This window comes from Aethalodelphis obliquidens, unplaced genomic scaffold (genome assembly GCF_003676395.1).
Source record: "Aethalodelphis obliquidens isolate GAN/ISIS:26980383/991018 unplaced genomic scaffold, ASM367639v1 scaffold2, whole genome shotgun sequence".
NCBI classification, from domain to species: domain Eukaryota; kingdom Metazoa; phylum Chordata; class Mammalia; order Artiodactyla; family Delphinidae; genus Aethalodelphis; species Aethalodelphis obliquidens.
Genome location: NW_020837946.1, coordinates 11,651,682 through 11,795,860, shown reverse-complemented (window position 1 = coordinate 11,795,860; position 144,179 = coordinate 11,651,682). Strand labels below are relative to the sequence as shown.

Genomic DNA, 144,179 nt, shown 5'->3' with positions numbered 1-144,179 from the left:
AATCACTGTAAGAAAAATAGTCCAAGGAACAGAGGCAGGGAAAGAAGATGGATGAGGTTGTAATTGCAAACAGCTCTCAATGAGATGACATTTGAGTGAAAACCCGAAGGCAGTGGAGGGCAAACCAGGAGACTCAAAGGAAACAAATGCGAAGTCCTGAGTGGAAGTGAGCAAGGTCAAGGATAAGCAAAGAGGCCAGTGCAGCTGGAGCACAGCAATTGAGCAGAGAGTGGTAGGGAAGAGGTTAGGGCTATTGTGGGGATAGAATTCACAGAGCCTATTGGCTCTGTAGACTGTTGGAAATACTTTGGCTTCTCTTCTGAACCTGTCTCAGTCAGCTATTGCTTGGAAAGAAACATGCGCAGACTCTCTGGGACATGTATAAACATTTCTTTTGCTCACATGCCTACTGGGCAGCTTAGAACCAGCCAAGTCTAGGCTGGGCTCAGCTGGACAGCATGAAGTGGCAGCTTGGGCCTGTGTCTGCTCCACATGTCTCTCATCCTCCTTGAACAATTGGGCTAGCCACGTCATGTCCTCACAGCCAGGGCAGGGTACAGAGGGCAAGCGGAAACACAAGTTGGGCTTTTTAAGGACCGAGACACTGCACACCTCTCCCCACTTCTATCTACTTGCCCAAAGCAAGTCCATGGCCAGGCCCGAGTCAGAGAATAGGGCAGCATACTTCCCCTCTAATGAGAGGGATTGCAAAGTCATATGGCCAAGGAAGAGATGGAGAATCGGGACCAGTAACTCAGTCTACCAGAGAGCCACTGAAGGTTCTAAGCAGATGAGCGACCTGATCTTTCATTTAACAACATCACTTTGGTTGGTGCGTTAAAAATAGACTGTAGGAAAGCCAGGATGAAATCTGGGAGTCCAGTGAGAAACTACGGCACTATTCCATGTGAAACACATTGGGGACATAGCTCAAAGTGATAGCAAAGGCATTACTGAGAAGTGGTTAATCCTGGAGATATTTTGAAACTAGAGTCAAAGTTTCAAACTGATGGACTGACCATGAAACATGATTCAAAGTTTCTGAGTTAAGCAACTGTAAGTACAGCGTTGTTATTTTTCACACAAAAGGGCTGCAGGAGAAGTGAGCTAGGAGAAAGGGAAGCTGGGGAGCCCAGTTGGGGACATGTTAAGTTTGCAATGTCTGGTTAGACATCCAAGTAGAGATGTTAGGTAGGTGGTTGGATATCAGACTGAAGTTCAGGAGAGAAGGCTGGGCTGGAAATACAAATTTTAGAGTCATCAGCGTGTGGATGGTATATATTTATTTTCTATTGCTCTGTAACAAAGTACCACTAACTGAGCAGCTTAAAACAATATCCATTTATTACCTCAGCCATTCTGCAGGTCAGAAGTCCAGACACAGTGTGGCTGAATTCCCTTTTTGGGCTCTCATAGGCTGAAGTCAAGATTTTGGCTGGGGCTGCAGTGAGGCTTTGGTCCTCTTCCAAGCTGGCTTGAGGGCAGAATTCAGCTTCCTGCAACCATAAGACTGAGGTCCCACCTTCTGACTGGCTGGTGCCCAGAGTCACTCTCAGCTCCTGGAGACCCCCACAGCTCCCTGCCATGTGGCCAGTCCTTGCCAGATTTCAGCTTCAAGGTCAGCAAGAGAATCTCTTTCTCATAGAATCCCTCACCCCAGGAAGGGCTCAGCTCTCTTTTAAGAGCTTGGCTGATTAGATCAGACAAACCTAGGATAATCCTCTCTTTTGATGAATTCAAAGTCAACTGATTAGTAACCTGATCCTGGCAGTAATATCCCATCATATTCATAATCTCACCCATACTCAAGGGGAGGGGATTATACAGGACGTGTATACCAGGGTGTGATGGTAAATTTTATGTGTCAACTTGACAGTGCCAAGGGGTACCCAGATAGCTGGTGAAACATTATCTGTGGTGTATCTGTGAGAGTGTTTCCAGAAGAGATTAGCACCCGAATGGTAGACTGAGTGAAGATCACCCTCATGGGTGCGAGCAGGCATTATCCAACTTGTAGAGGGCCTGAATAGAACGAAAAGGCTGAGGAAGGGTGAGTTTGCTCTCTCTTGAGCTGGAACATGGGCGCTCCTTGTTTTCCAGCCTTCAGGTTTGGACTAGAAGTGCACCACCGGATTTCCTGGGCCTCCAACTCGCAAACAGCAGATTGTATGACTTCTCAGTTTCCTAATCACGTGAACCAATGTCTCATAATAAATCTCTTTGTGTGTGTGTGTGTGTGTGTGTGTGTGTGTGTGTATACACAGGTACTTGTACACTTTGTACAAAGGCACAAAGTACAAAGGTACTTTTGCCATAAGCATTTTTGCCACAAGCATTTTCATCACAAACATTTTCACCACATAACTAACTGGCTGTAAGACAATTATGTCATAAAAGATAAAATAACAACAACAAAAAAAGAGGGACATTAAAAAGGACATAATGAAACATGAAAAATAAATAACAAAGTTAAGAAGACTTTACATTTTCACTGCAAAACTAATTGGCCATAAGGCAATTTTGCCAAAAAAAATAAAACCACGAAGAATTCTAAAAGGGATATGCAAAAGGACATAAACATGAAGCATGAGAAATGAATAACATTTTATTGCAAAATATAAAATACATGAATACATTTCAATGCATGTAGATTCATGGCAGTAGTACACAAATAGCCAATCTTATCTCGTGGTCGTACCTAAGCGTTTGTCTTCCAGGTCTTTCATTCATAGTATTTTACACTTTTTTTTTTTTTACTTGTTGATTTGTCTCCTCATTTAGCATCACACTTCTCTTTTTTGCCAAAATTTCTTCCTTCATCAAGAGAGGTATCAGTTTCTAGATACTAGGCTGCATATCTGTACATGAAGCTTTGTATTGTCTTGTAAAAGCCTCTGCACTGTTGTTTGTTCTTGGCACACTGTCCCATGTTCATCGACAGACGTTCCAAAGTTCTATGGGAAATGTGCGCCTTCAGCTCTGGGCCTTCAAATCACCAAAGGATTTGTAAATTGATAAGTTATCATTTTCTAATGGTACATAATCTGACTTTACAGTCTCTTATTTCACATTTCCAGTAAGTTTTATCACTGTATTTTCTATCAAGTCCATATACATCATTGCTATCATCCACTATTTTAAGACTGTCATGTCCACTCATCACTGTATAGACCGTTATGAGGGCTAAGATGTATGTGATATAAAAATGGGAGTATCGTGTCAATGGAGAAAGGAAACCAAACTGTCAACCAGTTATTTTATCTTGCATGGCAATATTGTTTTACAACCAATTAATTACGCAATGTAGATGCCTGTGGCAAAGATGCTTATGGCAAAAATACTGGACACAATATATATTATATATATATGTATATATATCTCACATATATATTATTAATATATATATATATGTCCTATCGATTCTATTTCTCCAGAGAACACTGACTAATACATAGAGGGTGGGAATCTTAAGGGCCATCTTAGAATTCTGACTACTATAGATAGTTATTTTTAAATCCTGGAATTTGATGAAATCACAATGTTGAGTGTAGAGAGAAAAAAAAATTAGTTCCTCCTATTTATACCCTTAGAGCTGCCTGTCTCTCTCCTTTTTCTGTCCCTGTTCTCCAGGCTTCCCTCTAGTTCTGAGAGCTGCCTGAACCCTTGCTGCTTACAGTAACCGGAGAAGATTTCTGTTACTTGCAACTGAAGAACGCCAACTGATTCACCCTTGGATGAGTCTTATTCATACCAAGGCTTGAGAACCACTGACTCAGACTAACAGAGCCGACAGAGTAAGACTGAGATGCAAATAAATGATAATGGATCTTTTGTACCCAAATTTTGAAATAAAACGTATCTACATTTCACGGGGAATCTCCTCTAAATGATTTCTTGATAATTTGCTCAATGCAAAGAGCTGAGCCTCTGGTATAGAACGTGGAAACATGGCAGAACAGCATTCTGAAGTTGGCTTTACAAGACTAGCTTCTTTTACTTGTGAACCAGTGACAACTAATGTCCCCATTGTTCTTGCTTGGGCGTGGTGGATGGAGAAGCCAGAGGAAAATGTAACCAAGACAGAATGTGACAAATGTAGAAAGACTGGTATAACCAGTGGTCCCCATCTCATCCCCTACCTTCTCAAAACCTTGCTTTCCAAAAAGCAGCCAAGTAGAGTAACAAAAGCACAGGCTTTCGCAGAAGACAAAGCTGGGTTTAAACTCTAACACTTTCATTCACCAGCTGTGCAAATTTGAGCTCATTACCTGACTTTTCTGCATCTCCTTTTCTTCATCTATCAAATGTAGTAACACTGCCTTTCTCCCAGGTTACTGAAAGGATTAAATGAGATTAGGGATATAAAAGCATTTCTATTGTGTGCTAAATAACGGTGACTATTTGCTGCCGCTGTCTGCCTGTTATTCTCTCTGAAATAGGAACTGGAAAGATGACCTCCTTTGACTCTCACCATTGCCAAACACATACAGATCAGAAACCTTAAGAGAGAAAAGCTGTAAGCAGCGTGAAGCTGCAGCACGGCTTGCTCATACTCCCTGACCTATTCATGACTCGCTAATATTATCCGGCCCTCATCCCTCATCTCAACTCCGCTTTGGATTGGATAGAAAGTGGAAAAACAAAGAAAAGAAAAAAAAATCCTGGACAACTGAGCTATGCTATGTAAATGCATACCAAGGCAGTGAGATAAGAATCGTGAAGTCCAGAGAAAGTAAAAGCAAATTAAAGCATTAAAAATCTTTCATTAAGTGAATGCAAATTCAGAATGATTGCACAACTCATGCCTTTTCTCCAGTTACCAAGTTCCCCTCTATCAATTCAGAGAAACACTAGCTAGGATGAGCATGGCATGGTGTCTGTTCCCTTGGACAGTTTTTACTACACTGGCATGACAGCTTAAAAAATGTTATGTGGATAAACCTTGCAGATGTTTTCCCACATTTACCTATACTATAACTAACCCCTTCATCTGATATATCTAAAAGCTTTCCTTCTATTAACTTCTTCATATTAACATTTAAGACCTGTAACAAATCCAATTTTTAATTATTCTCAATAAATCTCACAGTTCTATTAATGAAGCTAATCAGAGGACCCCACCATTACATGGCTTATTTTCATGTTCCTTGACTCCAAGGATTATCGTCATCCTCAAAGTAAAGATAAGGATGAGTCAAATGTTCCCTTTCAGAGCTCCTCTTATTCATCTGTGCTTTAAATAAATTGGCTGCCACCCGACTATAAAAGATGAAATCGAAGTATATATGAAATTCATCCTATCATCTTCTTGAGTGTAGACACCCCAGCACCCAAATCTCCCACATCAGGAGATTCAAAGACAGCACAAGCCACACAGCAGGACTGGAAGTCTAGGACGATATGACTGAAAGTTCTCTTGACCTAATAATCCCTGGTTAGCATGTTCTGGCCCTCTTCCAAGTTTCACCTTAGCTAAATCATGGTATATTTATAAGACAGAATGAAACAATAGCATGCCTCACTAAAGCAGGAAGGGAGGGATTTCGGCCATCAGAAATGCAAATGAGCACTGGGGAAAATGATTAAAACAAAATTTGACCCATTAATTCCTAACCTTTACTTCTCATTTTAATTTGTAAGAGCTTACTGGGAGAAGGAAAAGTAAACAGCTATAGGAAATGATCAACACCATTTTGTAAGTTCTCTATATTCTGTACATGAGATTAACAAGTAAACATAATAGACGTTTGGGGGCCAGATCAACTGGTTTGTGAGTCAGTAAGGTTCTGGATTCTATCTGCCATTTTGTCAGCTGCTAACTCCATCAGCCCATCCCACAAATTACTGAGTTAATGCATTCAGCGGTACCCAAGAGCCCCTGTGGGACGGCTAATTGTGCTTAGCAGGCAATACCTAATTTAACTCAAAAATGAGAGAAAAACTTTAGAGGCTAGAAAATTATTGCATATATATCCTCTTTGATTCCCACTGTTTGTATAGCTATTTATTTCTGCCTCTCTCCTGCCTTTTCACGCCTTTTCATTTTTTTTCTTCTTTTTTTTCTTCCATATTTATGGTAAGACATCAGTCACCTCATGGGTATTATTAAAAACCCAAGCGCTTACTAACTCTCAGCTCATATGAAGGATAATTTTTCTATTGTTTCATCACATTTCCTGGGGCTTACTTAGGATGTAATGATCCACTACGTTCACCACTGTGTAGAATTCATTCAATTGCTTTGCCTTTGGATCAAATGCAGAAATTGACTCCAGTTGTCCACAGAGGGTGTTCCTAATTCAAAACCAACAGGAAGCCCGGTGAAGTCATGGAGAAGAGGGAGTGGTTAAGGAAGGGGATTAGATACCACGAAATATAGCCCTTTTCATGGTAAGAGAACTCTAGCAACCACACACCGATAAGGAAAGCCTTGGGGCTGCCTTTCCAAAGGGATGCCAACAAGGAAAGCTGATTCTGAATTCAGAGGAAGGAGCTGCCTGCCAGGGAACAGAGAGCCACGTGGAACAGCAGAGGAGCAGTGCGAGGTGGTTGAGGCGTTGAAGCCCCTGAGTCGGGACTCTAGCTTTAGCCCTGGATTCTCTACACCAGCCGGGCAGTCCTGTACCATTCAGTTCATCTCCCTGAGTCTTGGTTGCCTCATCTGTACAATGTAGATGATACAAATTTACTCCAGGGAGTTGTTCTCAGGTTCAAATGGAGTTACGTAGTGGCAGCCCTTTGTAAAGTGGAATGTGGTTCGTAAATATTAACGTTAGCTCTTATTATTGCTTGCTGGACTTGTGGCCCAACCTTATGCTCTTTACCTGGAAACACTGGGCAGGTCTTCCCTTCAGTGTAGCGTGATTTAGAGGGTTTCAAGGAAAATTACAGAAAAGGAGCCGTTATCCCTGAGTAATAGGAAAAAGTAATCATATCTTCAGACTACTTGGAGAGAGTGTACCCTCCAGCACATTGCAAAGCATGAAATGTTTCTTTTCTGGTGTTCCATGCTCCTTCTCTGTGTTCCATCCTATTCAGTCCTCCTCTGGGAAATATTTTCCTTTTACGTCTTTCCCTGCTGTATTTATTCTCCTGGACTCAAAACCTGAGCCCAGAAAAGAACACTAACAAACTCATTGTATTGGTTACATTAGCTTTTTGAAAACTAAAGGTTTTAACGCAGAACATATGACTTACTTATCTGGAAGTCTTGATAAGGTTCGGATGATCGGGGGACTGGATAGTGTCATGAAACACTCAGGTTCTTTCTATCTCTCTCTGTTCTGCTAAACACCATGTCAGCTCCATCCTAAGGTTGTTTGCCCTATGGTTATAGGATGATTACATGAATCAATTAGGGCTCTGTGCTTCTATGTTCATGTCCACAGAGGGACAAGTGAATGGGGACAGGGAGGGAGGAAGAGAAAGATTCGTTCCCCAGGCATTGAACCAAAGCCTTGTTTCTCTCTGTTCGGAAGGAACTATGTCATTTACCCCTGAGCTGTAAAACACGGAATGCTGTGCTTGAGTTCCTAAACCAATTGCCCATCTAGCTTGGCTTCATTCTTCAACCTGTGTCTCTCCAAGGTGACCTCCGGTGGCTGCCAGCTGCATCCTCTCCTTTTAGCCACTCCAGCAGAAAATGGTTAACTCCAACTGAGACATGTTAGACGAGGCAGTCAGTGATTGGCTTAAACTGGTCCAAGTACCAATCTCCGAACCAATCACTGTAGCTGTGCCAAAGGGATAGTCTGAGGCATGTGCCTCGCTCCCATGGTGAGGAGAGGACAGGCCACTGTGACCACCAGCCCCACCAGGTTCATGTGGAATGTGCAGGGTTAGCACTAAAAGGAAAACAGAGGGCTGTTATCAGAAGGGCACTGGAGCAGCCTGCGGGACAGCTAGAGGACACAGTCACCACAGCCTTACACACTCTCTGGGTCTTAATCTTTACTTGTTTCTTCCTGAAAGGTAATTTAAATATGTTCAGTCTCCTACCTTGAATATAAAATCATGGTAATTCCCATCCACCCAAATCAGACTGATATGCAAAGATCACCTAATTACATTAAGAGTCCAGCAGAGCGAATATCACAAAATGTTTAATAATAAACATCATAAAGCAGACCAAGAATGTGGTCTGCTGTGATGAAAGTGTTTACCAACCTCAAGTGAAGTTTACCCTAATTAGATGGTAATCACACTGGTCCAGTACACAGTGTTCATACATAAGAAACAGGCGCAGCCAACATTTGATCTGAGCTCCGATATTACTGGCTGCATTCTCCTTTTATTTTTTTTATTTATTTATTTTTAAATTAATTTATTATTATTATTTTTTTGGCTGCGTTGGGTCTTTGTTGCTGTGCGCTGGCTTTCTCTAGTTGTGGCAAGCAAGGGCTACTCTTTGTTGCGGTGTGTGGGTTTCTCATTGCGGTGGCTTCTCTTGTTGCGGAGCACGGGCTCTAGGGCGCAGCCTCAGTAGTTGTGGCACATGGGCTTCAGTAGTTGTGGCACGCAGGCTCAGTAGTTGTGGCGCACCAGCTTAGTTGCTTCGCGGCATGTGGGATCTTCCCAGACCAGGGCTCGAACCCGTGTCCCCTGAATTGACAGGCAGATTCTTAACCACTGTGCCACCAGGGAAGCCCTGCATTCTCCTTTTAGACACACGTGTCCTCAAAGGAGGAAACTTTTTACCTAATATTTTTGTATGTGTTTTGCTCCTTTATGATTAGCTTTGAAGGATAAAAAATTCACCAAATCATATCATACAAGCTGGGATGTGTTCCAGCGTGCCTAAATGTCTTTTAAATAATTCTCCAGTAAAATTCTGCTTTCAGCACTCAAACAAGTGAGCAGAGCTGATGAGGCAGAACAATATTGGTTTTATTGACAGGTTTTATTGCTATCTGTTATCCAACTGTGTGTTTCACTGATAGTTTATCACAGGGCAATTAAAGACGTTGCTCCTTAGACGCATAGCTAGATTGTTTGTTTCAAAGTCATTTTGCTAATTAGAAAATACTATGGATATGCACAACTCTTTGTAAAAATTCTCATCCAAAGACGAACTTCACACTAGCATCTCAGAGGAACTTCCCCAATCAGAAATATGTTTAGACACAAAAATGTACAGAATACTTCATCTGTAGTATCTTCACCTGGTCACATATAGCAGTTACATTACTCTCATTAAAAAAAGGAACTGCTCACTGAAATAGAGACACAGACATAAAGAACGGATGTATGGATACTGGGGGGGAGGGGGGATGGGATGAATTGGGAGATTGGGATTGACATATATACACTACTATGTATGAAACAGATAACTAATGAGAACCTATTGTATAGCACAGGGAACTGTACTCACTGCTCTGTGGTGACCTAAATGGGAAGGAAATTAAAAGAACAGGGGATATATGTATACATATGGCTGATTCACTTTGCTGTACAACAGAAACTAACACAACATTGTAAAGCAACTATACTCCAATAAGAGTTCATTTAAAAAATAAAAAAGAACTGCTCAGTATGCAACACTGACTCACGAATAAAAAACAGACTTCACAAAATGGTTGCAAAAATAAGCAAAATGCAAACAATTTTTTTAAAACCCACTTACCTTAAAAGTGAAAAATTAGGCCCCAGAACCATAAAATTCAAAACATTTTGATTAATAAGACTATTTGTTGTACTTACAAAAAAATAAGCACCGGCTCTTTTTTTTGGCAAATGAATATTACAATATAATTCTCCCTGAAAAACATTGGCCCTCAGCCCAAAGGAAAGCAAGAAGCAAATGACAACCTATTTGTTGGGCTGCAATGAGCTGCCTTTTCTGTAATTGCCTCTGCCCCGGGGATGTCTGACCTTGCTTATCTGAGCATGAGCTCGCCGCTGAGTTTAGTCTGGCCTCTCAGTATCTGCCATGCTGGCTGGTAAATTAAGCAGGCTTCTCCACGCAGGTGGCCTGGCTTGTATATGCACCGCCTTTGTAGCCCGGTGACAAACGCTTGGTGTTATCGTGGGTGTTACACACCAAAATCCACAGAGGCATGGGAAGAGTCCATTGGTTTTCAGTCACAAGGGAAAAGAGGCACATTTACCCCAGGCTCTTTTCTTTCGGTTTATTTCTGTGGCCCTTCTACTTTATACTAGACTATCTAGGGGTCGAGGTGGAGGGGTGGTGATTACAATTCTTTATTTGGAGAAGGAAAGGATTTGACAGCGAAGCAAATATATCTAGTTCTCATTCCATATGTATTTGTGCTTTCATGTGATCTTACAAAAAAGAGACAGAGATTAGCAAACAACCTCACTAAAAGCCGTGCCTCGTGAATGGAAAGAAAGATCTAGGTTTGAAGGGTAGCTTAGGAACAGTGTCTCTTTGAGAGTAGAGACTGTGTCTTTCTTCTCATTCTATCTCCAGTGCCTAGAACATGCCTGGCACATAAGTATTTGCCTAGGGGTGATCAAACAATTTTTCTCAGAACCATTTGGTTCATAACAGGAGCTCAATTAGTGTATGTCTCCATCAAGCCTCTTCCTCCTACCTTTGCAATCTTTGGAAGAAGGAAGTTCTGATCTGCATAATCCCTGGTGAACACAGCCTGTGTGCAGCCTTGATGCGACCCAGGAATCATCAGAGTGTAGAACCTGCCTTGTGAGGCTTTGAGAAGGAAGCGCCACGTGGGCTGGGCCGCACGCCTCAGCAGCGAATGGTCTTTCAGGAGGGGAAACACGCAGGCGTGAAAAAAAAATCACAGGGGACGACTCCAGAGGTTCTGAAAAGCCAAAAAAATCATTCTTTTGTGGTCTGCTCCCCCCGGTTAGCTCAGATGTCGGATTGGTTGTGTGAGATGATTTACACGTGCCGGGAAATAACACTATAACCCAATTCCCAGGTTCAGTCTGTTTCTCCCTGCTGGGTACAGGGACTTCACCCCCACCACGTCCCCCCCAGGAGCCTGTCCTCAGCCGAACCTGCTGATAATCCTTTGAGGAACCTCAGCTTAGTCAGTCCTCACGCTATGCTTCTCCTGAGAAAACTAGACACTAAATCTTAGGTGTCTGAGATCTGAGATAATTAGACTTAGAGGGACATAGCATAGAGGTTCAAAACCTGTCACAGAGGCCTTGATGTTTCCAAGTGAACAATCAGAGGTCTTGAAGCCTTTTTGGTTTTTAAGTGATTGCTTAGGAAAACTGAAGTTCAAACCATAAGTCGAGGGCCTTACACAGTCTTAAGTCATCAGATACTCAGTAAATAAAAGACTCTTGGGCTTCCCTGGTGGCGGAGCGGTTGAGAGTCCGCCTGCCGATGCAGGGGACACGGGTTCGTGCCCCGGTCCGGGAGGATCCCACATGCCACGGAGCGGCTGGGCCCGTGAGCCATGACCGCTGAGCCTACGCATCTGGAGCCTGTGCTCCGCAACAGGAGAGGCCACAGCAGTGAGAGGCCCGCGTACCGCAAAAACAAAAAAGGCTAAAAAAAAAAAAGACTCTTAAAAACCTTTCCCTTAATAACTACATGGGCACCAGACAGGGAAAATGGATGCCAGCTGGGCACCACAGCCAGATCCTGGAAACCCCTGTGGCTGGAGAGCTCCAGGGAACCTTAGGGGGTCCTCTGGGGACTGGGAGGCAGTATTTAACAACCAGTATGGAAATATCAGGTTAAATCATGAGAAATTACTGGTATTTAACCATTTGGAAACTGCAAAACTGGCGATTTCATAGAGTGCAGCCTAATGCCTCACTATTTTAACAACTGGCACAGCCGTATCAGTGCATATGCAGGGATGCTGTCTCCCCCCAAACAGGCAAAGTGTGACACTTCGGTTGTGTTTACCCAGCACAAGTAGATATGCTCTGGGCAACTAGATATTTTAAATCCCAAGTAGAAGTTGCTAAGGCTGGGGGTTCCATCAACAGCATATCTTTCCCCACACCCCATTCAGAACCATGAAAACTAGCATTTATTGAGCTTACACCCCGTTCCCGATGTCATCCTAAGACCTTAATGTGAATAAACTCCTTTAATTCTCACGTAACCCTAGAGGCTGGGTTCTATTGTCATCCTCATTTTACAAATGCAGAAACTGAGATGGAGAAATCAATCACTTTTCCAAAGTCCTAGGTGGAGAGCAGACGAGGCCGCCCATGCCCCCAGCCCATCTGCCTCCAGAGTCTACGCATCTCAGTCTCATACTCAAGCTGCCTTGAGGTGACAGAGGACCACAGAGCATTTGGAGACCAAAATGCCAGCCTTATGGCTGATCAACGCTAGACTGGAGCATGTGGTTTATTTGGTACCACTGCGAAGGCCTGTGAACACCAACCCTTGAAAGAGATAAATCTGCCCACTCGGTGGCTGGCACAGATCAAAACTGCAGGTCTCCCTTACAGCTCTACAGGACAGAGAGGAAGATACGAATTGTGCAGACAGGCTGGAAGGAAAAACAAGAGGCCCAGGAAAGGCTAAGCAGAGCAGGCTGAGCTCCTCTTCCAAAGTCACCAGGCAGAGAAACCCACCTCCTCCTGGGCAGAGCTGTGGCCAGGGGCTGTGAACCCGGGGACCCTGGAGAGAATTCCGGGAGACTATGAAATTGGAAAGGGGAAAAACTACTTCTTTATTGTCATCGACCTCTCTCTGACCTACTAACCTCTAGCTGAAATTTAGCATTTCCTTCTGTTATGAAAGGAAGCAATAAGCCAGACTCATATGAGCAGCACATGTGATCCTGGCAAATGCTTTCATAGCTCGTTACTACTGTGGAGAGATCTGGAATCTCACTCGTGGTCACCGGTACTTGAGACTCACGCAAGTTCAGACCTGCTGCTCGATCTTGTTACTTAGTGCATTAAGAAAGTCATACATTTTTACCACAACTTTCCTTTCTTTTTTCTTTTTTTTTTTTTTTGGTATTTTGAAAAGGCCTTTAGCTATAATTAATTTCTTCTATACTCCTAAATACTGTATTGTATATGTTTAAAAACATTATTTTTAAAGGGGTCTCATAGGCTTTGTCAGAGTTCCAAAGAGACCCCCCCCAATATAAGAATCTCTGCTCTGAAGTCCCTCCATGTAGAAATTTGAGGCAATAGAAATGGAGCTGCCACCCTAAGAGATGTTAATAAGCCATAAATAAGTAAATAATCTTGTTTCTCTAGGTTTGATGTCTCCTTCTTCCTTTCCATGAATCCGGTCACATCTCTCCACCAGAACCTTCAAAAATCAAGCCTGTATAACAGAAGTCTCTGAGACTAGACGGATAGATTGGAGACGTTTTTTCTTTCTAGCCTGTCTTTCTCTAATCACAAACTGCTTAAACTGTGCAAAAGTGTTACATGCATCTTTTTATTTTCAGTTTATGTATTTATGCCCTGCTTTGCTCCAAAAATATTTTTAGGGATTATTAGAATGCACGTCTTTTAGGATCATCAAGGCAATCTTACTAATTATAGTGATTGACAATTCTGTAACTCCCAGCAGCCTTGCCCTAGACCTTCCGTTCAAGTGCTGCTTTCAGTACAGGTACAAGTGCAAGTTCTTCCCAGAGCAACAGTTAAGAAATGGCAGGCACCAACAATGAGGGGATGCTTCACCTCCACTGGACAAAAAATAGATTTAGAAATTCTTGTTCCAGATACCACTTTTATTTGAACTGCATATTTACATAAGTAAAGCTCATTCCCCCCAAGAATTTGTGTCTCACCCCACAGATGGCCTACCTCGTTGTAGAAGTCTTGGTGGGATCAGACTCAGCTTTACCCTGAGTGTCCCATGACCAAGCAGAGTTCCCACTTTGTTCCTATCACCATAATTTCTCATGTCCAACTAGCACACTGAAATTAAGAGAGAGAGAAAATAATTGATGATTTAATGCTGACCTTGTCTTAAAGTCTTTACCTGTATTTGATTGGGCTTCTACTAGCCTCTTTTTGGAAATTTCATTTTCCTTTTTTTGATGTAATTAATGGACCAAATATGTGCTCCCAAGATTCAAGTCTTTGTCCCTTTTTCAATCATATCATGACATCCAATTCTAAATCATCCAAATCATATCATGATATCCAATGACATCTAAATCATTTACATAGCATTTTGAAAGACTTTAGAATTTGATTATCTCTCTCCCAACGCTTTGAGAAAAAAAGAATATGTAAATGGGTTTCCTTCCCTATCTCTGCCAAATATAAACAGTGAGTACGGGACCAGAAGCAAGCTAGCTGTTGTCCTAGCCTATCGTGGGACACGCCCAGACTGCACCAAGCCTAGCCCAGGCACACTCTGGAAGGATCGCTCTTTGTCTGGTCAGCCTCCTGGGAGGATTTGAATCTCCTAAGAACTTAGTTGATTCCACCTGGTACAGATATGTCTGTAAAAAGTCTGAACAGACTCTTCAGCTCAAGACTTTATAAAGAGTCCATTGAAAGTGATGAAACCCACACTATGAAATAAGAAGCTAGAGATGACTAATTAATATAAGCATGTGTGTGCACACACCAGCAGGACCACAGCGACTGCCACCACACCCAGAAAACAAACAGAAAACGACAGATACTGTTCTGTAAAGTTCTGGTGTTCACTTCTAAGCCTTTCTCACTAAGGAACTAGTGAAAACTCTTACCCAGGTAGGGCTAAGGGGCCCGTCCCTGGCCTATGCTGTCTGCATCCTTTCCTGCTGTCGTAGTCCCAATTCTGTCACCTGAAGACCGATTTCCAGGGGTTCTAGGGGTGTTTCTCTGTAGCAAGGCATTTCATATGGCTGCAAATGATTCTCAGTCTGCCACTGCTTTAAGCAGCAATTTTAAGTGTTCAGTCTTTATCAAGCAGAGCCCTACTGCAATTGCTCTCATTCTCTGTCCTCTTGAAATGCAGCACCTGTCTCACAGCGCATGGTGGTTGGGCTTGTTTGCAGACACACTGTAGCTCTGTCTTCTTCTGCACCTTGAATGATCTCACCCCTGGGGCTCTGTCCAGCCTCCTCCAAGGGACTGCAACATTTGGGAGGGTTTTTAAAGCAACTGATTTTAACTTATAGATTGGATCCAAACTGAAAGAGATTTCCAGACATACAGAATTCTTGATCATCCCCAGTAGACCCATTATACAGGCTCCCAGGAGCCCAGGCTCAAGGCTTTAGAGTTTACCCCCTTTGTTCCCACAGATTCTCCGGCAACACCAGGGGTTCTCATCCACAGGGTCAGGGCACCATGTACTTTAGGTATTAGGTGTACTGGAAATAATTTATTCCTGACATTGGAAAATAATTGCTTAATAAGAGCCAATTCCAAGTTATTCCCTAACAATGACAATTCTACTCACCCTTTCTTTTGTGGGAGAGAGAGCTGTACATATCAGCACTGGGAATAAAATATAGACTAAGGCCTATTTTATCTATGCCCCAGGCTCTTAATTCTTGTGATGATAAAAACTTATTGTCGATAATTCCTCACTCCACCCTCCTCCCGTTCTGGTGTTCCAGTAAAATCTGAGTACATCCAGGGAGTCTGTAGCACATGGAAATGTCATCTTATCATAGAAGTAGAGTAAAAAAGAGGGGGAGGAAAAAGTTTAAAATGCCTGAGCTACAGTTGATCAATTTTACAATCAACCTGCAAAATATAAACCTAGAAATATCCATTCTAAGTATGACCATAAGGAGGCTTCCGGGAAGATGGCGGAAGAGTAAGACGCGGAGATCACCTTCCTCCCCACAGATACACCAGAAATACATCTACACGTGGAACAACTCCTACAGAACACCTACTGAACGCTGACAGAAGACCTCAGACCTCCCAAAAGGCAAGAAACTCCCCACGTACCTGGGTAGGGCAAAAGGAAAAAGAATAAACAGAGACAAAAGGATAGGGACGGGACCTGCACCAGTGGGAGGGAGCTGTGAAGGAGGAAAGGTGTCCACACACTTGGAGCCCCTTCGCAGGCGGAGACTGCGGGTGGCGGAGGGGGAAAGCTTCGGAGCCGCGGAGGAGAGCGCAGCCACAGGGGTGCGGAGGGCAAAGCAGAGAGATTCCCGCACAGAGGATCAGGGCCGACCAGCACTCACCAGGCCGAGAGGCTTGTCTGCTCACCCGCGGGGGCGGGCGGGGCTGGGAGCTGAGGCTTGGGCTTCGGTCGGAGCGCCGGGAGAGGACTGGGGTTGTCGGCGTGAACACAGCCTGCAGGGGGTTAGTGCGCCACGGTTAGCCGGGAGGGAGTCCGGGAAAAGGTCTGGAGCTGCCGAAGAGGCAACAGACCATTGTTTCCTGGTGCGCGAGGAGAGGCGATTAAGAGCGCTGCTTAAAGGAGCTCCAGAGACGGGTGCGAGCCGCGGCTAAAAGCGTGGACCCAGAGACGGGCATGAGACGCTAAGGCTGCTGCTGCCGCCACCAAGAAGCCTGTGTGCGAGCACAGGTCACCATCCACACCCCTCTTCCGGGGAGGCTGTGCGTCCCGCCACTGGCAGGGTCCCGGAATCGATGGACAACTCCGCCGGAAGAACGCACGGCGCGCCTCAGGCTGGTGCAACGTCACGCCGGCCTCTGCCGCCGCAGGCCCGCCCCGCACTCCATGCCCCGCCCTCCTCCCCCCCCCCTCCCCGGCCTGAGTGAGCCAGAGCCCCCGAATCAGCGGCTCCTTTAACCCCGTCCTGTCTGAGCGAAGAACAGACGCCCTCCGGCGACCTACACGCAGAGGGGGGCCAAATCCAAAGCTGAGCCCCCGGGAGCTGTGCGAACTAAGAAGAGAAAGGGAAATCTCTCCCAGCAGCCTCAGGAGCAGCGGATTAAAGCTCCACAATCAACTTGATGTACCTGCATCTGTGGAATACATGAATAGACAACGAATCATCCCAAATTAAGGAGGTGGACATTGAGAGCAAGATTTATGATTTTTTCCCCTTTTCCTCTTTTTGGGAGTGTGTATGTGTGTGCTTCTGTGTTGAGATTTTGTCTGTGTAGCTTTGCTTCCACCATTTGTCCTAGGGTTCTATCCGTCCGTTTTGTTGTTGTTAATTTTTTTTAAATTTTTTTCTCTTAATAATTATTTTTTTATTTTAATAACTTTATTATATTTTATCTTACTTTATTTTACTTTACCTTCTTTCTTTCTTTTTTTCCTTCCTTCCCTCCTTCCTTCCTTCCTCCCTCCCTTCCTCCTTTCCTCCTTTCTTTCTTTCTTTCTTTCTTTCTACTTCTACTAATTCTTTCTTTCTACTTTTTCTCCCTTTTATTCTGGGCCGTGTGGATGAAAGGCTCTTGGTGCTGCAGCTAGGAGTTAGTGCTGTGCCTCTGAGGTGGGAGAGCCAACTTCAGGACACTGGTCAACAAGAGACCTCCCAGCTCCACATAATATCAAACGGCGAAAATCTCCCAGAGATCTCCATCTCAACACCAGCACCCAGCTTCACTCAACGACTAGCAAGCTACAGTGCTGGACATCCTATGCCAAACAACTAGCAAGACAGGAACACAACCCCACCCTTTAGCAGACAGGCTGCCTAAAATCATAATAAGTCCACAGACACCCCCAAAACACACCACCAGACGTGGACCTGCCCACCAGAAAGACAAGATCCAGCCTCATCCACCAGAACACAGGCACTAGTCCCCTCCACCAGGAAGCCTACACAACCCACTGAACCAACCTTAGCCACTGGGGACAGACACCAAAAACAAGCAGAACTACGAACCTGCAGCCTGCAAAAAGGAAACCCCAAACACAGTAAGATAAGCAAAATGAGAAGACAGAAAAACACACAGCACATGAAGGAGCAAGATAAAAACCCACCAGACCTAACAAACGAAAAGGAAATAGGCAGTCTACCTGAAAAATAATTCAGAATAATAACAGTAAAGATGATCCAAAATCTTGGAAATAGAATAGACAAAATGCAAGAAACATTTAACAAGGACCTAGAAGAACTAAAGATGAAACAAACAATGACGAACAACACAATAAATGAAATTAAAAATACTCTAGATGGGATCAATAGCAGAATAACTGAGGCAGAATAATGGATAAGTGACCTGGAAGATAAAATAGTGGAAATAACTACTGCAGAGCAGAATAAAGAAAAAAGAATGAAAAGAACTTAGGACAGTCTCAGAGACCTCTGGGACAACATTAAACACACCAACATTCAAATTATAGGGGTTCCAGAAGAAGAGAAAAAGAAAGGGACTGAGAAAAGATTTGAAGAGATTATAGTTGAAAACTTCCCTAATATGGGAAAGGAAATAGTTAATCTAGTCCAGGAAGCACAGAGAGTCCCATACAGGATAAATCCAAGGAGAACTATGCCAAGACACATATTAATCAAACTGTCAAAAATTAAATACAAAGAAAACATATTAAAAGCAGCAAGGGAAAATAACACACAAGGGAATCCCCATAAGGTTAACAGCTGATCTTTCAGCAGAAACTCTGCAAGCCAGAAGGGACTGGCAGGACATATTTAAAGTGATGAAGGAGAAAAACCTGCAACCAAGATTACTCTACCCAGCAAGGATCTCATTCAGATTTGATGGAGAAATTAAAACCTTTACAGACAAGCAAAAGCTGAGAGAGTTCAGCACCACCAAACCAGCTTTTACGACAACTGCTAAAGGAACTTCTCTAGGCAAAAAACACAAGAGAAGGAAAAGACCTACAATAACGAACCCAAAACAATTAAGAAACTGGGAATAGGAACATACATATCGATAACTACCTTAAATGTAAATGGACTAAATGCTCCCACCAAAAGACACAGATTGGCTGAATGGATACAAAAACAAGACCCATATATATGCTGTCTACAAGAGACCCACTTCAGACCTAGAGACACATACAGACTGAAAGTAAGGGGGTGGAAAAAGATATTCCATGCAAGTGGAAACCAAAAGAAAGCTGGAGTAGCAATTCTCATATCAGACAAAATAGACTTTAAAATAAAGACTATTAGAAGAGACAAAGAATGACACTACATAATGATCAAGGGATCGATCCAAGAATAAGATATAACAATTGTAAATATTTATGCACCCAACATAGGGGCACCTCAATACATAAGGCAGATACTAACAGCCATAAAAGGGGAAATCGACAGTAACACATTCATAGTAGGGGACATTAACACCCCACTTTCACCAATGGACAGATCATCCAGAATGAAAATAAATAAGGAAACACAAGCTTTAAATGATACATTAAACAAGATGGACTTAATTGATATTTATAGGACATTTCATCCAAAAGCAACAGAATACACATTTTTCTCAAGTGCTCATGGAACATTCTCCAGGATAGATCATATCTTGGGTCACAAATCAAGCCTTGGTAAATTTAAGAAAATTAAAATTGTATCAAGTATCTTTTCTGACCACAAAGCTATGAGACTAGATATCAATTAGGAAAAGATCTGTAAAAAATACAAACACATGGAGGCTAAACAATACACTACTTAATAACGAAGTGATCACTGAACATATCAAAGAGGAAATTAAAAAATACCTAGAAACAAATGACAATGGAGACACGATGACCCAAAATCTATGGGATGCAGCAAAAGCAGTTCTAAGAGGGGAGTTTATAGCAATACAATCCTACCTTAAGAAACAGGAAACATCTCGAATAAACAACCTAACCTTGCACCTAAAGCAATTAGAGAAAGAAGAACAAAAAACCCCAAAGTTAGCAGAAGGAAAGAAATCATAAAAATCAGATCAGAAATAAATGAAAAAGAAATGAAGGAAACGATAGCAAAGATCAATAAAACTAAAAGCTGGTACTTTGAGAAGATAAACAAAATTGATAAACCATTAGCCAGACGCATCAAGAAAAAAAGGGAGAAGACTCAAATCAATAGAATTAGAAATGAAAAAGGAGAAGTAACAACGGACAGTGCAGAAATACAAAAGATCATGAGAGATTATTACAAGCAACTCTATGCCAATAAAATGTACAACCTGGAAGAAATGGAAAAATTCTTAGAAATGCACAACCTGCCAAGACTGAATTGGGAAGAAATAGAAAATATGAACAGACCAATCACAAGCACTGAAATTGAAACTGTGATTAAAAATCTTCCAACAAACAAAAGCCCAGGACCAGATGGCTTCACAGGCAAATTCTATCAAACATTTAGAGAAGCGCTAACACCTATCCTTCTCAAACTCTTCCAAAATATAGCAGAGAGAGGAACATTTCCAAACTCATTCTATGAGGCCACCATCACCCTGATACCAAAACCGGACAAGGATGTCACAAAGAAAGAAAACTACAGGCCAATATCACTGATGAACGTAGATGCAAAAATCCTCAACAAAATACTAGCAAACAGAATCCAACAGCACATTAAACAGATCATACACCATGATCAAGTGGGGTTTATTCTGGGAATGCAAGTATTCTTCAATATACGCAAATCAATCAACGTGATACACCATATTAACAAATTGAAGGAGAAAAACCATATGATCATCTCAATAGATGCAGAGAAAGCTTTCAACAAAATTCAACACCCATTTATGATAAAAACCCTGCAGAAAGTAGACATAGAGGGAACTTTCCTCAACATAATAAAGGCCATATATGACAAACCCACAGTCAACATCGTCCTCAATGGTGAAAAATTGAAAGCATTTCCAGTAAGATCAGGAAAAAGACAAGGTTGCCTACTCTCACCACTTTTATTCAACATAGTTTTGGAAGTTTTAGCCACAGCAATCAGAGAAAAAAAGGAAATAAAAGGAATCAAAATCAGAAAAGAAGTAAAGCTGTCACTGTTTGCAGATGACATGATACTATACATAGAGAATTGTAAGGTGCTACCAGAAAACTACTAGAGCTAATCAATGAATTTGGTAAAGTAGCAGGATACAAAATTAATGCACAGAAATCTCTGGCATTCCTATACACTAATGATGAAAAATCTGAAAGAGAAATCAAGAAAACACTCCCATTTACCATTGCAACAAAAAGAATAAAATATCTAGGAATAAACCTACCTAAGGAGACAAAAGACCTGTATGCAGAAAATTATAAGACACTGATGAAAGAAATTAAAGATGATACAAATAGATGGAGAGATATACCATGTTCTTGGATTGGAAGAATCAACATTGTGAAAATGACTCTACTACCCAAAGCAATCTACAGATTCAATGCGATCCCTATCAAACTACCACTGGCATTTTTCACAGAACTAGAACAAAAAATTTCACAATTTACGTGTAAACACAAAAGACCCCGAATAGCCAAAGCAATCTTGAGAACGAAAAACGGAGCTGGAGGAATCAGGCTCCCTGACTTCAGACTATACTACAAAGCTACAGTAATCAAGACAGTATGGTACTGGCACAAAAACAGAAAGATAGATCAATGGAACAGGATAGAAAGACCAGAGATAAACCCATGCACATATGGTCACCTTATCTTTGATAAAGGAGGCAGGAATGTACAGTGGAGACAGGACAGCCTCTTCAATAAGTGTTGCTGGGAAAACTGGACAGGTACATGTAAAAGTATGAGATTAGATCACTCCCTAACAGCATACACAAAAATAAGCTCAAAATGGATTAAAGACCTACATGTAAGGCCAGAAACTATCAAACTCTTAGAGAAGAACATAGGCAGAACACTCTCTGACAAAATCACAGCAAGCTCCTTTTTGACCCACCTCCTAGAGAAATGGAAATAAAAGCAAAAATAAACAAATGGGACCTAATGAAATTTCAAAGCTTTTGCACAGCAAAGGAAACCATAAAAAAGAGCAACAGACAACCCTCAGAATGGGAGAAAATATTTGCAAATGAAGCAGTCGACAAAGGATTAATCTCCAAATTTTATAAGCAGCTCATGCAGCTCAATAACAAAAAAACAAACAACCCAATCAAAAATGGGCAGAAGACCTAAATAGACATTTCTCCAAAGAAGATATACAGACTGCCAACAAACACATGAAAGAATGCTCAACATCATTAATCACTAGAGAAATGCAAATCAAAACTACAATGAGATATCATCTCACACAGTCAGAATGGCCATCGTCAAAAACTATAGAAACAATAAATGCTGGAGAGGGTGTGGAGAAAGGGGAATACTCTTGCACTGTTGGTGGGAATGTAAATTGATATAGCCACTGTGGAGAACAGTATGGAGGTTCCTTATAAAACTACAAATAGAACTACCATATGACCCAGCAATCCCACTACTGGGCATATACCCTGAGAAAACCATAATTCAAAAAGAGTCGTACCAAAATGTTCATTGCAGCTCTATTTACAATAGCCTGGAGATGGAAACAACCTAAGTATCCATCATCAGATGAATGCATAAAGAAGATGTGGCACATATATACAATGGAATATTACTCAGCCATAAAAAGAAACGAAATTGAGCTATTTGTAATGAGGTGGATAGACCTAGAGTCTGTCATACAGAGTGAAGTAAGTCAGAAAGAGAAAGACAAATACCGTATGCTAACACATATATATGGAATTTACGAAAAAAAATGTCATGAAGAACCTAGGGGTAAGAGAGGAATAAAGACACAGACCTACTAGAGAATGGACTTGAGGATATGGGGAGGGGGAAGGGTAAGCTGTGACAAAGCGATAGAGACACATGGACATATATATACACTACCAAACGTAAGGTAGATAGCTAGTGGGAAGCAGCTGCATAGCACAGGGAGATCAGCTCGGTGCTTTGTGACTGCCTGGAGGGGTGGGATAGGGAGGGTGGGAGGGAGGGAGATGCAAGAGGGAAGAGAAATGGGAACATATGTATATGTATAACTGATTCACTTTGTTATAAAGCAGAAACAAACACACCATTGTAAAGCAATTATACTCCAATAAAGATGTAAAAAAATAAAAAAATTATGACCATAAGAAATTGCCAATGTTTGACCATTTCTGACCCACAAAAGCAGCAATTTCATGTGGTTCAATTTAATATTATTCACACTGCATTAAAACAACCTGGGGAAGAGACCAACAAAAATCATCCAATCCTACCCAGTAGGTCTGCATCAGGGGAAGGAAGCTGCCCATAATGTTTTTGTTTTGTTTTGTTTTATTCCATTTTTAACCTAGAGGACTTCAACAATACAAAGTGCTATAAATGTTTCCTTGTCTTTACCCATGTTTGGGTATATACATCTGAGAATAGCAATGGAATTTCTTCCTCAGCTCTGGACACTTCATCACTGTAAAAAAAAAAAAAAAAAAAATGCACCAACAGAATTTAAGAATGGTTGGACTGGGCTTCCCTGGTGGCGCAGTGGTTGAGAATCAGCCTGCCGATGCAGGGGACACGGGTTTGAGCCCTGGTCTGGGAAGATCCCACATGCCGCGGAGCAACTAGGCCCGTGATCTACAACTACTGAGCCTGCGCGTCTGGAGCCTGTGCTCCGCAACAAAAGAGGCCACAATAGTGAGAGGCCCGCGCACTGTGATGAAGAGTGGCCCCGCTTGCCACAACTAGAGAAAGCCCTGCACAGAAATGAAGACCCAATACAGCCAAAAATAAATAAATAAACAAACCAATGAACCGACACAAAATAAATTAAAAAATCAACTTGCTGCTTAAGTGTTGTATTTAAAAAAATTTAAAAAAAAAAGAATGGCTGGACTAAGTCCTCTCAAAATGGAAAGCTATTATTTTAAAGTTTCTGAGGAAGCAACTAACAGAAAGGAATAAATGATCCCTTCACTTGGACTTTTCTGAGTTTCTCCATCAGTACAGGGTACTATTATAGCTGCCACTATAATTTTGACCCCAAAATACAAAGAAAAATGAGATAGTGTGCATGAAGGGTTTGGAAGAATGATTCTATTCTTTTCCTATTTTTGTCATGTTTTCATTTCTCAAGTTCATCTGATGGTTGTTGTTACAAGGAGGGTATTCATCAAATACATTATAAATAAGCATTACCATGCTCAAAATCCTTCAATGTGGGAAGTTTTATTTCCTTACTATATTTACCTGTGTATATGGAACGAGGTCATCCTCCATTGCCAAATTCCTAACAATTGCTATTTCCAAACAAAGGTGTGACTAAGTAGTTTAAACACTGGCAGCCTCTCTCTTCCTCTTGTTAATACTAAACTTCCACAGACACAGAATTGCTCAGCTCCTCAGGTCTTGCCTTTTAGTTAAAAATTAAAATCTACACATTGTGGAAATACCTTAAACATTTTATCAAGTGAAGACCAATGAGGATCAGAACATGTATTAGGAGATATCTTTACCTGTTGATGTTTCCAAAGGATTTCAGTCCTCTAGGAGGAAGGAAAAAAAATATGGAGTGGAAAAAAGATGCTTAATTCCTTGATTACTGAACAGTAACCATGCAGTTTATCTTTTCAACACAACAGTGTTGTTTGTATGAGTTTGCTTGGCTGCTATAACAAAATACTTCAGACTGGGTGGCTTAAACAGCAGACGTTTATTTCTGGAGACACCGTTCTGGAGGCTGGAAAGTCCAAGATCAAGGTGCCACCTGATTCAGTTCTTGATGCGGGATCTCTTCCTGGCTTGCAGATAGCTTCCCTCTTATGCCCTCACATGATGGAGAAAGAGAAAGAGAGAGAGAAAAAGAGGGAGAGAGAGAGGGCTCTTGGTGTGTCTTCCTCTTCTTATAAGGGCACTAATGCCATCATGAGGCCCCTACCCTCATGACCTCATCTGAATCTAATTACCTCCAAAAGACCCCACCTCCAAATGCCCCACTTGGAAGGTTAAGGCTTCAGTGTATGAACTTGGTGGGTTTGGGGTGGGGAGGACAATTCAGTCCACAGCACTAGTTAACAGCAACCAAAAAGTCTTAAAAGCAATCTTAAAAATCTTAAAATTCATCTTAGAAAGCAGCTTTCTAGATATCTGAATTTAACTAATAAAATACAAAGATGGCCATTCTAAAATGAATGTCTTCAATATTCCAGACAAATCTCACATCTTTAGTAAACTATGGCTACACACCAAGAAGTTTACATTACCTTTTCCTTTCGGTATTTATATTTCCTTACTTTATACTTACCCTTGGTCTTTTTTTTTTTTTTAACAATTTGGCTTAGTGTGCTAAAAATAGCCTGTGTGCACTGCTTTTCCTCTTAGCTTCATTGTTACAAACTGATTTCTAATTGTCTTTGAGACTGGGAAAAATCTCTTGTGAATGCAGTAAGCATATCTGATTGAAACTCACCAGCAGATTAACACAACCTCGGATTTGGGGGGCACAGTTCTTCCTACCCCTTCAGCCCTGACACTCTACCCCTCCTATATCGTACACCCTTTGGGGATTTATTTCTGCCCGTGTAGAATCTGGGTATTAAATGCTCTGAGTTGCTATAGTTAGAGAGACTCTATTTTTAGTTACAAACTGTTTCCCTGAGATACATACAGCTGCTCATTAACACTCGGAGCCTTTTTCACAAAGCTTGTGTTCTGACCTTCCGTTTCAATGCCCAATAGGCTTATGAGGGAAAATACAAACACCGGTTATATTTAGTTTTCTCCTCAGCCATGTCAAACCCTAAACTGAGAGGAAGTCATAAATACACTACAAGGAAAGGGCTCTCGTTTCCTTTAAGTAGCATTTTAGTGCCCCGCAGTATTGTGGTATAAAGGGTAGAGAGGAGCCTGTATGAAAATAAGAGATTAAGTAAATTAAAATTTAACCTTTTAGGGCTTCCCTGGTGGCGCAGTGGTTGAGAGTCCGCCTGCCGATGCAGGGGACACAGGTTCGTGCCCCGCTCCGGGAAGATCCCACATGCCCCGCGGCTGGGCCCGTGAGCCATGGCCGCTGAGCCTGCGCGTCCGGAGCCTGTGCTCCGCAGCGGGAGGGGCCACAGCAGTGAGAGGCCCGCGTACCGAAAAAAAAAAAAGTCCAAAATACCAAATTACTTCTTCAGAATGTCCCCAGAAGTCTCCACTACTTCTCAGTTTAATCTGCTTTTCTTTGAGCAGTCAACAGTTCAGAACAAAACAAAACAAAAAGTTGGTTCTTATTTGATTTTTCAAACTTCAAACATATTTTTGGAGAGTAGTGTCAAATAATTAACATTGCTGAGTTTTGATCCAGGCTTCCATCAACAACAAATATTCCACGGAAGTATTTTCTAGTATTTTTTACTGCAAATATACCATCATCAGTTCCATGATGGGTAAAATAGACTACTAGAGTTTAGTCTTGGAAACAAGTAAATTATAAAAGTGCTTCCATAGACAACGTGTTCCAAATTCCAAATAAGTGAGTTACAGCTACGTATGGAATGACTTGGTAGCAAGTTGAAACCTGTGTCGTTAAGCATTTTCCCACACCTAGCACATCATCCTTTCTCTGTTTTATTGCTTTGTTTTGTTTTGTTTTGTTTTGTTTTGCTTTTCTAAGATGTGGCTTGGAGAGGAGTCAGACAGCTCTCCAACACAGATAAAAGTGCAGGAACCCAGCATCCGAAAATGAATGACAGCAGGAGAGAGGTCTACCTGCTGAGACATTACCACGTTTCATTTCAGCAAATGTTTGACCAAGAAATAATCATCAGTCCTCTTCTAGGAACACCTGTAACCTCAGGTTTATTTTTTTTCCTTTATATTTCTTCTCATTCTGGTTTTTAATGAGGGACTCATCATACTGCAGGAATGTGTTTTGTTTTTATGATCAGCATCACGGCTTCATGGGAAAACTAAATGGAATCTCCCAAACGTTAAACACACACAGCAGACACTGTCCCCATCAGTTTTAGATAGCACATGAAGCAGGGGCTCACACACATCCCTACTGTGGTCCCTCTAGAACTGTGCTGTGCAATATAAAATCCGTTAGACATGTGACTGCTTAAAGTAAAGGGAATTGACAATAAGTAAAATGAAACTTCAGTTCCTTGGTCTTGGTAATCACAGGTGGTTTGTGGCTACCATATTGGACAGTGCAGATATAGAGCATTTCCTTCATTGGAGAAAGTTTTTTTGCACAATGCTGCAGCAGAATACAGATTTTTCATGGAAGAACATGGAGATCTACACTACACCCAGATGCTGAACTTTTGGAGAGGACTTTTGCTTCTCTGGACCAGTGTCCAAATAAAGACTTCTCTGTTTTACCACACGACCATTTGCTGCTTCCCAGTGGGCAGCACGAGAGAGTCACCACTCTGCTCTTCTGATGTAGTGGCCTGTTGCCTCAGAAATAGCTAACGTTGCAGATTCAGACCTCTGATCCTCTTACACAAGTCAGCAGGCCATGGGCTGCCAAGGAGTCAACCTTTGTTCTAAACCACTTTGTTAGCAAGCAAACTGAGCAAGGACAACAACCTAGTTATCATGTTCTCCCCAAATGCAACAGAGATTGTGAGTACATAGCCAAGGTCATAATACAGTTCTGGAAATAAAGCTTCCTTAGTTTCCTGGGTGGCACTGACTCCACATATAAAAATGACTCTTGACATTTTCAAGAACCCCATCCCATGCACCACCTGCTCAGGAAGGGAAGGCAGATAACCGAAAACTATTTCAGCCTTAGGATGGAGCAAGCCTTCTGCATCTCAGTTCAGGCACGGAAAATATTCTCCTGACCTACGCGAGCCCCTGCCCCGACCCCTTTATTACTTGGACACTAATTTCCACCTTCTAAAATGCACCTATTAAATTTGGTAGCCCAAGCGTTTTAATAATGTGAGTTGAGTTGGCTTTGACTTAACTGCCATGAGCTTATTTAATGAAAAAAACCTGCTAAGAAGATCAAAGTGCCTTCTTTTAATTCCTTTCTATCCTTTGAGGAAACCAATGTTTATCTCTGTAAAGTTCAAGTCTGCATAACTAAAAGTAAGCCAAATCTGACATCCAGATATTGAAACCTGCAGAGGCCATCTCTCCGCCTCCTCTCTCAGTCTTGGATTCCCGTTCCCCTGCTTAGACTACAGTTTGGAAGTGGCTGAATGAATTAACAAGTACTACTGTTTGCACTTTCACACACAGTTTAAAGGCAGAAGTATCAGGTTTCACAGCGCTGTGAGGAAGTTGGCAACCACTTCAAAGCAATGGTGGAGCATCTATTACTTTATTAAGCAAGGGCAATAATGATCTACAAAGTGCCAACTTGCTCACGTTTTCCTTCTCTCTGCATCTCATTGCAAATACCACAGTCTCTCTCTTCCTGCTTAAACACCAGCTAGTACATTTCCTTTAAAATTACACATCTGACAGCAGTGACAAACAAAGTTCTAAAACCACATAGCTAAATGACTCATACAGCTATGAGAGCTACAGAGGGGTAGAAAAATTCTGCTGTAAAATAATTTGCCTCTAGTCACTTTGTAGCTGTGGGCACTTTATTCTCCCCCACTCCCTTCATTTTTGAGCTCTGTATATTTCTACAGATATTGTGAGACCCAATAATAATTACAAACAATTAGTCCCTACAGTAACTCAACAGATACTTAGCTGTGTGTTTCCAATTAGTCCAATGCTTGGTAATCAAAATGGAACAGTGTAAGTGCAAATATTCTGTACTGTATCCAAAGAATACACAATCGAGTCTTGGAGGTAAGTCTAACCCCTATTAAGCAACAATGACAAATTACTGTACACGTTAATTAAATGTGAATTTGGGAAAATAAATTATCTTTTCTGGTCCCTTTCTACTTTAATGGCATGGGAATTCTAGGCCAGTGTAACCAGAATGCTCCATTATGCCTTACAGGCTGTAAGTCTTGTGGATGTTAAGACCTGAGGTGACAATTGAACTGCCATTCCTGAAACTTGACCTTGTCACTTGTAACAAGGCTGGTTCTTACCAAGTGATCCCTCACACTTAGGATCTGTTTGTCAGCAGCTAGTGAAACTCTAGCCAGCTGATATATACACTCACCTCTCTCCTCTCTGATGGTCCCCACTGGGGTAGATGAATGGAGGTGAGTGACTTTCAAAGCCATGGTAACCAAATCTGCCTTTTTAATGTTATCTATTAGTACTTGGTCCTGTCACAGTCTTCTGTAAGCTCTTATAAATGAATCAATTATATGGATTCCAGACAGGAAATCTGATTATTGGTCTTCCCATTTATATGTAAAATAGAAATGGTTTGGGGATTACTACTCCCACCAGAAAAAATCCAACCTTGCAGAACATGGCAATGACATCTACCCAGAGAAGCCGAGATTATCATGACTATAGCTAGCCCATCGTCTGAGTATTTCAGAACTCAGGCCTGAGGCCAAAGACTGAGGAGGATAGCTGGGTATGGCCGAGCATAAAGGAATAGAAGTAGAATGGGTTACTTTTCGTCCCCAGATCTCTTGTGCACGTGATGTAGCTACTGCCTGACTTCTCTCCTTTATTAAACACAATGTCAAAGTTAAGTACCTCTTTGACCACAACAGTAATGTTCATCTAACAATAAAATAAGAGCTAACTTTTTGCTCTTTTCCCTGTGTTGTTCTTGAGTCAAACTGTCACCATCACAGCTAATTGGTTCAATTCCAAAAAATATAGAAGCAGAGAACAAGTTTCCATATGCAAAGGGCCAGAGGAAAGAATTCAGAAATTAGAAAGAAATCCATATTCACAACTGTGAAGAGTGACTTATTAAGGTGTATCACTGCTTTTTCAGGAAGTTGTTTGTCCAGATGGACAATGGCTTTCGAAACAATCAGCTTAGAAGGTGATTTACGCCAAAGACACGATTCTCTTCTACATACTTCTGAACCCTGACTTTGGAGCTACCTTCAGCTCCAATGTATGAGTCACCTCTGAAAATCCAGCCCATTACTTTAAAATCACACTTCAGTTGAGGCTCAAACGATATTACCTGATTTGATCATTCACTTTGTGAATGCAGTGTCTCAATTCATTCAGGCTGTTTATTATAACAAAATACCAGAGACTGGGTGGTTTATAAACAACAAACATTTATTTCTTACAGTTCTGGAGGCTGGGAAGTCCAAGGCACCAGCAGACTGCGTATGTAGCAGGAATCTACTTCCTAATTCTTAGTCCGCCATGTTCTCACGGTCTTCACGTGGTGGAAGGAGTGACGGAGCTCTGAAGTCTCTTTTATAAGGACACTAATCCCATTACTAACCCCATGAAAGCCCTCATGACCTAATCACCTCCCGAAGGCCCCACCTCCTAATACTGTCACCTTGGGCATTAGGAATTCACATATAAACGCAGGGGGAGGGAGAGGACAAACATTCAGTCTATAGCACCCAGCTTGACCATGAACTACTGTTGGCTTGTCTCAAAATATTATATATGTTTTCCAATAATGGAAAGGATGCCCCCGGTGAGAAAGTTCAAAAGCACACGTCACAGTCTCTGAAGCTCATTTCCAAAGGGGCATTCCACAATGGTTGGAGGAAAAGTATTGTTATTGGAATAAGTTTACTGTTTCCCAAGATAACTTATAAGTTATCGTGTAGACGTCTAAAGGCTGTTTCATGTTATAGTTACCTCCCAGCATCATGGCTTTGAAGAGTCTTCCCCATAAGTGATGTGCCCTGCAGAGTACATTTCTCTACCACCATCACCCCTGCCCCATAAGTTTCATTTCTTTCTTCTTAAAACCCATACCCAAGGTCAAGTCCTATGTTTTCCAGGAAACTTTTCCTGACCAACCAGCTTACCCTCAGTCAACTCAGCCAAGGTTGCTTAGACATCCCTTTAGTTATTTTTCTCTTTTTCTGCTTGAGCTACCTCATTTTCCTATGTGTGGTTATCTTTTCGTACATGGTTTCGTATCTACCTCACCAATTAAATTATAAGCTATCTGAAGGCAAAGATCTCTCCTGAGCGTCACTGTATTTGCCATATCCCCCAATACTATGCCTAGTATGTCATAGGCACTCAATAAATATTCATTAGGTAATTGCAAGACGACTCTTTTTCCATCCCACCTCTATCTAATATTTTATCCTTAAATTTTTTTGACTATGTAAAGCATAAAAGTAAAATGCATAGGCCATTAGATATATCCTTAACTTTGTGCAAATGATAAAACTCCTCACCCTTGCTTTTCATCAACACGTAGGTACTAAGCACCTCCTATATGAAAGCCACAATCCTAAGTGTTGAGACTACAACTGTGTAAGAATAGAGCTCACATTTCCAGTGAGGGAAGAGGGAGATAGTTGATTAATAATAATAGTAACAAATAAAAGCTAATATATATTATATCAGATGGCGACAGTTGCTGGAGAAAAAGAAATAAAGCATGGAAAAAGAGTAGGGAATACTGGGGGTATGCCGGCAGAAGGTACGATCTAAAATACGATGATCAGGGCTTCCCTGGTGGTGCAGTGGATGAGAGTCCGCCTGCCGATGCAGGGGACACGGGTTTCGTGCCCCGGTCCGGGAAGATCCCACATGCCGCGGAGCGGCTGGGCACGTGAGCCATGGCCACTGAGCCTGCGCGTCCGGAGCCTGTGCTCCGCAACGGGAGAGGCCACAACAGTGAGAGGCCTGTGTACCGCAAAAAATAAATAAATAAATAAAATAAAATAAAATAAAATATGATGATCAGGGAGGACTTCAGCAGGAAGGTGATATTTGAGGAAAGACCCGAAGAATATGGGATACCAAACTTTGTAACATGCAGAGAGCACTTGGGATATTCAAAGAAACAAGGATCCATATAGGTAGCTGTAGAAGTCTTGGCATTTCAGTGGATGATCTGAGCCTGATATTCCCTGTCTGGAGCCCCCAGATAATTTCATAACCTTCTGTGCTTACTTACACCTAAATATTAATCGCAATGTGCCATTAATCTTTCACTAAATGTCTCCCTCAAGAGACTATGAGTGATTTGAAGACAAGGATTATCTCATTTATCAATACAAACCTCATAGCATTTAACACAATTCCTCGCCAACTGTGAGAAATCAATAAATGTTTGTTGAATACTGAATAAATCTTCATTCAGCTAAGCAATTCATCTCATCTAAATGCAAAGCATAGCCTATCCTAATTTGAGTTAAATGGTGTTTTTGTGGATATATTTGTTTTTACTGTAAACACTTGACAAACTTCTTTTGAAATGAAGAATTAAGTCTCTTACAAAAAGTCAAATAAAGCTGACCCCATCACCTCTTTTGGCACTTCTGTCTGGACTGTGGAGAACTTGCCAAATATGGATTTAAAAGAGGTTAGCACATTTGCTACTGTTCAATAAAGGAGGAACAGCCAGTACAAGAAGAGACGGTGCAGATTCCCAAAGTAAAATTTTAAACTAGCACACACAGTACTAATTTGGCCCTAGAGTTATTAACATGAGGAAAGAGTGAAGTTCAAGTCTTCCAAACACTCAAGGGTAAATGAGATGACTATACAGTTTCCTTGGCGTCATCATGGTTGTATAGAGATGTAACATTCTTGCCTGCTTTTAAGTTGGGAGAGGGAACATGAGGAATGCCAGTTTCTTCTTCACCATGATCTACACCTCATGGAAGAGAAGTTTTCTTTCCCTTTTAACTCATTTTCTGTTCCCCCTCTTATTGAGTGTTAGAGCCCTCAAGGCAGAGAAATCCAGCACTCTGTCATCTAGCCATCTGTTGGAAAGGGCTCTTTACCTGAGAAAGGCTGTCTATTGAGTAGTCCTGAAGGCTGATATCACTCTCCTGTGGATGAGCTCCCTAGCAACAAAGCATCATGAGGAAGTTTACTCCAATCAAATAAAATCTATTATAATTCTAGTTGATACAACAGGCCAAACAAAGTCATTTGGTATCACTCAATACACAAATGTGAGCATTCCACTGCATCTCTCAAAGCGCTTAGAGAGAACACAGATGACTCAGGGGTCCTGCCATATGCTCCTTGGCCCTGAGCTGGTGTGGCAGTTGCATTGAAATCTGCTGCTGGCTTCTGGCCAGCCAAGAGCCTATTTACTGCTACTGTTCTAGTCTGAATCTTTGGCCAGCTCCAGCTGTTGCTCTTAATGGTAACTCTCTGCCATCCCCAGAGGTAACTGTTCACCTATAAAAAGCTGCTATAGCCACTCTCAGAGCTCAGGCTCTGTCTCCCTTCCACTTCTAACCCTCTTGACTCATCTGATTTCTCTCTCATTAATCAGACTCTCTTTCTCTGCATGCATCCTTCAGATTGACATACTACCTGGATGGTTTTATCTGATTTTTTTTTTTTTTTTTTTTTTTAGTTTCTGCCCCAGTTGCTGCCTCTGGGGCTGTTCTTTCAGTGACTGAGCATTAGCCTCCAAGGCCATTGCTAACCCTTTTCAGTACCACACCACAATTATCCCAAGCTACTGCTCACCTAGGAGAGGATGTGGATGGGCTATCATACATGACCACACATCGAAAAGTTAATATAAAACAAATGCAATAAAAGGAATGTATTCAATACCTATGCAACAACATAAATCTGACAGTCTATGATCTTAAGGCACACTTTTACCCTAGAAATAGTGTAAAGGGAATCAACATGGTGCTCCTAGATGCTCTGGGCTCTGCACATCAGCAAGAAAAAGATGTGGTGTCTAGATGAATGGGCAAAAGGTGAATGGAGACTTGATTTTGCCAATTTTTATTATAAAGTTTTTTTTTTTTTTTTTTTGCGGTACGCAAGCATGTGGGATCTTCCTGGACCGGGGCACGAACCCGTGTCCCCTGCATCGGCAGGCAGACTCTCAATCACTGCGCCACCTGGGAAGCCCAGATTTTTTTTTTTTTTTTGAAAAAGCTAATCATGAACTACCTCAGGAAGCTTCCTAAGTCTTCTGTGTGTCTGTGAACAAAAAAGATCTGCCTTTAGGGCGCAGTGAGTATTATGGAGTAGCCTAGAGGTCCCCTCTAAACTAGTAAGAAGAGATCCCTGAAGCTTAGATTTCAAAGAAGGCTGGAACTGGGTTGAAATTATCGTTCTTTATCTTACAGGTGAAAAACCAAGGCCTTGGGAAGTTAAATAGTGAAATTAATACCCTCTGCTGGAGCTTTTCACTGAGTCTGTTCAGAACTCTGTCCCTAATGCTTTGAGTTTCTACATGGTTTAAGTCTCATCTCTCTCTAAACTCTACCTAATGATGTTGAATATCCCTTCCATAAGAGAAGAAACACCGTGAGTTAAGAAATAAGTACATTACATATAGTTTTCCCCAATTTACTCAAAGAAATGAACTCTGAGGTCTCCCTCTGACTCAACATTCCCAGATGGTGCTGTACGTACATTGGCCTCGGTCTCCCCCAATCAACTGTAAGCCCCATAGAGGCAGAGATGGTCCTGATAAGTAATGGTTTTCCTAGGATTTAGAACATGATTCATTATTAGCACTCAATATGCAGTTATTGAATAGATAACACATCCTCCTAGCGTTACCTGTAAGGTGGTCAACACTTAGACATATTGACTTAACTGTGCCCTGTCACCTCTAATTAGTAAGCTACCTGGGTTAAATTATTTCAAGAAGGTCATGGTTTGGTTATCCTATTAGCTGATTATCTATGTTCTTTCCATAGAGATTATTATCACCTATAATCTCTACTAGTCTTCTTGAAGTTGGGCACCATAACCGAAAAACAATTTACATCAAGGGCTGTAAAATAGTTATACTTTAAGAAATCAAATTTTAGGAAATAACTCCCAAGGTAAGTGATGTATAAATGTACCCCAAAGTGTTCAAAGCAGCATAATTTATAAAAGAAAAAAGTTGTCCCTGACTAAAGAGTGAAGTAAATTAGAGTACATTCATAATAAATAGAACCATTCAATGACTATCTATTAAGTGCCTACCATGTCCAGGCACTATCCTTGATGCCTGATTGACATTGATTAGCAAAACAGACAAAGATCTCTGCCATAATGGAGTTTGAATCATTAAAAAATTATGTTCTTAAGAGCTTTTAATTGCATAGAGACATGCTTAACATGATACTAAGTAAAAAAAATAAGATACAAAATTATATATTCAACGAGATCTTTATATATTCCCTATATCCACAGGTAACTATTTTAAAAGTCAAAATCTTAGTAGAAGTTGTCTCTGAGTGTTGAAATTGTAAGTTACTGTTATTTTTCTTTATGCTTTTCTATATTTTGATATTTTAAAAATTATTTTCAATAAGCTGCTTTTATAGTCAGATAAACAATGGATCAGCTAGAACAGTGAGTAACACAGCCATCTGAGCCGCAGGAATCTGGAACTCTTGTTCTAAAAACTCCTACTCTGTGTTCCTTATAAGTAATATCACTTTTTTAAAGTATAAGTTTCCCAGTCTACAAAGCCCTTTTCATCATTCCTTTATCTGGCAGCTGAGAAGAGCAAGCAATAACCAGCCATGTTCAGTGTTAAATGTGTTTGGGGCTGATAAGTTAACTAGTTGATGGGTCAATGTAAGCTGCATTTTGAGATATTACATATTCTAATACCCATGGAATTATTTATATAATGCTACTTGTATACAAAGTAGATCGAGCATCTGTGAGCATGATACACACACACACACACACACACACACACACACACCCTAAAGGGTTACAAAACTATGATAGACAGGTGCTGAAGATTTTCTAAAACACTCCTAATGTCATTGAATGTTCTTATTATCGATACAGTTAACATTTAAACTAAACATTGTTTCATTTTCACCCTTTTGTGAGACTTTGACCAAATAGATATTTAAACACTAGGAAAAAAAATAGTTGGGCTTCCCTGGTGGCGCAGTGGTTAGGAATCTGCCTGTCAATGCAGGCAACACGGGTTCGAGCCCTGGTCTGGGAAGATCCCACATGCCGCGGAGCAACTAAGCCCGTGAGCCACAACTACTGAGCTTGCGCATCTGGAGCCTGTGCTCTGGAACGGGAGAGGCCGCGATAGTGAGAGGCCCGCGCACCGCGATGAAGAGTGGCCCCCCACTCACCGCAACTGGAGAAAGTCCTATGCAAAGAAATGAAGACCCAACACAGCAAAAATAAATAAATAAAAAATACTTTATCAAACCACGTGTTGTAATTTTTGTTTTAGAATCTAAGGTTACCTAAACAAAGGAGCAACATATAAATTTTCATGGAGTAACATAAATTAGGAGTCTTACATTTATCATCCCAAATAGATTGTCAAATGTGTGCACACACAGCCAATTGCTCTACTGTCATTTTCCTGTATATCTGCTCAGCTTAAACACACACACACACACACACACACACACACACACACAAATGAAGTTGAGAAACTAAGTTAAGCAGGAGAAAGGTGACTTGAAGGCATAAGAAGTTAGGTGAGGGGCTTCCCTGGTGGCGCAGTGGTTGGGAGTCTGCCTGCCGATGCAGGGGACGCGGGTTCGTGCCCCGCTCCGGGAGGATCCCCCATGCCGCGGAGCGGCTGGGCCCGTGAGCCATGGCCGCTGAGCCTGCGGGTCCGGAGCCTGTGCTCTGCAACGGGAGAGGCCACAACAGTGAGAGGCCCGCGTACCACAAAAAAAAAAAAAAGAAGAAGTTAGGTGAAAGTGAGTAATAGGGACAACAATATACAGGATCAGAAATTGTAGCATCTCAGCCCTGGTGAGTGGGTAAGGAAGTAGGTACGGGACACAGGGAGAGTGGGTGTTGGATCTTTCTGAAGTATATGGAACTGGTCAGTTAACACCTTTGAAAGAAAAAAAAAAAGCCTCAAATACTTGGTTAATGCCCCAAGCAGAAAAAGTTCAAGATTATCTGTCTAACCAAAAGATCCGCTTCCAGGGTAAAGCTCGTGATGACATGAAAGAATGGCAGGTTCGACTTATTGCAGTCGGTCCAAGTATGATAGTTGTTGTTCAATGGGTAGGAATAATGTACGCTGCCCTCTAAACAAGGTGGATGGCAGAAAGGGGTCACTATGGGAGGATAGGAAAGTAACACAAAACACGGTTCCAATTTTGTTTCAAATTGGTAGCTAAAAGAAAAGCAATCCCTTTCACCCTGGAAGTCCAAAGAGTTTCCCAACTATGACATGTGAACAAGGCAGGCTTAGAGAAACATTGTAAGGGTCAGAGAGTCTGTAAAGCAGTGCCGCCGAGGGCTTGATTCCGAGGACACAGGTGGCACGAGGGGAAGCAGCAGTCCCTGGGGAGTATATATAGATTCCGGTCCCTAAATAGCTTGACCTTGTACCACGCAAGGAGCACAGTGAGAAGAGGAAGGACAGGGGACAGGGACTCAGATTATTTTTTCCTGTTATGTTCATCTTTCCTATTTGTTTTATTGGGCTTATTTCTTAATATAATGGCAATACAGATTAATATATGTTTATTGTGGAAAATACATAGAGGCAGACTAATACAAAAATAGAAGTAAATACCACCTGTAATCTCATCCCTCAGAGAAACTCGTCTTGAACATTCTGGCATAAATCCATCCAGCTGTCATTTTGTTTTCAATGTATATAAAGTTGTCTGTTTTTTTAAAATTGGGAATCATTGTGAATATACTGCTTTGTAACCTGCCTCTTAAATTTTAAATAATATCTGGATCATTTGGCAATATCATTAAATATTCTTCTAAAACGTGGTTTTTAATGGCTGCACGCAATACTGTCATGTGGATACCCTCTCATTTAGCCGACTTGACCACACTTTCAACTGATTCTGACCCACACACAGCATGTGATGCACCTCATCATACACAGGGCTGTAACAAATCTCGTTTTTGTTTTTCTTCTAGATATCTTTCTTGAGGTGAAATGGGGTGAATGGCTATGCATTTTTTCAGGTATTTGATGTCGAATTGTCCTCTAGAAAAAGCCTGCTGCTCTGTATTTCATCAGCAGCATGTGAGTGTGCCCGTTCCCCCTGCATCCTCAGTCACGTTAAATATCACAATATTATAGTGAAGAGGATCTGTTGAGTTTATATTTAAATGTAAGTGCTATATTGTAGTTTCAACTGCAATTTTTAAAATTATTGGTGAGGTTTCCCTTGTACTTATTCACGTCTTGTGTTTTAACGTAAAAGTAAAACGAAAATGCAATTGTCTCTTGCACACATTCTTTTACACAAAAGCAGATGGAGACACTTACCTCCACTCATTCCCAGCGCCTGCGGTACTATTTTCCTCACTGTCGTTTTTCCCACCTAAGTGTCAGTAAAATGGTTAATAAAAAGAAGAGAGGGGAGAATAGCAAAAGAGGGTGTCAAAAAGTTTGGAAGAGGGAAGTGGCTTATGTTTCGACTTCAGTGTCCCTGTCATCAAGGAGCCAGTGAATATTTGCCAGAGAATATCGGAAACCCTCAGAAGTTGGTATTAAGAAGAGTTCAGTCTTCACATTCCCTCTTCTAAGCCCAGGCCTGAGAGCTGCTTCTCCTAGGGAAGAAGGTGGGTGGTTACCTAGAGGTGGACATAGAACCAGTCCTTGTGTCCGAGCAAGTGCCCAGGCAAAGATGCTTAACTGGATTCTGTCCAGCTTAGCATTGTCAATCCCAAAGTGTCTCGGTCTGAACAAAAAATATGTGGTCACTGTATTGGACTGAATTGTGTCACCCAAAAGATATCCACTTGCCATCTCAGAATGTGACCTTATTTGGAATGATCTTTGCAGATGTAGTGAAGGTAAGGATCTCAAAGTGAGACCATCCCGAGTGAGGGTGGCCTTTAATACAATGAGGAGAGCCCTGTATGAGACAGAAAGGGGAAGACAGAGACACAGGGGAGAAAGTCATGTGACAACTGAGGCAGGAAATGGAGATCACGCTGCCACAAGCCTAGGAACGTCAAGGACTGCCAAGAGCCACCAGAAGTGAGGAGAGAGGAGTGGATGGCTTCTCCCTCAGCGCCTCCAAAAGGACCCCACCCTGCCAACATCTTGATTCAGGACTTCTGGCCTCCAGAACTGTGAGAAAGTAAATTTCTGTTGTTTTAAGCCACCTGGTTTGTGGTACTTTGCGACAAACAGCCCTAGGCAAGTAATATTGTCACCCTGATTTGGAGAGGCCATCGGGGGGTCGAGATAGAAATGCAACCTCCTGTCTATAGGAAGGTAAAGTGAAAAGTGCATGTTGAAAGGTCAGGCACTTCCATGAGCCTCCATTTTTTTTTTTTTTTTTAATTGGAGTATAATCCCTTTACAATGTTTTGTTAGTTTCTGCTGTACAAAGAAGTGAATCAGCTATGTGTGTACATATATCCCCTCCCTCTTGAACCTCCCTCCGGCCCCCGCATCCCACCCATCTAGGTCACCACAGAGCACCGAGCTGAGCTCCCTGTGCTCTACAGCAGGTTCCCACTGCCTCTCTGTTTTACATATGGTAGCGTAGATACGTCAATCCCAACCTGCCATCATCCCACCCCCCTTCCCCCACTCAGCTCCAGAGCTCAGTTTCCAGGTTTATGCACCAAGCTGTTCCCAGCACAGGCAGGAGACGGGAAGAGATTTCTCTGGAGAAGCCACTCCGCTGGCTAGTGCCCCACTGGAACCCTCTTCTGTGAGGCCCGCAAGTCAACCAGCTCTGCCCATGCAGAAACAGCTTCCAGTCATATTTCCGTGCCACCCTCTTAACTATAAATGGAAACCAAATCATCATAAATGGAAGAAAATTCAGAGAATTAAGAGCCTGGCATGCAGAGATTTGCAAGTTAGTGGAGTACCACATTCTCTAGGAAACTGGCCCTCCTTCCCACAGCCCCAGATGCCTCTATCTTGCCCTGGATTCCTGCAGTATGACCACCTAGTCCTGTGGCATTTACGAGGGTTTTTATATCTATTTTCCTCTTTCAGACGCTGAGTTCCATATTTTATACATCCTCGTCTTCCCCACTGCACTGACTCCAGTCAAGGGTCTCCATAAATATGACTAAAGATGGGACTCACGTTGCCATGCATTCCCCCCCGCCACACACACATATTCAGCCTAACCTTGCTGCGTCAACCAGCAAACCCATGTTCTAAGAGTCCCAATGGCTGGACACATCATTCACCAGTGCACCCATGGATTGAGTGCTTCCAGATGCCAGGCACTCTGCTAAGAGTTTGACTCAAGGTTATATCATTCAATCTTTGCAGAACCCTGGAAGCTAAGAACTGCCATTGTCCCCCATGTTACAGGCAAAGAAACCAAGGCTCCCAAAAGTTTCTCAATTCATCCAGGATCACACAGACTAGATTTGGGCTTAGGCAATTTAACTTCATATCCTGGGCCCTTCAATCTTTTTTTTTTTTAGATTTTTTTGATGTGGACCATTTTTAACAGGTTTATTGAATTTGTTACAATATTGCTTCTGTTTTATGTTTTGTTTTTTTTGGTCACAAGGCATGTGGGATCTTAGCTCCCCAACCAGGGATCGAACCCACACCCCCTGCATTGGAAGGCAGGTTCTTAACCACTGGACTGCCGGGGAAGTCCCTGGGCCCTTCAATCTTAAGCCAGGTTCTTCCTCTGACATTATATGGGTCATTCGATCTGGCCATAAGACTCATTCGCCCCTTCTCCATTGATAGCCTCCCTAGCACCAGACGTCACAGGCACTCACAAGTTAAATCTAAAGGCTATGCCAAGAAGACAGAGAGGGAATTCACTGGCCAGTGTCATAGATGGGGCTCCCAACTGTGGAGTGGGAAGCAGTCAAGCCCACAGGATCCTTCCAGGCCCCACTGAGGTCCTGAGGGATCCCAGCCAATAGGGCTTCCAGTCGGTGCTCCTGTGCAGTGATGAGACTTGCATTTGGAAGGCTGAAGAGCACAGGAGGAGAAAGGAATAATCCTTCTTCTCTGCACAAACTCAGGCAAACATGGCCTCCTCCAGAGAGTAGTGCAGATTGAATATAAATCTTGGCAAGAGCCGCTATGGGTAAAAATCTACTCTGGTTCCCACACCCCACCTTGGGTAGAGATTAAGCCTTTTGGGAAGTAGATAAACTTCTTTTGGCCTCTAGGATCCCACAGCATATTGAAACAGTGGTTGTACCCAGCAGCCCTCTAGAATTACTTATGCTTAAAATTATGCTTAAAAAAATGGGAGTTCACGTACACCCATGAGGAAGCTCAATGACCTTGCAGTCTGTGGTCAGCTGAATAACGGCCCCACCAAAGATAACGAGGAAGTAATCCTTGGAACCTGTGGCTGTTACCTTATATGGCAAAAGAGACTTTGCAGGCGTGATTAAATTAAGGCTCTCCAAATGAGGAGATTACCCTGAATTATCCAGGTGAGCTCTGAATGAGATCGCTCAGTAAAAAATCCAATGGAACACAGCCCTGCTGACATCTTGAGTTTGGTCCAGTGAAACTCAGTTCAGGCTTCTTTCCTCCAGAACCGTAACAGAGTAAATGCGTGTTGTGTTAGGCCACCAAATTTGTGGTCATTTGGTAAAGCAGCCACAGGAAACTAGTACACAGACTCACGCCTACGAGTGAATAATCAGTGTATTTTGCATTCATTTAGTCTCTCCATTTTCCTTGTTACTAAAGAAGTAGCAAACATAATCATCAGATGCTTTGTGAACAAAGAATGGCAACAGCTGGTCTAGCAAATGCCGCTGCTAACTGCTAGCAGACTGGCTTCTCGTTTCTTCTGATTTGGAGGAAGGGTAAGTACGGGGCAGGCTTCAATAGGATCTATGTGTCCCAAAGTCCATTAAGATCATCTGCTGTTTCTCAACAAGTACCAAGGTAAAACACTGCAAATTCTCAGCTATCAGCATGATGCCGCAGCCCCAGACAACTGCCTCCCTGAAACCCCATCCCACATAGGTGTAGAGAGGCTGAGATCACAGTGTGATCATGGTGCCTGCAGATCAAGGGCAAGGTATAAAGTTCTTCTCTCTTGTCCTCAATAGGAAGGAACAAAGCTAGGGGACAAAATGGACTTAGCCACTGTAACTCAATTCCTATTGTTTGGGCCAAGTTGACATTTTGAATAAGAGCTTTGAGGAAATTGTTCAAGACATTTGATAGACAGTTTTGGCCACATTCCAGGCACTTCCAGTCTTCTGCAGCATTGGGTGGTAGACAGTAGACTGCTCTTAGAATTAGACAAACTCACCTTGGACACTTCGCATCTGGGCCTCAGTGTCCTCATTTGTAAAATGCAAGGATTGGGTTAGATCGGGGTTTGCACGCCAGAATCCCTTTATTTTTTATTTTATTTATTTATTTTTTGCGGTACGCGGGCCTCTCAGTGTTGTGGCCTCTCCCATTGCGGAGCACAGGCTCCGGACTCGCAGGCTCAGCGGCCATGGCTCATGGGCCCAGCTGCTCCGCAGCATGTGGGATCTTCCCGGACCGGGGCACAAACCCGTGTCCCTGCATCGGCAGGCAGACTCTCAACCACTGCGCCACCAGGGAAGCCCCAGAATCTCTTATCTACTGATTTCATTGGTCTGCGTTGTCAAAATAGTTTAAATATCATTGCTCAGTATGTAACTGAGAGATAGTCTTTTTTAGAATCTATATGCAATAAAAATTATTTTTCCTTTTACAGATAAAACTATCTAGAATGAGCAGCATTCTTTTTAAATTCTCAGTAGAGATGACTATTTTTTGAAGGGAGTACTTCGAGAGAGCAATCAAAATAATGCCAGCTAGAACTATAACTATCTTATTTGTGATAGTGAAGTCCTATGCTAACTAACCAAGTATTTAACTGAATATCACATTTCAAAGCCCCTAATTCAACCTTAGATATAAACATGTGTCTGAATTGCTAGATGCTTTGCCGAACTTTAATGCATGATATAAACTTGTAGAAGCTATCACAACATACACTTTAAGCGCCTTCTGAAATAAAACTATGAAGTCTCTAACATCAAGACACTCGGTAGAAAGTGCTGATCATTACTTGTGAAAGAAATTAACATATGCGGTACTATAGATGCCATAGGTGAGAAAGTACTTATCGGTGAATATTTTCCACAGTCACAAACTTAAGAAAATGCATTTGCAGTTCAGCAGGCTGTTAGCTCTGTGTTATTTACTGTGCAAGGGCTTCCTCTTTTTCTTTCACTTTTGTACAGGAAAGTGTTTATCTTGCTGGTAGGCAGAGCTGGAAGGTTAGAAAGACCCTCCGCACAGATGAGCATTTCCTGGAAGATGTGGAGATTAAAGGGATTCTGTAGGTCTGCCCAAGGTGGCAGTTCCTGCCTGCTCCCTTCACACGGTTGCTCTTTCTTCTGTATTACATCACTGCCCTGCCTTGACTGCTCTAAATTAACTGCTAGGAATCAAAGTATCGATGACCATTGTAGAGAGAGATTCATCTTCTCTCCTAGCACAGCAGCATGGCTTTGAAAAAGGATCCCAGCTCTACCAGCAACCAGTGGTGTGTCCTCAACCTCCATGAGTCTTGGCTGGGACTGAAACCAAGTAGGACCCTATGGGGATCTCCTGGGTATAAATCCTTTTCATGTCCCCTGTTTCTTTCTTTCTTTTTTTTTTAAATAAATTTATTTATTTATTGGCTGCATTGGGTCTTCGTTGCCGTTGTCGTTCCTCGTTGCGAGGGTTTTCTCTAGGTGCAGTGAGAGGGAGCTACTCTTCATTGTGGTTCGCGTGCTTCTCATTGCAGTGGCTTCTCTTGTTGTGGAGCATGGGCTCTAGGCACACGGGCTTCAGTAGTTGTGGCTCTCAGGCTCTAGAGTGCAGGATCAGTAGATGTGGTGCATAGGCTTAGTTGCTCCAGGGCATGTGGGACCTTCCTGGATCACGGCTTGAAACTGTGTCCCCTGCATTGGCAGGCGGATTATTAACCGTTGTGCCACCAGGGAAGTCCCATTTCTGGTTTGTGGGAAACCCCTATGCCCAGTCAGGCTGTGATGTGGGTCTCTGAGTGAGGTTAGATTTGGCTCAAAGGGGAAGATACCCCACTCCCCATCCCCTGGAGGGTTAGGGATTCCAGCATAGCTCTCGCCATAAACGCCTCCAACAAATCATCTCCTAATTCCCATGTTCTTGACCCTTTTATATTCCTTCATCTAGGTGAGAGTCACTTGGATAAGAGAGATAACTGGTTCTAGAAGATATCTTTTGAAACATGCATACGGATGGATGATAGGTAAATTTGGTATCTGACATTTATTGCATCTTTTTAAAAAATTAAGATTAATTCATAAACCATAAAATTCACTCATTTAAAGACTATAATTCAGTGGATTTTAGCATATTCATGAGGTTGTGCAAACATCACCACTATCTAATTCCAGAACATTACCATCACCCACCAAGAGAAACCCCATACCCAGTAGCAGTTACGCCCCATTCTCCACTTCCCACAGCCCTGGCAACTACTAATCTACTTTCTGTCTCCATAAATTTGCCTATTCTGGATATTTCATATACACGGAATTAAACAATATGTGGCTTCTTTCACTTAGCATAATGTTTTTAAGCTTCATCCATATTGTAGCACACATCACTATTTCATGGCTTCTTATGGCTAAAAAACAGCATTGCTTAGATATACCACATTTTGTCTATCCATTCATCAACTGATGGACATTTAGGTTGTTTTCATTTGTTGGCTATTATGACCGATATGTACAAGTTTTTGTGTGGACATGTCTTCGGTTCTCTTGGGTTTATACTTAAGAGTGGAATTGCTGGGTGACATGGTAACCCCATGTTTACCCTTTTGAGAAACTGCCAGCCTATTTTTCAAATTGCTACACCGTTTTGCAATCCTAAATGTATGAGGGCCTGATTTCTCTTCATTCTTGTCAATATTTGTGGTTGTCCATCTGTTTTATTATAGCCGCACTAGAGGCTGTGAAATGGTTATCTCATTGTGATTTTGATTTGCATATCTCCAATGACTAATGATGTTGACCATCTTTTCATATGCTTATTGACCATTTGTATATCTTCTTTGGTGAAATGTCTATTCAAATCCTTTACCTATTTTTTAATTGGGTAATTTGTCTTTTTATTGTTGACTTGTAAGAGTTCTTTACTCTCAATTTCAGACTCTTATCAGATATATGATTTGCAAATATTTTCTCCCATTCGGTGGGCTGTCTTTTTACTTCCTTTTTTTTTTTTTTTGCGGTATGCGGGCCTCTCACTGTTGTGGCCTCTCCCGTTGCGGAGCACAGGCTTCGGATGCGCAGGCTCCATATGTGCAGGTTCAGCGGCCATGGCTCACGGGCCTAGCCAGCATGTGGGATCTTCCCGGACTGGGGTACAAACCCATGTCCCCTGCATTGGCAGGCGGACTCTCAACGACTGCACCACCAGGGAAGCCCTTCACTTTCTTATTAGTGTTCTTTGAGGCATAAAGGTTTTTAATTTTGACGTGGTCCAATTTATCTATTTTTTTCTGTTGTTGACTTGTGCTTTAGGTGTCATAGCTAAGAAATCATTGCCTAATCCAAAGAAGATTTACACCTTTGTTTTCTCTTAGGAGTTTTGTTATTTTATCTGTTACATTAATTTGGTCCATTTTGTATTAATTTTTTTATATGGTGTGAGCATTTGTTGTATCTTGACATTAAATTAAAACCTCCAACTCAGCATCCTGTTACATAAGTAAATCAATTATATTTTTATAAATAGAGGTGGCTAAAAACATCTAAGCCATTAAAGAAAAGTACTTTAAACACTTTAAAATATTTATGTGTTATAAAAATTAAAGTAGTTATTGGTGTGTACATTATAAATCATCCTTATGTATTAAAAGAGATCCCCTAAGGTCCTTATTAGGCAACAGATTATTGACTTTATTTGACTTGCTATTTTTACTTAAAAGGAATGCAAGCAGCATTTCTTTAAAAGTCATAATGCATACCTTTTAATGCATTTGAGTTATTCTAACACTCAATAACTAACTTCTTTAAGGAAAAAATCATTACAAATTAACATATTACTCTTATGGCTATAACCTATCAATACCTTAGGCACACGTTAACAAAATATTATCACTCAAAATTGTTCTTGCCAAAGTGTAGGTGCCTGACAAAGAGAAATAACCTTGTAACATTCTGATTTCTTCTTAAATGAAGTCTTGGATAAGATGAAATGTTAACAAATAGAACTGTTGGTAGACTGCCATTGGAACTCACAGCATTCAGAAATTTATGAAAACATAAGTAGAATACATATCTAATTCAGTGGATGTGAGAGGAGAAATGGGGAAGGAAACTAGAGACAGAGACATATATTTTTAAGAAAAACCTTATGACAGAGGCACCCGAAAAACAATAAAGGATGTAATTTTGGTGTTAGACTTCCTATGTCTGCAACTCAGTTCCACTACTGACCAGTTGTGTGAACTTTAGTGAGTTAACCTTTGTAAAGCCTCAGTTTCTTCCTCTGTAAAATGGGTTTCATGACAGTATCTGTCTCGTAGGATTGCTATGAAGATTGAATTAGTGAATGCAGGTAAGGCACTTAACTCAGTTCCTTGTTTATAGAGAGAACCCAATAAATGTTAGTTTTATTATTTATTATTGTTTTTAAAAATTTTGTACAGCTCCCCAAATTTCTGAAAACTCTTGGCTTCCAGAATTAAATTCCTTTTCCTTGGAGTTACCATATGATACATAACTTCAGAATAGGACCCCAAGCAAAACATTTCTGTATACAGGTGAGTTTAGTTGTCCTTTAGTCTTTGGCCATGAATTTGAGGGAACTAATTCCCCACTGGGTGAAAACAAGCTTGGAAGGAACATGAAGTAGTTATTACACAATAAACATGAGGAAAGGCCACCTAAGTAAGAAAAGGGGAGACAAAATGAATCCTATAAATGATAACTAAAGTTGCCAGAGAATCAATAGGAAAACGCAAGGTGCCTTAGTTCTAGCTTAACTCTGACAGTGGGTAAAACAGACCACTAAACTTCTCTGGGTTTCACTTTTCTCACCCGGCAAATGAGGTTTTGGATTTTATCTGATGATTGTTAAAGTTCACTCCAGATTAAACAATCCAGTGGTTACACTTCCAAAATAGTTGTGACCATTCTTTTATTTTCAGTTTAATCCAAGACTATGTCAGAAAGCATCATTGGAGGGATTCACTCTTATAGTGAGAGCACATATAATCATAGTAACACAAATTTTTCATTTCTTTTTCAAGTTATCTATCTAATATTTTGAATAGGTAATAGATTCATTTAACTCAGACAACAAAAAGTGCAAAAAGGTATACTATAAAAAGCCTTCCTTACCCATTTGGTTCCAATCCTTCCCCTCCAACACACACGCATGTGCACACACACCAGTAACAATGATTTCACTTTCTTATTATCCTTCTGGATATTGTTTATAAATTTATATATGTAAGGCAACACAAACATATGTTTTTTTCTCCTCTTCTACATACCAATAATACATAATACTCTCTTTGACAGGCACCGAACATTTCATCGTGTATATGCATCATAATTTACGTAACTAGTCCCACTGATGACTATACAGTTTTCCAGTCCTTTCTATTTTGTTAAGGAACCTTTTTTCAATCAAAAAAAAAAATGAGTATTAAATGTTATCAAATGCCTTTTCCACATATATTGGGACAAATGACCTTCATAGTTTCAGCTACTGATTTGCTAAATTATTTTCAACTTCCTATCTGAAAATCGTCCTTTTGTCCCTAAAGTAAACCCTTCATTGGGATGAGTTATTTTTTAATGTGCTGTTGGAGTCTGTCTGCCAATATTTTATTCAGGCTTTTTGTCTTGATAGCTGTGTCATACTATTCATGGCTTTCTTTTCATGCTATCTTTGTTGCGTTGTGAGGACAATACTATCCTGGCTTCATAAAACTCATTTTGAAGCGTTCCCCTTTTCTGCTCTGAAACAGCCATTGGACTTATCTGTTCTTGAACGATTTGGTTTCTCTCTGAGAAACCATCTGGGCCCGGGGCTTTCCAAGGTTTCGCTTTCACCAACTTCTCTGTTTTGTTTGCATTATGTGTCTAGTTTATATTTCAGTTTTGTTTTGCTTTTTCAGCCTCAGGAACATAAAGTTAGATTTATCAGACTCTTCAGTTCATGGCACCTTATTATCACTGGTTTCACAAGGCCCCTCTTATTTATTCTTTCAAAGTATCTCTTCCTTTTCATCCCCACATTCCCTCCCCTTCCATTCCCCCTCATAGGAGACCATTCTAACATGTTTTATGTATTTCTTTTTTTTTTTTACTATAATACTGTTTATCAAAGTATTAGATTTTATACATTTACACCTTTTTTATCACTTCATATATATTATTATATTATACACTCAGAATTGTCGATCTTTTATCTTAGGACACATTTTTCTTTTACCATTTTTTTTTTAGTACTCTTATTTTTATCTATTTATTTAACTTTTTTTTTTACATTAGGTCCTTGTTGGTTATCTATTTTAAATACAGCAGTGTGTACATGTCAATCCCAAACTCCCAATCTATTCCTCGCCCCTAACCCTTCCCCCCCACAACCATAAGTTCATTGTCTAAGTCTGTGAGTCTGTTTCTGTTTTGTAAATAGATTCTTTTTTTTTAGATTCCACATATAAGCGATGTCATATGATATTTGTCTTTCTCTGTCTGACTTACTTCACTTAGTATGACAATCTCTTATGTATTTCTTTATAAAAAAATATATCCTTGCAAACTGTGCATTGTTTTTCTGTGTGCATGGATTCTTTGATTTACATAAAAGCTATTGTGCTACGGTCATCCCACCGGATCCACAGGGTATTGGTTTCAGGACCCCCATGGATACCAAGATCCGATGACACTCAAGTCCTTTGCATAAAACGGCGCAGTACAGTCAGCCCTGCACATCCATGGATTCAGAACCCATGGATACAGAGGACTGACTTCTATGTTTCATTCCATTTGTTACCTTTTTTCTCAAGCACCGTGTTTAAGACCCATCCATGTCACTGTGCAAACATGGAACCCACTGCTTCTAACTGGTGCAATAAACTCCAAGGTGTGCACCCACTTAATCGTACATCACTACTCTTCCAGTGATGGACACCCAGGACCCCTGCCGCCACAAGAGGCTCAGCAATTAATATCCTTGTACCTAGCCCCTTAGGAACCTGTGTGAGAATTCATCTGGTGGACTTCCTAATCATAGGGTAAATGTCTACGTAATCTAACCAAAATGGCTGAACAACATACACTCTACGTGTATAAGGATTTCTATGCCATGAACCCCATTGATTCGTTTTCTAACTGTTGTCAGTCCAATAGGTGTATACCATATACCATTGTTATTTTAACTTTGATTTTCCTTTCTCTTCAAATACTGGTTAGCTTTTGAGGTGTCCTTATCAGCATCATGCCAGTTCATATCCTTTGCTCGCTTTCTAATTGGACTTGCTGTATCTTTCTTTTTGGTTTTCAAAAGTTTCTTGATTAATCTAGATGTTAGTCCTTGGCTTAGTCATTGCAAATACCTTCTCTCATTCTGTCATTGATTTAGTCATGACAAGCATCATGTTTAGTCAAACATCATCACTTTGGTCCTGATGATGTTTGTTAAACAGAAATCCTTAACTCTGATGTAATTAAATATCTCAGATTTTTCGTTTATACTCTCACTTTTGTTATATAATTTTAACAATCTTTCTCTGTTCTAGGTAACGAAAATATTCTTCTGTATTTTTTTCTATTAAATTTTTCTTTGAAATTTAATTATCTAATGAAATCCATTTAATATTCACCTTTATTTGAGATGCTTGGGATGGATCTACATGTATTTTTCTCCAAGATTTTTCTAAAAACACCTTAACTGCATGTGTAGTGGTGAGGGTTAACTTTATGTTTCAATTGGGCTGACCATGATGCTCAGATATGTGGTCAGACATTATTCTGGATATTTTTGTGAGGGTGTTTTGGCACGAGATTAACATTTAAATTGGTGGATTTGAGGAAAGCAGACTACCCTCCACCTTGTGGGTGGGCCTCATCCAATCAGGTGAAGGCTCAAGGAGAACTAAAGATGGACCTCTGCTGAGCGAGAGGGAATTCTGCAGTAAATAGTCCTCAGGCTTAAACTGCAGCACAGGAAGCTCTTCTGTGATCTCCAGTCTACCAGCTCGCCCTGCAGAGTTTGGATATTTCAGCCTCTGTAATCATGTGTTATTACTGTTAAATTAACGTTTGTTAACTAGAGTCCCAGGGTGCTGGATGGTGAGCCACAATTCAACAAAAGACCAGGAGAAATTGAAATAGAGATGTTTATTACTCACAGGTCCTGGAGGAAGTACACAGCAGACCTCACAGGGCCACATAGAGAGGTCAAGGCAGGGTAAAATATTCTGTAATTTTGGTTTTGTATTCCTCTTTGACTCAAGTGTTACCTAAGAAACTTAAAAAAAAAAATTTTCCAGGTGAGTAGTCCTTTTATTGTTTGGGTTTTTTCTTCGAATTTTTTTTTTCCATTACAATCAGGACATGAATTTTGTACAGATGTTACTTTTCAGACTTCACTTAGTTTTCTCTGTGTCCTAATATATAGTTATTTTTCGGTGAACATTCCATGGCCACTTGGGGGAAAATGTATGCTTTGTATTCATGGGACAGTGTATAATATATATCAATTGCCTTTCTCTTGTTAATTTTGTTATTTATATCTTCTACTGCCTTTATTACTTTATATTCACTTGATGTACCATGGACTAAAAGAATGCAGAAAAGTCTCTTCCTATAAAGTATATCTGCCTATTTTTCTTTGTGCATGTTGATACTCTCTTCTTAGGCTTATGTAGACTCCAAACTATTAGATCCTCATTCCTAATTGCCCTCTTTGTCATGTTAAACTGTGATATGGTTGTAGTTATAAAGGCAACCAGTAGATCACAATTATTATAGTTGCTTCCTCCCCATTGTTCAATTTTATGTTTATACTTTTACTTTAAATATACTATTACTTCTACCATTTGCTTTATCAGCTATAAATTATAAATTTTGTATCTTCACCTGAAAGATCAGGAAATCAGTGATGTACGTGACCTCCATTTCATTATACTATCACTATCACCTTGACATCATCAGGGTTGACAACTTTCACATTCAGTTCCATAACAACATATTGGTATCAATCTAAATGGAATCTATTATGATGCCGGTCCTTTCACTGTGCTTTCGATTCTGATTCCCAGCCCGCCCCCACAGGTCTTAGCCCTCAGAAGAGAGGAGGCCTTTGTCCCTGTCCTGGGAGGCTCCACTGCCAGGAGGACTGAAAGGAATGCAGCCAATTTGGAAACTAGGAACTCTGGGTTTGGAGTCCTAAGCAGGAAACTTGGTCCAAAACACAGAGTCGAAGAGCCTGTGGAGACTTCAGCATCCAGCAGCAGAGAGAAGGAAAAGCGGTACCAAGCAAGGAGGACTGGTGTGAACACAGCTGATGTGCCTTCCTGAGGACTCAAGGAAGATCTGGGCAGAGACTTTGCAGGGGACATAAATCCTACTAGAATAGACGGAGACACTGGATCACGAGGATTTGGATTTAAGTGGTAAAGTGGTCACATGTAACCCCCCGAGGCTAGATAGGCCTGGGAACATTTAGCCCACATCTGACATTGAAATGTGACTCAGTAGGAAAATACATTTTTTTTGGTAGATAAATAGCAAGGTCTGCTTAAACAGAAATGGGGGATCATAGATGTTTATATGAAGCTCTTACTCTAATAGATACAGATGTGTACATTTGCCTTGAAAGAAGAATCGAAGGTAGAACTGGATAAAAGAAGGAAATATGCCCTCCTACAGCTACTTACAAGCTTTCTCAGAATAGAATAGCTCATATTGTCATTCTCACCTTTTTACTCTCTGCTGTAATACGCACAGACACACAGACACACACACACACACAGTAGCCTTCTGGTATTTTCCTTCAGCACACTCCAGGATTTCACATTCCACCTCCAACTGTCCAAATCCTCCTCCCTCCCTCCCTTGAGTCTTCAGGGGCCGAGGTCCCGAAAAGCAAAACCACCTTGTTACAATCCTTTCTTGTTGCCCTCACCCAGAGGCCACGTCTTCCTTCTCTGAATTCCCGTGATAGTTTATCTGTACCTCTCATGGAGCTTATCTCTTTCTGGCTTGTATTATAGTTGTTTACGTGTATGAGACATCATGGTCAAGAGGAAAGGACCACTGCTGGCTTGAGAGTCAGACCTGTCTGAGGATGGATACCAGGTCCTTTGCTCACAAGGTGGGTGGCCTTGGGAAAATACCAACGCTCGGGAGCCTCCTTTTTTTTTGGCAAAATATAAAAGTAATACTCTCTCTCTCATAATTGTTTTGAAGATTGGAGATAGTATACATAAAACACAGTGCTTGGTAAAACACCAAAAAGGTCAATGATTATTTCATTATTTATGACGTTACTTTTGTATTTCTTATGTCCCCTACTAGAGTATCTATTTATCCATTCATTCAACAGATATTTATTGAAAACAGACTAGCATGTCAGGCACTGGGGGCCACATGGAGAAAAAGAGAGTTTGGGAGTGGGTAAAGGCAGAAAGTAAACAAACAAACAAATAAACACAGAGATAGTTTCAGATGAAGATTAGTTCTGTGAAAAAACTAAAAAAAAATATGCAAGAGAGCGATAGAGGTTTTGGGAGACAAAGGGTTCTCTGGGAAGGGAGCGTTTGGGCTAAAACCAGGATAAGAGGGAAGCACCTATGAGAAGTGCTAAGGCCAGAGCATTTCAGGAGGAGGGGACGGACCGGTGTGGAGGCTCTGGGTGAGAATGAGCTGACAGCAGGGTGACCCAAGGAAGACATGGTAGGGGGTAAATGTGAAGAGATGGCAGGGGCCGGTCCCCTAGGGTCATTGCTGGCTCTGATGAAGGGCAAGGAGTTTTTATTTTTCTTCATTATATCCATTTTTATTTTTGCACTATTGATACACTTTGTGAAGTTTTAAAAAAAATTTGGGGGGTATAGTTGATTTATTATAATGTTGTGTCCGTTTCAGGTGTACAGCAAAGTGAATCTGTTATACATCTATATTTATTCACTCTTTTTTAGCCTCTTTTCCCATATTACAAAGTACATGAAAAGATGCTCAACATCACTAATTGTTAGAGCAACGCAAATCAAAACTACAATGAGGTATCACCTCACACCCATCAGAACGGCCATCATCAAAAAATCTACAAACAATAAATGCTGGAGGGCTTCCCTGGTGGCGCAGTGGTTGAGAGTCCGCCTGCCGATACAGCGGACACGGGTTCGTGCCCCGGTCCGGGAAGATCCCACGTGCCGCGGAGCGGCTGGGCCCGTGAGCCATGGCCGCTGAGCCTGCGCGTCCGGAGCCTGTGCTCCGCAATGGGAGAGGCCGCAAGAGTGAGAGGCCCACGTACCGAAAAAAAAAAAAGTGCTGGAGAGGGTGTGGAGAAAAGGAAACCCTCCTATGCTGTTGATGGGAAAAAGCATGGATTTTATTCTCATTGTGGTTGGGCGCCTCCTTGAAGGCATGGACCACTGGCTTGTACTCAGTGTTATATCTGCCATTGTGTTTGCCTCCTGGAGAGACGTTACCCCACCGTCATCCCGCAGACTGTTGTGGCAGAGATAAAGGGAGGGAAGGTTGATGGAAGGGGAGAAAGAGGAGAGAGCTGGAAGGAGGGAAGGAGATCAGAGTACAGACTTCCATACAGACGACTCTGATGGTTCTCCCCTTTGTCGGGGGCTCAAGGAGAGACCGAGGCTGGCCTTGGTGGGTGGAGAAATCTTCATCCTCCTGTGAACATTTGGTGTCACACTGGTCCCCTTCCTCGGGTCGTCCCAGATGATGGCGGGGGCCGGGAAGGTGGGAGGTCCGTGAGAAGCACAGCTCATCGCTGCCTCTGGCTCCCAATGCTGGCAGTTCTGTCTCTCAGGTGACAGATAACAACTGTCAGATGGTCTCCCTGTGAAGCAATAAGCTTCCCCGAAACAAAGTGGCCGGCCAAGCTCCAGAAAACTGCAGTCTGGACAAAATACACAAGCCAGGAAAAAATTAGAAGTTCATGAGGAACTGAACAAAGGACCTCGGGGAAATGCAAGGGGTTAAACGTCAGCACACAATGTTCCCGACGCCCTTGAACGTACAAAGAGAAAACTCATCTCACATCCCTGGTCAAGGGAAAAAGAAACCATGGGAGAAACAAGTCAGTGTTTTGGTAGGAGAACTAAAAATAATGCCATGAGAGGTTGGCCCAGCCCAGCAGTGAAGGGAAAGAGAAATGATAGGCAGTAGGTGAAGGCTAGAAACGAGACAGGCGGAGGGAGACAGAGCCCGGCCCTGTCGTCTTCCAGAGAGTGCTCCTTTCACAGCCTCAGTGACAGGTCCCCCTGGACACCCTCCTCTGTAAGAACACTGTGGTGAGGAGAATCTAGATGATAAATGAAGCAGAAACAACAGTCTTATCTTAAGTATTTTTCTTCATTAATTTTGGTCTCAAATATAAAAAGAAGTGAGCTCAACCCCAGGGGCCAAGTGGTGCAGGGGTATTTGCTACGAGACAAGCATCTCCAAAAGGCTTATGGGTCAGAACAAAATAGCAGTGTTTGAATGAACAAGAAGTGTGAGAGTGGGAGGCTCAGGGACCGTATTTGAACCCAACTTAAAGGTGAGCACACCTGGATGGGATGACCGTTTCTAACCTCAGCTCAGATCTTAAAGAAAGTAATGGAATAGTTGGAATGAAAGGCAGAGCTAGCTAATACGTTCATCATTCATAATGTCCAGTTTCCTCATTGGTGCCAGTATTGTGCTCAGAATGCTGCGTGAGTTCATTTCCGACAAGGGACGCCATGATTGCAATATTCCATCTATGGTTTCATCATAAACCTCCTTGCACCACAGGACTTTTTCACCAGAAAGGTAGGCTGCAGACTTCAAGCAAGGAAGACTCCTTGTGTCTAAGGCCTTTTAAACTTTATAAACTTTTATAAAAAGGTAGACCTCGCTGTTTTGGCATGAAGGAAGAGATTTTGTCCAAAAGTTGTAAAAATGTTTAGAATTAAAATTATTCTACAAGGTTTACAATGTATGGGGTACCAGTTATGGGTGAAGCACTATTTCAAGTGCTCTGCATATGGTGAGAATGCCTTGAATGCTCTCCAAACCTCTGCAAAGTAAATGTCATCATCCCTACGTTACAGGTGGTAAAACTATGCCTCCTAGAAGTTGACAATTTTCCCACGGTCTCCCAGTTAGTCAATGGGATTTCCAGGTTGGCCTAGGACTGTCTGGTTCCAACACTACAGCCCTTTTCTAGAACAAAAACTCATCACTCCACAACCACATAGAAAAAATTAAATGGCACATTTCAACTGCATGGTCATCTTTGGTGAAAATCTTTGATAATCGATTATGTTTTCATTGGAGGCTCAACATTTTAATGGAACACACTCAGTGGGCATAGTCTTCTTACCTGAAATACTATAGTGTAGTTTCCTAGAGAAGATATTTTGAGTTTATAATTTCCAAAGAGAAACACTATTTTAAATTTTTGGTTGAGGGTTTCTTTGTGTCATGAAGATCAACTCCACTGCTGGGGCAGAGAAGAGTAAAAATAGATTTCCCATTAGAAACAAAAAGTAGGAGTTGTTTGTCAGCCCGAAGGAAATTCTTTCATTCTTTTCCTGCTTTCGTTCTTTTTCTGCCAACAACTAAGCAACGCTCATCAGAGGGTGGGTCAGAGCCAACTTCATGTGCGGGTAGAGTAGGTGGTTACCTATAAGAGATGCCTTCAGAGAGGTGAGGACGGGGGTCTTAATCCCAGGCAAGTCTTGAGAGCGACAGCCAACCAGGAACCCCGTCTCCCAAAAACAAAGGAGAAAAAGTTTAGCTTTGATGAATGTATCCAGAATTAAAAATTTTTAGAAAATCTAGAAATAATCTTTCTTCATTGCAAACATGCAAGTTTCGTGTCATTGTCAAAGTAAAGTTTTATTTTAAATACATAAAGGGACAAGGGACAAGTTCACCATTTTCCTTTGCAAGACTCAGTGCCTATAAAGCACTAAATCTGCTCTAAGTAAACTAAACATCTCCTACTAAACTTCTCTCCATATGGATACCTAAAACCCCACTATTAGCAATTAGTGTTGTCTCCACTCCAGAGAGACCCTGGGTCCCAAGAAAACATTTGGCAAAGGGGGTATACCCAACCTCAACCCACGTTTAGAGCTGAGGGGAGAAAGAAGTAGGGACAAACTTTACTGACCTAGTATTTTGCCCTAGGCCAGTCCCTAATTCTATAAAATTTGCTAGGGCGTCATAAACATTATGAAATTCTGTGATTCTAAGAAATCATCTCTCTGTTTTGAATCTTTAAAGAATTCACTGGAAGTCACAGTCCCCCCTCCCCAGGAATAAAAAATACACACAGCTATACACGGGAAAAACAGTACATTCAATTTTAGAGTGTTGACAAATTTCTGAACCCCAGGGTAAGATCAGATAATTCTCCTATTTTATAAACAAAGAAGGAGTGAGCCAGAGAGAAGTGCTTTGCTCAAAGTCACTCAGTTAGTGGCAAAGCAAAGATGAGAGCTGAATTATTCCACAGTCACTAGAAGAAACATCCCCATCAGATTCCCATCTGTCAAACATTTCAGCAAACACAAATAGTAAGGTTACTCTATTCAGGAAGAAGTTTGTTTAGCTCAGCCAAACTTATTTTCTTTTTCAACAGATGAAGTAAACCAGATTCAGAGCTCTACTTTTTTTTTTTTTTACATATGGGGCATGGGACCCTGATAACTGGAATAGTTGGTGTGTGGTAGTGATGAAAGGGGGATGTAAAATTAAAGGAACAATTTGAATTTAAACCAGAAACATGCCGCTGATGTAAAAAAACAAGTTAGCTATTTTCGATGCATCATTAACTTTTCCTCCTTGAATTTTATGATGGGATGGGGAAGGAGGGGGGCTGGGCTGTGGTGTGTGTGTGTGTATATGAGTGGTATGATACGGTGTGTGTGTGTGTGTGTGTGTGTGTGTGTGTATTTGGCTGCCATCTTCTGTGAAAAGCAAATGGGAAGCTCTATTTAGTCGAGCTTCAAGAGGTTAATGAGAGACAGCTAAGGAGCACTTGGATCCCAACTTAACCAGAAGCCCCCAAAAGCAAAGCGTAGAGAAGAAAGTTAGACTGGGGAGGTGGGAGTGGGAGAGGGTACGGGTTGTGTCCAGCAATGGAACTGCGCCTTGAGAACTTTCCCCGTAGCTGCATAATTAAACATCTAATAATAGCAAAGGGAATATGTGGAAGCCAAAAACTTATTTTAAAATAGATTTATCATTCATCTATTAGCACCTGAAGGCTGAATAAAGGGAAGTCAGCAATTTAAAATAAACAAAACAAACAAAATAAATACAAAACAAAAAAGAAAGAGAATTTTCCACGTGGCATTTCTGACAACCCAGTGTCACAAAAGTATATCAGGATTTCAATGAACATGGATTTTTTATTTTTCCAGTTTCCATGTCTTTGAACTGTTAAACTCTGGAAGTAAAGGTTTGAAGTTCGAGAGAACTGAGTTGGAACCTCAACACTACACTTACCCACTGAGTGACTTAGACAGGTTCCCTTCTAGACCTTAGATTATTTTACTCTCTAAAATGGGGTTAGATGTAATAGCTACAAACCTTTGGGACGAAGGCACATGAGCTGATCCGTGACCAGCGACAGGCGTGTGGCGAAATGCTTGATAAACGTGAGCCGTGCGTGTTACTCGGGTTTTTGCTCTACCTGATCCAGGAGGCGTTCTCAATTCACGGGCAGGAGACTGGGGACCCAAGATTCTTGACTTTACGTGAGAACGAGTTGAACCATTGATAGGTAAAGATTCCGGCCAGCAGTAACCCTTTGAGACTGTCTGATGCTTTCTGGTCTCTTTGAAAGCTGGGTATGGGAGCCTTTCCACCTGGCCGCTCTGATTCCCTCATTCCAGCTTTCTGGTCCTTACAGCTGTCCCATTTCAACACTGTTCCTGTCTCCTACTCGCCACCGTGCTGACTCTCCAGGTCGACCTCAGCAACCCTCCAGGACAGGACTTCCCAATCTGCGCACACACTTCTCACACTGCATGCTGGGCCATGAGAGCACCTCAAACCTCGCCAGGAGAGGGGGCATTAAAGCCCTTTTAGAATCTGTTTTAATCAATCTGGTATAGATACAGTTTTAAAATAAAGTCACATTAAATGCGGGTGGAACAGAAATCCAGTTTTCTTACCCATAAAACAAGGGGTCCAGACACACAGATCTGAGATCACTTCCAGAACCTATACAGGAGTGCCAAGAACTGGGTCCTTGTGCCACATCATAGCATATAATAGTTCTCAAGTGATATCACGGGTGTGGTGAATGAATAAGTAATGGGATTTTATAATTTAAAAATACCAAGGAATTGTGTTCCTATCCAATGACAATTTATAACAATGCTTTTTTTTTTAATCCAATAATCCTCAAATATGTTATCTTCGTCTCATAGGTTATCAGGTATTATCTTCCTGACCTGAATTCATGCTCTTGGCACTGTTTTCGTTCTTAGCACTGCAGCTGATGAGGAGTTGGAGAAAGAGACTGGAAGAGGATGCCCGTTTACTGTCTCTCCTATTGGTCGAGGTCCTGCCTGCTGTTCTGAAGACTGACCACAGTCTACTTTGAACTTCTTTTGGAGTCTCTTGGGGAAACCCAACTTCTTTGAAAACAATAACTTTAAACTAATGATTTCTCCTTTTTTTTTGGCTGTTAATCTAGAAAAACTGAGGCAACAAAAGGAAAAAGTATCATCCGAGATTTACTCTGCTTCAGCTCTGCGTGCCTAACGGTAAAAGTAGTTTAGTGTTAAAGAAGTCCTTTTAGCACTTCAAGGATCAGCTCCATAGGGATTCAGAGACAGTAATAAACTCTGTCCAACAGCGCTGTAATTGTGGCAAGAGCACTCCAGAAAGCTCCTTGAGCAGATGCAGGAGAATTTCAGAAGCCCAGGGCCAAGGGTCTTTGCCTCATCCTAATTCTCTCTCTTAAAAAACATCTATTGGGCTTCCCTGGTGGCGCAGTGGTTGAGAGTCCGCCTGCCGATGCAGGGGACACAGGTTCGTGCCCCAGTCCGGGAAGATCCCACATGCCGCGGAGCGGCTGGACCCATGAGCCATGGCGGCTGAGCCTGCGCGTCCGGAGCCTGTGCTCCGCAATGGGAGAGGCCACAACGGTGAGAGGCCCGCATACCACACACACTCAAAAAAAACCAGAAAAAACCAAACATCTATTATACGGCTGGGCAAACATTTTTATAAAGGATCAGATAGGAAGTGTATTACTTTGGGGGCCATTTGTTTTTGTCACAATTACTCAGCACTGCTGTTGTACTGCCATAGGCAATACATAAATGAATGAGCAGAGCTATGTTCCAATAAAACTTTATTTACAAAAACAGGCAGCCGGACTGGATTTGGCTCACAGGCCATAGCTGGCTGACCCCCGACTGACTGATCACGGAGTGTTGAGCTGTATGGTAATACCAGCACGTGGGGGTTCACTAAGATTCTCACCCAGCCTCTCCCCACCCTTTTTTTCTTTGGCTGCACCGTGCGGTATATGGGATCTTAGTTCCCCCACCAGGGATCGAAACTGTGCCCCCTGCATTGGGAGTGCTGGTTCCTAACCACTGGACTGCCAGGGAAGTCCCAGACCCCCCTTTTTTAAAACAATATTTTGTTTTCTTTTTCATTATGAAAATGAGACATGATTATAAAAACTTACAGAAAAATAGAAAAGATAAAATTAAAATGATGCAAGAGGGAGGAGATATGGGGATGTATGTATATGTATAGCTGATTCACTTTGTTATACAGCAGAAACTAACACACCACTGTAAAGCAGTTATACTCCAATAAGGATGTTAAAAAAAATCATCCATCAAACATACCACTTTTTAATATTTTGAGATATTTTGTTTTGTTTGGGATTTTGTTTGGTAGAATCAAGATAATGCTGTATTTACAGTAAGTGCAAATTTACCTAATTCTCGCATTTTTATGCTAATTCCTATGTAAGTTTAGACTAATTTTACTAATTTCTACTTTATAGATTATTTTTTCAGGAGCCATGAGAAACTCTAGTGATATCACTTCTCTCACATTTACAGTTAGAGGTTGTGGTGCTTGAGATTTGGAGCAACTTACACAGAGAAGGGAGTGGAAAGGATACTGCCTAGTGACTGCCAATAACACATTCCAGTAAGGTCAGTGTGTAGAACAGCCCCGGAGAGAAGGGGTGTGTGTGTGTGTGTGTGTGTGTGTGTGTGTGTGTTTGTGTGCACACACACGGGCGCGTGTGTGTTTTGGGGAAACAACTTGTTACTAATATAGTTTCCTGAGGCCCCTGTTAAAATCTCTATGTCATAATGAGCCTGTCAGGAAATTCTGTAGAGGTAGTGTACAGTCCAAGGTTTGAGAAGCACTGTGGGTTCACGGGGTTCAGGACATGCCACCCCCAAATACAGCCCCTTGGCACACTGAATATTTTAAGCTGAAGGAGTTTGAGAAGACAGCAGCAACAGGAAGGTCACTCTGACCTTCTCTCGCTGTCCGCCCCTGAGACAGGTCATAAAACCCTCATGTGAGAGGTGCCCTCCCTACACTCAGGAAAGGAGCATCCTTATCTCCAAAGACAAAGCGACGCCGAGAAGAATGCAAACAGACAGGACTTGCTAATTTTCCCCCAGTTCAGTATGCTAACCTCACACTCCTTAACCTATCATATCCCTCCACGAGGGTCCGTGCTCCATCAAACCCAGCACAAAAATACTCGGCTAGCTGTTCCTTCAGGTCCTTAGGAAGGCTCCGTGTCATGTAAAAATGCATATGTATAAATTTATATGCTTTTCTCTTGTTGCTTTGTCTTTGTCAGTTTAATGTTCAGACCCAGCCAGGGACCTGAAGAGAGTCAAGGAAAAACTTTCCCTCCCCTGCAGGGTATATGAGAGAGGGGATTCCTATACTGAGGAAGCGTTGGCCATTCTCTCACTTCAGGTCAGGACTCTCTCTAGCTCAGACGACCCCACTTTTTCTCCTATTGCCCATCTCGGTCATTTACCTAATCATCAGTTTCCACACCAGGGAAGGTAAGGAGTTCTGATTTAATGAGTTTACAGGAGGCAATATATAGAAGCTGATGCCTAAAAATACAGGTGCTTGGATATTTCTGTGGCTTTCACATCTCACCTACTGTCCTGCTATGTTCCTAAAATAAAGTTCTCTCTATTGTGTTGCTGAAGAGGGGTGAACTTCTTGAGGGAACAAATGGGGAATCACAAAAAGACTTTGGACAGGAAGGAACTAAGCTAGACACAAAGATAAAGAACGGAAATAAGTGTAATAAGGGTCTGTTACTGGGTAGGGTAAAAATGATAAGTTGGAGAGAGGTTTCCTCTCTGGCTCATGTGAGATCATATTTGCTCAGCAAGTTAGTAATACAGGGAAGCTGTAGTGATAGTGTTTTTAATGTAGAGAATTTAATTTTTTAAAGAATTTGGAAACCAGAGACTTGCAGTGGCATTGATGGGAATACAAGCTTAGCCATCAAGCAGTCCACGGGTGAGAGGCTGCTGCATCCCATAGTATCCCTTGAGCATAGTCATGCCCCTTCTCTCTTCTGCTTGCCTGTCTGGGGAATACAGAAATGATAGATGATAGTATCTACCTCTGGGTTGCTGAAAGGATAAAATGAGATAACCGCTGTACATCCTGGTGACTCATCTAGAATAAATGCAGAATAAATGCTGCTCTTGTTTATAATAGAATCAGTGAGGTAATTACAAATTCTCCTTGCCTGTTCGTTCTTGCAGGCATTTTATTGACATTTTACTTGCCATAGTTTGTTTCTGTATATGTGTAAAGATAATAAGACAATTATGCTATAAATTGCACCATTAATTCACTCCAACTAGACTTCCCTCAAATTTATACTAATTAGTGATGTTTACTTGTAATTTCAATAGAAGTTAGAGTGATGTTTGCTTTGCAATACCACTGGCAGGGAAAAAATCAGTTTTGTTTTTTTAGAGAATAAATGGAGAAAGCTAATATAAAGTGAAGATGAAATAATGACTTCAAGCATTTATTCAATCATGTTGCATGCTACTTCCTAACAATAAAAATTTCATTTACTATGCGTGCCAGGTAGAAGGAAGACGGGCCTGGTGCACCAAATAAGGATAAGGAAAGACAGAAAATTCTGTCTTGTCACTCTCGTGGAGCGCCATGCTCGTTAAAAGTAAATAAATTTAAAAAATTAATCTCGAATCTGTTTCCAAAATGTTCAGTAATTTGAGTCTACCCTAACAAACATAGGCCACGTCAATCATCTATTTAAACTGTTTAAGCAAGAAAGCTCAATTTGGGAGGAATGGGGGAGTTGCCTGTTTGTTTATTGGCAACGGGGTTTATTATTTTCAAAAATCATTGGTGTTCTATCCATTCCAGCGGTGAAACGATCCAAAAGGCTCCCCTTGCACAGAAATCTGAATTTTCCAAACGTGCCAACCACAAGAGTCACCTGTTTAGACATACTTTCCCAGACAGCTCGAGGAAATCAGCATGTCGAGTAAGTGGCTCTAGTCATCAGACAAGTTTGGGCAACACTTCCCTGCAGCGGTTCTCAGCCCTGACCTGTACTGGAGTCTCCTGGAGAAGATAAAAAGCAGCGGCAGCAACAACAGATGCCCAGCCCCCTTCCCAGACAAAGTAAATCAGCCTCTCTGGAGTTGGCCTGGCCACGGATGAAAAATTTTCAAAAGCTACCCAGACGATGCTAACCATCTCAGACCCCGTCCAGAGGTCCCCTCCAAGGCAACCTGCATCACAACAAGAGCTTCGTCGAAGGTTGACAAGGCTCTTCTAGTGCCTCTCAACAGAACACATACCTTTCCACCCCAGGGAGGATAGATGTTTGCTCCCCTCTCTCTCTTCCCGTCACACCACCACCAACAAAAGCAACTCACAATCTTGTCAGAGGTCTTTTTCTTTATATTCTTGGCCATTGGAAGCCAAGTGAAGAGGGACAGGATGAGGTAAACCTATCCATTCCAAAATCATTCATTAAAGTACGTTAAATAGTGTCACACTGCTCTTACCCAATCAAATGCCCCGGAAAACTTGAATTGGCAGTTTCTGTTTCATGTCCCATAATCAAAAACATGAAGGATCACTAGCGTTCGCGTCCGTGAATTCATTTAGACAGTTTTCTTTAATTAACGATGAAGACACTACAGTTCTAAGTACCAGACAGAATCGGGGAGGGGGGGGGACTGAAAATAAGCATAACACTATAAAGAAAACTTGGGAAAAGTGAATCTAAATAAAAATATATACCTGGCCTGGTATCCATTACATATATACATAATACATATGTTATACACATATATACAATAAATGTTTTGGTAGCGATACAGACCATGCATTGGTCCTTCTGAACACAGATGAAGTAGCACCGTAAGCAGCACCACCATCTTAAGATGATAAACCAAACTGCACATACATGAAACGAAAAAATATATATGTATTTAATTTGGCCCACCCTGTAGCCAAGACGTGTAAGGAAAGAACCTTGTAAGAAAAATGGTTCCGGGAACTACATTCTTAAGCCAATAGCAAAGTTCTAAAAAGAAAAAAAAAAAAAGCACTAAAGATGTCTATACAAATACAGACAAGTTTTCCTGTGTACTGAATCTGTCCTATCGTGTGGCATATTGGTTAACACTGGAGAAATTAACAACAAAAACAAAGGGAGAGATTTAAACGCCAGGTGAATAGCCAAAGTCTATAATACCAGATCCCTTGGTGTATACATCACAGATGCCAGCATCAATGAACTAGGAAAGGAAGACCACTCTCCAGCTATGCCCTATGTTTTTCTAATCGTATTAGCTAATTCTAAGCTCTTGATTACTGATAAATTTCATTAAGAGTAGGGTTAAACACCTCCAACATCATTCCACCACTTCCCAGCACCTAATTTAATGCTCTGGTTACAAGTAGGGAAGGAATCCAGTATGCCATCTGACCCACACCTTCTCTATCCATCCTTAGGAGACTGATTTACAGAGCTATAGAAGGACCCCCATGATCTTCTCTGACTTGGCTTTGGAAATGACCAACGGCACCAAGTGTTTAACCCCTTGATGGTCTACTGACCACAAGGCTCTCTTTGCCCTCCATGACTAAGCTCACAGAGTGGAGGTCGTTGTCTTACATCTGGCAAGGTCATATTTCCTCACATCCCTAGAAGTGTATGCGTCTTCCTTTCCAATTTCTCAGCAGCCTATATAAATGCAGCATTCATACTGCAACTAACATACATGAGGTCCTAGGAACACTTACTCCCCTGTCAAGTCCTTGCAAAGGAGCAGGTTTCTATCTGGTCTCTATCCATTCTCCTTCCCATGCCTTCCAGAGGGTCCTGTCTCTCCCCAGTCAAGGTCTTAATTACTGCAGTGTTTCTGGTTTCCATGCCTCCTTGTGTGACGGACTGACCTACAGAGCCCTGACAAAGCAGTTGGAACGTTGCACATGAATCTCATTTTTCGTGGTTCTGTTATCAGTGGATGATGAGCTCCCCTCCCCCATTTTGAAACCATCTGCAGTGAGTAAAAATGAAAGTTTTCAACTACACGGCGTATTGCATTCAGGATGCAAGATTGAACAAAACAGGGCCTCAGTATTGTCAAATACTGTTTCTTATAGTTTAGTAAAGCTGTTTAATACTTTAAATGTCTCAGATTTAAAAGACAGCTAGGAGGCAAGCGTCAGCGCAAGAAAAGTTAAAAATCTCTACTTCTGGCTAGATGATTTTTTAGAAAATCCATTTTTGCAGTCAACGTAGATTAGTCAAGAGAGTCCCTGACCTTTGAAAGTTAGCGAGAAACAGCCACAGATGTAACATCGGCACTGAATTGTCATTATTGACTCAGGTGGTTGATCATTAATGGATTCTCTTCACTTTTAGCTGGTTCTAGGACTTTTATTTTCTTTTGCTCAGAATAAAGATATCATCAAAGTCATGGAACATATTTGTTCTTTCCACAAAGGAGAATTTTAAAACTCTGCCTAAGTCTCTAAGAAAGAACACTGTTAAAGGTTGGTCTCATGAAGAAAAGCCACTAACTTACAGGTTAACCAGAGGCCACTAGAAGTCCCATTCATGTAAGCCTTTGGCTGGCCTACAAATACTTTGAAATGGATAAAAGCCAAGTCTCCTGAATAGGAGCTGAACACAAGGACTTAGCAGCTAAAGGTCAACCCCTCATGTAGACAGAGCAAGAGTTTTTGCCTCAAATACCAGCAACTTCCAGTTTTTTAAATGGGCGAAGTTTGATACCACCGGAAAACCCAGCTCAGGGACCACTAGAAGCAGCTTAAATAAGAACGCCTACCTTGATACTGTTTGACTCAACAAAACGTCAGTGAAACAGAAACCAAGAGATGGCTTTTTCCAGTCTGGTTCATTTCTTGTTCTCACCCAGAATATGTGATAACCCCACAGGCAGAGGTATCTTGGTAATACATATGCAAAGTTTAGGTTCCTTGAGAAATAATAACTACCTTTACAGGAAAATGGGTGGGACTGACTTTGTTCATTGATTTCTCCTTAATTACTTATGTCTTCAACGGAAGAGAGTGGACAGCTTGTCTCCTTCCTACACAAGCAAGAGTATGAGTCAAAATACTTGAAAAATGAAAGTTAGACTAAGAAAGTCTTTTTTATAAAGAGTAAAAAAAACAACAAAAAACTTTCATATCAAATTTTTAAAATCGGTAGTGTTCTCTCCTAACAGGAAGTGATGTCATTCGGTAAGTTCCTTGAAAACAATGGATTCTTATGACTACAGACCTATTTATCTTAGAAATTGATGAGCATGCAAACGATTAGAATCTGCAACAATGAACATTGTACAAGAGTCTGTGAGGTACATGCCATCTGTCTGAGTTAACAGTAACACAGGCCTCAGCAGGGTGAGGGGTTCCATTGATCTCCACTCCCTTTTGAGTAGAGCAGGGGGGTACCTGACCCATTGATGAGCAGCCACTGCAATGGCCCCCAACCCTGGCCCCTTCCTGGCAGCCCCTCTCCCCCCCAGGGGGATCAACCCTTCAGTGAAAGAAAATGTTGCTCCTCTCAATAGCAGGGCCGGGACCTCCTGAGGGAGAGTTTACATGGACTCCGGGGGAGTCTGATACTAGCCTTAATTCACCGAACCTTTAGGAAGTTTCCTGGTCAAAGATTCAAAACTCTGTAGGCAATTTCTTGAAGTACGTCCATTGCCATTTCTTTTTCACAGGGAAAAATTCCAAGATGTGTGTACTTTCCAAACAAGAAAAGGATTAACATTTTCACTGCTGGCTAGATGTTTCCATAGCAGGTCATTATGCTTTGATGTGCTCTCTGTGCCCTGGGTTTATTAACTAATCACGCATAGGCCAGTAGCCACCAGGGCAAATGGACCAAATTACATTCAGTTAAACAATGTAACACTGGACATTCTCAGAAAACATGAGATAAGAGTCTTAAGGAAAGTGACATGTAGCCCTGGTCATGATAAAAAAAACACGTTCTGGAATTTTAATTTCTGGTTAGAAATGAAAGAAAAGTATTCACTTGTCTTACATCTTTCTAGAGACAGTGCAGAAAATGAAAGATCCTAACGTGTGCAACAGAAAAAAAAAATGGTGGCAATGGAACAGGAAGCTTACAGAAGTGGGGGAGGGGAGAAGAAAAGATCAACAGTCTCTAGTTTATTATGAATAGAAAGAAATTTCCAGAATTTACAAACACCCACATTGTTCATTCCAAAGAGAGCTTTTGATTCGAAGGGATCACCCATGTCGCCTCCTCTTTACAGTATATACAATGGAAGACACTGAATGCCTTTTCTTGTAATTTTGCTTCCATTCAATTGCCAATTTTAAGCTGACACTTGAAAATACCCAGTAGAATATACCCTTCTTCAGTTTAATTAACATGGCCTATTGCCTTACAGAAAAAAAAAGATACGAAATTAAGATCAGCTCTTGAAAGGATCTCAGCTCAACATCAGGGCTATATTACAAGAGATAGTATCAGCAAATAGAACTATACAATTGAGAACCATCTATGGCACTATGATTCTTATTATATTACTTTTCTGAATTACAATCTTAAAACAAGGATCGTACCCTATTCTACTCTTGTTAGCCTTGTTTTAAGCATTTGCTCCACTCTTTACAACAGAACATTGTATACCTCAGTTCCACATCCCAAAAAAAGATGTGCTGTAAGAAAAGTTACATTTTAATTAAAAAAATTACACTTATAAATCAAAAACCTATGTTAAATATTTAATACTCTCTCCACCCAAAGCAAACAGTTCCGTATGAAATAATTTACAATGATGCTCTGTCGTACACGGTTTCAGCAGCAGATGAAATGTGTCTTGTAAATGCAATGAGCGTAAACCCATTCTCTTGTGGCACGGTGGGGGGCACATCAGCTCATGTGGCCAGCTAAGTCCTTAAGGTCGAAGATGAAGTTTATGCAGACTCATTGTTCTGGTGTCACAGTGCTTTTTTCTTGGCACGATATAGAACGTGCAGTTCAGTCAACAAACTCCTGAGGATTGTGTAAAGTAAACAAACTGAAATGGGTGCATCGTACCATCTACTGAGGAGGAAGATGTGAGGTCCTGGTTGTGAATCATGAAATATTTAGAGTCTGGGTACCCATGAGTTAAAGGAGGATTTGCTGAGGTCATTTAGGTCTTCATTCTGAAAAGGAAAACGAAAGAATTCGTCACCATGGGCATCTCAAAACGCATGTTTGATAGCTTTTTAGGGTTCTTCTTTTAAAAGGGGCAGCACCTTTTAAAAGGGGCAGCTTCAGATAAACTGAAGCTCCAGGCACAAGCAGTACTGAGGACTTCAGTACAATCAACAAACTGTACTTAACTTTCTTTCAAAATGCAAGAGTCTAAAGCAATCACAAACTCAAAATAGTCAATATTAAGTCAGTAAACCAATCGATGTGATTTGGAGGTTTCAGAAGTTTAGCAATACGAAACACTTTGATGTTCTTATGATCAAAACAAAAATGCCCACTGCAGCATTTGTGTAAAACAACTACAAAATATGCTAAGCAGGTTACAGTCAGGCCAGGCTTAATCTTCTTTTGGTTAAAAGTCAACTACAGACTTTAGAATTTGAAGTTGCAGGGCTTAACATTACAAAATCTGAAATCGGTTTTTAACCTGACATCGGTTGACAGGAGAATTTTAGATGCAAAAGGAGATCCAAGCAAAAGAGACCTAGTTAACCATTAACTAAAGAAAGGGGTTCCGATTTAGGTCTAACAGAAATAAGTTATTCTGGCAGAAATACAACATTTCTTCTATGCAATTTAAAAAGTCAAACCTCAAGGGGTGCTTCCCATTCCCCTCCAGAGAGGAGACACCTTTTCAACCTCATAAAGCCTCTTTTGCTCTCAAGTCTTAACATTAGATAATCCTTCTGAGGTCCCCATTTTTCATGCATCCAAAAGGTATCTATAAACATCAATATTCATAGAATGTCCTGAGCAGTAGATGGCACAGAGTAGCTAATCAACATACCTGTTGAATGAGTAAATGGTTGCATTAAGTACTGTGGAGGATACAAAGGTGAATTCTGCTATAGGCTCTGCTTTCTAGAAATTCTAGCAAGGAAGGTAAGCTTCACTTACAGACAGACGGAATGCAAAGCAGAAACAGGGTGAATACCATGATAGAGGCACATAAGCAAAAAGCTCTGGAGGTATGGAGGTGGGAAGGACACTTCTAGCTAGGAGAGGAATGGAAGCACCTCGTTGACACACTCGGCTTGGTTTGGCAGAAATGGAATAGTTTGGGGATGTGGAAACAGGGATGGTGTTTCAGTGTTGCATCTCCAGAGCCCAGCACAAGGGCTGGTACCTAGCAGGAACTCACTAAATATGAGCAGAACGAATGAAAGGGACAAGGCACACTTCCCACTGGGGGCGCAGGACAAAACGAGGCCCCGTGGGATGAGAGCCCAGCCCTGGACAGGCCAAGGGAGGAATGTGATTTTGTCGGAGCACAAGATATCTGCAGAGGGGTAGGAGGAGTGACGTCTACAGACGCAGGTTGGAGTGGGCGGTGGGGACCTTGAAGGACAGGCCGAGACGTCTTTAAATAAGTGAAGGGACCACAAGGACATGCTTTGTGATATGATCAACACGCAAGCAGTAACGATCCAGGTCAGCCACAAGGACAGCGATAGTCTAGAAAATCCACACGAGGTAAATGTTGACCAACGTCACTTTTTCTTTTCTCTGCCTCTCCTCTTTGAAGGAGAGTATGGCTGGGACCAGCCAGCATTCACCATGTACAGAATGGCTTTCAGGGAGGTTGAAATTTGCCAGATGAGGACTCAGTTTTACCAGGAGATTTCTGTTCATTTCACAGTCTTAACTCCGCCCCTAAATGACAGAGAAAGTCTATTTTTCTACTTACAAATAAAGCCTTGACATGGAGACACCAAGGTAAAAAAAACAAACAGAAAAAAGCACTCCAGGCTTATCTCTTTCATTGCCAGAGAAACAGGATTTACTGTGAAAGCTACAAGGGAAAGAAAACCTGGCCTTTCAAAACTGTACTTTCAAGTTCCTCCTGAATTCATACTGCAATCTACCAAAATGTTCCTACCGGGATATCTACATACCGCTTAACACAGCTTCATACATCCGGGCCTAAAATTAAGTAGGAAGGCCATAGTTTATTACAAAGGCTTGAGACAAACAAACCAACCACCAATTTATGGAAAATGGGGGAAAAGTTAAGGGTGCACAATGTGCTTTTCATCTTACATCTGGCTCTCATCCAGAACAGCTGAATGAACAGCTTAGCACAGGAACAAACTATATCCAGTTGTGTCATCACATGTGCCAACCTGCATGGATGCAGAAAGGCAGAAATGGGGGGCCCTTCGAGGAGAGAAAAAAAAAAAATGGCTTCGCCAGATGCTGAAATCTATTGCTTTGGGCCACTCAGAAGCCATCCTTGTAATTTTCCACAAGTAGTATGTTCAAAGAGCAGGAAATAAAAGGATATAACAATTCCTTCATATATCTTCCACTCCAAAATCTCGGCATACTACTTTTCAAAGCCTTTATCGTAAATCCTGATCAACGTATGTCTCAGCCACTAACGCTACCTACCGGCACCATCAACTTAGGAGTCTAGCAAAAAGTTAAAGTGGGAAAGTGGTAGGCAAGGCTGACATAGAGGAAATGGGAACAGAAGCTACAAACAGACGATAGAGGCCTGGAAAAATTTAAAGAGAGAGTCTGAAGTTCACAACTGTTATCTTTGTGCAAGGGTGTGTGTATGTGTATGTGTGTGTCTGTACATAAAGTTTAGCTACTGAGTAAACGACAAAGATTTTTAACAGACATCCTCAGTGAGGACTCTTCCTTCCTGCAGCCACCTTGGTGTCTGCATACTTATTCCAATCATGTAGCCATTGTTCGAAGCATTTTTGGAATGCCTTCCTCAAGTCCCATTTCTTTCTTGCAACTGCCTTCTCAGCCTTGGGCATATTCTTCTGAATGGTCTCTATAGCAGCCAGTTTGGCCGTCTGAGGGCACATTTGATCTTTGGAGACAGCCAAAAAGCTTTGAGAGCCAAATACGGTGAGTAAAAGAGCTGATTAAGCTGGATAATGGTTCGCAGCGAGGTATTATCGAAAGCCAAAGAACTCCAAACACTGAAGTTCCAAAACCATAGCTGTTTACCATTGCTGTAATGAGTTTGGTCGGAAAGGAACTCTCCTAACACTACACACAGACCTTAGCAGATGCCTCCTGGGACTTCAGTTCATCTGTCTATATGCCCGCCTCCACACACTTGAAATTAAGAAGGGCTGCGCTTGAATGAAACAACTTACTTGAAGAAGGGCAACCGTGTATATTTGTTTGCATGCAATATAATCGCTATTCATACATCTTTGTAACTTGGGAATATGTAAAAAAAAAAAAAAGCAATACTAGCCTCCCACAGTCATTAAATGCAATAAACATCTGTTGAGTGACAAATTAAAAAAATATACAATGATAAAGGCTGTAACGCACGTGCTGAAAAAGAAGACATGGGTAATGTGTGTTGAATGCACGTTATATCTACAACTGCAATCGACTCACAACCAACCATATGAGGCAAATATTGCTACGATGTTTTACAAAAACTCATCTGTAGCTCTCATAAACTGGAAACGGAAAAAGCAAAACATATCCTTGGAGAAGAGCTGTGCAAATATCAAATGGTGATGTTCCTGTTATACATTCTCTCTAGTTACATCACTGGGGAATAACTTCTGAACCCAGAAATACGATGCACCTGTCACAAGATTTAGTAGCAGGAAATTACATTTTGACAAAATTTCATCACCACATCAGCATCTACGGTCCGCATGTGTCTTCTCACAGGATAAAACCCACCTAATCCTGTTGCCAGTAATGAAAAATGTAATTTTTAAAGCATTATCAAATAAGTCAACACTTGGGCAATGCTGCTTGAGACCTGTGGATTATTGCACTATTGTATCCAGCAGGAATTTACATCTTCTGGACTCGACCCACTTAAACTATGCCGGCTAGAGCTGAAAAACAAAGCTTCCGCTTCCCTTCACACTATCTCAGCCTACTGATTAGTCTCCACTGAGTAAGCAGCTGAAAACAGCATAAGGTTATGATATAAGTACAAGAGAAGGATCCACACCCTTTCAGCAGTGCATTTTTAGTCAAACCCATTGGCTAAAAGTTTTTATCTTGTATTTAAATGCCTTGAAACTTCCTGTCAACTTGTTGAGCTAAGCCCACCATAGTTTAAATACCTGGTTAGAACGTTACTAGCGGTTTCTGCTTTTACTAAGGAGATGGGAGTATAATATTGTAAGTTGCTTGGCTGTTGTCATGTAGGAAAATGTAGCCAGAAAGAAACTCTTCCTTATCCAACTATGCTTGAAAAAAAAAAAAAACTACAGTAATGACTTTTCTTCAATGGAGATCATTGTTTGAGATCTTATATTGTAGATTCAACTAGAAAAATTCATATAAATAAATTCCTCCACTTGAAGAAATGTGTCAAAACTGCACATTTCTCTTTCCCTTAACATAAACAGCTGTGACTTAAAAATAAAAATCTTGAGCATAATATAGAAAATTTATGAGACAGTAAATGTAAAGAAGGAATAAACATATAATTCATTATGAACATTATAATTCCTGTCACCCAAGGAACACCACCATTCAGCTATGGTTCTGATTTCATTATTTACTTAAAGGATTTGAACTTTTAATATTCCATATTTAATGTCAAAAATATGTTACGTTGCAAGGAAATAATGTTTTAATCACATTTAGATCTTTCCCATTCTGAAAAATCTGTGATGAGAAGATAGAATGTTAACCAACATTTTAAACCTTCTTGGTATTCTACCCTTTCCCATCCTCCCAATTCATTGTGTATGGGGAGAAGTATGACAATTTGAAAGCAGAAAGAAACCCCTCTGGCTTCCTGGGTTTGGTTTCCAAAAGCCTAAGTCCTTAAGGGAGCGGCAAAGGCAAAGTATTCAGAAGAGCCAGGAGGGTGGGGGGAGACTACTGTCGGAGGAGAAAAAGGTTACCTTTGGCTGGGATCAGAGGGAGAAAAAAGGTGGAAGGGATGTGAGAGCAGAGAGGTGGGTAGGGAGCTCTGCACCTTGCAGGATGCTGAACACAGCACCTGTGACATCTTCCCATATCCTGTCTTCCCAGGTCTGTTGATTTCTCAGTTCGCACAGTTATATTCAACTGTGTACCCCTAACCATGAACACAGTTCATTTCCTCAGCTACCTCATTGATGCTACTGTAGTTAATTCACGGTACCGCTAACTTAGAGCCGATCAAGTCTTCCAGAATGCTTACCTATAACACCGTATAACATACTGCAAAAGTACTCTGTTTTTAAGCGTACCTGAAATCTGAAAAACAGGCCCAGTATTTTCTTTTTAAATCACCAGTATCAAATACATTTATAGTCCTGGTAGTGTGTAGGTGTTCCTTATTTTACCATTCACCATGCAATCTCCGACAGATAAACGAAAGCATGGATGCATCTGACGGAATGTGAAACCCCTTATGAAAGGAATTTCCTGACTTAGAGCTTGGGTTCTACCATGTGGGTTTGATGGCAGCATCTAGGGAGGAAGCAGCATTACCAGCCCAGCTCTGTTAGCTACGGTAATCACCCAAAGAAAAGAAAGTTAAATCCAGAGAGCTTGAAGTTTGGGCCAAGGGGAACATTTCTCTGCTCTTCACAAGGTACGGCTGGGAGGTATGGGGGCAAGCTGAGACTTTGGGAAAGGACAGATCTAAGTAGTGAAAAAGGCTTCTGTTTTAAAGCCTTCAGACCATAATCACCAAAAAGAAAAAAATCAAGTTAGGATTGAACTAAAGAAGTCAAGTTAGAGATAAGACCCAAGATGTTTGCTACTTTATGTTGAAAGGAGAAAGCCGTTTTTAGCTAAAGGAAGGAAACCAACATCTTAGGCCAGAATTGAGCTGGAAAAGACTTGGTTTCATGGTCTTAAATGGCAAAGGGTAACCGATCGGCCAAGCCAGAGCTTTTTAATGGAGCTGCTTAAATAGCAGTTTTGCCTGGTGCGAGTCACATGGGGGAGGGCTGGTGAAAATAACAAGGTTGCTGGCCAGCCCTTGCAGAGCGCAGAGTTGCCAAGGAAGGCTATTCGGGGAGAGTTGCCAACATGTGAGAGGCCATCTCGCTCCAGTTCCCCTTTTGTCCCAGGGAAAGACCTTCTGGCAGGGCTGGTGACTTCAGGAGACCACCAGTGAAGACAGGCACACATATTACGCAAAGGAAAGAAGAAAGGGAGGGCGACCGTCACGCCTGTGGGCGCCCGATGTGGTCCAGCGGGGGGGGGGAGGCTGTCAGCGCCATGGATTTCTCCTTCCCCAACAACAAAGGGCAGAGGGAGGAGGGTCTGGAAACTTTTCCAAAGAGTTAGGGATTTATGGAGAAGATAGATTTAAACAGCAACAACATATGGTTCTCAACAATGAAAAGTATTCCGTCAACGATCTATTAAGGAAATCTGAATAAACATTTAGAAATCTTTTAAGCCAAAGAATATACACTTCAGTTATTGCCCATTCTTTTCAGTAAAGACAGAGCATGCTGATAAGGCAAAAGGTAATTAAAAGATAAAGCAAGTGGGGGTCAATACCATAATGGTCTCCCCCCAAAATGTAAATCCAAATGTCTCAGATCTCTCTTCTGCCAAAATTCTAACAAGTCCCCACATACATGATCGTCAAGGTAGAGGAACTCAGAAAAGCAATCCCCCTAACATTTCACGTCAGACCACATGTGCTGGGAGACAGGAAGCTTTCATTTTAACAGAGCTCAACCAAAATAAACCTGTTGGTTGAAGACATGAAAATAACAGGACACCATCTTCCCTACCTGAGGAGACAAGTCATAAAAGTCACTCCTTCTCCTGCCTTCGTGGGAGCTAATTCTGCAGTTATTCCTGCCTCCCAGGAAGTACCATCCCAGCTCTGAGGTTTATATTGTAATTTCACATTGGTTTTTTCCTTTTTTTTGTGATGTTCAGAAATACAGGACATAGGTTTTGTTTGTCTGGCTCTGATATCAAACTACTAGACTTAAATGAAAATCACGGCTTCATTTACAACATGGTGTTTGCAATACCGTTTCCGCAATTAGGCAAAAGGAAAAGCAAGCAGACCTAGTCCCCTTGCCTTTACTTTTTCTGTTAAATACTTCATAGAGGTCGCATTCTTTGCCCACTCCCCGGAGTCATCTCATAAATTGAAGGAAGCAAGTGCCTGACTTTACCTTCTAGTAATTGTCCGGCTGCTCAATTGTTTCTCATCTACCATCATCAGCTTTTCTGTAACAGCCCAGGAACCAGAGCACAGAACAAGTGTTCTCACAGACAGCCCTACCGTCTGCAGAGGGCAGAGGCAAGGATCATTAACGCCACTGACATCACTTTTGGCAGCTGGAGAAAAGGGAAAACCCGTGTTTAATTTATTTCCTAGTTACTGCAAGTTTTAGTCGGAGTCCCCGATAATACAGGTTGCGGTTGACTTTATGGAAGAGCCTGGTAATGCAAGAAAAATGTACTGAACTGAACAAGCATCTTTCAAAGGAACCAAGAGGTACCTCAGCCATGTGGCCCTGATCGCCTTCCTGTAGGTGTTTTGGTCATTAAACTGGCCTAACACAGGACAGGGCCATTCCCAGCTGTTCGTAAGAAGGTCAAGCTCAGAAGGAAACTTTCCCTACTACACACCTCTAATTAACATCTCCTTAAACGCATCAGCATAAATCACAAACAAAAAGGTTTTAGCCTTTGTCTGTCTTCTTGCTTTGAGTATACCAAGGGGGAATGTTGGGCAGAATTTCATCTGGGATTCTTTGAAGTTAAGCGAGCTGTCCCCCCCTTTTTTTTTCTTTTTTCTTAAGCAGTCTAAATCATGAAAGAATGCTCTCTGAAACCAACTGAAACAGATCATAAATATATAAGTATATGGCAGCGTATTTCAAATGTATTCAACCCACAATTCTCATTCATTTTACCTTAAGAATTCTTGTTAAAGACATGCAAGGCATAAAGATCTCTGGGCTATGAGAGCAATAATTAAACAAAAGTCAATGTGAGGGAGGATGGAAAACTGGACCATCCACCTTAGACTACAGAAGGCCAGAGGTTCTAAAATAATTGGCTTACTTTAAAGATGAGCATCGTGTTGCTTACAATAAAGTAACAGAATAAATGTGTTTCCCTTGGGTTGCCACTACCTGAGTGATACGTGAGTAACCTGTAAGCAATTTTGAATTCTAAAATGTAATTTAGGAAACCCCGTCCAGGCAGGTTATTTTGAGAATGAAGATAGAGCCATCACATGGCTGCTAATGCTTTTTAAAGACTGATCAATTTTAACTCAGGGCTTATTTCCAAGTTAAAATTTTAAAAAAGACTGACAATGTACATTATCTCTACTCTCGTTACCCTTCTCTCTGTCATTTTGGGAAAGTTACCAACCCCCCTAAATCGCAATCTTTTCACCTGTAACATGGGGCTAACGGTGCCCATTCCATAGGGTTATCACTGAGGTTCAATGAGATAATACATGAAAAGGTCTCGTCATTGTGTTTCACACATAATAAGCCCTCAGTCAGTAAATCTTACTGGAACCACTGTCATGAACAACTAGAAAGCCTTGGATCTCATGTCCTTTCTGGATACCTGAATACACACCAGCCCAAAACGCCCTGGTGGGAAGAGGAAGCAATAAAGAATCCACAGACCAGACGGCAGCCAAGGACCAAAGGTAGAGCCAAGGTTAGGACGTATCTTGGGAAGAGAGACAAAGTTATTCCAGAAAGGAGGTGGGTACGGGGGCAAGGCCAGAACAAAACGTAAAAGTAGTAGCAGTAAAGCTAAAAATATGACCCTGTGACACGATTTTAGACAAAGACCTGCTTACTTACAAAGGGCACAGCTCCAGTTAAATACCTGGACGGAGAGCGTTAGCAGATCTTTGAGCAGGTCTTCAGTGAATGCCATCCACAGAAATGTCACGGAAAGGCCACTTCTTCTGTTGCTTTCCCGGAAGAAATTAGAAGCTTGAAGTACCCCCACCCTTTCTAAAGTCGGCTAATGAAAGACTTATAATGCTACAGGAAAGAATTTACAAAGAATTCTCATGAATAGGCTTAAATGGATGTTCAATGAGGTTCTTATGCACGATTTCCAGGTGCCAAAGCATGTTTCTAATTGTCGGGGAAGGAATTGGGCGGCTTTTGTTTCCGAATTCTTTTCCCCAATCTCTCATCTGAAGGAACCGAACAGGAGAGGGCCACAGCCAGCCGATGCTGCCTGAGTAACTTGACGAAAAACTGAAATTGCTACCAGATGCACACATCTAATCGTTGGCAGCTGGAAAAGGAGGGGAAGAAATCGGAAAGATAATCTGAAATAATTGATCATGTACACATCGCTCGCATCTCGAAGGTCTTTGAAGCAGACAATGGTGCAGATTTCTAACTAACTGCAAACACTTCTTTTTTGTCTCAGATAAGGAGGCAAATTCTTCCAGTTGACGAAGAGGGGCAGACGTTTCGCCCACTGACCCCAAGCTCCTGGTCCTTTGCTTTCACCTTTCAAGTCTCGCTTCCACTGTGCCCTGTTCCTCCCTCTTTTCTCCATTATCTGACATCTCGGCCTTGTCCTTTTTGACTTGGAAAATGGCATTTGCTAAAAAGTTTCCTACCAGCATGCTGAATTAAGCGCATCTTGTTAGCGCAGTACTGAGCTAGCTGGCTGGACGAACCAGAAGCAGTCTGAGGACAGCTGGGCCAAAATCCTAATGAAGAGGTGGTGACAACTCTTAACTAAGGAACCCTTATGAAGAATACTGATCAGTGACTGAGGGGATCACAGTCCCAAGCGAGGTAAATGGGGTCTGTGAAGGCGACCCCCAGGCCCACTGGAGTGCCAGGCAGGAGTCATCGGGACTGAAGTGCGCTCGTGGGGCTAAACCCACGTCTCATAAAAGAGACCCTCTGGCCTCCAAGCATTCCACAAAGTCTCTAGAGCAACAGTTCTCAATTTGAGGGGGTAGGAATAATTTCTCCTTTCGATGGACACTTATCCGTGCCTGGTAACACTTTCGGTTGTCACATCTGGGGTTGGGGTAAGGTGAGAGAGATGCTATTGGCATTCAGTAGGCAGAGGCCAGGGATACTACCAAACGTCCTACAGTGCACAGGGTGGCCGCCTACAACAAAGAATTACCTGGCCCAGAAGGTCAGCAGTGCTGAGGCTGAGAAACCATGTTCCAGAGCTGTTGCCTGTAGCTGAGAAAACGGAGGAAGCCATGCACACACTCGTCAGCTGTTTCTGGAGTCCACATCCATCACTTCCCGAGCACTCTTCTAGGGAAGAGTTGGAGGGAAGAAGTGTTCCTGTTCCGAGGCTTGCTTTATGGCTGACTGTCACACCATGACCTCAGAGTCCCAGTGGGTGCCTCCCAATTTACTCCCAATTTACCACTGATGGAAAGTTACCTCTACTGCATCCCCCTCCCTCGCGACCTTTTTACTAGAAGCTAGCTGGTTAATCTGATTAACCAGTCCTGCCCCATGTTTTCATATGTCCCTGCTCCAAAGGAAAACAGGAACCTTCCGGATGCAATGCAAAACACCGACTGAAGCGGGGAGAATACCAGGATTACTGAGGCCAGAGCAACAGAATTGGGGGAAGACCAGCAGGGTGTGATGCTGCTCCCCTATTCTGACCACGGAAAAGAGATCAACCCCACAAGGAAATACATCTGATCACTCCCAGGTCTGTATCTCTGCCCAGCTTAGCCAGGACCTTCTGTATGGTCCTGGACCAGGCATTTGACCTAATTTTGCCTCCACAGTGTAACAAAGTGAAGAAAATACCTTGTCCTCACAATCATTTGCAAAACTCAATGAGATAACAAGAGAAGGACACTGTGAACCAGAAGACACCTTCCTTATGTTACTTGTTACTATTAGTCCCCCTCATTGCCCTTCAAATGTCTGGGAGTTAAAACAAACAAACAAACAAATTAAGGATTAGGTCCCCTCGGTTCCAGAGTTAGTTGCCTTTTTAAAATACATCCACTGACTTTGTTCTCTAAGAGGCTACTCGTAAGTCACCCACATGTTTTGTTTTGTTTTGTTTTTTCACTTGATGAAATAAATACCCACCTTGGAAGATGATTTATTACAAAAAAAAATAGTCAAAGTACAAGACTGAGATAGAAACAGCAACTGGAATTTCTAAATATAAGATGTGTTCCCAGGGAGACACTTTTAGGTCTGTTTTCCCTAAACTTAAACTTGAAGAAAAATAGCAGGGTCGGGGTGGGGGGTTGTGGTGCAGGGCACTGCACTTGTACCATCATCGATGAGAGGATACAGTGTTCGAAAGCCTAAAATCTAGACAATGAACAGAGAGAACAAGTTGATTTCCAGGTAGTTAGATATGAAGTTTTTCTGAATGAATCCTAAGGTAGTGGTGATAAGAACAGATCCTCTTTCAATATAGGCCACAGAAGCTGCTGTGGTCCTAAGGTACACAAAGAAAACAACAGCTTCTCTTCTTTCTAGACTGTAGCCTGAGCCGCTGACAAAATGCCTTCAAAATAAAACCGAATCACACAATTTCAATATTACTATCCACCAGAGACAGGCTATAATTAACACTTAATTAACAGCTCTATGATGAGCTTTGCTTAATTCTGCTCAGCAACTGCCTTACATTTTTTCTGTAAAACCATGTCACCAATGGACAATGGCCTACCTGTTTGCTTGGTTTCTCCATGCTTTTTTTCCTTAACAAGTTAAGGAAGAACGTGACTAGGTCAAGGTCCAGGCCAAGACAGTCTTCAGAGATGCTCCTTTCTTCCTGTCTTCCCATTCTCAGCTCTCCTCACTCCCAACCATCACAGTTCCTAACAGGGCCTCTAAACATAGCCACTGACTTACCACACACCATTTCTTCTTGGAGCCTCCCTAGAGAACTTCCAGTAGAAATAAAGGCTCTCCCAGAGTCTTTCAACAGAGGTGCAAGCCTTGAGAGCAACCAGATCCTTGCTAATTTCCCATTCTAATGCACAGCTAGAGAAAGTCAATAGGAAGGTGACTTGAGAACCACTGGACATGAGTAAATAAGCTGGGACCCTTCCCCATGGTGGCCTTCTGCCCCTGCCTTTGACCATTTAGTGGTTTAGTAGCACTTCTTCCAGGGATAGAGCCAAGAAACAGAAGGAAAACTCAACAAAAATTCAACTAATATGATATCACTTATGTGTGGAATCTAAAATATGATACAAATGAACTTATTTACAAAACAGAAACAGACTCACAGACATAGAAAACAAATTTATGGTTACCAAAGGGAAAAGGGGGGATAAATTAGGAGTTTGGGATTAGCAGATACACACTACTATATATAAAATAAACAAGGTCCTACTGTATAGCACAGGGAACTATATTCAATGTCCTGTAATAAACCATAATGGAAAAGAATATATATATATATATATATATATACACACATATATATGTATGTATTTGAATCACCTTGCTGTACACCAGAAACCAACACAATATTGTAAATCAACTATACTTCAATTAAAAAAAAAAAATCAACTTAGCAAGTTTTTCCCACCTGAGAGTTCTATCAAAGTGGTAAGGAGGTTCGGACAGTGACTAATCAAAATACATATCTGGATGACAATTATCCCAATTTTTGTTTTAGATGCCCCATTCCTATTTCTATAGGCAACTTCTACTCCATGACCAAGTCACTGTATAAAGGGTTCATGGATTAATAGGAACAGAACAATCAAAGCAGTCCCAGGCCTAGTATTATCAGGACTTTCTTGATCGTGTGGTTAGATAAGAGTTAAAATCATAATTAAATGAGTTGCCCAAGCTCATGAAACTGGTTAGTGGCAGCATTGGAGTGAGACTTGGAGTTTCCCCACCCCCAAAGTAGCACTCTTTCTAACCATGAGTCATTAAAATCTCAAGAGCCCAACTCTTTAGAAAAACAAAACGATCCCAATAGAAGAAGAAGACAGGGTGGTATTCAGTATAAGTGCAAAGCAAGATTCCTGGCAGCCAAGTCACTCAACTACAGTGAGGGGTTTCTTTAGGTGACGCATGTCAAGACACAGCAGAAAAGGACCTCCCCCAAAGTCTCTGAAGACTACACATTTCTTGTAAATGAAGATTACACATCAATTTAGTTCAAAATATTTTAACATCTAGTTCAAAATATTTAAATATTTTAACATCATCAGTTCAAAATATTCACGGGAATTGAGATAGACAAACACTTGCTAAAAATATTTCCACTCTTGTATTATTGATACCATGTCTGACTTTGGCCTCCACTGTTAAGGCGCACTAGAGAAAAGCATAGAGAAAATAATAACCAAATTACGAAGAGATAAAATAAAGTGGTGCTTGTCGCACTTTAATGTGCTTAGGGCCTCCTGAAGATTTGGTTAAAATGCATTTTTTGATTCTCTAGGTTTGGGGTGGGACCCAAGATTCTGCATTTCTAACCAGCTCCCAGGTAACGCCAGGGCTGCTGATCTGAGACCACACTTTGAGTAGCAAAGGAGTAAAGAACCTCAAAGAGAAAACATACCATTTAATTGATAGAAAAGAATAATAAGAGGGCTTAGCTGGGGAGTTATAAGGAGGACTACCCTGTAAGCCATCTGTTCTCCATCTCCATAGGGTAAATGGGCTCAAACTGCAAAAACAGCTTTGAATTGAAACACGAAGGAAAATTTCCAGGTGGAAAAGGTTCTAGAAGAGTTAACTGGAGAAGAATAAGAAAGCTCCGCCTCCAGGGCCCTGGAACAACACATAGGATCTGGATGATTGCAGAGAGGACACTGGGGAAGATAAAAAGAGTTACTGTAGATGTCCTTAAGAGACTCCACACTGATGGGTTCGTACCCTGTCTAGTGTTCAGGCCATCGGAGACTGAGACTGTTGGATTGGGAGAAGGGGGATGGAAACTGTGACCCAATACATTCCTATCTCTTTCAAAAATGAATGCTGATTACTTTGATGTCTGGCAGTTTTGGTCAAGAGGAACTGAGGAGGGCCATGTGTGTTAGCTCACAGATGACAGAACCAAAATAAACGGGCATTCCCCCAACTCAATGAAATGTATGCATCCTGCCCTCTGCCGTCTTTTACCAAATAAACCACAAGGCATAAATCAGAGGTTAATTCCCAACATTGCATCTTTATTATTTGAGGGGACCCGCAGGTGGTAAAAGCCACCAAATTGCCTACTCAGATTTTATCTCAAATAAATGAGCAGACTCAACATCACAATTCAATGACTATAACAATCTACGGCACCTTTAACTCTGAAATATCAAAAGTACTGATATCAAAATATGCTTCCCAGGAGTATTAATTCATCCTCTAAAGTCTTTCTTAAGGACAAGGATGATTCCACATGCAGATATCTCACCCCAGGACCATCAATGTGTGCAGAGGAAGATCTGGAAGCAGCACATTGGGTAGTAACAGGGGAAGCAGCAAAGCCATCATGACTTAAAGGTATCAAAATTTGGAAAAGACTGAAAAATAAGCACAAAAAAGATAGTCTGTGGGTGCTAATAATTTCCACTCAGGTCAACAGGCGGTAGCAAACTGGTCCCAATCTCTAAAGGAAGGCAAACAGCCCCAAGTCCAGAGCGTGCCCATCAGTCTGATTTATCAGGAAGTCAGTTTACAAGATTCCATTTCCCCATCAATAAAGTTTCACAGGAGTACAAAGGCCTTCATTATTAGATGGTAATTTCATTCACTGGGCAGGACCCTGTGCTCTCTGACCAGGAGGTACAAGTTTTTGGGTCTGGAACACAAGCCCAGGCAAGACAAGCAAACATTTCTAATGGCTTTAGGAAACAGCAGGAACATGATGAGGTGGCCAGAGATACTCCCAAGAGCTAATTCCGAAATCACTGGCTGGGCAGTGCAATTCACACGCCGTGTCATTCACATGACTTGTTACCCTACCCAGTTGGGACAGAGTGGGAACACATTTCACCAAGATCTCTGGGATACAACAGGAAGTGAAACTGCCTGCAGGACAGTTCACTGTTGGACCCACGTGGGCTCCGCACAGTGGTAAGACCTTAGCTCCCCCAGTGCCACTTACTGGGACTCAGGCACTTGATCAACCTCAATGAGCTGCAGTTCCTGGTAAAAGGGCATTAAAAGTGCCTAACTCATTGGCCTGTATCAGGGATTAAAAGAGATGGTGACAGTAAAACACATGGCACAGATCCTGACAATTGAGCCAATGCAGAACAATTCATTCATTCTACCCAGCAGCTAGAAGCCACCAGAAACCATAATGGGAGGGGGACAGAAGAGGAATGAAAGGGGAAGGAACGTACTTGACACTGAAGCTCTCTGCTCTCAGTCATGCCGCAGACACGTTTGCAGAGGGGAGCACCTCAAAAAATGTTGGCAAGGACCACCTAGAGGGCTGGGATAGGGAGGGTGGGAGGGAGGGAGACGCAAGAGGGAAGAGATATGGGGACATATGTATATGTATAACTGATTCACTTTGTTATAAAGCAGAAACTAACACACCATTGTAAAGCAATTATACTCCAATAAAGATGTTAAAAAAAAATGTTGTCAAGGAAACACCAGCAATTACACTCATCGTATGATACCACTGGTCTCAAATAAGGAATATTGCCCGAGTTACAACTGTTTTAACGCTGGGCATGAAGGCGCTTCCTATTTTGCTTTGAACTTACAATTTTAAAAGTTGATCCATTATTAAAATGGATTGTCCTTAGCAAGTATAAAGCACCCCGAACTCTTATAACCTGAATGTTTATACTTCACTAGCTGAAAGGAAAAACTATATCTAGGCATGGTAGAATCATACCATACTCCACGTATGCCATGAAGTTTAATTTTCTGAGACTGTGAAAAGTTCCATTTCATTAATATCCTTTCCCCAATAGCCTTTGAGGTTTCTTCTCTGCAACTCTCTACTTGATTTATCAGTGTTTGGTACATAACTGGCTCTCAATAACTGTACTGTCTAAAAAAGTATCTACAGGAAAATCATACGTACGCACAAACATATTCTAAGGTCCGTAAGACTTAATTAAGGGTAATTTCAGCCACAGAAAAACTGGGCTCTTAAGTTTTTGTGAGGTTTCCCTCACATTTGGCAGTGAGTAAAGCAGGGGTTTGTTAACCCTTTAAAAGTGTTATCCCCTTTTGCTAAACAACAACAACAACAACAAAAAAAACAAAAACTCAACCAATTTTTTTAATGCTACAAGTATGACTAAGGAAATACAGAAATTTTACTATTGATTATAACTGTTTTCAAACAATACAAGCAATACAAACTCTTGTATCCTCCTCCCTACCTGAATATTTCAGTAAACCATTCCTGGGGTGACGGTGTGGTATATAAACTTACCAAACCCCCTAACACATCACAGTCACTTAGCGTCTCCATCAACAACATAGCCAACCTTTGTTCCATGTCAGGCACTGTATTAGGGGTTTTAATTATGCATTATTTCCTTTAGTCCTCATGACTATCCTGAGATTGTATTACTACCCCTGTTTAAAAACGAAGAAATTGAGGTTCAAAAAGGACGAGCAAATTCCTCCAGATTTCAAAGCTAGTAAGTGGGGCAGTTGGGATTCAAAGCCATGCTCTTGACCACAAACGTATAGACAATGCTATAAAAAGCATGGGTGGAAGTGTTGTCAAACCTCTCATCTAAGTAGAGTCCACTGGAATACACAAAGTTGTTTTTATGAAAGGAAATGGGGGGTAAGCTTCGTGTTTACAAAGGGTAATGAGAAATTACACAGTAAATGCCATTCTGATAAATCTAAACGAAATCAGCTAAAACAACATTTCACATAATAGGCACCTGGATATCAGAAATGCATTCACTTCGGGAAAATAGTTTGCAAAAGAGATTGCCATCATAAAAGCACCTTTTTATCCTTTAATTCGCGCCCTCCTGTAAAAACACTAAATATGAAATCTCTCATTCCTTGAAGACTCTAGACAGTGGTAGACACAAGCAACCGGGTATGACTAATAGATTCTGATAAACAACACAAACAGGGCCCCAAGGTAAAGAGCAAGGCCTGACATTTATGGTCCCCATAAAATAGAAACGCTTTTTACTCTAGGACTGTAGCTCTACTGGCCCAATGCTTGTAGCTCAAGATCTAGTAGACGCAGGGCTATTTTTATCTGACAACTTTTCCTTCAGTTCTTCCATCCTTTATTTAGAAAGCCAAAATAAAAACCAGAAAAAGTATACTTCCAGAGCCATAAGCCATACACTAGAATAGGTAAAGAGAGGTCCTTTGACATCAGGGGCCACGAGAGAACAGAAAGAAGATTAAAAAGTAAATCATAAACAGCTGCATCTCCCCTCCCCATTGCTTACATTCTTAGACATCCACTTTTAAAAAATATTCCCTGTGAGATCAAAACAGCCTGTACTCTGAGAAGGGGCAAACAATGACGTTAGCTTTAAGATATCACACAGTTTACATATAAACAGACCTGAGTTTGTGCACATGATTCTGGTTGGAGAGAACAGATCTGAAGGGCTCAAACGGAGAGCTATCATTGTGTTAATTATCTGTCTACAGAAAACTCTAAAATATATATGTGACCTTTAAAATGCTATTTAGCTTGAGTGTATGTTCCCCATTGTACGGTATAGGGTACTACTACTGGTTTCACTAATCAAAATAACCCAAAAAGCTTTTTCAAGTTGAACTTGGATGGCGCAAGGCCTGGATGACACTGGATGCAGTAATTGGGGGCACTCGGTCCCTTCATCCTCTACACTTCCCTCCCTCCTGCTCCCAACATTTTTTTTTTCCCCTTTCCCCTAACACCTTCTCCCTATCACTCAGTGCCACCCATACACACTTGTCAGCATTGCTATTGATACTCATCGCCGTTGATACTATTGCCCCATACCAATAACCATTGTTTAAATTCTTGCCTTTGAGCATTTTACAACACTAATGCATCAATAAAGGAAACTTAAGAGCATGGATCTCCCCCCCCCATCATCACGTATGTACCCAGGAGAGAAAAAGGAGGAGTCGAATCTCTAAAATTCTAATTCATTACATTTCAAGACATCAGCAGTGGGCAAAACGGCTTTACAACACGACGTCCATTCACAGACCTCATGGCATTTACGTTCAGTTGTCCGTATCAAGAAAGAGACTTCACGTTCTGGTTTTAACTTAACATAAGCCCCCTTCCATCAGAAGCAGCCAATTAACATCAATGGTAAGAGAGCCAATAAACTCAGGGAGATAAAAGATTTGGCCGCCCTGAACTATCATTAAGAAATCATTTATCCTACACCCATGTGTCTGAGGTGCAAGCCAAGGTGAACCACCAGCTTCATCCTTCTGAGAAAGTGCTGATGTTAAAGTCTAGCATCGATGACCTCGCTGAAATCAAAACATATGCTCCATGGAAGGTGGAGAAACAGCCCTGGATATCCCTGTCATTCACCACTGGCATCCCTGTGGTGAATCACTGTTGCCCAAAAGTTTCCAAGGACTGTTTGTAAACATTAACCCTACAAGAGGTCAATGTCTTGACATCCAAAAAGGTGGCACTGAGTGTTTCACACCCAAAGGTTTAATGATGAAACAATATATTCTACCTTTAGAATATTAACAGGAAAGGTAGTTTTGAAATCAGATGACTCACTGATCAATTATATCCTTATCGAGGCATTACAATAGCAATGTGAATTCAGACAACTCAGATAGAATTATAGGGAAGCACTGAATTGTCTCCTTTAAGATATGATGGTTCCGAGAAGGCTTTTTATTCATCTTTGCTGCCCAGGTTCATTATTAAAAGGGTTGGTTTACGTGTGTAAGTTTGCTAAGGAGGGAAGCGAAAACATCTGCAGAACCATGCAATGCCCTGGAATGAAATTCTTCTAATAAAAGATTTATCATTTAAAAAAAAAAGATATAATGGTTCCTTCTCCTTAATAGCCTTCAGAGAAGGCAGCCCCAAGTAGCCAAAGAGAGATCTAGGTGCTTGTGTGCCTGCTTTCAATGATGAAAGGCAGGTGTAAGAAGTACAAATTTGATTATTTATAAAGTGCTGCAATTAATGGGTCATGACAATGACTCCAAGTCATATGACATTTGGGGGACCTATAATATACAGAGTAAGAAGCAGTAGTACAGGATGGCTGGAGCCACTTCTGCAGACCCAGTCCTGGGCATGCACTAAGCCCACAGTTCCAAGATGTGTTCTACAGAACAGGAGCTCCAGGAGAAAGAAGGTTCTGTGGCCAATGACATTTAGACAATATCTCCCTCTCGACATTAGAGCCTTCACATTTTGTTTAACCATGTGTTTCCTAAACTTCTGATCAGAAAATATGTAGATTTTATTTCATACTAACGACTCTTAACATCCTGTGAAACACACTTTGGAAAAGACTGTGTTAAAAATTTTCCCCCCAAAAAGCATTTTCCCCTGAACTCTGCTATTCAAAAAGTATTCTGATAAAATATTAGACAAAATAATATATAGCATAAACAAAAGAAACTTATTTTTGGATGGAAAAGTTGATCAAAATTCACTGAACACAAAAAATATACTTTGCAAATACTGTATCTGTTTTTTATTCCTAAAGTTCTAAAATGATTTGTGGTCAATAATGCATCCATCCTTTATAATTTGGCATATCATATGTCGCAAGTATTATTTGCTGCTTTGATTTTGAAAGAAAATAAATATATATAGAGAGATAAAATGAATTGAAGAGTGTAGAGAGCAAACTTCCTTCCCTAATTATTCATAGACTTGATCTGACTTCAGAAAACCATCCTTCAGTTTTCATGGCTCATGTATGAAAGGTGCTTTATATTTACCTTCATGGCATTGCTGGATGAATGTCATATAAATGAAATGGTTTATTACTGCACAAATAATTTTAAATAACACTTGAAGAAATACAGACAAAAGTAAAAATATTTTATATTGCTAGAAAAACCAATTCTACCATTAGTCTACCACTATGACCAAACACGCATGATGAGTACTTTCATAAAAAACATCACAAATGAAAAACACCATACTTTTTTTCAAAACAGTAAACAGAATATTGTATTATTTTAGCCTAAATATTTTCTCAGTATACAGTTGTATATATTGGAAAAATGTGAAGTTTGAATGTCTGCCCAATTTAGACTTGGGCAGAAATTATATCTTATGGGGTTAAATTTTGGTTAATATAGCAATAATTACAATGAATCAGACTATTACTTTGATCCCTTTCTTGGCTTCCAAAGGGCTGTGATGATATGCATATTTTCTAAGATATTTTATGTGTACAAATTATATACTCCCAGAAATATGGAAATGAAACAGAAAGAGCATAGTGTTTTTGTTTTTGTTTTATATTTTATTTATTTATTTATTTTTCATCTTTATTGGAGTATAATTGCTTTACAATGTTGTGTCAGTTTCTGCTGTATAACAAAGTGAATCAGTTATACATATACATATGTTCCCATATCTCCTCCCTCTTGTGTCTTCCTCCCACCCTCCCTATCCCTCCCCTCTAGGTCCTCACAGAGCATGGAGCAGATCTCCCTGTGGAGCATAGTGTTTGTTTTACAGGAGTAAAGCAAAGAGGAAATGGTGGCAGGGGAGAGAAAGTTAAATTACCATATGCAAATGATAACAACCCCACAATTAGCCAGATAGGACATAGTCCAATCTAAGATGCCTAGAATGTCCAAGGAAGTGGAATTTTTGAAACTCTTCAGATAGACACGGGGATTATCTTGAAGACTTTTTTGTACATTCCTTTAGCAAAAATGCTCAGTGCATATTACAAATTATTGTATCCAATAATTGTGGAGTAAGAGAGGCTGTGCAATTATATATTTGCTTCTGTTTGTGCCCAGAAGATGACTCATAGAGGCCCAATGGGGGATCATGAAAAAAATAAGTCCTAATATCCAAAACTGCCTGTTTCATCAGGGGGAAAAAATATTACACGACGCTCAAGGCACAAATAAAAGTCACAACTAGCAAGTAATATTCATTAGGCATCCATGCAGTTTTGAAAGCCAAATCCAAATGCTTATTCATAAACGTGAGATGAATAATTGCTGTATTTTTACAACGCAATGTTGGTAAATGGAAAAGTTCTTTCCACAAAGCAAAACACCTTGTCCAGAGCAAACTTTTACAGAGGTCTGGAACAAATGAACTTCTAAACATGGTACCTGCATTTAATAAAGGGGAAAATAAGTACTGGGTTCTTGAGTCTGAAGTTACAAAGGTTTTGACATCGCCAGCAAACCATGGCAGCTGGCAAACATCCTGAACCATTAACCACCAAACAGCAGCTGAAGCAAAGTCACATTCCAAAACTCAGCAGCATTTCCTATAATGTAACAAAATGTTGATGTGCAGGGAAACTTACTTCCTTCACTAAGTCTGAATGAAGATCATGTGAGCAGAGAAGAGCTCATTATGATCAAAGCAGATAGAAATTTTCAAATGTACTTAAAAAGTGAATGAAAAACAACACAGCAACTCATTATTTTCAAAGTTCATGCAAAGGCACATAAAAATCATTTTCTTAATATAATTTAAAACATGCCACTTTCTTTATGCTAGCGAAAACTCGAGAGAATCAAATGTCACAATAAAATGTAAATATGCCACAAATCACGAAAACACATTGAAATGTTTTGTCTCCTAGAACTGTTAGAACATATACACAAGGCTTAGATGAGAGAAAAGTCACTTGCAGGATAAGCCCACCCTCCAAACAAAAAGTCTTTTAATTTATGTGCATAAATTAAATTCGGGGTTGGTTTCGTTTGGGTGGGTTTTTTTTTTTGCATTGTTTGTTTTGTTGTGTTTTGCCCTAAAACAAGATTAAAAGTTAACTTTAAAACCAAGATTTGATAAGTGGCTTTACTAAAAGGTTATCTGAAATATTAATTCAACAAAAGGTAGCATTAAGAATCTCCTCTCTATCCCTTGGAGCAAGTTGAAATACCCTGTTAGTTTATAAAATGTCAATACAAGAGGATCTCATGAACAGTAAATCTAATGGTGTCCGGTCCACACTTCGCTACTAAGATAAGCAGTCTTCCTTTTTCTTTGCCCTCTTAATCTGCTGCGGCTCCATTAGTAAGCCCCTAAAAATGTAACCTGGCATTTACACTCTTGTCCATCTGGAATGTCCCTACGTCAGAGGAAAACCCTCACCCCCCTGTGAAAGATGAACAAGTACACAGCTGGCAGAGATCTGGGCACGTAGGAAGGAACCCACTTAAGTGCGTACATCCACATGGCTCAATGGTTAATCCCTCCTGCACCCTCTTCTTCCCACTTTCGGATGAAGCTAGCGAGGAAATGAGTGTTTTTATCACTGAATTCTGTACTATTATCAGACACCAAACAATTCCTTGTTGAAAAGGTATCGCAAGAACAAAGCTTGAAAACTCGCCATCAAAGCTGTCTGAAGTCCAAGGTGCTGTCTTTTACCGTCACTAGAAGCCTTGGAAGCAAATGCGCACAAGGCTGAGGCCAGTCCTGTGAAAGTAGCGTTGTGAAATCTAACCCTGCACCTCTGCCCCCGTCCCAGCGGCAGACTCACATATGTGCACTGCAGTGGAGATTCGGGAATTGCTGAGGTTTTCCATGCCGCTTCCATGAAAACCAACACTTCTAGGTTTCACTGCTGGCTCGTGATGTGAAGCTAAACTTAGAAATAAAGCTGGGCTCTATATCAAGCTACATCACCTCACTAGCTGTGGGCAGGAATGTGAACATACAGACAATTCCAATCCTAAACTATTGGTTTTAATGAGCAAAGGGCAATCAAACCCAACTCTCCGGATAATTTAACTACAACAACAGCGTAATTGCTTTGGAATGCTGCTGGTATTAAATTTGGCTTTTGCTGAAACTGAGGTTTTGACACTGTAACCACGGGGGGTGCTATTTACACCATCATCTGTAGGAAACGGTCCTGAGTTGTGCTCAGGTGGTTGTGAGTTTTATTAAGTCTACCAAGAGCTATACCAGAAAGAGTTGGAAATTATCCATTTTATCTCTGATACTTCTTATGTAATAGACTTGCTCCATGCTGGTCAACTGTCATTCACAGTGACAAAGTTTTGCTTCTTATCGAAATTTACACTGAATAAAGAATGGTTGAGGTTTCAAAGAGCTTCCTTCTTTCCACAAAGAATCCTAAATTGCAGATGATACAGGTTCTAAAATTTGAACAGAACTAAGATTTTATAGGTACTTCAATAAATCTGAAATTCTCCAAAGCCGAGGAATCTGCCCAAGGAAGAGGTGTTTGACCTAGTGGAGCTCCAAACTGTCAGCCTCAAAACTTAAATGACTGTTTCGTTAATGTCATTTGGAAATCACGACACAGCCATAAGCATGATCACGAATAACAGAGGTTGCCAAGTGACACTGCTTTCCTTTGTAAACTAAAGAAATATTAAAGTTCCTCATTATTTTTAGCAAAAACCCCTAGTTACTGGCTTGTACAGGCACTTCATTCTGATTATCCAAAAAGCATGTAAGGCAGGGCAAAAATGACTAATCTATACAAAGGGCTGATGGGTAGCCCTACATCAATACAATCCTTGCTTACTATGGAAGCACTCTCAACACAAATCAGAAGGCTCCCTAAGGCTCACTTTCTTCCAGCAACTGGCAATCATTATTTTCCAGAACAACACAGATTTGACTTTGGTTTGATTCATTAATTTAGTGAAGGTTTTAAAACCCTTGCTCTTTGCGAATATAAAAGTGCACTCTCACCATCTCAATGTGGCATCCTGACTCAGAATCAATGAATTCTTCGGGAAGCCATTACATATGTCATATTGCACTAACAATTAAAGACACATAACTCATGCCTGCTGTGATGTAAAACCATCCAAAATGCCATGAGACCACAGAAACGTAAAAAAGAGATAAGGAGCAAAAAGATCACAATATAAGTTTTACCTACCATATCTACCTACAATTTCTGTTGCAAGAACTCAACTCTGCTGTTATAGTCGGAAAGCAGCCGCAGATAATACATAAGGAAAGGGGTATAGCTGTGCCCCCCCACCAAAACTACAGAAACAGGTGATGGCCAGATTTTGGCCAATAAGGCTAATTTGTTGACTCCTGATCTAGTGGAAAGTCAGCAAAACCACATATTCCACTGTAAATCAGGAATAAGAATACAGGGACCCTGGTGGTCCAGTGGTTAAGACCCCATTCTTCCACTGCAGCAGCTATGGATTTGGTCCCTGGTCAGGGAAGATCCTACATGTCATGGGGTGTAACCAAAAAATTTTAAAAAAATTCTTTTTAAAGAATTTGTAATAAGAATACAAAGGGACTGCATATAGAAACCAAATCAGGGGTGGGGTGATGGGGGAGGGATGGAGTGGGAGTTTGGGATTAGTAGATGTAAACTATTATATACAGAATGGATAAACAACAAGGTCCTGTTGTATAGCACGGGAACTATATTCAATATCCTGTGATAAATCATAATGGAAAAGAATATAAAAGGAATGTATACATATATGTATATATATACTGAATCACTTTGCTATACAGTAGAAATTAACACACCATTGTCAATCAACTATTCTTCAATAAAATAAATGAAAAAAGAAAAACAAATCAGCTCAGAGTAACAACCTTACAAACAGAAAACACCTTTCTAATGCAAGGAATCAGGTAAGGAAAATAGCTAAAAAGAGGCCTGCCCAAGTATAAATAGGTATTTGTTATTCTTACAAAACACTGTAATACTATTTTGATCACCCAGAAGAGGACAAGACTACTTTCACAACATTCTGTGTCTTAATCTTCCTTTAAATGCTTTTGTAGTAAAGAAGACACAGAAATTTTCTGAATGGAAAGATAAAAGGAGAAAAGAGACAATACTTTGAAAGGCAAGGGAAGAAGAAAATTAGCATAAGGAATAAAGGACCTGCAGAGACTGCATGGCTGAGGGGCTTACACTGGAGGGTCTTGTTAGCTTTAAATTCACCATTCCCTAAACATTCCCCACATCATCCTATTTTCGGCTTCTTTTTATTCAAATTACTACATTTTTGGGGTTTTTCTTTTTATACCATATTGTGGTTTCTTCAGTCCTCAAATTATGCAAGGTTCTGTATTAAGACTCTCTGGGAAGGCTACTATGCATATTTATGACAAAAATATTACAAACAAGATCCACAAAAAGTGCCATGGATGCCACATCTCAGATCCTGGTGGGTTCCCCCCTTTGAATGCCAACAGGACAATGAAATGAGCCATTCAGAGAGCATGGCTTTCAAAAGATGCCATCTGCTTTCCAAAGGCAATACAGCAGTAGAAATAGTTCTCTCCGTCTCTAGCACCAGCAATCCAAAACATTAGATCATAGTGCATTGGATTTCCAATGGTCACGGTATCAACATTTTTGTGGTCTTTCTTGGTTTCTATAAGTTTTATCTCATCTGGAATTATTCATTCTTCTCACAATAAGTCCAAATCAACTTTAAATGCCATCAAAAAAAAAGACCCTACAGAAATCCCGCATTCACAAAAAACTTTGACTTCTGAATTGAATTTCTCTTTAGCAATACCCAAGCTACTCTTTTCTTCATTAGCAATACCAACAATGAACCTCAGGGTATTAACATATCCTACTTATATCCTACTTAATATGATAATCTTTGGGCCAGTCGCTTAGTAGTCAGGGCTTCAGAACTCATTTGTATCAATGTTGTACAGTAAATGAACTCCAAATACTAATACTAAAATGAAAATCCCTAGACATAACTCTGTAGAGGGAGCATGGGTAACCTTTAACAGCACACAATCCAGTATCATTTCTACTCCATTTGAAAATGAGTTTTATGATTTCTCCCCATACCAGATTTTCTAAATAACATTTTGCTTTTGATTTTACTGCACTAATAAAAGTGTGTGCTCCTTTGGCAATAACAAGGGATCACTAAAGGAATGTGACAAAATAATCAGATTTTAAAATACGGAGTTTTAAAATTGCTATGGAAAGTACTCCATAAACCTGACACATGAAGACCAGGAAAAAAGAGAGAGAATGAATGAGGATAATGTTATGAATCCAGAAAGATGTTGAGGCAGATCACAGTGGTGGCATCACAGCATCATCTCTGTACAAGAATGATCTACAGTCTAACTTTGGTGTTGGAGTTGTCAAGGTCTTATGCTCATCTATATGTGAGCAGATCAGAACCGGGTCAACTGCCTAACTGGTTTTCTTACAAGATTACATCCCACACGCCACTAATGAAGTGCTCCCTAAAAATCTAAAAAAATACAACAAACTAGTGAATGTAACAAAAACGAAGCAGACTCACAGATCTAGAGAACAAACTAGTGGTTACCAGTGGGGAGGGGGGAGGGACAATACAGGGGTAGGGGAGTAAGAGGTACAAACTATTAGGTAGAAAATAAGCTACAAGGATATATTATACCACATGGAGAATATAGCCAATATTTTATAATAACTATAAATGGAGTATAACCTTTAAAAGTTATGAGTCATGGGACTTCCCTGGTGGTCCAGTGGTTAAGAATCTGCCTTCCAATGCAGAGGACGGGGGTTCGATCCCTGGTCTGGGAACTAAGATCCCACATGCCACGGGGCAACTAAGCCCACGCACCACAACTACAGAGAAGCCCGAGCACCGCAACGAAACATCCCATATGCCGCAACTAAGACCTTGACACAGCCAAAAATAAAAAATAAGTAAATATTAAAAAAAAAATTTTTAATATAAAAGTTATGAGTCACTATATTGTACATCTGTAACATATAATATTATATAGCAACTATACTTCAACAAAAATAATTAATTAAAAAAAAATAAAGACCTAACAGTGCACAATCACACTGATATGGTGGTTACAGAAATGCTATCAGTATAGTACGCAGAACTCTATTGCCCAAACTTTGTTTCTTGGTAATTCTCTTCAAAGCCAAGAAAATCTGCTTCTATTTCCATTTCCTTCCTCTTGGATTATATCCCTATCTATCCCAATCTCGCACTAGCACTTCATCAATTCGTATTTCTTTCTTAGAAAAAAAAATCTGCTCAAACTCACCTCCTTCAGGAAACACAGTGGAGCTGACATGGGAATTAGACACTAGATAATCCCCTTAAGTAGCAAGCCCTTTATGAATAGCTATTTGTTGTCAGACAAACTTCTCTGGTGGGTCCTCTTGATGCAGCTGTCTTCAGAACTGGTCCATATCCAGTTCTAAGGGCCAGGAAGAATTTTTATGGGGGTCCTGTGAGGAATCGATATCTTACTTGTGTTTACTACAAAGTTGGTTAGCCTCACTCTGTTCCAGTGAGTTCTTGAAAACAACCCATGAGCACTAATGGTCTTTCTTGGGTTCACAGGAGTGAAATATCCCTGGAGCTTTGCCACCTGCCTGCTTAACAACTGGCATCACAGCTCTGGAACAATGAGAAACTCCAATTTCTACTGAGCAAAATTTGGGGAGCAAAAGAAAAGGGCTTCCCACGACTGTCTTCTGCCACATGCCTAAAAGAAATATGCAGGATGCCTTTATCAGCTGAACATAACTGGTAGCAGAAAAAGGTCATTTTAAAAAGTAAAGTCTAGGCACTTCCCTGGCAGTCCAGTGGTTAGGACTGCGCGCTTCCACTGCAGGGGGTGCAGGTTCAATCCCAGTCGGGGAACTAAGATCCACGTGCCACGCAGAGCAGGCAAAAAAAAAAAAGAAAAATACAAAAAAAAGAGTAAATAAAGTCTATTTAACACCGGCACCTGATTTTCATAGTGAAAAAAAAAAGGGGGGGTGTTGAATGGAATTTTATACTGGAAAACTAAAATGTTGGACATATTGAAACTAAAATATATGGGGAAAAGCTCTTTCACCTTATTATTATTTTTTTTTCTTTCACCTTATTTTAACAAAAAAGTCTCAGTTGCATCTACTGGCAAAGTCTCAGAATGAACAGAGTGTGACTGAGTGTTCATTTTTTGGATTATTTTTCCATCATGTTTCATCTTTGACTTCTTGTTTGGTTTTTACAGATCACATGAAGGACCATTTCTATAGAAATATTCAAAGGCTTTACCAATTTCCCCAAGGGCCTCTCTTAATCCTATTTTTACCATGTGCATTAGAAGCACTAAGAGAGTCATTATCTTTGATTTGTTTCTTCAACAGGTGACTCCTCTAATTCTGCTAGACCTTTACTTGTCATTGACTATTTGTGAATCCCAGACCTTCTTTGACATCACTTTCATTGACTTCGTGAAATCCTGCATCTTTTGCAAAATGCACATTTTCAATGTCGAATTAAACTGATGGAGGCACGGTCCTTGGTATTAAGGATAGTATGATAATAAGCAAGGAGAGAGTTTTAAAGTGGCTCATTCATTAGTGAGTATTTTTACAGCTTCTACTTCCCAACTAAACCCTTCTAATTGCAGGAACTCAGATCATGAAGATCACTCTCCCCCACCAGCCACCCAGCCACCACCCTATTGAGGCTTTCATTAACCCACTAGTATGGCCCCATGAAACCACTAGAGCTGGCTGTCCGAAACAATGGTCACAGAATTAACACCTTAAAGCACATGGCATATCCAAACATCATAAAAGTTAACTCGGCCAACATCTTCCAGGAAGTAGGTAAAATCCAGTTTAAAAAAAGCAATAAAAGCCCAAGCTAACTCACTCTACCTGACTGATGCCATATGTTTCCATGATGGGTTTTAAATGTCACAGAAAGAATGCTCTGAAATGTAGGTGTTGGAGCAGACTAGCATCTAGCATACAGAAGAGTAAAGGATTAAAATGAACTAATACTGTACTTCCTAAAACATACAGACTTCCACTCAGTCAACTGGCAGCCAAGTGATATCAGCAAGTTTAAATTTGGATCTCATAACCTAAAAACCAGTTAAGATACAAAGAGCGCTGAAATAAGTACAAGTAGTAATAGGGCCAATAATGTGAACAGGTCATGTCAGGTGACATGGATTCCAAAACAAAAATGACCGAATCAAGGTGTATAAACACAGGGTTAAATTACTTACAGTTAGTAAGCTTAAATCAATGCTCCTACCCCAGCAGGAAGGGCCTTTGCCATTCTTTACGAAGAACTGGGATCTGGCTTTAAAGAAACCAGCTTAGGTGTGTCTTGCAAGGAATGTGTCAACGATCACCAGGTAGGCGGCCAAGCATCCAGACAGGCCTGGAACTAGGACCAAACTGTAGTCATAACATTCAAAGGGCCCAGTTTGGCCAATGGGCATCCCAGGGGCCTGAGCAGTAGGCTGCTGTGGCAAGACTAAAGAGGAAATCTCCTGAATGCACCCCTGGGTGATGCTGGGAACACTTCTAGGAAAATCTAGGTCACAGGTGGCTTTAGTTCATTTCTAAGAGGTCCCAGCTGATTGGCTCAATCAAAAGAAGAACTCCAAACAGCAGAGCTCCATGTCTCTCCAATAGGAAACTTGGTAGGCATGTTGGGTGGTCCTGGCATATATGCTAACCTTCTTCATGGGCTTCCCATCACACTTAGAATGAATCCAAATGACTCATCACAGTCTATCAAGCCCTCCAGGATCTGGCCCTAGCCTCCTATTCCAGTCGCCTCCCCAGCCCCTCTCTCTGCTGCTACGGATGTGTGGGAACATGCTGGAATTGTTCCCAGTGTAGGACTCCATCTGCTGCTGCCTTTCCTGAGAACAGTCTTCACCAGCACACACGTGCCATAACTTTCTCCTTCACCTCATTCAGGTGTTTGCTCAAACACTGCCTACTTTTCTGACTACCCCTGTCAAAATCAGCCCACTCTACCTTTCATCTCTATCACTTTACACTACTTGATATTCTCTGTAATGCTTACTCCCTGAAATTATATTACTTTTGTTTGCTTGCTTATCATTTGTCTCTTCCACTGCAATAACATATACTCCATGAGGACAAAAACCTATTACTCTGCCTGAGTCACTAGAGAATCTCCATTTTCCAAAAACATGTCTGGGCACAGAGTAGGGACTCAACAAGTAATTGGACATATACTTGTTGCATTGATATAAATACATTTTATGAAATAATAATGAAAATAAGCAAATAATCAACCAGAGGGCAGACAGCAGAAGCAAGAAGAACTAAAATTTTGCAGCCTGTGGAATGAAAACCACATTCACAGAAAGACAGACAAAATGAAAAGGCAGAGGACTATGGACCAGATGAAGGAACAAGATAAAACCCCAGAAAAACAACTCAATGAAGTGGAGATAGGCAAGCTTCCAGAAAAAGAATTCAGAATAATGATAGTGAAGATGATCCAGGACCTCGGAAAAAGGATGGAGGCAAAGATCGAGAAGATGCAAGAAACGTTTAACAAAGACCCAGAAGAATTAAAGAACTAACACCTAGAAGAATTAAAGAACAAACAAACAGAGATGAACAATACAATAACTGAAATGAAAAATGCACTAGAAGGAATCAATAGCAGAGTAACTGAGGCAGAAGAACAGATAAGTGACCTGGAAGACAGAATGGTGGAATTCACTGCAGCAGAACAGAATAAAGAAAAATGAATGAAAAGAAATGAAGACAGCCTAAAAGACCTCTGGGACAACATTAAACGCAACAACATTCGCATTATAGGGGTCCCAGAAGGAGGAGAGAGAGAGAAAGGACCCAAGAAAATATGTGAAGAGATCATAGATGAAAACTTCCCTAACACGGGAAAGGAAATAGCCACCCAAGTCCAGGAAGCACAGAGAGTCCCAGGCAGGATAAACCCAAAGAGAAACACACCAAGACAAATAGTAATGAAACTGACAAAAATTAAAGACAAAGAAGAATTATTGAAACCAACAAGGAAAAAAAGACAAATAACATACAAGGGAACTCCCATAAGGTTAACAGCTGATTTCTCAGCAGAAACTCTACAAGCCACAGGGAGTGGCACAATATATTTAAATTGATGAAAGGAAAGAACCTACAACCAAGATTACTCTACCTAGCAAGGATCTCATTCACATTCAATGGAATAATCAAAAGCTTTACAGACAAGCAAAAGCTAAGAGAATTCAGCACCACCAAACCAGCTCTACAAGAAATACTAAAGGAACTTCTCTAGGTGAGAAACACAAGAGAAGAAAAGGACCTACAGAAACAAACCCATAACAATTAAGAAAATGGTAATAGGAACATACATATTGATAAGTACCTTAAATGTGAATGGATTAAATGTTCCAACCAAAAGACACAGGCTCGCTGAATGGATACAAAAACAAGACCCATCTATATGCTGTCTACAAGAGACCCACTTCAGACCTAGGGACACATACAGACTGAAAGTGAGGGGATGGAAAAGGATAATCCATGCAAATGGAAATCAAAAGAAAGCTGAAATAGCCATACTCATAAAGATAAAATCGACTTTAAAATAAAGAATGTTATAAGAGACAAGAAGGACACTACATAATGATCAAGGGATCAATCCAAGAGAAGATATAACAATTATAAACATATATGCATCCAGCATAGGAGCATAATACATAAGGCAAATACATAAGGCAAATGCTAACAGCTATAAAAGAGGAAATCGACAGTAACACAATAATAGTGGGGGACTTTAACAACTCGCTTACACCAATGGACAGATCATCCAGACAGAAAATTAATAAGGAAACACAAGCTTTAAATGACACAGTAGACCAGATAGTTTTAATTGATATTTATAGGACATTCCATCTGAAAACAGCAGATTACACTTTCTTCTCAAGTGCACACAGAACATTCTCCAGGATAGATCACATCTTGGGTCACACATTAAGCCTTGGTACATTTAAGAAAACTGAAATCATATCAAGTATCTTTTCCGACCACAAAGCTATGAGATTAGAAATAAATTACAGGGAAAAAAACATAAAAAACACAAACACATGGAGGTTAAACAATACGTTACTAAATAACCAAGAGATCACTGAAGAAATCAAAGAGGAAATCAAAAAATACCTAGAGACAAATGACAACAAAAAACCTGATGATCCAAAACCTACGGGATGCAGCAAAAGCAGTTCTAAGAGGGAAGTTTATAGCAATAAAATCCTACGTCAAGGAACAAGAAAAATCTCACATAAAAACTCTAACCTTACATCTAAAGGAACCAGAGAAAGAAGAACAAACAAAACCTGAAGTTAGTAGAAGGAAAGAAATGAAAAAGATCAGAGCAGAAATAAATGAAATAATAATATAATGTTTATCGTATTAATAAACATAATATAAATAAATTAAATAAATATAAGACTGGACACTATAAAACTCTTAGAGGAAAACACAGGAAGAACACTCTTTGACATAAATCACAGCAAGATCTTTTTTGACCCTTCCCCTAGAGTAATGGAAATAAAAATTTCCATTATATTAATAAAAATAAAAAATTCCAATAAAAATTGTTTATTTTTGTAAACAAATGGGACCTAATGAAACTTCAAAGCTTTTGCACAGCAAAGGAAACTACAAACAGGACGAAAAGACAACCCTCAGAATGGGAGAAAATATTTGCAAACGAATCAAGGGACAAAGGATTAATCTGCAAAATATACAAACAGCTCATGCAGCTCAATATTAAAAAAACAAACAACCCAATCGAAAAACTGGGCAGAAGACCTAAATAGACATTTCTCCAAAGAAGACATACAGATGGCCAAGAGGCACTTGAAAAGCTTCTCTACATCACTAATTATTAGAGAAATGCAAATCAAAACTACAATGAGGCATCACCTCACACCGGTTAGAATGGGCATCATCAGAAAATATACAAACAACAAATGCTGAAGGGGGTGTGGAGAAAAGGGAACCCTCTTGCACTGTTGGTGGGAATGTAAATTGATACAGCCACTATGGAGAACAGTATGGAGGTTCCTTAAAAAACTAAAAATAGAATTACCATATGTCCCAGCAATCCCACTACTGGGCATACACCCAGAGAAAACCATAATTCAAAAAGACACATGGACCCCAATGTTCATTGTAGCACTGTTTACAATAGCCAGGTCATGGAAGCAACCTAAATGCCCATCAACAGACAAATGGATAAAGAAGATGTGGTACTTATATACAATGGAGTATTAGCCACAAAATGGAACAAAATTGGGTCATTTGTAGAGACGTGGATGGACCTAGACACTGTCATACAGTGTGAAGTAAGTCAGAAAGAGAAAAACAAATATTCTATACTAACGCATATATGTGGGATCTAGAAAAATGGTACAGATGAGCCCATTTGCAAGGCAGAGAACAGACGTATGGACACCAAGGGGGCAAAGCCAGGGGAAGTGGTGGTGGTGGTGGGATGAATTGGGAGATTGGGATTGACATATATACACTAATATGTATAAAATAGATAACTAATAAGAACCTGCTGTATAAATAAATAAATTAAATTAAATTTTAAAAAAGACTGAAGGAAAAAAAGCAAATAATCATTGATAAGATGAAAACAAAGCCAACCACAGCCAAAGGGCTAATCAAAGGCAGAAGTGTTTGTGTACTACATAATATGCCAAGAGTTGACTGGCAAAACTGTCTTGAGCACTCTTCTGTATTTGCTGGCCTTAAAATCCATCGGAAACTAGACCGTGGCTATGACCAATTTGTTTTTATATTTATTTTTAATTTTTTTTTTATTCAAGTATTGTTGATTTACAATCTTGTACCAATCTCTGCTGTGCAGCAAAGTGACTCAGTTACACACATATAGACAATTCTTTTTTTTACATTCTTTTCCATTATGGTTTATCACAGGATATTGAATACAGTTCCCTGCGCTATACAGTAGGGCCTTGTTATTTGGCTATTACCATTTTGGATGCCCTCAGAAGTTCACTAAGATCTTGGTTCTTCTTGAAAGTCATCAGAGCTGACGGAGGCAGGATAGCTGGTACCTTCTGTGACCCATTCTGCAACAGCGCTGTAATAGTTGTTTGCATAACAGGACCACTCATATTCTACGTATTTTATGAAACTCTATTCTATATATTTCAATACTGTTTATGCAACTGAAGAGACGATCAGAACCTAGAAACTGGTACTAGAGTTCTCCTAGTCCAAGGCTGCCAAATTGCTCTATGACCGCAAGAATGCTCTTAAAGCATTGAAGATGTGCCGAAGATTGCAGTAAACTGTACAGAGTCAGAAAAGAGTTATGAACAGACAATGAAACGGAAGACAACTAAGGACACCAGCCCTTGCCCAGCCAAGGATGGACACTGGCAATGCAGAACATGGACATTAACATCAGGCCAGTTCAGGGCTTCCCTGGTGGTGCAGTGGTTGAGAGTCCTCCTGCCAATGCAGCGGACAGGGGTTCGTGCCCCGGTCCGGGAAGATCCCACATGCCGCGGAGCGGCTGGGCCTGTGAGCCATGGCCGCTGAGCCTGCGCGTCCACAGCCTGTGCTCCGCAACGGGAGTGCCCACAGCAGTGAGAGGCCCGCGTACCGAAGAAGAAAAAAAAAAAAAAAAAAAGAAAAGAAGAATGTCCAGGCTGTCTTCAGGAAGTTCAAACATTAGACCAAAGTACTGCAGGCCTCCAGCACCCCATGGAACCACAGAGCCACTTCTGGGCCTGGCCATCCAGCTAACCAGTCAATGCACGGAAGACCTAGACACGCAGGATGTGTCATTTCAGGCTTCCTAAGAGTTTCACAGGAGGCTAGAGACCTTCCATTTGAAAAGCAACAACTTATCAACCCATCATCATAACATCAAAGTACTTTAATAAAGTGATCCTTTTATTGGAAAAGGGGGAGATAATAGGGAGGGATTCCTAGTTGTTCTCTCTAAAAAACTTTGCATCTATGACTCTGGGCAAACAGGTGCATACAACAAGTCATAAGCCAATGCAATAGTCTTCCAACTTTTCTGAATGAACTCCGGGTTCCACTGATAACAAGCATACATTTATCTTAGTTAAGACATATCGTCCACTGATTGCCTTCCTATTGCGTAAGATACACCCTTTCAAGTTGTGTAAAATAGAGCATCACAGTTTTCACTGCTCTTCTATATGAGAAGCATAGGCACTAGGAAACATACTCCTCTCCCAGAAAGGAAACAGGAGGTTGAAAAAAGGGCACTAATAAAATCCCAGTAGTCATAAATGCATTTTTAAAACTTTATGGTAACGGTTGACTAAATCATAGATACAGGCAGTTAATTACCAGTGTTCATAAATTATTTTCAAGCAGGGCTAATAATCAAACACTCGACATATAAAAGAGGAAACTTCATTTAACGAGCAATCTTTTAAATCCTTTAATTATTCTCATAAATTACAATTTTTTCCCAACATATCTTTGAAACTTTGAATGCTTCCTGCCCCACAGCATTTTTCAAAACAACCCTCAAAAATAATAAAATAAAACTAAATCTGAGTGTGGTCCACTTAGCTTCTTTGATAAATTCATGATCATATACTTTGCCCACCAACTCCTCTACTCTGCTTGGTTTTTTCCTAAGAGTACTTACCACCATTTGAAATAACTTTATCTGTTTATTGTCTGTTTGTCCCACTAGAATATAAACTCCATGAGGCCAGAAACTGAATCTTATTCCCCAGCCATATTCCCAGAACCCAAAACAGTGCCTGGCATTAAAAATATGTGAGGAACAAATGAACGAACAATTAAATCTGTAACACACCCCCACACGGAGCCCACATATAAAGGTGAATATGTAACATATGCGTAATATATTTTAATATGTATGCAAATTAAAATAGACAAAGCATTATACACACGCACATCAGTATGGAGTACAGCACGGGGAAAAGCATCAAGCTGGAGATGATACATTGGAGTTCTTGGTGATGCTACCACAAAACAGCTGTGTCATCCTGAGCAAGTTACTCAACTTCTCTGGGCCCGAGTTTATCTATAAAATGAACATTTTCAGCTTTATCATCTTTAAGGACACTTAACAGCCCTAATATTTTTCTTAATAAATTCTAGAGACTCATACAACAGTTTACATAATCCACTCTACATAGAAAACAAAATAGCAAAATAACTAAAATTCTAACTCCTGACCTCTGGTTAGTTATCAATCATTAACTATGGCCAATGACTAGCTCCCAAAGTGTCATACAATTTTACATCTCCTCCAACTTACCCCTTTGTTCTCATTTTTTCTCTATTTCCTTTCTCCTTGACCAATGGAGCCACAGGCTCTGAATTTTGGACTACAAATGCGCCTAATGAGCCCCTGAAATTATCGTTCTGGATAGCTAACTAATGCTTTGCACTTGAGCATTGGAAAGGGCACCCTGCAGGAAACTCCTCTACAGCTATGTGTACCCTATCGCCATTATCCTTCCACAAAACCCGTGACCTTGACAAACGCAAGTCGGGACCAAGAATGAGCTCACACCTGAATACTCACTCTCCCCTGTGGCAGGGGTTGGGGGGAAGGGGGTACTTTCAAAGTCACAACACAGTCAACACCACCAAAGCCATTTTATCCCATGAAGAGTAAAGTAGCACTCTTTCAGCTATTGGAGCTTTCACTCTCCAAGCTTCCTTTCTTTAGCACTGGTAAATTGTACCATTGAGATTCTAGGACCAACCTTAAAGAGCTCATCTAGTTCCTTCACTAAGTGGGTGAGTCATTCTTTCCTTTCCCTATCACTTCAAGATGGTCACCCTTCTGCCCAGCACAGCAAGGAACACCAGGTCTCTGGCAAAGGGTGCTGAGACTCCAGAGTAGAGATATTTATCAACAAGAATTTTATGGAAGAAAACATTCATCACCACCCAGTAATACTTTTATTTTCCATATTTAGTACATAATTAAATCCACAGGAACTATAAAATGCATGTACATACTTCCTTTTAAAATTTAATAAATACATTTCAGTCTTTAATCCTGATTTATACTTTCAGCTTATAAAATAATTTAGCCCACGTGTAGAACTTTATTTTTTCTATGCCCAGCTAATAAATGCAACCCAGTTTCCTAGAATTTCACTGTACAACATACTCAAGCTTCATGAAACAAATATCTGAACTAGAGAGTCAGAGTCAATGCATCTTTTCAGGCACTCAATCACAATATACCCGGTCCAGCCAAGATGTCTAAGAAGCTCACTGAATTTGAAAAATATTTTTAATAAGGAAAGAACATATACCAAAAGCACCCTTGTGTTCTAAGGGCAAAAGGGGAGTGGTGGGATTGAAACTCAAACCACTGCAAACCTTAGGCTCGAAAGGCAATTGATAGTTTACACCTGCACTTTTACTTGATCCAAACAAAACTGTATGACAGATTGGGGAAATTATCACTGCATCCAATTTTATGGACCAGAAAATTAGGTCAAAGAATGCTGGATCCCAGGAAGTGGCCGAATCAGGAATACAATTTACATCTCCTCTTTTCCTGTCCATGCTGGTTCTGTCATATCATTCAACCTTTCCTGTATGATAGGCAACCTAGCCTTGCATTACAATATATACAGAAGCAATCCTATAGGCATAAACACAGTAGATGAGCCAATGGGATGAGTGAACCATAGTACACGGCTATTAACAGAGTAAATACCATTGAGTGGTAGGAAATAAAAGAGTCTTATCAAGACAGGAAAAATGATGCTGGTAAATTCTCTCTGGACCCCTGAACGCCCCCACCCCGTCCCCCCCCCCTTTTTAATCCTCTTATAGAAGCTGATTACAGGAAAAGAAATCAGGAAAGCAGAACTGAAACCAAAAGCTTATCAGACTGATAAGGATACTTATACAGGATGCAGTAAATTACCATTGCTTCCTGTTTTAAGTATTCTTATCTGTAGGACACTAAATTTTTTTTCACCACAGAACCTCACATTTAGGACACGTCCCAAAATAGAATCTTCTGATCTTCAGCTGTCAGCTGAAGTTGTTTCATAAATAGCCCAGCATATGTACTCTGGAGGCTTGCTAACACTCTAAATGCAAATATAGTCCAGTCACACCAATTCCTCTTAGGCTTTGGTGGCAATCGAGAACGTGCAAAATCCAGCAGCCCCAGGAATTCTATGGAGGATCCCGTGAATGTCCCTAGTCAATGACCTATAGCACTCTATCTGGATATTTCTGGAAATTTTGAAACAAAAGCCATTAGCAGATATAGATCCCTATTTTTAATATATAGTTCACAAAAGAACATAAGATTTATTTCAGGTCAGTTAATTTTTAAACAGTCTTAAAAATAGCTCTTGTTCAGAGAGTCATTTTGGTGAAAAGGATGTGTTTCAAGAAACCCCTAGGTCTTTTAAACAACTCTTCCAGGGGCTTTCATAGTCAACAGGTACAGACAACAAAACTGATTATACGGGAATGTGTTTGAAAAATTACTCATGTGACCCAAGGATAAAATACATGGAGACATGCACACAGGTATAAAAGACACCTAGCTATAATCTTTACGATCTAGTATGTCAGGAATTCTATTGCCAGAATCACACAACAAGCTGAGACCATTTCAGAGAAAGAGAGAAAAAAAATCAACGTCTGTGTTTTTAAAGAAAAAAAAAAAAGACTGTGGAATGGGACTATGGCACAGAACATAAACGATAAACGGCCTGGGATTTTATGGTATTTGAACCAAACATCTGTGCCTTTATGGCCCTCTTATCACTCCCTCCTCTAGTTACCTGCCCCAGAGCACATCCACCCCAGCTGGGTAAGAAGGGGTTTTACCCTGGTCAATGGAAGTCACCCTAGGAGAGTAGCCTTAAGGTTGACTTCACCTTGAATTATAGTAAATGCTCAAAAATTTTTGTTAAGTGTCGAGAGATTCTATAAATAGGCTCTTCGTGCCCCTTTTAGCCAATTGCTAAGTAGCTGCCTTTTTTCACACCAGGGTGATAAGCACAGATTCTCACAGAGTGGCCCCTTTATGAGCCAGGAACAATTCTGCAGTCCAGGAAGGAAAGCCCTGTCCCCAGACTACAAGTCCAGACAGCGATGAACCTTGTGGCTGCCTTGTGTGAACCACCCAGAACCCAGATCAGACGGGAATGCCTGGCCAGTTCCAGATTCCTACTGGACGTCCAGAATCGATGATGACCAAGCTCACATGAAGTGGATTAACTTGATCCCCTGAGACCTGGGAAACAATCACTGTAAGAGAAAAATGGATTTTGTAAATATCTATAGTGAGGCAATATTATAAAATATTTTTTAAAAGACTACTAATAGAAGGATTCATGTGACTGTTTAAAAAAATCCAACCAGCTAGGTCCTTGAAGCAAGAGAGCTTAAGAAGGTGATCACAGTGGCTCCAACGTGATACAAAAATCTAAAACGTTCTGCTGCCACTGAACAAATAAACACTGACACAAGCAGATTAAAATGGGGGAGAACTGAAGAAATCAGAAAGCAAATCTCCAGCTGTACCCTGGGTTGGTCTGAAACACTCTACTCCAGAATGCTGGCCAATTCTGGGCAGGAAAAAGATGCAGAATATTTTACAGGTTTTGGAAAGAACCACAAAACTGACTGAAGGTTTGAGAAGTCAGAATGCCAACTAAAACTTAATAATGGTGAATATGAAGGGAAAACTGAGAGATGACTTCACAAAGGTCTTCAAACACATGTAGGAAAACATCTCATAAAAGGTCAATGGTCTGGATAAACAAACTGTGGTACATCCATACAATGGAATATTATTCCCCAATAAAAAGAAATGAAACTCTCAAGCCATAAAAAAGGACATGGATGAATCCTTTTTTTTTTTTTTTGCGGTGCGCGGGCCTCTCACTGTTGTGGCTTCTCCCTCTGCAGAGCACAGGCTCCGCACGCAGGCTCAGCGGCCATGGCTCACGGGCCCAGCCGCTCCGCGACATGTGGGATCTTCCCGGACCGGGACACGAACCCGCGCCCCCTGCATCGGCAGGCGGACTCCCAACCACCGCGCCACCAGGGAAGCCCGACGTGGATGAATCTTAAGAGCACACTGCTACGCATAAGAAGCCAGTCTGGTAAATGTACGCACTGTGTGATTCCAATTATATAACATTCTGGAGAAGTCAAAACTACAGAGATGCTAAACAGATCAGTGGTTTATCCCCAGAGGCTGAGGAGAGGGGAGGAGGTTTAAACAGGGAAGCGCAGGTAATTTTTAGGATAGTGAAACTGTTCTGCATGATACTGTAATGGTAAACACAAGACATTAAGCATTTGTCAAAACTTAGAACTTGATAGCAAAAAGAGTAAGCCTTAAGTGTATGCAAATTTTTTTTTTTTAAAACTTGAGAGATCAGTGATTACGGGTGGAATGTAGAATGTGACCGAAGCACCTAGATGTATTACAGATGCATGAAGCAACCTCACTGAAGCATGTGGAGATTATCAGGTGCTGACCTAAGTAACTGGAAACAGGCACATCTACAAAACTAAAGGCAAAAGAAACTGCACTCTAGTTGATAAAGTCATTTCCTATAGGGCATGGGTTGACAATTCTGACACTTCTATGTACATATATGTAGTGGAACTGAACAAATAAATAAATGGATGAAGGATGGTGACAGCCAGGTTTCTCACTTTTGGGGTGGGAGGTGCAGATAAGCAAGGGAAGGAGGCTAGAATAATCCATACAGAAATTTATTAGAGTTTATACATTAGTATGAACTCATGCTTAGCTTAGTACAGTTACAGATGGTTACATGCAGAAATTTTTATAGATATGTGTATATATTTATGGGTTAGTATACACACACACATTTCCTTACTCTGACAGCTGAGAGGGCAAAAAAGAAATAACATCCCAGTAGGAACAAACACATGTAGTGCCAAGATCTTGGTTTCTAATACAATTCTCCAATAAAAGGAATAAGGGCTCCTTGGAGAAACCGATGATTCTAGGACTGGGGCAGGAAACAAATAAGATGATCATGGAGTATCTTATAGTAACAGAAAGTAAGGAAATGCTTAAAAAAAATACTATTGAGTTAATAATGAGCAATAAAACAAGTTTAGTTAATTATAAAAATATTCATGTATTCTGCTCTCTAAATGGTTTTCAAACAACTTTAAGTTTCCTGGCCACTTTAAAGAACCCCAAATTGTAAACTGCATTTGATATAATTATTGATTTTTTTATAGAAAAGTTGGATGATGCAAAATTTCTTCCAGAGGCAACTGGCTCTACAATTAAATTTCAGCAATTAAATATTGATATATATTATATTTGAAACCCAGAAAGTCATATTCAGTTTCATGAGCATTATCCAATCACTTATGAAATATTTTATGTTTATGGCCTATTTTCTTCTACGAATTTCTGTTTAAATTCATTTCCAGTCTTATTTCCTCTTTTAGCAAACTGATTAATAACAGTACCAATGTTGTTATGATTTCTTGTTTTATCTTCTGCACGTTTAAATGTATTCATTGTTTTATCTTTAATTTGTTTTTAGAACCTTACAAAAGTTTTTTTTTACTACATAAATTTAAATCTCCTGATAAAAATATAACTCATATATTCAATTTACAAAAAAATAAAAGGACAAGGGTCATCACTACTAAAATCAGAATGAGGGAAATAGGGCTTCCCTGGTGGCGCAGTGGTTGAGAGTCCGCCTGCCAAGGCAGGGGACACGGGTTCGTGCCCCAGTCCGCGAAGATCCCACATGCCGAGGAGTGGCTGGGCCCGTGAGCCATGGCCGCTAAGCCTGCGCGTCCGGAGCCCGTACTCCGCAACGGGAGAGGCCACAACAGTGAGAGGCCCGCGTACCGTAAAAAAAAAAAAAAAAAAAAAAAGAATGAGGGAAATAATCTCAGATTTCGTCACCATAAAAGCTGGTAACCACTAGAAAAGTTACCTCAAAATGGTGGAATTTACTCTCGTGATGTATGGATGTAACAGGAACATACCTGAAGATCCTTATTAGTAAATTACACAGTAACAGCAAAATAGAAATATTTTTTAAAGAGTAGTTTCAAGATATTGGTCTTTCCTCACATTTTGTATAAGGAATAAATGTAGAGAAAAGCAAACATATTAAATAATTGTCCAACAGAATTTTCAACCAAAACTTCAGAAAAGAATTGGTATGACAAATTACCAGTTTTGCATAATAGTCTTCAAAAGAAACCTCTTAGTACGCAGTGAAAACTATCAATACTACCATCCAAAACTACGACATAGCTGTGGTTCATGACGCCAGCACACACATGTGGCCCAACACACAGTGGTGGCCACAGCTGTGGCCAGTCTTTTCCAGGGCCTCCTGGAGACATCACACACCCCGCACACCCTTCCCATGGTGTCATCTGTTCTAGATCTTGCCTTTCACCTAAGACAATCTTCTCTCAAGCAGACACACACGAATTTCAAGTCTTACTTCCCTCTTTCAAATCCTGCCCTTTGACATCAGGAAAATCTGACTTTGCTTCATTTGTGAGTCACAAGGCAACCTTAATCATGACTGAAAAACCCCAAGGAGTACAAATGACGTACTTAGATCCAGGCCAAAGGACGTGATGAGTTTTAAAGTAAAAGAACATGAACAAATCAATGTCAACCCCTCAAGTCCAGAAAAAGGGCCAGTATCCCTATTCCTTCTCTCAGTGGATGTTATTTGTCCCCCGAGAAGGCTGATCCTCTCTAGCCTCTCCCTCAACCAGTCCTCATGAAAAAGAGTTCTATGAGGGTCTGAATTTTCATGTGTTTTCTTTACAGTTGTAACTCAAAAACTTAGGGATATGCCTGACACTCAGTAGTATCTCACTAACTCCTTGTTGCATTCATTAACCACAACTACAAACATTTTGAGTCCTTGGCGATTCCCCAAAACTATCTTCAAGACCAGTTATGATTTCTTCAAACTTCCAGGTTCAGTAATTACAACAGTTTAATTATGGAATGAATGGAAACATGTAAGACAAGAAGTACCACCAAGTGTCAGACAGTGGTAACGTAGCTAAGAAAAACTCTCTGTCCTCCTGAATAGAATAGGATTCTGCTCTCCAGATAAATGAGGTGTTGGCACCTTTCCCACACTGTGGTTTAAAAACATATGGTCCCACATTCATTCATTCAGTATCTACAACAAATAGTGTCAACCAAATGCCAGACACATTGCACTAAGCATGTAAACCCAGTCAACCACCTTGGCAGAGAGAAAAATAGCCTAGCTCAATACCCGACACATACCCACTGGAAACACTTGCAAATTTTAGAAAGTAGCCTGAATGCCAATGTGACTGTGCAGGACCAAGAAAACTGAAGTCCTATTTAAAATAAAATAGAACACATTTATGTTACAGATCCTGGGGACTTGTGGAGTTTTATAATGAAAGGATGACAAATGTTTTGCTATATGTAAAATTGCTTGGATGTTAATTGTTAGCGTAATACTTAAAATTTCAAGCAATGTTTAAAAAGAATTGCTATAATAGCTGAATAGCTAGTTTAGAACATACATTCTACTCATCAAACTAGCCCAGGCTTAATCAAGAGCAGAAACAGGGGAAAAGTCTCACATCTTGGCAATTAGGGTCAATTGCTGAGACCAAGGTAACTTTTTAGCAGAGTAGTAAGAAGTACCACACTTGCAAAATGGAGTCGTTAAAATTTAATTCCTTTTCCCAGACCTTACCTATATTTTAGTAGAAGGGCTAATTAGCAACAATATACTGGAGTGGAAGAAAAAGAATGAGCATAGGGACAAATCAGAAGGCTACTCTATGAATCAAATACTTAACAACTGGCCTGTTTTTAAAAATAGAGGTAACTATGATACAATAATTATTTTTCAAATACTTTTCTCATTGCTTTTGATATCTTAAACCTCGGTGAAAATGCTATGCTCTGACCTAGATCAGTAGGCTACAATTAACATCAGAAGAACTCTATTAGCAGAATAAAAGTTGATGAACTACTGTTGGAAGCAAAGAAATAAATCTTGTCAAAACAAAGCAAAGTTTCTGTCAATCTTTAAAAGAATGGTTTGGGGGAACAGAGGAAGTTTCCAAGGATTTCAGACACAGCAATGAGGCAGCTGTAATTAATTTTCCCCAAGTTTTCATATCCGGTCATATCAGATTGCAAAGACTCCTGTAATTTTGTTTGACTATTTTAAAAAATATATTGTTAAATCTGAATATGATTTTTTAAATATTTGGCAAATGAAATGGCTTGAGGTACTCAAAATATATCCAACAGTATTGTTTTTGTTTGGAATTTTTCTAAAGCCGTCTTCTCCTTGGTTCAACAACTCTCTCCAGAACTGTTTGTTGATATACAAATTTTTAACTCGGCAAGCATTTTGTGTGCACCTCCACAGATGCTGGAGTCATGAAACAATTAGTGACACTACTCTCAAACAGTTTACAATTTTTAGTAGGAAGGAGTAGCATTAATCCAGTAATTAGAGCCAGGACAGGGGTTTCCATCATCTCTCAGGAAGGGGTAAGCTTTCTAAAAGAAAGGAAAGAGACTGGGTGCTAGGTACACTGGAACCCAGCAAATCGAATACTCTAAATGTTTTCTTTGATCATTTAAATGTATTGATTTTACATTGCAAATACAATTTTACAGATGGTGAAATCCATTCTGAACTCATCAGAGCTAAGAACTCTTTATTTATGTCCCTAAATACCTCCTGCCACTATTTTTTAAAATAATATTCCCCAAGCCAAAAAAAAGCCTGAAGTTTCTTTATCTCATGAGTAACCATAAATCATCTCAGTTGGGGTGGTGAGGAAGCCATAGAATGGGGTTCTATTCTTAGAGAAGAGACATTCATTTAAAATCCACCGAAAAGTAGCTTGTGAATTAGATCGAATTGGGTGGCATGGGGTTTTTTTTGTTTTTGTTTTTGTTTTTGTTTTCACACACACACACACACACACACACACTGTATTTTATTTTTACAAGAGATAAATAAACTGACACCAAGCATTGTAAATGGGTGACCACAACAAAAACAACAATGATTGCAATTACCAAACACAAAACACACTCATACCAGGTCATGATATTAACATTCGGTCCAGTATGTGGCATGGGTTTTTGTTGAGGACTTCATCCTGCAAAGATGCTTTCCAAGAGCCCTGGTGGCTGGGAAGCAGGCTCTGAAGGGACAAAAACATTCCTCCTGCGAGTTTCAAGCTGGAGGCTAAAAGCACCAACCATTCATTTTTCCGTCTTGAGACACATGCCTCACCTGGTTCAAAGGCCCGAGAAACAGCAAGCCCGCACACTTTCTAAAGGTCGTCCCTTGCAGGGACTTGCGAGGGACCAAGGCTCAGGCTGCAAGATACCTTTAAAGACCTAGTTTTAGGAATAGAACCCTTTTTACTGGACTATAGTTTCCATACCCTCCCCCTCTGCCGCCCCCCCCCCCCCCCCCCCCCCACGCACACGCGCGCACGCAGACACACACACACACACACACACACACACACACACACACACACACACGCAGTAAAGTTTAGGCAAAAGGGAAAGTTTTAACTATAATCCCAATGTCCAGGGCACCCTACTAGTGGAGGTAAAATATTTTCAGAAATTAAGTCATTACCCATTCTTTAAAAAGAAAATGTAATATTTATATTCCTTAATCTAACCAGAGGAATGGGATCAACTTTGAAAGAATATTATTGTTTAGCTGTGGTTTAAAGCATGCACTGGAATTGGGAAAGGGGGCAAAAACAGCAGTAAAGGGAGGAGTTGAGCGGGGTAGGTAGGAGTTGCCAAGACTGGGCTATAAATACCCTCACTCAGCCAGCCCCTCAAAACACTTTAGGGATCTCCCTCCCCTCCCTCTACCATGACATACTTTATACAGTGGCCCCATTTTGTTTTGTTCTGTAACCTCAGGAACATTTAAGACATTGGGGATTCTGGTAAAAGAAAAAGGTAAATACGGCCTGGTAGAAGATTTGGGGCAAAGAGTTAAAAGCCCTGCTTTGGTTTTGAGTGGGATGTTGCCAACCCTTTGGGTTTGCTTTCCAATAATTAGCAACCCTGCATTACCCAGATCTGGGCTTGTGCTCAGGTGGGAAAACCTCTTTCAACTCATTTGAAAGTCTTTGACTCCATTTCAGTCATTGCTCCCCATCTCTCCTCACTCAAGTTTAAGTTCTCATCCGGTCCAGCTTCCTGTGTCCATGGGAAAAGGGCAGTCTTGGTGAAGAGGCAGAGGGATCGTTCAAGATGCCTCATGTCCTCGGGGCTCTGGGTGCCTTTCCAGGACAACATTTCAATTCCAGTCCTGTGTGAGCCGCCTGAGGACTGTTAGAAAGTATAATTCTCTACTCTAGGAAAATAGTATGAATATTTTCACCAACCACCAATGGCATTAAAAATATAGACAACAGCCTCCGCTACTAGAAGCTCCAAGCAGTCACTTTTTATGTTTTTCTCAGAGGTGAACTTCTAGCTCTCAGTCATCCAGCAAGAGGCATTCATTCATTTGAACTCTCAAAACTATGAGACCCTAGTGTCCAGAAAGTCTTCACAAAGATCCTTAACCTTTATACTTAATCCTACTACACTATATTAAGAACTAGTTATTCATTCAGTCTTGGGGTGGGGGGCTAAGGGGGTTGGGTGCCGAATACTTGAGTAATACCATGAAGATTTGAAAATTTAGACACCTTCTCCTTCTCCATCAATTAGCACAAACACCTCAATGTTAGAAAAGGTGACCATTTCTTAACTAATGCTTTTCCTCCTTTGTGGGTTATGTACTTCTTTTAACCTGAGTATTCAAAAGAGGCATGGAAAATAAAGAGTACTTTTCTTTTTCCCTTTAACAAAAACAAAGCAGTGAGTCTATTGTAAGAGGTATATTGTCTGCTGTGATCCTTTCGTGTAGAAATGTGGGGTCTGCATGTGTTCTTCCATGGAAGACTGAGCTGTTGGGCATTTACCCAACTTTCTATTACGAGGCTTCAAATTTTATGAGCAGCTCATCTCTGGAAAGATAAACAAAAAACGAGCATTGGTGGTGGCTTCTGAGAAGAGAAGCTGGGGAACTGGAGTGGGAGGAAGGCTTAATTTTCACTCTATACCTTTAAAAAAAAGTTTAAACCACTTGAAACTTACAGCACATGCATGCATTGCCTATACCAAAATATTAACGAAAAGAATAGTGTGAACAGATACAGCAAACTATCATAAAACTTGGTGGTCTTTAAAAAAAATGCTTTTTAATATTTCTGGAAGAAACTACTATAAGCTTAAAAACAAGTATGACTGCACACCATCAAAACAAATAGAGAGAGAGAGAGAGAGAGAGAGAGAGAGAAAGCTTAAAAAAGAGAAGTGGCAATATCTCAAAGAAGATTATACTTCCCGCCAGAAGCAAGCACAGGAACCAGAGGTCAGAGGCTTAGAGGTTTTCACTACTAAAAATAAAAACCACCTACCCAAAGGGGGAGAAAAAGTCCTTGAATAATAGAGCTTCTAAGACCAAAAGAAAAGATTTTACAATTTCTTTTGCAGCCCTCATCTTCACCCCACGTTTCCTAACACTGACCAACCCGTGACAAGTACTCACAAAACTCCTGCACGTTTAACACCTGGACCCCTCTCCTGGCTGCTTCACTTAGACCAAAGATATCTTTTTCTTGCTTCTTGTAAATATTATGTTTGCTAGCAGAATGGCCGAAAATGCACCATTCTCCCAAAGGAGAGTTTCAACAACCTTATAAACTATTTAAGTATGCTTGTGCTATGGTGAGGCAGGAAGCCATGGTTAGATAGCTGCAAAACTTTAAGACAGATGGGCACTTTAGCCCTGTAAGTATAGGAAAAATGCAGATTTTCACGGACTGCACCTTCTGAATCTCAATTTTTCCCCCCAAGTAAGCTGCGCCATAAGAAACTTGGTAACTACTTGGATGAATCCTCCTCGCTCCCATTTTTGTCCCCGTTTCCATGTCTTCACCCCCATCCTCTTAACAAAACACGTGTTATTTGGAATACCACAGGTGCTCAATGGTGTTTATTGAGGCAAAGTGGGGGAGGGGAATCATAGTTTAGGGCCTGTCTGGCCAAAGGCAGATCAGTTATTTTGGGGTTGGGAGGTGGGTGGCCTCCATTATTGTAATAATGGAGCTGGAAAGTTCTTCTGATTATTCCCACAATCCCTAAAATTCAAGGCTAAGTATGATTATGTTTCATATCCCATAGAGCCCTTTTAATAATCTTTAAAAGAACAGGGAGATCATCATTGGAGAATATTGAATAGTAGTTAAATACATAGTAATTACTGAATATTTCAGAGACCTTCAACTGCTCTATTTTTAGCAAATGTCTTTTTTTTTAAATTTTGCCTGTCTCATTTAGATCATAACCTTCCTAAAAGAATCACGACTTTCTGTGTAAAATATAACTGTTTGCCACAATAGATATATATGAAGGAAAACACCACCAAAAGAATGCCTCTTTGATCATTTCAACAAACATAACACAACTATCAATTTCTCAAGATTAACTGATACCGTTCAGTACCATGACCTAAATATGTCAGGGAGGATCAGAGAACTCACATCAAAGTATTTTTTGGTCAACAGAAAAAAAGGGGGGGAGGGAAGTTTATCAACATCATTTTTCTTTACTACAACTTGGGTTATACTGGCATCTTCTTCAGCCCGACCAATTAGCAACCAGTGTATATGGGTTTGGCTCCAACAGGGCCAGGGGTGATGGTGGACAGTGTGACACAGACTGGAAAACAGCAACAACAAACACAGGGAATGGCAAAGGAAGACAATGCAGGCAACACAGCTTAATAAAATATTGAAGGTAGGGTAACAAAACCACAAAAATCTCCTCCCTGCTTGAAGATAAATACAATTAAAATGATAGTCTGACCCACGTATTTAATTCCACTGCTATCATTCATGAAAATGCAGAAAGGGGGTTGAAAAAGAAAAGCAGCCTTTTCAACATAAACACAGCATTTGTAAAAGCTCTGTTATTCAAAGATCACTGACTCATTGAAGAAGCACAAATAACATTTATCCAACCAAATCTGTTTTAACAAATAGATTATAGTAGAGCCTGCAGCAAGATTATTAAAATGGAAAACTTTCCTCTTCCCATAGATGACAGTACCTTATATTTATCTGATCTATCTTCCGCCTATTCCCATAAATTAAGAATGGGAGGGCTTCCCTGGTGGCGCAGTGGTTGAGAGTCCGCCTGCGGATGCAGGGGACACGGGTTCGTGCCCCGGTCCGGGAAGATCCCGCATGCCGCGGAGCGGCTGGGCCCGTAAGCCACGGCCGCTGAGCCTGCGTGTCCGGAGCCTGTGCTCCGCAACGGGAGAGGCCACAACAGTGAGAGGCCCACGTACCGCAAAAAAAAAAAAAAAAAAAAAAGGAATGGGAGAAAATACTACCATTTCTATACTGGCAGATAAGAATAGAACCAAAAAGATTATATTTACTAGTCTATCATTTTAAAAAGCTTTACAACAACTCTTTTTGAAACATTTCACAATAGTTTGAAATGAGTATACAATTATACCATACCAACATCAAAATTTAATTCTGTTAAGTTAAAATTCAATGTGATTACAACTTCTGAGCCTGTTTCAATAACATTTTTAAAAGAATTTTTAAAGTTTGCCATATAGCTATGGACTCACAAGGTAATGAAATAATAAGTCAATTACATAATTATAAATGTGGTAGAGTATCTATTATTTTAAACACAAGAAAAGTATTAGGGGACTTCCCTGGTGGCGCAGTGGTTAAGAATCCACCTGCCAATGCAGGGGAAACAGGTTCGATCCCTAGTCCGGGAAGATCCCACACGCCGCAGAGCGGCTAAGCCCGTGCGCCACAACTACTAAGCCTGAGCTCTAGAGCCCACAAGCCACAACTACTGAAGTCCGCGTGCCTAGAGCCCGTGCTCCGCAACAAGAGAAGCCACTGCAATGAGAAGCCCACGCACCGCAACGAAGAGTAGCCCCCGCTCGCCACAACTAGAGAAAGCCCATGCACAGCAAGGAAGACCCAACGCAGCCAAAAAAAAAAAAAAAAGTATTAGTATGAAAAAAAGTTACAGAATCTTTAGTGTGAAACTGACTTCAAACTAATCCACAAGAAGCTATTTTCCTTGAATACAATTTCCAGTAACTCCGTAACATGAGGAAATAATTGAGGAAATGGATTTCTTTAAAACAAAGCAAAACAAAACCTTAAAATTGTGAAATGTTCCATTATACTAAAACTACCAACCCACCAAAATAAAAGGAACCATTCATATACTATACAGCTAAGAAATATATATGATTATAGCAGGAGGATTGGAAAAGCTTTAGGTCAATGAAGTTTTGATTGAAAAAGTCAATAAACTATTCTAATGATTTATGAAATACACATGGAGGTGCCCAAAGGGTAGGAACCTCTGAATACATTGGCAACTGGACAGTCAGGATTACACTGGGTCAGCAAAGCACTGTAGAGCTCAAATGACCAATCAAAAATCCTGAAGCACAAAGTCGGACAACAATGATTTCTGCCAGCAAGAACTTTTTCACACATCTAACAGAGAAAAATAAAACTAAACAAAAAACCGTGCACAAATTCCTATAGTTCCCAATTGCCCTCTCAGATTTGCTCTCCATTCACTCAAGTGGATACCTCACTGAAGGATTCTGATGGAACAAATGAGAAACATTGTCCATAAACAGACCACCAGCGGAAGAAGGAGTGATTTCCGACATAATAAACAGAATAATGTCATAGACATGGATTGGTTAAAGCCTGACCTATACTGTCAGGTGGGGAGGGATGCTTCCAACAGCTGAACCTTAGGGAGGAGGGAGAGGAACCGAATCCAGTCTAGAGAAGGTTCCAAAAATTTAGACTGGTGTAGTCAGGAAGGTTTGTCTTAAGGTCTGTTAAAACCTGAAAATGCCCCCTCCAAACAAGAAAGGTTAAAAATCAGTCCTGAATCAAACCATAAAGAGTGATCCAGGAGTTAGAACAGGACAGAACAGTATATTCTAATGCACTTCATTACAACCCCATCAATAGCTTCTTCAGAAAGAATCCTCATTACAACTGACCCATTAAAGAATATCAGTCATTTTCTCCAAAATATCCCTACGTTTAGAGCTGCAAAGGAAGTTAGAATAATTTAGAACAAAATTCTCCAGTTACTGGTGAGGAAATATGTACAGAGAAATTAAGTGACTTTCTCAAGGTCGCTCAGCTTAGTGAAGGGCACAGGCTGTGCTACAACCCAAGATCTCTGGCTCCCAGAAGCTGTTTTTTCCATTGTATCATTCAAGATAGCATTAAACTACTTTCCGGGAATTCTGATAAACAAAGAAAAAAAAAAAAAAGGAGGAGGGAGGGAAGTATGCCTTTTTGGATTCCAAGTCTCTTACTCTTAAGACAATCTTGGAGATACTGTGTTTATCTGGGGGGCAATCAGATAAATGACTCCAATATATGAAAATTTTTATGGATTTATGTTTAACACAAAAAGCTAACCAAACAATGGCAGAAATTAAGAGGATTGTTAGATGCTCAAAGTTTTCTGGAACAGCAGAGCAGCTCACTCCCACCTGCTCAGAAGCAGTATTGGGGCACAGAATTACTCAGGGGCATAGAATTACTTCCTTACATTTTCACCTGCGATGTTTCAAAATGCTGCCTTTGGGGCTTATGATTCAGTGATTGCAACAGGGATTGCTGGCTGGTGAGAAATGCTTATTTGAGAGGGATGGGGAGAAGAAAATACTTCCATGGTATTTCTCTTTGTTATTTCCCCTCTTTATTGTACAAACGACAAATCTGAACAAATTTCCGATCTCATCTGGTACTACATTTCACACAATTTTGGTTATGTGAGGGAGCACAACACAAATCTAGCAAGCTTTCAAAATCAGTGCGCCCATCCTGCCCTGATGAGCTGTCACTAGGGCTGTCACTGGTCAAAAGACAAATCTGTTTTTGAGAAGCATTACCTCCAAGCTCAGTAAGGAACCCTACCCAAGCCCTTGTAACGAATTTCTAGATTCTCACGATTTGCAAGCAAGCTACATCAGACGTTTTCATTTCTCAGTGAGCTCCCATGGGCCGAGGATGGTCAGTTTTTGTTGATCTTATCTAGCTTGGTGCTTTGCAAACTGCAAGCACTCAATAAAGGGTTGACCCTAACGTAATTTCAAGCCAAATGTGTTTTCCGAATGACCCCCACACGGTGCCAGCCACAGCATTTGTATTTCCTACTCCGTTTTTTTCTCTCCTCCCTCCCAATAGTAAGAGAAGTAAATGTAAAAATCTTGAGCCAACCCAATCAATCCTACAACCACGTGCTGTAGAGCTCCCTCCTGCTTGCAGATTTCAAGACAGGAAGGTGAAGGAACAGGAACGTGGCGTAGTAGTAAACCGTAGTAAAGAGAGGAGGGAAACAAAATGGGGCACGTCACATGGTCACGGCCTGGATTTTTCTCAATTAAATATAAGAGGAAGCGTGTGTTTCCGGCCTCTGTCAGTGGGCTGGTTGGACTTTCTCATTCTTAGGATTCTGGTCTAGATGGACAAGAATAAGGCCGAGTGCATAACATCCTCTGGGAGGGGGGTGGAGGGGGCGTGTACTTGCCTCAGTTCTGTGGGCTCCAGAGGGAGGGGGTGGAGGGAGACGGGTGGGCTACGGAGGCCCGGCCCGCCACCACCCCCACGCCGGACTCCGGACCAAGGCCCCCAATCAACCCTCGCCCGAGGCCCCTCCCCACCCCTGCTGCGGCTCGGCCTACGCTCGAGCTGATTGGCTCCGGCGGGGCCAATCAGAGCCCGGCTGCCCCGCCCGCTCAGGGCCAGACTCTGTACTGCTCTGCAGGGGCCGCGGCTCGCTCGCCACCACCGTCAGCCACCGCCACCTCACACCACGCGCCGGGGAAGGGACCCGGCCGCCCCCGCGCCCCCAGGCAACCGGAGGAGGGCGGGGCTGGAGTCTTCTTAGGGTGGCCTCAGCCTCGCTGCAGATCTCCCGACCCCAGGCCAAAGGGGGCTTGCAGGAGGCAGGGGGAGCCAAGCCCCAAATAAATAGGGAGGAATGCAGGAAGCAGAGGTGACCGAGGAAACGGGAAAGTGCCAGAGCCCAGAGGGTGTGCGCCAGACAGAAAGGCCACACAGCGAGGGGACAGGAGGGAGGGAGAGGGAAGGAGAGATGGGAGGTAGTCGTGGAGGTAGGCATCCTGTAAATCACAACTAGGAAATGCAGTGAAAGGAAGAAAAATGGCCCATTTTGTTTTTCAAGGGCACGTAACAAAATGACCAAAAAAAAAAAAAGGAACCTTAAAGCAATGGCTGGAGTCTGTGTCTTTGCCAAAGCCTGCTCTATCTGCCCCGCTGCAGTTACAAAACTAACACACAAATTGCGGTAAATGCTGGTTGAAGGTAGATGGGCTGCTATGCCCTTTCTGCCCTCCCTTTTGGGCTCTCAATGTACTCTCTGCGGAGAGTAGGCCACAAGTACTGCGAAATTATGAAATGGAACCAAAAAGAAAATAAAACACAATGGCAGGAACATGAAATAAGAGGTGGGAAACAAGGAGCATAGGAGAGGGGGATAAAACAATCCAGCAGGTCAGAACCCAGAGGAGACACGGATGGCCAAGAGAGAGAAAGAAACAGAAAAGGTGGTCAGACAGAAGGTGAATCAAGGGCAACCAAGCAGTCCTGGGCACCTGCACTAAATACCTCAGAAATGTTCCAGTGAAAAATATTCAACAAGAAGAGCTGTTTAAAATGAGGGGTTAGGAGAAAGAGCACACATCTCTGAGCCCCTCATTCCTTTCCTATTTCAGGTTTTACTTGAGAAACAGGAAAGATAGGCAAAGATAGCAATTGCTGAGGAAGTTAGGAAAACAAGGTTTTCACAAACTAACACACTCATTCCCAGGCAAAGTGGTTTGCCACAGACAGGTTTGATTTCTTTTTGTTTCAGATGATAGTTGCCTATCGCATCACATCTTTAAACTCAACAGGGCAAAGGCAGACAAGCAGAATTCAGGATGTAAATGTGCCAAGTAGCATTTGGTACCTCACTTAAAACACACACACACACACACACACACACACACACACACACACGCTCATCTCTCTCCATTTACATCTTACAAATACATATTTTAGAATTTTTATTGCATGGTGCTATCAAAGCATGGTCTATTGCTACTCCAGGATTATTAAGGATATGCTTATATGGTTGTTCCAGAATATTATATTTTCCCTCAGAAAGCTAAGAATAGAAGATTGTTTTGTTTTGGTTGGTTCGTTTTTAGTGTATCCTCCATATGAGGAGGATTTTATTTTAAAGCCCTTTTGAAAAACAAAAATTTTATTTGGTCATCAATTTCCTTCAGAACAAAATATTATTTATTCTACTGTCTTAAAAAACAAAACAAAACCCGTTCAAATTAAGAAAACAGGTGAGGAAAACTTATTGTTTGTTAGCCTCATCTTTCATCTCCTTTAAAAGCAAAATCTTAGTTCTGCTGGGTTTTTTTCCCTTCAAATTCTCATTCCTTTATAAATGAAACACTTTGCAACACAAACAGTTAAAGTGGTAGAGATTCACATTTCCAAAAACATCATTTGAAATAACCAAAATTTTTACTGTTGAGGTAAACAATTAAATCTCTCTTCTAGAGAACGAATCATGAAAATAAATCTTGAATACTAATCAAATAAATACTTTGTGTAATATATCACCTAAAATCTTAGTTTGAATATCTGTATACCTGTACCTTGTTCTACAAAACAGAAAATGATATGGGTCAGATATTAGAAACTGTTAGAATCAAGGAGACTGTGACCACATAATAAAAAAATACCTATCACTAGGAACCCAATACACACATGAATTTCTTATGAATGGACACACATTAAGAAGAAAAAATGCTTTTAAAAGCTCATTCGGTGAAGCATATATAAAAAGACTATCACAAGATAATCAGTTTGTCAGAATAAAGTGTTTGCAAATGCTGGAAATTTCTACATTGCCAACTCATCTCATTATTTGCAAACTATACTCCTCTCCTCCTCCCACAATCATGACCACCAGAAAACAGTCTCAACAGAACCAAGGGCAGGCTAATTTCCTATTACAAATGTTTCTCGTTTTCAATACAGCCTTAGCCACAGACCACCTGAAGCCAACTTTCAACATTTACTGAGGCATCTACTCTTGAACTTAAAAGGCAAACAATAAATATCCTATAAACGAAGAGTACAAGGGTTAGCCCTTACATTCAGTGCAGATGAAAACCAGACTCTTCCATTTCCCTGACTTAATATTCCTTCTTTTCAATGTAAAAATGTTAAGTAATTTTACAGAAGATGTACAGTAGCCCCAATATGACCTGTGTGGTGTCTCTGTGCGGGCCTTTGCAAGGAAAGACAATTGTAAGGCACACAAGCTGAGATGAATTTTCGTAACTCTTAACTCAGTAATGGGTCCCAGACGCACGCAGACTTCACTGTATAAAAGCAGCCGTGCCTGTGAGGTTGTGGGTCGGTGTGTGAGTAATATTTCATAAATCTTCATGCAGGAAGGAACAAAAAAAAATGTCGCCAATAATTATGTTCTAAAGAGAGTCACAGACAGGTATTTCTTTAAATACGTAAGCCTAAGCAAGCTCTTACTTCTGAATCTTTTTAGGGCAACAGGAATACAAATTGATGCTTCCCACTGCTATTTATGTTGCCTTGTTATTGTGAAATCACACAACCAAGTACACAGAGCAACTTGCTAAAATCACCCTTAAGAGCTCTGAGAAATTACCTTTACATGAAGGGCTTAGCCCCTGTATTAATAAATATTTTTATAGAACTGTCCCTTCCAGAGACTGACCTAATTGTATAGTCAAAACAAAACTTCGATAAAGAGATCAAGGTTCTTAACCATGAACTTCACAAACCTCAGAACTGGTATGGTAGGATATATGTCTTGGAAATACCAAAGTACTTCACTTGGGAACCTCAAAGGAAAAAGCCCTCCTGTGACTGCTTCTACAGATTTATCGGGCCATCAGCCAGGTGTCATCTCCTGTGTCCTGACCCCTCCCTCCTAGGAGTGCACTCCCTAGAGAAGCCGTGGGGAGGAGAGAGAAGAAGGCGCGGGGGCAGGGGAACAGAATTCGAGCGCAAGGTTAAAAGCAATTTTGTCTTCTGACTTTTGTCACCATGAAACGCACCTGCTGTGATGTCCAGTTGAGCTACTGGAGGTCCTCTGGCGGCTTCTGGAAACTGATGCTGGCATAGGCGCTTAAATCCTCGCTGGAGCGGCTGGTGGAGCCGCTCTCGCTGCGTCCCAGAGGCTGATGAGGGGGCGGGGGAGGAGAAGGCTGCGGCTGAGCGGGGCGCTCTTGAGGGCTCTGGTTGAAGTCCTTGACCAAATCCAGGTCTATGTAGTTAAGCCCATTCTCCAAACCCCCGGCGGCCCCGCACACTTGGGCCAGCTCCTTGGGGGCTCCCCCGAGCTCCCCAGGCCGCAGCCACACGTTCTCAAAGGAAGCAGAGCTGTGGCGTTTCACGTCCTCCGTGCTGCTGCTGCCACCACCGCCGCCCCCGGCTGCAGCCCCCGCTCCGAAGGGCACCGTGTTGCCTGCCCGGGTGGCACTGGGCGTCGAGGAGAAGGTCTCGGAGCTGTGCCGCCTCCTGCACCCTTGCGGGTCGGCACGGATCACTTTGGCACTCTGGTTGCGGTTGGGACTGAGGTTCACCCGCGTGAAGGCACTCGAGCCCCCGGGTCCCTGCGGGCCTCCCAGCAGGGAAGAGCGGGCCGCCAGCTCCTCTGCTCCTTGAGGCGCGTTGGGGGAAGCAGAGGCCTTCGAGGATGAGGAGGGCGTGGCCGCGGCGGCCCCAGGCAGGCTGGCCTCCTCCACGAGGCCACCGCCGCCGGTCCGCATGTCCGCATAGCTGATAGGGGCGACTGGCGAGGTGTCCACGTAGCTCTGCCGGGGACAGCCCATCTGCATGGTCATGTAGTCACCCCGGCTGCTGGGCACTGCCCTGGTGGGCCTGCACACGCTAGCAGCTCCAGGGGGTGCCGGGCCCATGCTGCCCGGCTGGACCCCAGCGCTCTCCCGCCAGGCGGCCCTCCGGCCCGGCCCCAGGTCCATGTTCATGTACTCTTCCGCGCCCGTCTCCTCCTCTCTGGGAGCCGGCTGGAGCTGGGATGGACACCGGACAGAAGGCGAGCTGTGGGAAGCCCCCGGGCCTGATAAGTAGCCCGGCTGATCGCTCCCAAATTCAATATTCACATATTCCCCTGGGCTCTTGGGCTCCGGAGGGGGCAGCAGGGGCGGCGGCGGCTGCGGCTGCGGCTGCTCTCGGGCCCGGGGTAAGGTGCTGGCCTTGGGATCCCCCAGGGACAGCCTCGTGGGCCGGGCCAGGCGGCTGTTGGTCTGGGCAGCTGTGTCCACCTTTCGAGGCAGATGGGGCTGCAGGACCTGATGGTGGAGATGCGGGAGGCCGGGCTCGGGCCTAGCCGCGCAGTATCCCCCGCCCAGGCTGTCGCTGCTGGTGGACGAGGAGGAATCTTCCGCCGCCGCAGCATAGAGAAGTCGACCCGAGCTGGAGGAAAGGCGGAGGTGCTGGTGCCGGGCACCCTCCTCCAGCTCCCCGGGGCGCTGGGTGTGCTTAAAGGACCTTGGCAATGAGTAGTAGGAGAGGACTGTCTTGTGCTGGGGGTCCTCAGGGCCATAGTAGCAGTCGGAAGGGCTGCTGGTGTTGGAGTCCCCCACTGGCGACATGTTCATGTAGTCACCCGTACAAGACAACAGCTTGCCGCTACTGCTCTCCACAGGGAGTTTGGGGTGTGGCAGGGCGTGAGAGTGGTGGCCCCCTACCCCATTCGTCCAGAGCTTGCCATAGCTGCTCCCAGAAGGGGCGGCACCGCTGCTGCCGCCGCTGCTGGGCCCGCCTCCAATGTCAGGAGAGCAGCTGCCGCTTGGGGACATCATCATGTAGCCATTGGGGTCCACTCTCTGGGGATGGCGTCTGATGGGGTTGATGATCTGCTGAGGGGCAGACACGCTCTTGGGGCTCATGGGCATGTAGTCCCCACTGCCCTTTCGGCTCCCGGGCACTGGGGCCACCCCTGGGGACATGGGCATGTAGCCATCATCGGTGTGGAGGTTGGAGGTGTCTGGGCGGTGGTGGCCCACACGCCGCTCCAAGGGGTGCATTTCCAGACCCTCCTCTGGGTAGGAGTGGGTGGGCACGAAGGCGGAGTGCCGGTAGCTGGGCACTCGGCCTCCACTGCCACCTCCTGGTGGGTAGGCAGGCATCATCTCGGTATATTCCTCAATGGAGGCCACAGAGGACTGGGATGGGGTCTTCTGGTGGGAAATGGTAGGTGACGTGCCAGCAGAGTGAGTCCGCTTTCGGAACCGATTGTCCAGATCTGCAGCACTGGCTGCTTCATCCCCTGTCAGGGCTGGGCTCGTGCCCAAGCCGGCTGCCGGGATGTAGCGAGGACCGTTGCCACTCCGAGGCAAAATGTAGTGACCATTGGGGGCCGTGAGGGTGGAGGCCCCCTTGCCTCCCATGCAGATGTAGTTGCTCAGCTCCTCCTCACCGCGGGCCGGGGGGGTGTGGCCCAGGGAATCCGGGGTGACACTGCGGAAGGAACTTCGGAAGTCGCAGGGACTGGAGCCATACTCATCAGAGGAGATGAAACCGCCATCACTGGGGGAACCGGACACGGAAGCACTAGACCGCCGTGGGAAGAGACAGTCCGAGGTGGAGCCGTGGCCACTGGTGCTACTGGACGATAGGCTGACCGGGCTGGTGGCGGAAGGCGAGCAGCGAGAAGAAGGCATGGGGATGGAGCGGCTGTGGTTGAGAGGCGGGTGCAGCCGGGAACTGCCGCGATGCCGGTGGGCATGGGTCCTGTTGGTGCTGGGACTCACAGGACTGCCGTCCACAGAGGCAGGGCGAGACATGGTGCCTTCGCCATCACTAGAGGCGCGGACCCGGAAGGAGCCCTGCTTCCCGCCCACCAAGCTGGCCGGGGAGGTGGCAGTGATGCTCTCTGTGCGCGAGCGGCGGGTCAGCCCCACCTGGCTGGGTGGAGGGTTGTTGAGGTGATGCCTGCGCAGGGGGACACTGATGGGGTTGGAGCAGTTGGAGGAGGACTGGCTCTTGCTTCGAGGGCGGAACTCATCGCTCATGGCCCGCATGGCTTCCAGGATCGTCTCGTGCATGTTCTGGGCCACCACAGAGTCATCCACCTGCATCCAGAACTCCCCGGGTCCCGTCACTGCGGAACGGCCCACTTCGATGAAGAAGAAGTTCTCTGAGTGGCCACAGCGCCTGATGTTCATCAGCTGCAGCACCACCGCGGCAGCCTCCGAGTTCAGCTTCACGAAGCTGATGGTCTTGCTGGTCAGGCAGAGGCGGTAGATACCAATCAGGTTCTTTGTCTGACCCAGGCCCTTGGGTTTCAGGATCACCTGCCAGACTTCCTTGAAGGCGGGTCCTGGGGGCACGTCCCCGTAGCTCAAGTCCTCCCCAGCCTCGCCAAGGCCGGAGCTGCCACTGCAGCTGCCCCCGCCGCCTCCCGCCCCGGGAGCCGCGGCCCCGTCGTGGTGGCCCTTGGCACGGTTGTGCAGCTGCAGGAGGGCCTGGTACCAGCTGTCCTGCTCGGCCTCGCTGTCCGCCGCGATGGCAAAGTGCTCGTCCCGGGTATAGAGGGCCACCAGGTGCTTGTTCTTGGAGTCGGCCCGCTTGTTGATGTTGAAGCAGCTCTCGAGGGGGATCGAGCGTTTGGGGGCGCTCGACTTGTGCCGCCACTTCTTCTCGTTCTCGTAGTACTCGAGGCGCGCCGGGCCCCCAGCCTCGCTGGCCGCCCGCAGCACGAAGAATCGCTTGTGCATGCTCTTGGGCTTGCGCAGGTAGCCCACCTTGCGCACGTCGGAGAAGCCGTCGGTCTCGGGAGGGCTCGCCATGCTGCCGCCGCCGCCGCCGCCGCCACCGCGCGGAGGGAGGCGCCGAAAAACAACCGGGCGGGGGGCGGAGGCTCCTCGCCGCGGCCCCGCACATGCAAACAGGGCTGGAGGCGGCAGAAACCCTGACTCCGAAATCCACGCCGCCCTCCGCGCTGGGGAGGGGCAGTAGAGGAGGACGCAGCAGCTGCGCCAAGGCGATAGCCCCGACCGGAGTTTACTGGCGTTTCATGCCCTGCGGGGAGGTTGCGCGTCCGGCGCGAGTGCAGCCCGGATACCCCGAGAGCCAAGTCTCCTCTCAGCCGCCGCGGCCGGGAAGAAGCATCTCTCGCCGCCGGGGCCAGAGTCCGGCTCAGGCAGGCGGCGGCCGGGGGTCCTGGCGTTGCCCCTCCAGACGCGCGCGCCTTCCCTCTTGAGTTCCCCTCTGGAAGTAACGATTCCCGAGGCAAATTAAATATCCTTGGGCAGGGGGAGGCGAGCTGCCAAGTCCCAACGTTGCACGGGGTTCTCCCTCCTCCTCCTCCTTCGCCTCTTCCTCCGCCTCCTCCCACCCCCCCCCCAACCGTCCCCGCCGCCACCAGCCGCCCAAATACCAGCTCAATCGCAGAGACCGCGGCGCTGCGGCCGTTGCTGCTGCTGCTGCCGCCGCCCGCGGACGCGTCCTCTGCAGCCCCCGTTCGGGCCCATCTCGGCAGGCGGAGAAAGTGGCTTTTCCACGCGAAACGCTACTAGGCAGCCTGGGGAGCTGGGGACGCGCCAGAGGGACAGGCTCATCCCTGCCCCTCGCTCCAGTCGGCAGGGGAGGAGAGGGGGGAGGACTAGGGCGGGAGACGAAACGGGGGAGGTTGGGGAAGGAGTCGGGGAAGACGTCTCTTCCCCGGGAGGCGCTGCCGCTGCAGTTACTTCTCCCCTCCTCCCTCCTCCTCGGAGAGTTGCCGAGAGCCCCAACCAAAACAAGCGGCGGCGTCTGGCTCTGCGCGCCGGCCCCCTCCGACCGCGCCGCCGTCTCACTCGGAGGAGAAAAACACGTGACGGAGCCTCTACGCTCCGCAGCCTGGCCGCCGCCGCCGCCGCCGCCGCCGCCGGGAGGCTCCCGCCCGGGTCTCTACATTCCCGGCCGAGCCCGCCCCGCGCCCGCCCCTCTCCGCCCCGCGGCCGTGCCGCAGCAGCGCCCGCGCCCGGCCTCTGCGCAGCGCTCGGGCAGCGCCCCTATGCGGCCGCCCGCCCTGGCGCAGAGCCTTCCTCCTCGCGCGCCACCCAGGGCGCCCCCGGCCCGCAGGAATCCCCGCCGCGGGCGCGGGCGGGGGTGTTTGGGTGGCTACCAGAAAGCACGAGGGGAGTCTGGGAAAACGCGGGGGGGGGGGGGGGGGAACCCAGGAAGACGCGGGGGGGGGGGGGGGGGGCGACGGGGGGGCACTGCGGCTTCAGAGCCCAGCGTAGGAGGGCCCGGGGAGGAGGGGGCGCGAGAGCTGGGCTGGATCTTACCTAACAGGTAAGATCAACCCCTCCGGAAGGAGGTTTCTAGTCAAGGCTTTTTCTCCCTGGAAATATAAAGGCTGGATTTCAGTTTCAGGGTGATAGGCCATGGTGAGATCTGTATTTCGTGTGAGGTTTTCTAAAGGACTTCTGGGCCAGCCTTCCACCTTGGAATCCCCGCATTTGCTGCAATGAAGTACCACGAAAAAGCAGAGGGACGCCCAAGGGCAGTGATTGGGGGGGTTATGGTCACTCCAAAACAAGAAGAGGGATCCCTGGGAAACGTCGTATGTCTGGCGCGGTGGGGTTAGCTGCTGAGGAACTGAGGGAGAAAATGTCAATATCACTGCTTCTCCCCCCCCCCACCCCGCCCCATCCTAGAGAGAGGGCGGGGATTCACACCTTGGGATGAAGGCTTGGGGAGAAAATGAGACTCCCGGCCCTTATCATATTCTGAAATCTATTTGTGATTTTAAAAAGATGTTAGGGACCTACAGAGGGTTCATAAGGCCAGAACTCTACTGTGTAAATATTGGCTGAAGTGTTTGTTTCACACACAGCTTCTGAACCACCCCATACAATTTTTACCCTTGACCACAAGGATAATCGGGAGAAAACAGGATGGTGCCAGCTCAAGTGTACAGGAAAAGGCTCCACTTCATGAGTAGAACAGGTCAGCAACTTGGGTCTACTTGCAGAGACGCTTACACTGTTAGCTTGCTGTCTCAGTGTCACCACAAGCAAATGCTCCCCAAAGTTTTTGTTTGTTAAACTGACCTGTAAACAAGCAGTTTGTCCCCTGCTGGTCCAGGTGGCATTTCTTGCTTAATAAAATGACACTTGTCACTCTTTTTAACGCTATCTTATTTTCCCACCCCATTGCTGGCCCGTTTTGGGGTCGCCAGCTCTCAAGCACTGCAAGACGCTCGCCGGGAAACGCAGCAGTGGAGGCGCCGGGCATGCTCAGTGACGGTACCCGCTGGGAAGCAGAGGAGCGCGCCTGGGCCTAATACCGGGCTGAAGGGCGGGGGGAGTTTCTTGGGGAAGCCTCCTGATTGGTGGGGTTGCCTGTCTTTCAAGCCTTGCATTGCAGGAGGGAGGTGGGGAGAGAGGGTGAGGGTACCAAGGTAGGTTGCAAAGCGTAGTTAAAAAAGAAGAACAACCAAAGGCGCCATTCAGCAGCGTGTGATACGTGAATTGGGGGAGCCGGTATCTGCAAGGCGGCTACTCCCCACCGAAGCCTGGGAGCTTCTCATGTCTTCCCTCACCTTCTTATTCCGTGCCATCGTGCAGCCTCATCTCAACCTGGTTAATCTATAATTTGTGTACTCGCTGTTGAATTGAAAGCCCGCCCTTCTCCACTTCTGACAGCTTGGTGATGTGGGCACACGTGCCCACTACAGCAAAGCTATAAATAGCAGATATAATCTGGTAACAAGGCGGCAATAACAGTGACCGGGATTCTGGGGGAATAGCGTGCTTCACGGGGAGCAGAGGAGGGAGATGTGAAGCAGGGAAGTCTGAAGTTAGTAGTAAAGTAATTGTGCGGTTTTACCCTTGGAGAGGGAAAAAAAAAAAGGTAGAAGTGTTGTTTACTAGTAACAATGTAATCTAAGGCCAAGGGGCTTTTTAGAGGTTGGATGTTTAGCGCGGGGCTGGGGTGGAGAATATTTCAAATTGTGTAGGAAAAACAATCCCAATCCATTTACTTTTGAAATGATCCCCCCACCCAAAAATAAGCTAAATAAAAGAAATACACCTATATGGAAAACAAAATACTCTTTTCTAGAAGAAAGAGTCGTCTGGAAGATCAACTTAATTTGCAACTATTCTAGAATAATCTTCACAGAAAGGTTAGAATTGTGATCATACAAAACGAATTGTTATTATAAAAGCTTTAAAAAAAATCTCAGCGGGAAAGGATTTCTGCTTTAAAAACACTTCAGTGGCTAACATATTCATTAGAAATCATGAAATAAGCCATATTGCTGTGACATTTTGTTCCAAACCGATGGATTTCACGTGGTAGATAATCACTGATCATTGGATGTTCTTGTCCTTTCTTCCTACTTGCTGATGTTTTACTACCAACGTTAAAGGTGGTGAATATTTAATTATAATTATACTACAGTAATTTCATATTTTCTCTACTGTTTTATTAATGGGTTGAGATAACTCTGGAAATCTGGTTCATATACAGAATAGAAAGAGACGCTTTTGTGGAAACTAACTGAAGTAACTTGGAGCAGGTACACGTATTACCTTGCCACCGTATGCTAAATTAGTCTTGAGGTATACTGTAATGAAATATGCTGTATGAAAAATTCACTCCCAACTGAAAATTCACAGACACCAAAAAAGCAATCTTACCAAATATATTGCTCAACGCTGCCATCTATAGGACAGTTAGAGATGATTTACGTAACAGGCTAAAGTGCGTTTTAAAACTACAAGAGCTGAAATAATAATACATCAAAACACTGGGACAGCTATGTTGATGTTGACAAATGCCGTGATGATTCCAGGAGTTAAAACTTTACATGCCATGGGTGCACTATGGGGCAATATGTCTACAATTAGCTTTAAAATGGAAATATCCGTCTGTGTGTGACACTCTCAGGGACATCATACAAACTTTATAAATTATTACATAATTTCCCTAAAGTGACCTCTAGCTATAAATTTATTTTAGTTATGAATTAATCTGTTATAAATTAAACATTTTATATATGCTCAACATAGAGAAGTATAAGTTACTGGCATAAATAACAGAAATGAGAATTGAGTTGGCTGAAGGGACAACCAACCATTTGAAAATTAGAAAGTATTTCTTATATCAAAGTACATGTTTTACTTAAGTTAAATAGGTCAAAACTGGAGGAGCTGTTTAAATATTTTCAACTCTAGAATTAATTTTGACAATTTAGAATGATGCTTGAAGGAAAATCAAAACTTGTAGATTTTCTCACTTTAGTGGTTTTTTAAAATTTTAAGAGAGCTCTCAATAGTAAGCAATATTTGAATGGCTACTCTGCAAGGCAGTATGAAAAGTATAAAAAGAAGCAGCTTCTTACACCTTTTGTAGGGTAATAAGAGAGAAAATAAAGAGGAAAGGAGGAAAGGAGCCTTAAGCTTGAACTTGAAGAGTGGATATGACTCGTAAGCAACTGGCAATTTTTTCCCAGCCAGGCGTTTTGGAGCACCTCCTTGGGTTAGACATTAGGCTAGCCACTGAAGATATAAATATCTCAGACATTATCCTGCCCACAGGAAGCTTACAGTGAAGATGAGAGACGAATACAATTACAAGGTACTGGGATCTCAGAGCACTGTGATCTCAGATACCATAAAAACCAACTGCCTTCTGATTTAAAAGTCATCAATCACAGACACAATTTGGGACCCTCCAGATGTCTCTCTACTTAATAACCTTATTTTCTCTTGTAATTAAACTATTTCATCCTTTTGGATTGAAAATGTGAAGTAGTGAAATTAAAATAGTGAGCTGAAAAGTCACATTTAGCTAGAGAGTCTGCTAGATCAATGCATCTCAAACCTAAGGATCTTGTTAAAATGCAGGTTCTGATTTAGAAGGTCTAGGGCAGGCTGAGGTCTGCGTTTTTATCACGCTCCAGGGGACGCTGATTCTGCTGGGTGGGTGGGTGTGGGCACCACACTTTCAGTAGCACAGTTGTGGGTGACTGATGATTACTTTAAAGGCACAGTAATACGGTGCTGTGAAAGGCAAGGGGCATACTTACATTTTAGGATTGTACACATACCAAGAACTACAGCAATAAAAACTCTACTTAACTGAGACACTATGGCATTGAGGTTTCTTGCTTTTCAATCACAAGTATTAAATTTTTTGACAAGTGTGAAGAGTTATTCTCTCTCAAACATTTGTGTTAGTGTTTTCCAAAGTGTGATGAAAAATGCAGAGTTCTGGCTACATCCAAATCCTACTGAACCAGGATCTCTCAGAGAACGCTGGACCCCCCACCAAATGCATTCTAAGAAGTATTACAAGAGAATGTTATTTACGCTAAAATTTAAGAATCACTGGTTTAGGCACACAGGAAAATTAATTAAATACCTTGGGAACAGGATTTCAGAAAGACACTAATACTTTCAAAAGACAATTTCAAAACAGTTGTTGGTTTTGGTTAAATAAAGCATGAAATAAACAGATGGATAAGGTTGAAGGACAGGGAGAAGGTGAAAACTCTATGCCACTATTTTTCCATTCCAGAAATTTTACTGATTGGTGACTTTTTTAGATTAGTCCCTAATAACTGACACTTATCTAAGAGACTTGCTTTTACTTTTTAAAATTTTTCTTGATTTCTTTATTATATTTTCATTTTCTTTTGCATTCTTTGATGAGCATTGGGGGTTTGTCAGTCAAGTTAACTGAGACATTACTGCATTGAGGTTTCTCTCGTTTCAATCACAAGTGTCAAATTTTTCTGACAGGTGTGAAGAGTTATTCCCTCTCCAATATTTGTGTTAGTGTTTTCAGTGGTGATCTGCCTGCTCCCCTAGGTGACCTTGCTTATTATGCATGTGGACATTTGCATAGATGACAATACTTCCCACAAATTTGCTTACTGTCTTTCAGTTTGGCCAAGGTTAATTGTGGTTTCTTTGATAGTAACACAATTGACAAAACAAAAATATTTTCTTTCTCCCTAACAGCTTCTTCAATTTCTCTACTCCCTAATTCCCCTCCTATCTCATTTCAGCTGACTGTAAAAGGGAGCACTCTTCAGGACCACCAACTGGTGGTTCAGGACCACGGAGAGCGTGAGAAAGGGGCACTTCCACAATATTCTAGTCATGCAGGTGGGAGAAAAGATGACCCTGGAATTGTTGCTGCACAACCTTCACTTAAAGAATAGCAGTGGAATTCTGATTCTCTGATATTTGGGAGGAATTATTTTTCAGAACATTAAAATGTTCCATCAGTGTTTTCCAAACTTCTTTATCGAATTCTATCTAATGACAGATGAGAAGACACCAAAAGTAGGCAGAGCTAGAAGCTGCCAGTGCAAAACGTCTTTTGAAGTTTCAAGTTTATGATGTGCTACCTTTTATGTAAATTTTCACATTTTTTCAGTTATGAGACCCACCCGTCTACCATAGAAGAGAATGGAAATCATTCAGAGATAAATGAAGTTGGAAACGGATAATCAGAGGAGTGTGTGAAGGCTCCAGTCCTAGGTTTCTAGAACTGCCCTGGGAACTTGCAGCTCATCTTTCAGTTCTGTGAACTACCTAGAATCCTTTCAGTAGTTTTCCTCCCCTCTACTTTTAATTTTACTTAAGCTAGTTTCATTTGAGTTTTGTTACTTGCAACTGAGTGTGTCCTACTAATGCAGATAGGTAGGATTTAGATAGACAAATGCGAAGAAAGGTAATCCTAAGCTAGCAGCAAAACAAGATCACAGACAAGGAGGCAGGAGTGTAACTTGGGGTTTTCTGGGACAGTGAAAAAATTGGCTTAAGAAAATTGGAGTGGTTTATAAGGAATAGATTTAAATAACTTCTCTGTACTACAACTGAGTAGGAATATAAATTCTTTCAGCCTCCTCAGAAGGCAGTTGAACAAGAGCTATAAAAATTTCAAATGCATATGCCATTTGACCCAGTAATTCCACGTTTTATGGAAATCATCATACAAGATTCATTGAAATTTATTTTGTAATAGAAAATGACTGAAAGCAACATACATGTCCATCAATAGAGAACTTATTAAATAAGTTATTCCATATTTACTTGTTGAAATCCTGCATGGTCATTAAAAATAATTTAGGAAACTTATTTGTGTCACTGTGGAACAATCCTTACAGGAAAAAAAAAGGCAAAGTCCAAAACTGTATTAAAAGTGCTATCATTTATGTTTTTTTAAAAAAGCACAAGTATATTTTTAAATACATAGAAAAAAATCTAGAAGGGCAAATAAGAAATCTTAGCAATGGTTTTCTCTGGGAAAGGGATTCTTTTTTCCCCTATTCTGTTATAGTGCTTGTTTGTTTTTTCAACTACATTCCTGTACTACTACTTGAATTAAACTACTATAATTATATATAACAAGTACAGAACAATGAAACCTTTAATGATGTGTAATAGTTATCACTTGATTAGGAATTTCTATGTAGCCATTGTTTTAAACCCTTTTATATATTGGGTTGGCCATAAAGTTCGTTCAGTTTTAAGTAAAAATAAAAGACATTTTTCATTTTCACGAAGAACTTTACTGAACAATGTATCCACTAACCGAACGAACTTTCTGGCTAACCCAGTATTTTCTCGTTCAGTCCTCACAGCAACCCTGAGAAAGATGTTATCCTCAAATTGCAATTGAGGCTGCTGCAAATAAGGCTCAAAGAGTCAATGTCATAATTCCCAACTCTGACTCCAAAGCTTCTGTCTTTAACCATTCCACCCTTTTGACTCCAAGAGTTGCTCCTGACTTCGCTGTGATACCACCAAGGACAGACGTCTGTGGATAAAAACTAAATTTCCTTGCAGACAGTCAATGACATCCAATAAGGATTCTCTTCATAATGGCTAACAAACCAAAACAAACTTGTCCTTCTGTACCAGGTGCTTAGATTTGGTGCAGCGGCTTCCTTAAACTGACAGTTAAGGTACACATCACCTTGTCAATTTCACCAGCAAGCAATGAATAATAATAGTCTCTCCAGCAGGGAGAGCCATTAAATTGTTTAATCAGGATAACGACAAAGTTGGCCTTTTATGTTCGATAAATCAGTCTTGGAGTTTTCGAGGATGGATTTAGAAGAGAGAAGGTTGGAGACAGAGAGGTAATCGACATGGAAATTCACTGGGCATCTACCCAGAATTCACCTTCCATCTTTTCCCCAGAGCACCCTGATACCCTGTGGATTAATTCATAGAAGGTGACTAATTTAGGCCTTAGAACTGAATCGTCTTGGTTCAATGGGCTCTGCTGCTTACCATCATTGTAAATGTTGATGACTTATCTAACCCACCTCATGTCTCAAGTATTAATAACATGAGAATAATGATAGTATCTCACTGGATCATTGTGAGATTTTAAACAGATAGTTCTTGTGTTATCAGTGCTCAATAAATATTGTCATCATCATTATTGTTGTTGTCTTTAACCACGTGTCTTGAATGGGATTAGTCCCACCACTCCTCATCTCTCCCACCTTCAATCCCTCACCCCATGCAGAATAGGGCCTACGATGTAGTGGTGAGGTCACAGAAATCTTATTGTTAAAGAAGTTGCAAGAGTTTGCCAGGTTGACTCTCGCCTTAATTTACTTTATTTTTTCTTAAGTATCACCAGTTATATGTGTTAAATATATCACCAGACAAATATGTGTTAAATAAAGATGGCTGAAAGAAGCACTCCAGGTATGAGACTCTCTGAACAATGGTGGGAAAGTCTTGAAGAAAAGCAGGCATCCTGTGTGGACTGGAAGAAAAGGAACACACAGCCTGTCTATAAATGAGATCATGTATGTAAGGGATTAAGCACCTGGTAACCATCATGGCTCCATTATAAGAAGTGGAGACTACAAATTCTTTGAGGAGTCCTCTTCATTTGACAACCATTCATAGCAGGCACTCAACACTCCATTGTAGAATTGAATATTATTACATTAACCTTGAGGGCCCACACAGATGACTTTGAATGCAGATCAAAGAGCTTGGAATTATTTGGCAAATAATGAGGAGCGCTTGGTATAATAAACAGGAGAAGTAACATGAGCAGATCTGAAAAATAGAATAAAATGGAAATCTTGGGCAGGGCAGGCTAGTTAGAAGCCTGTTTCAAAAGACCAAATGAGATACTGAGGGTCTGGGTTACGTTTGTGGTGGTGGAAATGAGGAGGAAGGAACACGTGTAAGAGAAAATTCAGAGGTGGGGACGATGGGCTTTGAAAACAGATTGACTGGGACAATCGTAAGAGAGAAGTCAAACATGACTGGGATTTTAATCCTGAGCAATTGGGAGGATGGTGGGACATCTGACCACCTTTTTTTTATTTTCAAGAAATGAAAGAGTATATTATGCACAGAAATAGTAGTCAGAAGTCAGCATGTTTGTGCCAGTTCCCAGTCCCCCTACGTCCACCTGGGTGACACAGTTGGCCGATACGAATTTGCACAGAGAGTGGAGAGGAGTTCAGGGCCACAGGCCTCACAAGCAGCAAACAAGCCACCCTCCATCCTTGCCATCCCCCAGGACGTGGGCAGTTACCGGCAGTCACACCGTGTGCACCTTGACCTATTTGGTTGCCAATATGACTAGCTACAGAAACTGCTCTGCCTCAGAAGACAGATCCACCTACAGGCTGGCCACTCAGCAAGAATTTTAAAGATTGCTTTGGACCCACTGAGGTCCTTGCCCCTCCCAACACCATTTTTTTGAAGTGCACGCATATGATCAATTGTAGTTTTATTTTTTTGAATTGTATTTTATTTATTTTTTATACAGCAGGTTCTTATTCGTTATTTTATACATATTAGTGTATGTATGTCAATCCCAATCTCCCAATTCATCACACCACCCGCCCTCACCCCCAGCTTTCCCCCCTTGGTGTCCATACGTTTTTTCTCTACATCTGTGTCTCTATTTTTGCCTTGCAAATCGGCTCATCTGTACCATTTTTCTAGATTCCACATATATGCATTAATATAGGATATTTGTTATTCTCTTTCTGACTTACTTCACTCTGTATGACAGTCTCTAGGTCCATCCACATCTCTACAAATGACCCAATTTCATTCCTTTTTATGGCTGGGTAATACTCCTTTGTAGATATGTACCACATCTTCTTTATCCATTCGTCTGTTGATAGGCATTTAGGTTGCTTCCATGACCTAACTATTGTAAACAGTGCTGCAATGAACACTGGGGTGCATGTGTCTTTTTGAATTATGGTTTTCTCTGGGTATATGCCCAGTAGTGGGATTGCTGGGTCATATGGTAGTTCTATTCATAGTTTTTTAGGGAACCTCCATACTGTTCTCCATAGTGGCTGTATCAATTTGCATTCCCACCAACAGTGCAAGAGGGTTTCGTTTTCTCCACACCCTCTACAGCATTTGTTGTTTGTACATTTTCTGATGATGCCCATTCTAACTGGTGTGAAGTGATACTTCCTTGTAGTTTTGATTTGTATTTCTCTAATAATTAGTGATGTAGAGCAGCTTTTCATGTGCCTCTTGGTCATCTGTATGTCTTCTTTGGAGAAATGTCTCTTTAGGTCTTCTGCCCATTTTTTTGATTGGATTGTTTTTTTTTAAATATTGAGCTTAATGAGCTGTTTATATATTTTGGAGATTAATCCTTTGTCCATTGATTCATTTGCAAATATTTTCTCCCATTCTGAGGGCAGACTTTTTGTCTTGTTTATGGTTTCCTTTGCCGTGCAAAAGATTTTAAGTTTCATTAGGTCCCAGTTGTTTAGTTTTGTTTTTATTTCCATTACTCTAGGAGGTAGGCTAAAAAGGATCTTGCTGTGATTTATGTCAAAGAGTGTTCTTCCTATATTTTCCTCCGAGAGTTTTATAGTGTACTGTCTTACATTTAGGTCTTTAATCCATTTTCAGCTTATTTTTGTGTATAGTGTTAGGGAGTGTTTTAATTTCATTCTTTTACATGTAGCTGTCCAGTTTTCCCAGCATCACTTATTGAAGAGACTGTCTTTTCTCCATTGTATATTCTTGCCTCTTCTGTCATAGACTAGTTGACCATAGGTGCGTGGTTTATCTCTGGGCTTTCTATCCTGTTCCATTGATCTATATTTCTGTTTTTCTGCCAGTACCATATTGTCTTGAATACTGTAGCTTTGTAGTATAGTCTGAAGTCAGGGAGTCTGATTCCTCCAGCTCTATTTTCTTCCCTCAGTACTGCTTTGGCTATTCGGGGTCTTTTGTGTCTCCATAGAAATTTGAAGATTTTTTGTTCTAGCTCTGTAAAAAATGCCACTGGTAATTTGATAGGGATTGCATTCAATCTGTAGATTGCTTTGGGTAGTATAGTCATTTTCACAATATGGATTCTTCTAATCCAAGAACATGGTATATCTCTCCATCTGTTTGTGTCATCTTTGATTTCTTTCATTAGTGTCTTATTATAGTTTTCTGAGTACAGGACTTTTACCTCCTTAGGTAGGTTTATTCCTAGGTATTTTATTCTTTTTGTTGCAATGGTGAATGGGATTGTTTCCTTAATTTCTCTTTCTGAGCTTTTGTTGTTAGTGTATAGGAATGCAAGAGATTTCTGTGCATTACTTTTGTATCCTGCAACTTTACCAAATTCATTGATTAGCTCTAGTAGTTTTCTGGTGGCATTTTTAGGATTTTCTGTTTATAGTATTATGTCAGCTGCAAACAGTGACAGTTTTACTTCTTCTTTTCCAGTTTGTATTCCTTTTATTTCTTTTCCTTCTCTGATTGCCGTGGCTAGGACTTCCAAAACAATGTTGAATAACAGTGATGAGAGTGGACATCCTTGTCTTATTCCTGATCTTAGAGGAAATGCTTTCAGTTCTTCACCATTGAGAATGATGTTTGCCGTGGGTTTGTCATACACGGACTTTATTATGTTGAGGTAGGCTCCCTCTATGCCACTTTCTGGAGAGTTTTTATAATAAATGGGTGTTGAATTTTGTCAAAAGCTTTTTCTGCGTCTACTGAGATGATCATATGGTTTTTATTCTTCAGTTTGTTAATATGGTGTATCACATTGATTGATTTGTGTATACTGAAGAATCCTTGTATCCCTGGCATAAATCCCACTTGACCACGGTGTATGATCCTTTTAATGTGTTGTTGGATTCCATTTGCTAGTATTTTGTTGAGGATTTTTGCATCTATATTCATCAGTAATATTGGTCTGTAATTTTCTTTTTTTGTAGTATCTTTGTCTGGTTTTGGTATCAGGGTGATGGTGGCCTCGTAGAAGGAGTTTGGGGTGTTTCTTCCTCTGCAATTTTTTGGGAAGAGTTTGAGAAGCATGCGTGTTAGCTTTTCTATAAATGCTTGGTAGAATTCACCTGTGAAGCCATCTGGTCCTGGAATTTTGTTTGTTGGAAGATTTTTAATCACAGTTTCAATTTCATTACTTGTGATTGGTCTGTTCATGTTTTCTATTTCTTCCTGGTTCAGTCTTGGAAGGTTATACCTTTCTAAGAATTTGTCCATTTCTTCCAGGTTCTCCATTTTATTGGCATAGAGTTGCTTGTAGTAGTCTCTTATGATGCTTTGTATTTCTGCAGTGTCTGTTGTAACTTCTTCTTTTTCATTTCTAATTTTATTGATTTGAGTCCTAACCCTCTTTTTTGTGATGAGTCTGGCTAAAGGTTTATCAATTTTGTTTATCTTCTCGAAGAACCAGCTTTTAGTTTTATTGATCTTTGCTATTGTTTTGTTTCTATTTCATTTATCTATGGTCTGATTTTTATGATTTCTTTCCTTCTACTAACTTTGGGTTTCGTTTGTTCTTCTTTCTCTGGTTCCTTTAGGTGTAAGGTTAGAATTTTTATTTGAGATTTTTCTTGTTCCTTGAGGTAGGATTTTATTGCTATAAACTTCCCTCTTAGAACTGCTTTTGCTGCATCCCATAGGTTTTGGATCGTTGGGTTTTTGGTTGTCATTTGTCTCTAGGTATTTTTTGATTTCCTCTTTGATTTCTTCAGTGATCTCTTGGTTATTTAGTAACATACGGTTTAGCCTCCATGTGTTTGTGTTTTTTACGTTTTTTCCCCTGTAATTTATTTCTAATTTCATAGAGTTGTGGTCAGAAATTATACATGATTTCAAATTTCTTAAATTTACCGAGGCTTGATTTGTGACCCAAGATGTGATCTATCCTGGAGACTGTTCCATGTGCATTTGAGAAGAAAGTGTAATCTGCTGTTTTCAGATGGAATGTCCTATAAATATCAATTAAATCTATCTGGTCTATTGTGTCATTTAAAGCTTGTGTTTCCTTATTAATTTTCTGTCTGGATGATCTGTCCATTGGTGTAAGCGAGATGTTAAAGTCCCCCACTATTATTGTGTTACTGTAGATTTTCTCTTTCATAGCTGTTAGCATTTGCCTTATGTATTGAGGTGCTCCTATGTTGGATGCATATATGTTTATAATTGTTATATCTTCTTCTTGGATTGATCCCTTGATCATTATGTAGTGTCCTTCTTGTCTCTTGTAACGTTCTTTATTTTAAAGTCAATTTTATGTGATATGAGTATTGCTACTCCAGCTTTCTTTTGATTTCCATTTGCATGGAATATCTTTTTCCATCCCCTCACTTTCAGTCTGTATGTGTCCCTAGGTCTGAAGTGGGTCTCCTGTAGACAGCATATAGGTGGGTCTTGTTTTTGTGTCCATTCAACAAGCCTGTGTCTTTTGGCTGGGGCATTTAATCCACTCATGTTTAAGGTAATTATTGATATGTATGTTCCTATTACCATTTTCTTAATTGTTATGGGTTTGTTTCTGTAGGTCCTTTTCTTCTCTTGTGTTTCTCACTTAGAAAAGTTCCTTTAGCATTTGTTGTAGAGCTGGTTTGGTGGTGCTGAATTCTCTTAGCTTTTGCTTGTCTGCAAAGCTTTTGATTTCTCCGTTAAATCTGAATGAGATCCTTGCTAGGTAGAAAATCTTGGTTGTAGGTTCTTCCCTTTCATCGCATTAAATATATAATGCCTCTCCCTTTTGGCATGTAGAATTTCTTCTGAGAAATCAGTGGTTAACCTTATGAGAGTTCCCTTGTATGTTATGTCATTTTCCCCTTGTTACTTCTAATAATTTTTCTTTGTCTTTAATTTTTGTCAATTTGATTACTATGTGTCTCAGCGTGTTTCTCCTTGGGTTTATCCTGCCTGGGACTCTCTCAGCTTCCTGGACTTGGGTGGCTATTTCCTTTCCCATGTTAGGCAAGTTTTGGACTATAATCTCTTCAAATATTTTCTTGGGTCCTTTCTCTCTGTCTTCGCCTTCTGGGACCCTTATAACGTGAACATTGTTGCACTTAATGTTGTCCCAGAGGTCTTTCAGGCTGTCTTCATTTCTTTTCATTCTTTTTTCTTTATTGTGTTCCATGGCAGTGAATTCCACCATTCTGTCTTCCAGGTCACTTATCCGTTCTTCTGCCTCAGTTACTCTGCTTTTGATTCCTTCTAGTGCATTTTTCATTTCAGTTATTGTATTGTTCATCTCTGCTTGTTTGTTTTTTAATTCTTCTAGGTGTTTGTTCTTTAATTCTTCTAGGTCTTTGTTAAACACTTCTTGCATCTTCTCAATCTTTTTCTTTCTTCTCCATTCTTTTTCTGAGGTCCTGGATCATCTTCGCTATCATCACTCTGAATTCTTTTTCTGGAAGGTCGCCTACCTCCACATCATTTAGTTGTTTTTCTGGGGTTTTATTTTTTCCTTCATCTGGTACATAATCCTCTGCCTTTTCATTTTTTCTGTCTTTCTGTGAATGTGGTTTTCCTTCCACAGGTTGCAGGATTGTAGTTCTTCTTGCTTCCTGGTCAATTTTAGGTATAACTAGCTTGAAGTTTTTTCTTTTCTTTGTCCAAATGTAACCTTTTTTTTTTTTTTTTGCGGTATGTGGGCATCTCACTGTTGTGGCCTCCCCCGCCGCGGAGCACAGGCTCCAGACATGCAGGCTCAGTGGCCACAGCTCATGGGCCCAGCTGCTCCGCAGCGTGTGGGATCTTCCCGGACCAGGGCACGAACCCCTGTCCCCTGCATCGGCAGGCGGACTCTCAACCACTGTGCCACCAGGGAAGCCTCCAAACGTAACCTTTTTAAGTTTTCTTCTCTTAATCCTTATTCATTAACTCTGTTGGTAACTGACATTGATTGTCATCATGAAATTTCCCATCAGTAATTATATAAGCTAATTTCTGCAATAAGAATAGTTGAAATTATTTTTCTAAGTTCTAAAATAATATTTCATCATAAACAATTCCCTAGAGTCTGCCTTTTGGAATCCCTCTTCTCATCTAGTTTGGAGATTCGTTTCTAAAATAGGGGTCATGAATTATTTGTAGTGAGGTGGATGGACCTAGAAACTGTCATACAGAGTGAAGTCAGAAAGAGAAAAACAAATACCGTATGCTAAGATGTATATATGGAATCTGAAAAAAAATGTTTCTGAAGAACCTAGGGGCAGGACAGGTATAAAGACACAGATGTAGAGAATGGACTTGAGGATATGGGGAGGGGGAAGGGTAAGCTGGGACTAAGTGAGAGAGTGGCATGGCATATATACACTACCAAATGTAAAATAGATAGCTAGTGGGAAGCAGCCGCATAGCACAGGGAGATCAGCTTGGTGCTTTGTGACCACCTAGAGGGGTGGGATAGGGAGGGTGCAAGGGAGACGCAAGAGGGAGGAGATATGGGGATATATGTGTATGTATAGCTGATTCACTTTGTTATAAAGCAGAAACTAACACACCATTGTAAAGCAATCATATTCCAATAAAGATGTTAAAAAATATAAAAATTAAACCACACCCACAGTTGCTTGAGGAAAAAATAAATAAATAAAATAAAATAGGGATCAGCACATCAGATAATACAGTTACTATACATTTCACCCAAGCTTTAAAAATGCATTGAATAGGATAGAGAAGATGTGATACATATATACAATGGAATATTACTCAGCCATAAAAAGGAACACAATTGGATCATTTGTAGAGACGTGGATGGACCTAGGGACTGTCATACAGAGTGAAGTCAGAAAGAGAAAAACAAATATTGTATATTAACGCATATATGTGGGATCTAGAAAAATGACAGATGATCTTATTTGCAAAGCAGAAACAGAGACACAAACATAGAGAACAAACATGTGGATACAAAGGGGGGAAGCGGGGGGTGGTGTGGGATGAATTGGGAGATTGGGATTGACATATATACACTACTGATACTATGTATAAAATAGATAACTAATGAGAATCTACTGTATAGCTCAGGGAACTCTACTCAGTGCTCTGTGGTGACCTAAATGGGAAGGAAATCCAAAAAAGAGGGGATATATGTATACATATAGCTGA

At 41.6% G+C, this 144,179-nt stretch overlaps 1 protein-coding gene across 4 annotated transcripts; it reads right to left on the bottom strand.

The window, feature by feature from the left end:
- Positions 1 to 53,176: 53,176 nt before the first annotated feature.
- Positions 53,177 to 128,712, bottom strand: IRS1 (insulin receptor substrate 1). 4 transcript variants are annotated; one of them, XM_027119883.1, is made up of 2 exons: positions 123,864 to 127,644; positions 53,177 to 53,828 (listed from the first exon to the last, which is right to left on the bottom strand). In XM_027119883.1, the coding sequence occupies exon 1, from the start codon at positions 127,620 to 127,622 to the stop codon at positions 123,885 to 123,887; it is 3,738 nt and encodes a 1,245-aa protein (XP_026975684.1). In that variant the 5' UTR covers positions 127,623 to 127,644; the 3' UTR covers positions 53,177 to 53,828; positions 123,864 to 123,884. The 4 variants fall into 4 exon arrangements, with proteins under 4 accessions (XP_026975684.1, XP_026975667.1, XP_026975682.1 ...); XM_027119866.1 differs by lacking the exon at positions 53,177 to 53,828 and adding an exon at positions 66,445 to 67,654 and having other exon boundaries at positions 123,864 to 128,712; XM_027119881.1 differs by lacking the exon at positions 53,177 to 53,828 and adding an exon at positions 102,816 to 103,585.
- Positions 128,713 to 144,179: the final 15,467 nt, after the last annotated feature.

Bases quoted from the DNA above. Each gene is read 5' to 3' on its own strand.
- IRS1 (XM_027119866.1), bottom strand. From the start codon at position 127,622: ATGGCGAGCCCTCCCGAGACCGACGGCTTCTCCGACGTGCGCAAGGTG.